This window comes from Anoplophora glabripennis, unplaced genomic scaffold, assembly GCF_000390285.2.
Source record: "Anoplophora glabripennis isolate ALB-LARVAE unplaced genomic scaffold, Agla_2.0 scaffold2, whole genome shotgun sequence".
Lineage (NCBI taxonomy): Eukaryota > Metazoa > Arthropoda > Insecta > Coleoptera > Cerambycidae > Anoplophora > Anoplophora glabripennis.
The window spans coordinates 1230296-1360438 of NW_019416325.1; the positions used below are offsets into that span (position 1 = coordinate 1230296).

At 32.3% G+C, this 130143-nt stretch overlaps 6 protein-coding genes and 1 long non-coding RNA gene across 16 annotated transcripts; 5 read left to right on the forward strand and 2 right to left on the reverse strand.

The window, feature by feature from the left end:
- Window positions 1-19512: 19512 nt before the first annotated feature.
- Window positions 19513-25574, reverse strand: LOC108916886 (protein windpipe). The gene is made up of 2 exons (XM_018723202.1): window positions 25249-25574; window positions 19513-22030 (listed from the first exon to the last, which is right to left on the reverse strand). The coding sequence occupies exon 2, from the start codon at window positions 22019-22021 to the stop codon at window positions 20354-20356; it is 1668 nt and encodes a 555-aa protein (XP_018578718.1). The 5' UTR covers window positions 22022-22030; window positions 25249-25574; the 3' UTR covers window positions 19513-20353.
- LOC108916884 (leucine-rich repeat-containing protein 15) lies at window positions 25192-40079 on the forward strand. Of its 4 annotated transcripts, none has more exons than XM_018723197.2 (3): window positions 31745-31888; window positions 32009-32141; window positions 36987-40079. In XM_018723197.2, exon 3 carries the CDS (start codon window positions 36991-36993, stop codon window positions 39088-39090), a length of 2100 nt encoding a protein of 699 aa, XP_018578713.1. In that variant the 5' UTR covers window positions 31745-31888; window positions 32009-32141; window positions 36987-36990; the 3' UTR covers window positions 39091-40079. The 4 variants fall into 4 exon arrangements, with proteins under 4 accessions (XP_018578714.1, XP_018578713.1, XP_018578716.1 ...); XM_018723200.2 differs by lacking the exon at window positions 32009-32141 and having other exon boundaries at window positions 31746-31888; window positions 36987-39096; window positions 39886-40074; XM_018723198.2 differs by lacking the exons at window positions 31745-31888; window positions 32009-32141 and adding an exon at window positions 25192-25211.
- A 1656-nt stretch (window positions 40080-41735) lies between these two features.
- On the forward strand, window positions 41736-42563 carry LOC111691390. Its single transcript, XR_002762935.1, has 2 exons — window positions 41736-41824; window positions 42366-42563. It is a non-coding gene; the product is annotated as an uncharacterized LOC111691390 (long non-coding RNA).
- Window positions 42564-42960: 397 nt separating this feature from the next.
- Window positions 42961-46191, forward strand: LOC108916341 (probable hydroxyacid-oxoacid transhydrogenase, mitochondrial). Its single transcript, XM_018722571.2, has 8 exons — window positions 42961-43176; window positions 44133-44214; window positions 44313-44521; window positions 44569-44765; window positions 44826-45162; window positions 45216-45374; window positions 45422-45695; window positions 45745-46191. The coding sequence occupies exons 1-8, from the start codon at window positions 43124-43126 to the stop codon at window positions 45826-45828; spliced, it is 1395 nt and encodes a 464-aa protein (XP_018578087.1). The 5' UTR covers window positions 42961-43123; the 3' UTR covers window positions 45829-46191.
- A 1420-nt stretch (window positions 46192-47611) lies between these two features.
- Window positions 47612-67824, reverse strand: LOC108916985 (arfGAP with SH3 domain, ANK repeat and PH domain-containing protein). 5 transcript variants are annotated; one of them, XM_018723374.2, is made up of 16 exons: window positions 67454-67824; window positions 63407-63479; window positions 59525-59928; window positions 57996-58081; window positions 57779-57938; window positions 57450-57723; window positions 57163-57390; window positions 56878-57100; window positions 56644-56824; window positions 56294-56593; window positions 56115-56234; window positions 55055-55109; window positions 52094-52297; window positions 51837-52036; window positions 51396-51449; window positions 47612-49473 (listed from the first exon to the last, which is right to left on the reverse strand). In XM_018723374.2, exons 1-16 carry the CDS (start codon window positions 67577-67579, stop codon window positions 49168-49170), a joined length of 2994 nt encoding a protein of 997 aa, XP_018578890.1. In that variant the 5' UTR covers window positions 67580-67824; the 3' UTR covers window positions 47612-49167. The 5 variants fall into 5 exon arrangements, with proteins under 5 accessions (XP_018578890.1, XP_018578889.1, XP_018578894.1 ...); XM_018723373.2 differs by having other exon boundaries at window positions 55055-55136; XM_018723378.2 differs by lacking the exon at window positions 67454-67824 and adding an exon at window positions 67171-67231 and having other exon boundaries at window positions 55055-55136.
- A 255-nt stretch (window positions 67825-68079) lies between these two features.
- Window positions 68080-69392, forward strand: LOC108916971 (biogenesis of lysosome-related organelles complex 1 subunit 5). Of its 3 annotated transcripts, XM_018723350.2 has the most exons (5): window positions 68110-68143; window positions 68310-68367; window positions 68429-68511; window positions 68574-68762; window positions 69206-69392. In XM_018723350.2, the coding sequence occupies exons 2-5, from the start codon at window positions 68349-68351 to the stop codon at window positions 69365-69367; spliced, it is 453 nt and encodes a 150-aa protein (XP_018578866.1). In that variant the 5' UTR covers window positions 68110-68143; window positions 68310-68348; the 3' UTR covers window positions 69368-69392. The 3 variants fall into 3 exon arrangements, with proteins under 3 accessions (XP_018578868.1, XP_018578866.1, XP_018578865.1); XM_018723352.1 differs by lacking the exon at window positions 68310-68367 and having other exon boundaries at window positions 68080-68143; XM_018723349.2 differs by lacking the exon at window positions 68110-68143 and having other exon boundaries at window positions 68205-68367.
- On the forward strand, window positions 69368-71399 carry LOC108916970 (transmembrane protein 199). The gene is made up of 2 exons (XM_018723348.1): window positions 69368-69928; window positions 70810-71399. Exons 1-2 carry the CDS (start codon window positions 69376-69378, stop codon window positions 71058-71060), a joined length of 804 nt encoding a protein of 267 aa, XP_018578864.1. The 5' UTR covers window positions 69368-69375; the 3' UTR covers window positions 71061-71399.
- Window positions 71400-130143: the final 58744 nt, after the last annotated feature.

The following is a 130143-nucleotide window of genomic DNA, read 5'->3' on the forward strand; positions in this document are numbered from 1 at the left end:
ATACTTCTTACACCCTGTATAGCCGCACCACACCGACGCGAATTGCTGAAAAAACGTTTAGGCTACCGACCCGGTGACTGACCATAAAAATTTTGCTGTGAGTTAACACCTAATAACCCTTCTTCAAAAACGTGGTGAATATAAACAAAAGCTTCATTAAATAAATTAGTACGTCGCGCTAGCCTTGAAAATTTATAGACAATTTCTCTGAGAATAAATCAATAAATTTTAGGGAAGTCCTATAGATCTCATGAATGAAAAAATGATGTAAACGTCATAAAAACTAAACGTGTTTACTCCTACAAAAAATTCAAATAGGAAATTTTTATTCGAACGTGGGTTTTTACCTGCCCGCGGAAGGTTTTCGATTCATTCTTGACCCAATTGGTTTAATCTAGGGATTTTAGTGTTACTGACATAAAAAACCTGATACAAACAAGGACAAATGAAAAAAGAAATAAAAAAAATTACTCTACAAAAAAAACGATTTTATCATTATTTATCAGGAAATAATTGTAATAAATAACGGGTGTTCCGAAAAAACGCAGTATTCACTTGAGTTGACTTTACGAACAGTCTCAGCTACACGCTCTCTGTACACCGTAATGAGTTTTCACATCTACCAGCACTTTGGAGATAATTAAACCTTTTTTCAAATTTTTCATTAAAACACTATTTTCTAAATAAATCGAACCGAAAGATCGTTACAATAAATCACATACAAACCACTTACATAAGAAGTAGGCTACGTGCATTGTTAACAAATCATTTAAAAATCTGGCAATGTACATATTTTCATTTTTATTGCGCTGGATATTATGAACTAAGTGAAAACGCATTCGTTACGCCATAACATGATGGGGAACCACAACACGATCTTACGAAAATCCCTGAGATTTCTGCCCTGCTTGCGCCAATAAAAAAAGAGACGTTAAAATAACGAAAATACTATCATCCAATTACGATAACTAAACAATTATTATCGTTAATTAAAGCATGACCTCCTTACATTCGTTTAGTCTTAATGAGAATTAAAATATCAACCGCACAGAAATGGTTATTAAAAAATTCCAATGAATTAATTCAAATTAACTAACTTGATATCTAAAAAATCCATAATTGCAGTGGTCAATTGACATCTAACAAACTATATTAGAAGTACAGAAATGCAAGAAGGTATATGAGTATCCAGACAAGAAAGGGGCCACAGGACCAGTGTTCTTTGGTTACGCCTAATGATTGATTAAACCCCGTTCATTTTATCAGGAATGCAGAAGAGTTAGGCTGTTCTTTCGACAACGCACTTTGATCTTCGCTATAATAAAAGTTAAGATACACGAAAATTTGTCAACTTGTTTGCGACCCTGGAAAAATATTCCAAGATATTAACCTTAGTTTAGTTTACATATAGGGAACTTTTGGAAAGACAAAATCGCGATACACGAAAGGTCGTAGATTTACCAGATTGAACACAAGGATACATTCAAAAGTGTGACAGGCAAGGAGAATAATATTTGCTAAATCCAAAGAAATACCTCACAAAAAAAAGATCAATTTGACATTTCCTGTATAACTGTACTATCGCATATCAAGAGTTCCTAAAATTTAACGTCTCAACACTTTTGACTGGATAAAAAGCAAACATAGAGATAAAAACGTAACATATCGCCCAGTGCAACAATTTTAATATAAATTAAATTCTATCTGAAACTTGTTTGCGAAGTTTATTGACATCTACGGGGGACAGAGGCAGACGATGTTATTATAAAAAAAAAATGCAATAAACAAACCTTCGTTGGTAATGATTTGGACGTTGACTTTTGATGGATATTTCATATTTTGATGAGAGGTCATTCGGAATGGTAAAAGAAACGAAATCTAGCTCTGGCTTAACAATATTAATGAAGATAAAAAGAAGGAATAGGTGCACATTAGCATGAGAAACGTGTACCATTAAGCTAAAGCTTTGAATAGTTGATGAAACGAAAACAGGAAAAATTCTTACATACATCTTAGAGAGGTTAATCAAAGTGATAAATATTGGCTCCAGTGGGGCAAGTTATTATGAAATATTGTTAACAACAAATAATTTGTGTCATTTCAACTGTCGTCGTTGTATTTTTTATAGCATTAGGGTTATCGTTCGCCTTATTTATAAAATTTATTTGTTACGAACGGCACAAAAAGAAATAAACAAATTTAGTCTTATAAATTCTGTACCTCCAGGGGTGGTATTATACCAAAGTTACTTAGAAAATGTGATTTAATGTGAATTTATGTTGTAGACCAGGGCGGATCTGTTTTGAGGTGGATGTGAGAGGGGGCTAGCAAATTTTTTCTGGATTACTTTCAGTACAACTCACATAATAAAAGTGTAGATCCCTAGATCTGGGCGAGGTCCGGAATATTTTCAAAATTTCAAAAATGTTTAAAAAAATACCTACTTTATCCGAGTTTTTACTATGCATTTTGGAAGAATATTGAAGAGGAAAAAAGTTTTAGAATTGAATTTACTGTAAGTTAAAAATGTTTAAATTAATTACCGATGTTGCATAATAGAAATAATTGATGAAAAAAAAGGCAAAATAATCAAGTTCTTTGGATAATTTTTAAAAAATATTTTAGTTGCTCCGAGGGCATTCTAATTTTGGTAAAAAAAAGTTTAGGGTATAATAAAACAACACACCAAATTTCATTAAAATCAGTTCGATAGTTTTCGCAAAATAATTTTTGAAAAGAATTTAAAAAAATTTTTCGAATTTTCAAAATGTTGCATAGTCTCAAATAAAGCATCTAGATACTTGAAAATTTTTTCACAAAGAAAAGACCGCTCAACCTTTCCAATGGTTTTTGAAAAATTGAAGTCGGTTGATAAGGACGGCCACAGAAAATTTTTAAAGTTAACACTCTTTTTTTTTATTTTTAAACAATTAGATTACATTTATCAATTTGCAATTTTTTTTCTAAAATTATAACTTATGGTTTTTTTTACCAAAATTAGAATGCCCTCGGAGCAATTAAAATATTTTTAAAAAATCATCTAAAGTATTTGATTATTTTGCCTTTTTTTTCATAAATTGTTGCTATTTTGCAACATCAGCACTAAATTTAAACATTTTTAACTTACTGTATATTGTGCAAAATTCAATTCTAAAACTTTTTTCCTCTTCAATATTCTTCCAAAATGCATAGGTTTCAAGATATAAGTAAAAAAATCAGATATAATAATAGGTATTTTTTTAAATTTTTGAACATTTTTGCAATTTTGAAAATGTTCCGGACCCTGCCCAGATCTAGGGATGTACACTTTTATTATGTGAGTAGTACTGAAGGTATTCCAGCAAAAATTAGCTTGCCCCCTCTTACATTCAAGAAAAGTAATGTCAGCTTTTTTTTAAAGTAAATTACTACTACGGTCAAACTTATTGTTTTAATTAATAATTTATTTCACGTACGTACATTTTAAGTGCCATTTTTTATTTCCGCATACATTAAAGTCAAATATCTAACACGAGTAATATTTATTAGGATATAAATAGATCCCATATAAAAAAACAGTATAGGGAATTACTGTATATTATACCAAATAACAATAATTAATTAAGGCTCAAGTAATGCGTCAGACCTGAAATTCACCTTCGTAATTTTTTTAAACCTACGTCAGTAATTCTGATTTGCATTTTTTAAGATACAATTATATCCAGCTCTCGCGAATTGCCAATTTTTATCAATTTAGGAATATCTATCAGGCCAACGCTAGGTTTATTTTATATTCCTAATTTTTTTAGTGGATTTCAAATTTTCGCTCAACTTTCCAATAGAAACCACGAAGCCGTCTCCAATAATCCTATGCAGTACCAATCCCCGCCAAAGTAGAGACAGTAGAAAAACAAAATAATGTCAAAAACAATCGATACCAACTTAGTAAGCAAAATACCGAATGATAAAGGATATCAGCGAGTTGCAACAAGTTCTGCCAAGCCTGGAACAAACACTTTATCTACCCGTTATTAAATTGATATCACACTGTTTGTGGATTTAAAACAATACTTGTTGTCTCAATACAGACCTTTTAAAACCGTTTTAAAATGTAAAAATACCAGGAGCGTACCACTTTGATACTACGCCACTGGAGAAAAAAAAAATTACTATTATAACTATACAGTCTTCTAAAATTACATCGCTACACTGATACAGATATGAAGGGTAATTTTTTTTTGATGATATTTTTGTTAAAATATCCTCTGTCCACAGATAACTGCATTTTTAAGTCAGTCACTAGAACTTCAAGACGAGATTATCGCCATGTGAAATAATCGCATTTCCTTGATCGTTCGTTGCCAATTTAGTTATCGTGACTGTGTTTGGTTCATTATAATTGAGCTACTTTAGCATGACGTAGATTGTAAAAAAAAATAACATCCGAAACCTCTTAACCGTAACAATATTACTTGGCTTTTATTATTATTTTTTAAATTTCATTATGCATATGTCATTGTTATATAAACTGTGCAGCGAGCATATATGAAAGTTTTGGAAAGTGGACAGCAAATATCGTGATTTAACAACGGCAATATCCAATGTATCATTTTACCTGCAATTATTTTAAAGCTCAGGGCACATAATTTTAAACGTCGCAGTACTTGAAATTTTGTACTGTTTACTTTCCCACAAAGCATTTAGCCACGCTACATAAATAATAAGTTATCTGAGGTTTAAGCTGTTATCTCGGTCGGAATAAAAAAATATTTTTTTCGACGTGACAACAATTTTTCTTACATGCTTTATCAACCTATTAATAAACGAAAAATTATATGTCTAAAAATAACCAGCGATAATTTAATCACTTCAATAATTAATAATCATTGTACAGCAATGTTACTGTAAATAATAAATAAAACTATTACTTATTGATTTTCAGGGACGAATTTTTATCAAGAGTTACAAAATTTCTTTGTACGTCCGTATCATAGAAAACGTTTCGAGGGGCACCTTTCCCCTTCAGGTCTCAAGTTTAAGTTTAAGTGTCATTTTAACGTTACATTTGCTGCATGATTCCGTCAAGGTGACTAAGAATATAACCCACGTTCTCGGAATAACAAAATTGTGCATAACATCCTGCACGACATTACTCACAGTACGAAAAACAGACATACAAACGCGATAAACGACTGCGATTTGGGAAGGCCAAAGGCCCAATGTCCCTCCTCCAGCGGTGCAGCGATAGAAGGTGCCCAGCTACCAACCGCAGCGCGATACAATAACTTTGATCGAGTTCAATAAGCAACCGGTAAATTAGTTTTATTTTAGGAAAGTCCTAATTTATACATAAAAAACGATACCTTAAGGTCATCCTTCTTCTTTCATGAACCTAACTAGCCGACCGTGGTGTTTGTTCGTTACTGTATGCAGTAACGAACAAACAGATTTCGTTTCTACCTAGACCCGTCAGGATATCAAAAACAGGATCGGACTCAGTAAGTGAACCAAAATCTGACATTACTACACTTTACGCATGTTATTACAAAACACTTCTTGTGATAGAGGGCTCAGTTAAACATAGCCTAGCACGCTACGGCTTGCCGCAAAAGTCATCCTTCTTCTTTCATGAACCTAACTAACCGACCGTGGTGTTTGTTCGTTACTGTATGCAGTAACGAACAAACAAATTTCGTTTCAATCTAGACCCGTCAGGATATCAAAAACAGGATCGGACTCAGTAAGTGAACCAAAATCTGACATTACTACACTTTACGCATGTTATTACAGAACACTTCTTGTGATAGAGGGCTCAGTTAAACATAGCCTAGCACGCTACGGCTTGCCGCAAAAGTCATCCTTCTTCTTTCATGAACCTAACTAACCGACCGTGGTGTTTGTTCGTTACTGTATGCAGTAACGAACAAACAGATTTCGTTTCTACCTAGACCCGTCAGGATATCAAAAACAGGATCGGACTCAGTAAGTGAACCAAAATCTGACATTACTACACTTTACGCATGTTATTACAGAACACTTCTTCTTTAAGTAATTGCTCTTATGTTACTAAACAAAAGAAAAGAGCGAGAGAGTGGTATGAGATTTTAGTTCAACTCCCTATTGATAGATGGCTCAATTAAACATAGCCTAGCACGCTACGGCTTGCCGCAAATCCGTTTCACTACTATATTTTTTGCCAGCTAAATTATTTTGTACAAAATAATACAAGCCATGTTTTTTGTTTTTTGCTATCGTTTTATGGCAACAAATGTAACATACGCATTAATACAGAAACTAGAGGTATCGGGTCGAACCAGAGAGGCCCGAGGCTGCAAAAATGCTCTGCGAACGACTTGAGCCGTTTCAAATATTTGAAATATTTCACGAATTAGAAATTATTTATCACTGTTAATATTAAATTAAAGCTATTGACCTGAGTTTTTACAGGCGACGCCGCTGGTTAATATTAGGGAGATAATTCATGCAGAAATTCATTATCGGTATCTTTAACACAATAATGACCTCTACCAAATAATTGCAAAACCTTGTGTGTTTTCTGAAATAGCCTTTAATAAGGAAATTAAAAAACCGTTTTATAGAACAACCATTATATTTATTATAATTACACGCATTTTAATATACCCAACGTACATATAATTACGAAAGCTATATTACGCTCTCTAATTGCAAAATCATCCTATACAGTTACGTAAAAAATATGATACATTTTTTTTTGTATCGCAGTGAAATAAACAGTCGGTTTCTAATAAATCTCATTCCTTATCAATTTCCACAACCCATAAAGCAAATCTTGAATCTCATATGTTATGTGTCACATATTAACATAGAACCTAAAAACGCGTTATCTCTTTAAACGATAACGATTTTCCAGAAGTTAAAGCCACAAACAATCTAAAAGTCAGACGAAATCGCACGTTAAATGTAGAAATTCCTCACGTTTTATCAAATGTCAGATTTTATCTATAAAAAGTCAACGAAATAATATTCATTATTTGTGCTGTCAGAAACAGCGTCTTTAGAATATATAATTTTGTGAAATATTACAGTAATTAAATAGTAAAAAATGTAAACTATTATATAGAAACATAGAACGCACGTGGTACCAAAACTGTGCGAAACCAGGTCGGTGCATAATAGAAAACATAATATTCTAATTCAACTCTGGATGTTGGAATGCGTTATGAAAGTACGAAATGATTTTTTGTGAACTTTAAGACCAGATAATAAAAGTAATAATGGTAAATTCCTTCACTGCACTGGAAAGGCCGTGGTGGGACCGTTTTCCTTGTAATAAATATTATGAGGCATATTTCAGTAACGAGGTTGATGCAAAAAACAATTTAAATATTTATCAAATCGAAATTAACGCTCGTTACTAACGCAACAAAAATGCGGCTTACTCGATACAACCTGATCGGCAATGAAAAATAATATGGGAAAGGTCTTATTAATTATTAGAGTAACGGGATCATCGGCACTTATGTAATATTGAGTTGCGATACCCTTACGCTGCAAGACGAGCTCTAATTTTTAACGGCATATGCAAAAAATATCGTGCGACTAGTAACACTAGACAACGGGAGACGATAAAGAAAATTATGTGGTCGACGACCCACTGCACCGGATTGCATAAAGTTTACCGCAAAATGAAATAAGCGAATGCTTGAAAAAACAATGTTAAATAAAAAACTGAAGCAGTCACAGCACAACCGTAATAAAAATTCCAAAGAAACATTAAACGATCGTCCGGTATCTGCTGCTAGACAACGAAAATATTAAACATTGGTTAGACATGATCGTGTTACCCGAATGACCAATAGATTTTGAATAGTTGTTTATCGATTAGTTTTGGTAGACTACAAACGCTGTAAACAGGTAGATACATTTCACTAGGTAAAGTGCATTAATAGATTTAAGAGAACGACGGAAAAATATTTTTTTTTAATAGGGAAACAAAAAAACTCCTGTAGTATAGTCTTTCCGAAGTCAGTTGAACATGTATAAAAACGCCTAGCAATGCATAAAATTTAATGAGTTTCATAGGCGTCCCTAAAAAAGTTTTCTGCTAGAGGTGAAAAATAATAATAATTTGTATATGATGTAGGTATAGAAAATTTCTATTTTTTCTTTGTTCATTTGGCCAACAACATATTTTAATAATTTATGTCCTCAATTTTCTTTACATAAATTATAAATTGTCTGTCGACTTACATCCCTCGTCATGTCATCGATATTTTTAATTATTTTTTTCGCTTCCTTTACGCAATGACCTTGTTTAATAACACGAAAAATTGTGGACACTGAAATTTTAGTTAATATGTGAATTCTATTTATAATTTCATTATCTAATTGTTCATTTTCTTCCTTTTTTAAATAATCGTAAATATTTAACACTTAACATGTAAATCTTTATTTTTAAATTCTAAATCTGTTTCATCAAAAACCGGTTTTACTAATTCAATATTGTCTGACGGTATCTCGTTTTGTTCCGTTTCAAAAGGTCTCCAAAATGCCATGTTGTAATATTAGTAAACCAAATATCCCTCTCATTTTTCCCTTTCGCAATTGTAATATGAATGATTAATAGAAGGATGCCTATAATAAATTAAAATTACCTGAATCACACCAAATTCCGCATTGCTACACTGCACTGCTAGGCAATTTGTCAACAACTGAAATTTATGGCCGGTCGCCCAGTGCGGCTGTGTTTGTGCGCCGTTTGCCCACGCGCACTTTCTTCATCTGGACGACCAGACCTGTATATGGGTATGGCTAAATAAATATGGGAACAAGTTTTTCAAATATTTCAATGCCAAGTTGCTGCGCAGGGACCGAATCTGATACATACTACCTAGCTCTTTCGTCTTAAATTGAGATCGGAAAGACTATACCTACTTAGTACCTATAGTGATTAGTTTTTGTCAAGGGTGGTAATAGGACAGCAAGAACACAGGATATTTCTGAACCAAAACTTTACATTTAACTTACTTGGACAATAAACTCATTTGCTACAACGGAATTTTACAATGGGGGGTAACTGAACTCATGTCGACGCGGGCAAGTATTACTTAAATCTATGAATGTACTTTACTTGAAAGTAGTAAGATATCACAGAGAATAAAAACTACCAATCGTCAAAATTGGGCTTGAGGTTCACATAGCCTACAATTAATACCTAGGGAGAAAAGACCGGGTAAAGTATGTTCATTTATTTATCTTTTAAAAGAGTGTTAAAAAATAAGACGGCTTGGAAATTTCGAAATATATTTTTCCACTAATGAAATGTTATGTAAACATAGAATCAAATATAATTAAGAACCGATGATTTCTTTGAGAACTATGACTCAATTCAATTTTTAGAAATTTAATGTACATTTAGTGCTAAAGAGATATTTGGTTTCTCTTCGTCAAACATTGCAGTCCGTCATTGGAAATTCCAAACTCTTTATCAAATATTACAACATACTGTTAAATTAGGTGTAACACATCGGCAAATAGTACGTATTCTCGGACATAGTTTGGAAAGCAGACGGACAATAAATAAATTCATTCACAAATCCCAAATTCCATAAATGCACCGGGCAGCCGTCCAAGTGTTGTTGGATTACGTCTAAGGTGCGCGAAAAAAAACCTTCGGGTAGTCTTACGTATCAACAAATATAAAAATTCTTGGCACGTATGACAATGGCCGAATAAATATAGTTATAGCTGCATTTTTAACAAGATATATATGCGTACATAATAGTCAACGTATTAATTTTCATTACTACGCAAATATTAAAAAAAAAACGTCTGTCCTGATTCTGGATTTCTGTAAATCTATTGTAAATTGCCATATTACTGGTCAATTACTTTGTTATTGATTCAATGTTGTTGCCATTAACTTCAAATAAAACAACGACGGACAATCTAAATTTATTTATAATTGACGCGTTAACTTTAACGACGAGACAATAGATAAAAATCAATGCAATAAAGGCGATGTTTATTAAATGCCTACAGAACAAACAGATGGACTCAAAATAATCACAAGGTTCTGCTCGCTCGATCTTACTGTGAGAAAAAGCGAACCAGAGTAGCTTAATCACACAAATCGTTGGACACTGTTCGAAATTCACCCATGTTCCGAAAAGAATTCGTTAACCTTTCGAAAAGCTCAAAAGGCGTGAAAATCTTAATCCGTATTTCAAATTTCTACGAAATTTAGTTAAGCCCAAAACACTCAAAATTAAAACTACAAAACGGCCTTAGGGGCAACACAAAAATTTTCAGCAACGCCCTCAACCCATAGAGGGATGGTTTTCTAAATTTTTCGAATCTAGCGCGGATTTTACTACTGAACGGAGCCAGCGTCGAGAGTGATCGAACGTCGACCCGAGGACCATGCTAATAACCAGTGTCGGATGGTAGTCAGCTCCAAATTAATTTTATGCATTGTATTGTTCAATAAATCTCACAAATTTTTCAAAAACCAAATTCCAGTTAAATTTCTCCTAAAAACTGAGTCAATCTCACCGCTCCCATCGCTTATATAGCACACCTACTACCCAGACATACACGTATAAAAAAGCATGTCAAAGTAGATTGATTCCCTCGTAAATTCTTATCTAAGAAGAGAATGAGCTGTCGGTGCCAGAGAAATTGTTTGTGCAACTTTCACATGTGGACGTAGCTAGATAATTGCACTATTGCAATGTGAGTTACAGCCTCTATAAAAATTAACGACATGACGACAAAGAACAAACATTCGAGATATAATCTTAAAGGAAAAGAATGACTGTGTTTAGTTGATACAACAGTTCTGTAATAATTGAAAAATTGCTTAAAATATATTTTTTTATTTTCAATTCCATTGGCTTCTTCCATCTGCGGAATAGCGTATTAGGTAATTGTTAATTAGCATGTACAAATTGAATGTTTCACCGACACCCATAATTTGAGTATTTACGGACATGTCTACGTTTGTAAATGACGTAAATGACCAGAAACTTCCACGTAACGAAATAGTTATTGTAAAAATAATATGTTTATTTTTCGGTTTGTCTTGTCGAGACACAAAAAAACATGCGAAGTTAAAGATCAATTCTTCATAATTATTTTATTATCTGACAAGGTAATGTACATCACCTTGCTAGTTACACAGACAACTTAATTTTAAAAGCGACTATTAAAGGAGCATAATAAAAATTGTCGTATACATTCTAAACAATCGAATACTTCTTGACGTTTAACAATGCAGTGGATTTGGCTTCTTACGAGCTTAGGATATCCGGAATATTCAAATGTATGCATCACGCGACGTTTTCTGAATATGTAATTCTTAATCCTAGAATTTATTTAACATAAAAGATGCACTATTAACGCTTGTAAAACTAATCGAATTTGATACCTCATTACGTTTTATGAGAATAACACCTATTGTACTTTAGACATGAAATATATCAATGTCACGAATTTATTTTTGTTTTATTTTACCTTTAGTTGTACTTCCTTGTACGAGTACTTCATACCGCGTGAAAATTTGAAAATGAGAAATTAATTATTGTTTTTTATATAAAAAGCATAACCACTGACCTCGCGAAATTCATCCTCCTGTACAATGAAACTGTTTATTAAAAAACGCTAATTTTCATTAAGGAAAATAAATCGTTCCAATAGAACTTATTACACGAGGCTAGTAAGTAAATTTATATGTTGTCCTTCACCTATTATTACAGTATAAATGTAGGTAGCACACGTACATACGTGTTTCTACACTAAATTACTCTTGCGGTACCATGCTATCATATTTATCTAATCAGTTTAAGAAGGCGAAAACAATAAATAATATTTCTTAAACTAAAAATAGGGATGAATATTGAACAAAACTAAATAGATAAGACACATATTATCTCCAAACGTATTGTTACCAAAAAATTATACTATACAACAATTGAGGTTTATTTCTGATTATGTCCGATAACATACACAGCATTTTTTTACACTCAACTATTTAATAGTTTAACGATAATGCTTAATAACATCCCAGATTAACAGGGAAGCCACCAATCCGAAAATAATAATCCTTGCGAGTTATTGTTTGAGGGGGACATCGGACGATGACCTTGGATTTGACCTTGACATTCAAGGTCATTTGAAGGTCAAACCTATTTTTTTAAATGGGAAACTCTATATTTGACCCAGGATTCAGAAAGAGCGCAAAATTTTACATTTAAATAGGTACTTTGAATGACCTTCATACGTTAGTACAAGGACAAATATATTTTAAATTACGCACCTGAATATCTCTTCAGGGAAGCCGCCAATCCGGAAATAACCCTTACGAAAATGGTTGTGTTCGAAGGGGGATATCGGATTGTGACCTTCAATTTGACCTTGACCTTCAAAGCCATTTGAAGGTCAAGTCTAATTTTTTAAATAGGAACCTCTATTTTTGACCTCGGATTCAGAAAGAGCTCAAAATTGTACGTTTAGATAGGTACTTAAGGCTCGTTGATAAGTACTTAAAGCTCTTGTTCTTCGTCAAGGTCAAATTGGATACTGTCCGATGTCCCCTTCCCCCTCCGAAACCAACAACTTTTGTAAGGGTTATTTTTGGATTGGTGGCTCCCCTGACGAGATATTCAGGTGCAGGTTTAAAATATTTTGTCCTTGAAATAACCCGCTTTGAAGGTCATTCTAAACAAGAGCCTTAAATACACGTAAAATTTGGGCTTTTTTCGAATCGGGGGTAAAAAATAGAGTATCCTATTTAATAAATTAGATTTGACCTTCTAATGACCTTGAGGGTCAAGGTCAAATTTAAGCTCACCATCCGGTGTACCCCTCCGAATCCAGCAACTCTGGTGCCTTCCTGACGAAACATTAATATGCGTAATTTAAAATGGGACACCTTGTTTATATAAAAATATTTTATTATTTTGAGTGATATTAAATGTACTTTCTAGTGTATGTTTATAACAATTATGATGTATTTCTTCCTATTCATGCAGTTAGTGACAGTCCACAATAAACGTCTATATGTAACTATTGCCTTTATTGTGTTGACAAGAGTACAGGCTAGTCACCTGATTATCAAAATTATTTTTAGACCCTGCTCGTCATATGCAAGAATAAAAGTAACAAGTTTTCTTATGCTAATTTCAATTTCATTTGGAAGGTCCTTGGCATAGATATTATTCGATTAGTTGACACCCGGACTAGTTTAAGGAGTTCAATTTTGTTTGTGGCTTCAGCCTAGCAACAAAAAAAATCTGGTACAAAAAGCGATTAGATATATCATCATATATGTATATTAGGGTGGCCCCATAAAAAACGATTATTTCTTTCTTCGTATCTCTTGTGAATATATGTTAGTTTATCCTGTTTTAGGAACCCCCTCAAAAAATCAGCTCAAGTTCGCTCAAGATTTTCGTTATTTTATCATTTTCTAGTTTGAAAAAAATCCCGATTCTGAAAATTTCAAATCGATATTTTAATTTCTAAAGATCACTCAAAGTGTACCTGTTTTCGAGCGACCTCTAAAAAATAAATATCAACGAAGTAATAATTTTTTTTTTTTTAATTTGATGAACAAAAGAATAGAAATATATCACGAGACACTTAAATTTTAAAAAATTAAAAAATTATAAATTATTCTCGGTGCGGTAGTAAATTTTGCCTCGAGAAATGTCGTGATTTATTTCTATTCTCCATCAAATTCAATAAAAAAAATTATTAGTTCGTTGATATTTATTTTTAGAGATCGCTTGAAAACATTTTAGGTACCCTACCTTTAAAGTTAAAATAATTATCAGTGACCTTTAGAAATTAAAACATCGATTTGAAATTTTCAGAATCGAGATTTTTTTCAACCTAGAAAATGATAAAATAACGAGAAAAAAAATTTTTTGAAAAAATTTAATTTGACGATTTTGGAAATTTTTAAAAATCTTGAGCGACCTCTAAAAAAATATTTTTTTGAGCTGATTTTTTGAGAGGGCTCTTAAAACATGATAAACATATTTTCACAAGAGACACGAACAAAAAATAATCGTTTTTTTTTGGGCCACCCTAATGTATATATGGTACTAGTTTTACATTGTAACCATCGTAAATTCAATTCATAGAATCAAATCAAACGAAACTTCACTCTACATTATTTAAACATTTGAAAAGTGACTTTATTTCAATGTTTAGAAGTCTATTTGAAATCTACATTATTAGAACACGTAGTAGAATCAAGATGGCATTGAAATCGAAAGAATTGTGTACTAAACTATACATCATTCCGCTAGGAAAAATTAATTTACTAATTCCTTTTAATATTCGAATAATACACTCAAATTTTATCTTCTCGATATTAGCATGAAGTAAATAAAATGTTACTAATGGCTAAGTGGAACGCGGTTCAGTCATGTCACCCTAATTATTTTTTTGCGCTTTATCGTAAAAAACAACAATATCGCAATTAACGATAAGTGTGAAGAGGCATTGATTATTTTCAATATATTGCTTTACTCACCGAAATCTATATAATGCGTAAAATGTAACAATTTTTTTACTCGAAATTAAGCGAAAGTCTTAATTTTATTAATACAAAAAGCTATTGTTACCATTGAACACAAAACTAATGCCCTGAAGTTTCCAGCTGATTCTTACGAAACAGTTAAAGCCGATGCATAACAGTCATAGCGGAACAAAAAAAATATTGATCCGGTTATTGAATTTTTGTGCCGATGCAATGCCGATATAATTGTATGGACATGGACTGTAACAAATTAATGATGGACTATAAATCTATTCTAAACACGTTCGAAGAGGTGCTAGAGGTAAAGACATTACTTAAAATAAGAACACGGCAGTTTAGGTAACAAGCACTTGGTTGTGCCTTTCTATTCATAGACCATTATAATTACTAAATTAAAGATAACCTGTAAAGGAATCATTTTTTTAATTACAACAGTTTGTCGATCAATCGGTTACCTACTTTCGAAAATTCAGATTGTTCATTCATCGATCGTGTTATTAGATACCGTAAAAATTAATAATAAACAAAGACTTGAGGGCATAACCGTTTTTAAACAATAACAGTAAACTAATAGTATTTAATAATAATTATGAAGTAGTTTCAAATCTCTAATTTTTCTAGGATTCCAGGTTGCTGGGCATCCCGATGAACACTTTTCGCCTGCACTGAATGACTTGACAGGAATTAACGAACGTTTAATCCGAGGTAGTACATCAATGTGCATTTACTGCATCGTATAACATGCACCATTAGTTACAAGTGGTGGGCACAACTGACCTACAATTTGTAATTTCTTGGATACTCTAGCTATACGCCGCTCAGGATGTAGGTTTAACAAATGGATAAGTTAGAAGGACATAAAAGTCTCTAGTCACACTATTAATGTAAAATAAGTGACGATTCCGATGACAAATTAAACACATAATAGTTTTAAAATTTGCGTCATTGTGTACACATTTGCGTAGGTAACGAAAACTGAATTATATGTAAATGCTTTCTACGTATACATAATTTGCTTAAAATTGTAAAACAGTCTGTATCCTTATGTATAGGTGTTAAAGTTAATTTATAAGAAATATTTGGAATTTTGAACAGCAAATAGTACTACTTGTACTATTTTGATTGAACTGTTTTTTACATTCAATTCCATAAAAATATCTACTCGTAAACCGTAGTAAACTTGTAGTTTTCATAAACATGTAAACTAAAACTAACCATTCTGGAGTTACAGTTAAAATGATTTAGATCAAATTGTTTTTACTGACAGAAAATCAGATAAAACAAATATTTTTATTATAAAAAATATACTATTACTATTACTTGCAATTAATATCCGTATAAATGTTAATTAGTATTAAACATTTCAATATCAACGTGTGTAATTGAAAATAATCAACAAAAGTCCGACCATAAATTTCAAACACAAAAACAAATTCTAACAGGTAATATTAAGGTATAATTATTGTAATGGACTATTATTTAAATATTTCGAATATAATAACTAATTATTAAAAAGCACGGTCATTGACGATGAAACAAAACTGAATTTATGGTTGATACGTTCAAAGAGTAACGAAACTCGCCGAAACTACCCGAACGCATCGAATCTGCTTGTGCGCACCAAGCGAGCTTGTAAAATAGCAAAACAGAACATAAAATATTTGACGGGCCCATTAAACAGCTTGTATAATTGTAGTAATAACCCTCACCTTAACCAATTTATGTTATTTATAGAATAAATTATTACATCTACACAAAACTTAGATATGTGACAAAACTTCAGTTCATTCGTGTATAGTAGAAGAATATGTTCGCCTTACAACTTTGCGACATTTCAAAAAGTAGTTTATACCTTGTAGATTGTAGACAAGGCTGGCAATAGTGGCAATACGAATTATTAACTGTTTTTCTACGTTTCTTTATATAAAGACAAAACGACTTACCTTTTGCATTCTTTCGTCAAAAAGCTCATGGAGTCGTACCGCAAACCACACTCGTAGGTTCACTACACTGCACACACTATTTTACAAAAGTTATTGGACTTTATTACGACATATTAAATACACTTTTAATAAAAATGCATCACACTACACGCCGTTACAACCATAAGCTACCGACAGCAAAAGAAGTTCACCGATATGATGAAAACTGTCAAACATAGACGCTTCGCTTTTGTCTGGACTAGCGTTTCCAGGAACGGCCATCTGGATTGTTTACGTACTAGTCTACATGTCTTCAATTTCTCCTGTTTATGTTTTGTGAAATAGTTTTACATTTTTAAATTGAATTTGTTCGGTTGTTTGGAAAAACAAAAATTACATTTTTATGGAAAAATATAAAGATATCTTTATATAACTTTGATATTAATAATACGGTAATAATGTTAAATATTAATTATTAGGAATAAAATTATATTAAAAATAATGTTTTTGGCAGATGTCTCGGTTTTACTCTGTAAAAATGTGAAAGGTAATAGAACATATTAGGATAAAAGAAATACAGAATGTCTAAATTCACTGTTTAAATTGCTTTTTTGAGCAAATTCTCAAATATTACAATTACAAATGCTATTAAATTTAATTTTGGTAAGGGTATAAGGTGAACAAAAAATTATTACTAGCATTGTTCCATGCATCAGTGACGTACCGAAGGAGAGATTTTGAAACAATTTTCTGCTCTTATGGAGTTTTTGAAGAAATAGGACGTACTTTTTTATCTAAGTGCTATTAAAACATTTCGTCATTTTGTCGATGTAAACCTTGGCTAGAGAAGCTATTTTAGAGATCGTAAAGATATGTCTCAATTCTAAGTAGGAGGCCATCACGGCCTACTAGACAACCGGAAACAGATAACTTGTATGTCACAAAGGGAAGTAAATGGGGTGTAGAGATTGTTTTCTTTAACGAACAGCATAGAAACTAGAATGTGCATTATATATGCGCTAACATTATGATTCATGTAAATTAATTTTATTGTAACAATTATGGCTGTCAGTGTGACCTCGTTATGCAGCAAAAATGTTTTACCTTGCAGATAGATTTCCAAGTACACGTAGACGTGTTTTAAAGAATTTGTGGCTTGGACTCATTTCAAATGATAAATAAATTTTATTGACAAGGGACATAAACATTCTACAAAATTACATTATGTAACAGATACCTACATGATATAAAATATTGCTCCGTTATCTAATCTCGTCCGTGAACGATGATCCGTGCCCATTTTAGCTTCTTCGTTTGAATACAATACATATTCCTGCCCCCACTAATATCGAACAATTTAACTACAATTTGAAAAATTGCGGTATTTATTAACCTGTCGCCATGTGACGAAATATATCGAATTATATAATTGCAAAGCTCACGATGACCTTCATGCGATGCACTAACAAATAGATAAATAATGTTATTGTTAATAATTATGTCTAAGTAGAAATGCTAACGGAAACCATTCGGGTATGGCGTCATTTTTCTTGAAGTTTCCTTTTTATCACGACCTAAATTCGTTTGCAAGTACATTAAATTTTTGTGGCTTTCCGAGATATTTATTTATTAAAAAATGATGTAAAATTCAATCTACAGAGCGATTATGACGTAAGATTTTCACAAAATAAAGGAAAAAATGTAAAAATCTGTTTAGATTTCATTCTGCACATGAATAAACAGCTTACAATTCAACTTAAGGTATTTTAATAATTTTATTGCTTAACAAAGAATTGTAACAATTTGCTCGGTAATTACTTTAATATTGCTTTAACTTAATCTCCTATTTCTCGAATTATGAGTGATTAGTCGGTGTGTTTACATAAATATTATAGCTACAGCATTTACTAGATGTTTAATCTTAAATGATAGATCAACGCGTCTACATCCAGCTCGAGTGTTTTCAATTAGAATTTCTAATATTTCTTATAAGACACGACCCAAGGCCACAGTTTGGTACAGAGAAATTTCCGATATGCACAATTATGTAAAAATATTCTTTTCGTTATATTAATTAGGTATTTACATACCCCATAGTTTTCTTTCCAAGTAATTGAAATAAATTTTTGCATATGCGAAGGAGCCTATTTGAAACCCGGTCAAATTTGTGTGCATGATTTAGTTTTGACGTGTCTCCATGTTTTAAATGAGCCACTCTGTACTATTTCGTCTGACCGGATAAATTGTGAAGTCTCGACGGATATAACGAGAAAAATTTGCAAGAGGACTGTTGTTACTAGATGGATTGAATCGGAAACACGTAGCCTATTTAATTACAAATAAACAAGGTGTGCCATAAGACATACAACGTTTTTAAAGGAAGTGCAGACCACATCTGTCTTGACAAAAAAAGCGGGATGACTAGTTATATCAATGAGCCGACCTAATTCTTCGAATAATCCCAGGTAGCTCCGACTTCAGTATTTTTTGCGGTTTAGATCAAATAAGGAAATGGCAAACTTCACTCACAGATATTTTATGAAAGACACTTTTTATGTTCTAAAGGATGATATTTGGGTGTGGTCTGATCATTAGTGTAGGCTCTGAATTTCGCCTGTTTTGTTTGTAAATTTTTTTTTACTCATATTTTTTTTCTGACGCTCAACGAATACTTCATTACCAAAGTGTATGTAAATAATTGCTTCTAGTAAACTGTAAAGTTTTATTAACACAAAATAACGTTTACGTATTACGTTTCTTGGATTTTACGATTGTTTTGAATATTTTATCGTGAGTAGGTGCGAATTTGTTGCCAAATTATCGATCAAACGTAAATGAAAGTCATTACACGTCAATTCTGTTTTGATAATAGTTTAACATAGACAACATATTAAAGAGTACTAAAGTAAGGTATTAAAAGATAATAGATCGCGATGGTATTTTAGTTAAAATAGCATCAGTTGTTTTTGTGTATGCTATGTGTCAAACTAATCAATTTTTGAAATATTTGGGTATTATAAAATTTTATTAGTTTCAAATTTACGACATTACGGTGGGTTAGATTAAAATAAGATAAGGTCATATCTTTAACTTTTTATTCATCTAAAAATTTACAAATAGAAAACAAAACTGATAAATAACTGATTATTTATAACATTTAATAAAAAAAAATTTCTACCCTGTTCACACAAATTGCTTAATTAAATTTTAACATACAAACATTTCGACCGTTGCAAATAGTATTCGTCTACCAGGGTGAAATATACATCCAACTGAAAAATGTAAAAAATAATTGAGTATTGCAAAATCGTAATCAGCAATGGTTCTGGAACACGAATCAATCAATGCGAGATGACCAATCTCCTTTACCAAGCCTGAACAAGTTTTCACAGCCGTTTTTGTGTAACTTTTTAACTTTTTACTGCTGAACCAATTTTATTTTAGTCTAATGGGCTAACGGCACTTTAAAATTTAACTGAACACAGCGAAAGCGATACAAAAATATAATACACTAATATAGCGAACCTCCAGAGATCTTGGGTAACAAAAATTGATCCCGTTATACCAAGTGACTCAACTAAAACCCAAGGCCATTTATCTTTAGTTGATTCACTTGCATTTCAAATAAACTTATGCCATTACAGAAATAAATTGTGTCTAGTTCATTTTGCAATATCAACAACATTAAATCAGTTTATTAAATATTTAATAACATTACTTTGGCAACAATTATAAATAAACACATAAAATAAGTATACATACATAATATAGTCTGTAACAGTCAAAAAATTACACTTTTCTTTTCATAAGAAACTGACTCTTATCTAGTCTAACTTATTATAGGAACGACCGCAATAAGTTAATTTTTATCACAAAGTATCGATAGATAATAAATACTGAGGTATTCACATCACTAGTCTCATTAAGGAACCAGCGTGGTGACTATTTCACCATCACTATTTCTTTGACGGTGAACTAGTAAAGGCGTTTTCGGAATTGAATCTGGAATTTCCGTTTCCTTTATGGTGACCCTTTCTCTTGGAGGCGTTAGCAATTCCGATGTGAACTTTTGACGCAACTCCACATCATTCGGCAACTCTCGTTGGTTGTTCTCTTGCTCCGGTTCCTCTTCTTCTTCCTGCACCGTTTCAGGGTGAGTCAGTGGAGTGAATGTCTTGAGAATTGGAGTATCGTCTTTCGGTTTGCCATTTTGTCCATTAATCAATGGGACATGTTCAGGCGCGTTTGACGAGTTCAGCAGTGGTTTTTCATTAATTGGTTTACTTAATGGAATCATTTCTTGTCCTATAGAGTTAGGCAATTCACGTCTATTCTTCGCTCGTCGCTTTTTGATGAAGCATATCATAAACACAACGGCTAAGAAGAGCCCGACTCCGATGATAGCGTATACGGCGGTAGAATTTTCAGGCGCTACTGAAGCTCTTTCCAATTCTCCTGTTTTGGTAGCGTGTGCTATAACCTCAACATCATCGTTCTTCGGAGATGCTTTAACAGTTGGAGCAGCTGTCTTGACAATTCTTGGTTCGATTACGGGAGTTGGTGTTGTTGTAGTTGGGGTTGTGGTGCTTCCAGTTGTAGTAGGTTCTTTGAAAATATTAATATCGTCGAACAGTATCTTGGCTTGGTCTATGGGACTCGGTAAAGGCGAAGCGTGTTCCTCATCGTTAGTACCGATTGGTCCAGGAGTGCTACAATCTTCAATACACCCTAGTGTGTCTTTATGGAAGTTAACATAAAAACCACTACCCTCGTCGCCACTTCCTTCATCTAGCGTTTCTCCCAATGTTTCTTCGGTAGCCTCGGCTGGTATCAGTTCTTCCTGTGGAAGTTGGTCGTCTATAAACGTATTGTTTTCTTGTAAATCTTCATCCTCCTTTTCTTGAACCAACGGAACGTGCATTCCATCTTCGTTTATGTCTTCCTCCAAAAGGTCGCCCGAACCTAGATCGGGTTCGTCGTACAGCATTATATCGTCTAATGAGCAATTAACAGCACTTATGTCTTTTCCGATGTACTTCTTTGGAGAATGGCACGTTACAGCTTCAGGTACTACAATGCCGCTTTTTACTAATCGATCGTAATTTAAAACATTGTTGCAATCACAGTCAACGGGATTTTTATACAAATGCAACGTCTTAAGTGACCTTAACGATCTCCAGTCTTTGGGAATTTGAACAAGAAGGTTGTGGGAAATGTCTAGGGTTTCTATATTTTGCGGAAGCGCTGTCATGTTTATATACTTTAGACTGTTCCCGTTCAACTTCAGCGTCTTCAAGTTGATCAGTGGAGGAATGGATAGAATTTGTACGTTATTATAAGACAGATCCAAGTATTTTAAGTTCTTCAGATATTTTAACTTGGGATCGACTTTATTCACTGATGCATTAGACATCGATAGACTCACTATGGTACGAAACTGTTTCTGGGAGAATTTGCTGAGAAATTCGAATGTGGTGGCTTCTACGTGGTTACCGGGGAGCTGACAGTTGGAACGCTCTTGGCAGTGGAACAAAGTGGCGCTGAACGCTGCCCCCAGGGCGGCATACAAGAGGAATATTTGGTTCCACATTTCGTCTACCTGCAACAAAAACAATAAATATGAAGGCAGCGGCATTCCTAAAAGCACTAATCAAGTGGCTATGGGTGGCCAAGAAGCGATTATCACCCAGCGTTTTTTCAATCGAATAAATTTACCCCCAAGCGAAATTCTTTGCCGTGGTTTCGTGATATTTCGTCGCAAATTTTGATTGCGTGTTAGCTTAAGTGTTTGTGACGAACAAATTTGTTTGTTTTCGCCAGAGGTTTTAAGTAAATAATTGGTTTCCTGCATTTTTTCCGTGCGAAGAGCAATTTTTTAATAAGGTATTGATTATCGCACGTTCTCTTCGTTGATTATGATTGTAGGTAACTGCTGATACGATTGGAAACAATTGTCAAGGGTCTAATGCTGGACATCCGCAACAATTCCACGCATCTTAATGAATGCACAAGGATGCGATTCGAACAGGGCATTGCGCAATTCGCCTTCGAGACTCGCGACAAAAATAATTTTAATCCACTTAATATTTCGTTATCTTTGCAATTACGCAGCCGACACTGATAGTAAAGCGCAGATAGATAGGGTCAAACATTGTGAATTTCGAAAATTTTAACTTAATACAAAAATTTGAAATGGGAACATCATCCTCGAAATTAGGGATGACGACAACTTGATATTTTGACGTTTGTAGGAAGAACGCACAAAATAAATAATATTTATTTTTTTTAATTGGCAAGTATGTTGCAAAAATATGGCTTCCATAATAATGAATCATTACATTTGAATTACTGGTAATTATTGTTAATAGAAGCCACAAATTATAGTTTGAAAAAATTGTAACTGTAAATCGGTCAAGCTCGAACTGAGATGTGTGAGTCAGCTGGCATTTTATTTATTTGTAGGTATACACCTACATATTTTTTAAATTGCTGTTCAACAATTACACCGCATTTACTTCAGTCCACAATTTAAGTGCATTTTCATTGTCAACCAGTGTATTTAATAGTAGGTATATGGTATATATTACATATAGTGAAAAACTATTAATTACTTTGAATCACATAAGGAGACTCCTTCAAGTTCCAGAAATCACACACTAGAACGAACTAACAATAAATCAATTTCGTTATCTACCTTTGCAATTGCCCAGGCGACAGTCTAGCACAAATAAGATAGGCACTGACCGCATTAAGAAATTCGTCGGCAGACAAGAGTTACCTGTTTTTATTGTTGGTCACAAGAAAGCCACATAATAAGATAGCCATCGTAAAATACAGGAAATGATCCCATTGTTTTAAATAATGCAAGGCACTTACTAAATATTTTAGGTCGAATTCGAGTACAATTACCTAGTTTGACATTTCGGATAAAAACCTTGATTATTTTAACCATTTCACTCGATTCGAATAGGGATACTTTCACTTTTATCAGCAAGAACTATCTCTGAAATCCAATAAATGGGTCTAGACTGAAGTTTAGACCGTCACGTAGCAACAGAAAGCGGAAATATTTCAGTAAAAACTATTGTTGGGTATTTTTTATATACAGGGCGTTTGTAAATAAGTGGGAAATATTTTAGGGGGTGGTTGTCGAAGTTATTTTATGAAAAAAAGCTCATATAAACGTGGGTCGAAATATGCTTCGTTTCCGAGATACAAAGCGTTTAATTTTTTAATTATTTCAGTTTTTTGAGACTTGAAATTTGACGGTTGTATTTTGTTTAGAAATATAGCAACTTGCAATAAAATGTTTTATTTTTTTCTTCAAAAACGGTGCATCCTACGAGAAAAATTGAAGAGACCAATTTCATTCAAAATTGATGGCGGAATTCTAAAATATCAAAACGGGAAAAAGTCAGTGGCGTACCATTTTTTTTATTAAATAAGGTGGCATTCTCGCACGAACGCCACTGGTGCAAGTGGAAATATTCGAATAACCTCAAAAAATGCACATTTATCCCTCCAAAGCGTTTTTCAAATTTCGAGTGACGAAAACTCTGAAATAATTAATTAATATAAATAAAAAATTATAATTTAAACACTCTGTATCTCGGAAACGCATATTTCAACCTACGTTTATATGAACTTTTTTTCACAAAATAACTTCGGCAACCACCCCCTAGAATATTTCGTACTTATTACAAACATCCTGTATGTATTAATTTTAAAATGTTTTATGTTGACAGACAACTAAGGATTCCTGGAAACAATTCATTACATATTGCTACGTGCAAGAATTGTTTCAACAATAAAAAAAAAATGTGAAAGGTGTACTGTTTAAACATTGCGACATTTCTCTACATCTTGCACAGAATGGGCAACTCTTTTGGTGGTGTAAGTTTATCGTTTATTTGTACAGGAAAAATTACTTAGATAAGAAACTGATAAATCCTTTGAACCTGATATGAAATGTATTTGATGTACAGAAAAAATGGATTATCTTCCAGTTCCGTGAATCTAATATTTCAAATATAGTACTCAAAATTGTTCCCAGGAATATAAAAAAGGGTCCACAAAAATCGGTTGAAGAAGTGTTGGATTTTTTGTATAAAGACGTATGATATCGTTTAAACAGGAAAATGACATCTAAGAATGTATAATCCAAACAGTTTTATGAAATAATTTAAATATGTCATTGTCTACATGGTAATAAATTACCATTGTTACCAAATCGGTGGAGTGGCACTTTCTAAACTGGCATTATTGGCCGCAGAACCTCGTATGATTCACTGTAAAAAAAAAAGGATCGGAGTAATATGTAGGTAGTCAGGTAACGGCATACCGCAAGATGACTTTTCTAAACCATGACCATGAAATTGTCTGTTACATATGTACCAGACGAAAAAACGTCCCATTTTAATTGGACAACTGAGAAAACTATTCTTATCCTGCCGAGGAAAGTGAACGTCGAATAAAATCTACAGTTAACTTTACAAAACAAAACCAATTGCATGTCGGCGTGTGACAATTTTTAAACAAATACGGACCAGTGATAAGATAAAATACAACAAACACAACTATTTCGTCCACATAGTGCGGTACAAAGGGTTAAAGTCAAAGATGATGTTCCAAATGACGCAAAATTCTTACAACAATAAATTGCTTTGGAGCAACGCACACAGATAATTCGCCGACAGTGTCATCCGAATAAATATTTATTCAAGAAAAACAGATATCAGTACGTATTTTAAGATAAAATAGTGCTCGTGTCGAAATTAAAGGTAAGTACGGCGATTTTTTTTTTTTTATTTCACTTACCAGTGTTTGAAAAACGTGGAAATGGTATTGTTATGCACCTCGGCCACTGCGTCTAATATCAACACGGTCCACAACACACCGTAAATGTGCACTGTGCACTCACAAGTATTGTCACTTTTGCACCGATTAGAGCACCTCGGAGCACCAAAACAAGAACATGTTACCTTTCCTAATCCTCGGACGCCGTCATTTAGTTTCGCACTATCGGGTTACTGTCAGGGAGCGCGTAGGGTTTGAAAAGTGACTGAGCCGAGTCGCGCGCGGTTGAACTTGGAGCGCTACCTAAGTACCGAGTGAAGATAAAGCTAAGCAGCTCTCTTCTCATATGAAAGTAGACGGCGAAATGCGCTAGTCAGTGATATATAGCGCGATGGGAGATCTAGGGTGGGAGGCTCATCCTAGGGCTCTATGTTTTTTATTAAAAAAATGTCTCGAAGGCCCGTTTGTAATTGCACATAATTCTGCTGCAGCTTACACTACCTCGTGTCCCTAAAATTGAATATAGTTTCTTATTCGCTTTTGTGGATGTTTTTGATTGTTGCGACACTAAATAAATTTTGTGGCAAACGCATCAGATTTTGATTATTTACATTTCTCTAATAATACTAAATATAGGTCACTCCTTTGATATATGTTTCTAAGATTTAATCATGTACTACATTTATTTTTTTAAGGGCCCTGTAAATCCTCAAAACTAAAAATCCTTACAAGAATCATATCACACAAGGGATAAACCTGTCATAACCTCACATTTTCGACGTGTCTGCGCATATTCACAAAATGTGTTTTTGAAAAATTTTGATAATAATCGTTGAACGAAAATCAAAAATCTTTCTGTCTAAATAATAATTTCCTCAAAATTGCAGCTGTTAATTTTCGTTAAATCGTAATAGCAATTAAATAATAAAATTAAGTTATTGTAGCATTCTACACCCCTTGGCCCTACTGCGATTTTTTAATTATTAAACATGTAAAATGTAATTTGCAATAATATTTTTTAATATATACTTTTTAAGTTATACAAACTTTTTTGAATTTATTTATTTGACTTAGCACCTTTAAAATAAAATAATTCAATAGATATAGTCTTTCCGAAGTCAGTTGAACATGTAAAAAAACGTCTGGCAATAAAATTTAATAGGAGGTGCCTATAATAAATTAAAATTACCTGAATCATACCAAATTCCACATTGCTACACTGCACTGCTGGGCAATTTGTCAACCACTTGTCAACAGCTGAAATTTATTGCCCAGTGGCCAATGCAGCTGTGTTTGTATTTCGTTTGCCCGCGCTCACATTCTTCAACTGGGCGTATAAATTTCTACCACCTCCACGTTTAGTTCGACCAGACCTGTATATGAGTATGGCTAAATAATTATGGGAAGTTTTTCAAATATTTCAATGCCGAGTTGCTGCGTCAGCGACCGAACCTGGTACATACTGTCAATCTCTTGGTTCTTCAATTGATATCGGAAGGACTATACCATTTTTAATTAAAATGTTACCGCCACAATAGATTCTTTCAGTGTGACGTCACATATTTAGGCAACCCACAACAAATTGTCATGGTTGAAATTGTACAGACCGAATCGGATACTTGTGTACTATTTACATAGATGCTATAAAAATGAACAACTTCAAACTCAATTCAAAGAACAACCACACGTGTTTAATAAAATACATAATATACTAATGTGCTTAAAACTAAAAAAACGATATAAATCATATTCCTAAATTTAAATAATGTAAAAATGTAACATTAGCCTAGTTATTCCTAATGCGCATGCTTGGAAAGAATAGCCTCATACGCAGGTGACATCTTGTTGATATGTCATCGCTGTCATATTTTCTCTTCTTTTGTTTAATCTTGGCATTTTCTAGTTTTTATTATTTTTCTTGGTCTTGTGCCATGTCAGTGTGTTTATAGAGTGTTTCTTTTCTCAAGTTCTTTATTATAGACGTACTCTTAACCATAACCAAACTTTTCTAGAATTATATCCTGTTGCGAGGCTACTTCGCTTACATAAAATTGTCTTTAATGCGCGTGCTCAACAACATTGATATAATTTTAAACTATTAATTACCATAAAAGACAATATTGTTCTGTAAATCTAAATATGTAAGTTTGTCACTTGGGGTTTGAAGCTTCTTAAATATTTCTAATATTGCCAGTATCACGATATTTAAGGTCATGACAAAGAAGACATTTTTTTTGGCACATGTCCATTCGAAAATCGATCTAGTAAAATGGAGAAATTCTTCATGGTAATGTGCACTATGGGGTTGCCTATTATTTGGCATATGTGACGTCACTACTAAAAAGGTCTGTTAGCTTTAAATAATTAAGACAATGTCATAAATTATTAGTTTGTGACAAATAGTATATAGAAACAGTGGTTTATTGAATTTTACCTACGTCATTTGTGTGTTGTTTTCGATTGCAATTTTATAATAGGAACACTTACCGTAAACAGAATCCAAAGTCCTCTTCGGAGATGGTTATTTCTAGATTTTCGCATCTAGAAACCGTTAAGATTAGTACAAACCAGTACTTATTTTTGCAATAAAAGTAGAAAAAAATAATTAAAAGCTCAAAATGTTTAAGTTACACTAGAAAGCATTCAAATTCCCGTAAAAGTTTAAATTATAGCACACAAAATTAATGTAAAAAAGGAATGTCGAGGAAAAACTATTAACGATTTAACAACTGCATCGCTGTAATAGGTACTTCAGTTCATAGAAGTAAATTAAAGTAAATTTATATTATGTTTTAGTTTATTGCACGAAAACAAAAATATTCTGTTACCTGTGTTTCGCTTTAATAAAATTACAACAAAAATAATAACATTCTTTTTAAACTTTTTTGTAGTAGCTTTTATACCCGGCCGCTGGACAAGCTAGTCTAACTTCAAACGACGGTGCGCGTTAGTGGCAACGCATGCGCACGTGGGAACTGTGGTAGGCATTGTTGACAAATCTTTTAGGAGGTTATTAAAAAGCAAATTTTATTAACAGACCATCTGTTGTGAAGTACTGATCTCTAGCGCGTTACTTTTTATTTAATGGGTGTCCGCCTGAAGGACTATCATCCCGCATAAACGAAAATGTGATCCTTTTAAATAAAATAACCTATAAAACAGCGCCTAACAGAAAACTCAAACAGTAATAAATAAATAATGATAAATTAAATAAGTAATGATATTTACAGCATATGACATACTTAAAATCTTGTGGCTAATCTTCGAGTATTAGTACCAAGATCTGAGTTTGCTCCCATACAACATTAGAGTTCAAAGCTTCCATAATCTCTTAAATGTTGAACCGATCTTACAAACATTTCCTTATTCAGTACTTGTACTCCATATGATATCGTCTTCTTGCAACAACATGTTTTTGTCCTGACAAAAAGTAGGTTCTAGCCATATCGGCGTAAACAATAGTTAAGGTCCGTTTAAAAAAAAACTAATTACTTCAGGAGAGCATGTACCTCTAAAAAACTGTACCCTGTATACGACAATCTACTTATTCTGTTCATGTGTGCATTTTAATCTTGAAAGTCTTTAAACTGATTTTCAAATTAATACTTATAGTCTTTCAGTTGAACATATATAAAAACGCGTAGTAAAAAAGTTTTTCCGTTTCAAAAGGTCTCCAAAATGCCATTTTGTAATAATATTAGTAAATAAAATATCCCTCTTATTTCTCCCTTTCGGAATTGTAATATGAATGATTAATAGAAAGTGCCTATAACAAATTAAAATCACACCAAATTCCGCATTGCTGCACTGCACTGCTAGGCCATTTGGCAACTGAATTTATGGCCAGGTGGCCTAGTGCGGCTGTGTTTGTGCCGCGTTTGTCCGCGCGCTCATTCTTCAACTGGACGACGATACATGTATATAGGTATGTTTAAATAAATATGGCAACAAGTTTTTCAAATATTTCAATGCCGAGTTGCTGTGTCAGCGACCGAACCTGGTACATACTGCCAAGCTCTTGGTTCTTCAATTGAGATCGGAAAGACTATACAAAAAACTGTCTCTACGGGGTTACTAGCTCTCATTAGTTCTGAGCCAGTATAACTACTTCGAAAAGACAATTTAACGTTTCGATTAATCGTGTTTACCTAAAACAAGTATTTTTCCAGTATATTACTTTTTATAAATTTCTGTTTGCCGTTGTAAAAATATATCTAAGTATACATAATTTTATATAATTAAATCAAATGAACTTTGTCATTATTCAAGAAGAGATAACTTATCCCTGTACAAACATCAAACATTGCATAAAATATATTATTCTCAAAGGACTTGTCGACTACAGTACCAACAAGATTGCAAAAGCTGTATAAGGAATATAATTTTCTGTACATGACCAGCATTCAATTACGGCCATTCCTTAGCGGTTGCGCAAATGGCGGATTCATGCGTACAACTTCCCATAAAAAGAAAAAAGGCGTAATAGTACATTTTTCAGAGATTTTAAAATGCCTTTGCCCCAAGCTGAATCTCGATAACGCACAGTTTTACCTTTATCGCTTTTTTATTTATATGTATATCGATTTTAGAAACATTGTTTTCACTGAAGACAATTTAAGGAATTAAACACATTAGAGTTTACACAGATCAACACAAGCTTTGAACACTTTGCAGTTCATTTTTTTCTAGGATAACGTGACTCTGCAAAATGGTGTAATACCTCTTCTGCGTCGTTTCGTGATTTTCGTGGTTCTTAAAATTGTTTACTGACTGTTTCCTAGAAGAGACTAAATTTTGTAACAAAAAAACCGGATCGAAATATATTTAATAATAAGGCGGCTACATGCAATTAAACAACTTGAAAACATGCAATTTTTACAGATTTCCGTGACACTTTACTTCTCAGCCTTCTTGATTTACAAATCTAAAAATATTCATACACGTATACCGATATATATTTTTTCCGCGAAATTCCTTTGTAAAAACTAATAATCATATACTAATTGTGTATAAAATAATTAAGTCTGTACTAATTAAGTAAGGCAAGGAATTCGCTCATGCGTAACCAACTCCTTGGCATGATTTAACTAGTATTGAAATTACTAGTAAAAATTTAAGATATATATGTAAAAAGATCTAGTACCAAATCAAATTACTTTGATTTAAACATGCCAAGCGCCATCTATTGGGAGGATCAACAACTGTAGGTGGTACCTCTGTGGACTTTTTACCTGTAGAATATACCACCCACAATACACCTCATGGTACCAATGTAATCGTTGTATTTAATTTTATCACTACTTAAAAAAAGCTCTTTAGGATATACGATATATCATTCGGTGGTTTTCTTATTGGTATAATTATCCCCATCAAAGTTTTTGTCAGTGTCAAACAACAACAATTGTTTATCTACGCCTCCTTGACTACGTAAGATAAATAACTATTACAAAATTAACAGACTAGTTAAAAATGGAGGATTACGTTTGAAATCAAAGATTGAATCAAATTTAAGTAATATGTATATAGATTACTGTATATTCTCACGCTACGTGTCGTGCATATATCTCTTGATAGATGGCGCGTAAATATAAATTCATACGGGATTAAACGGTGACGATAAGATAAAAGTTACTTTTTTATAAATGAAGATATATTGTTTGACTATCATCGATTGAGATAACCACGGTATTGTTCCTAATTCAGAAAACTGGAAGCTTGACTAGATCCGATCAATAGATTGTAATGTTTGATCTCAATATTGGTTGTAAATGTTATGGTACGCGTCACCTTTTTAAAAAAATATGACACCAAGAAAATTAATACAAAAATAAATATACAAAAAATCGCAATTCAAATACTTTCAATACTTTCTAAAATATAGAGTTAAAAAAAAGTTACTTTACTTAGTTTTTTATTTGTTTTGTGAGGTGGATATTCCTGTCACTTTTTTAGTGTATTCTCCATTGATGACTTAAGGGGAATCCTATATTTACAAATTTAATATGTAAAAAATATATAGAAGATACCTATAACGGGCGATAAAACAAATTTCCGGTGTACCTATTTGCAATATTATTTCAAATCTTTGAACTTTCCGTAATCTTTTTCAGGGAAAATAGGTGAGACCGTAAATTTTTTGTATTATCGCAGGAAAACCCGTTGTATCAGATTATCAACCTTGAATTTTACATTTAACTAAATGATTCTTGTAGATGTTTATCGCGTAATTATTAAAAACTAAGTTAATCCTTTTAATAAATACTTGGTTTGAAGCATATGTTCGAGAAATATTCCAAGTCGTGATAGTAGTCCAGACCTGTTGTAAATAAAACAAAACTATTAATAATATTAAGCCAGCTGCACACAAAGTGAGATTGTCGTGTCGGGATACCAACCAATGGGCAATGGGCGTTCCGTATCAACGTGACTTCACTTAAACTGTATAAAAAAGGTCAACTAATTAACTATATGTGGACTTGGCTTTACAAAGATACTGTTCCCTCTAGCGAGTAATGCGATAAGCAGTGCATGGCAAGAGAGGGGGGACTTACCTGAGTGAGCACAGGTATATTTTGTGACCATTATATTTTAATGAAGTGAATACAAGAAGTTACACTGTGAATTTTCCAGGGAATATTTTGTAAAGGAAGCTTTAACCTTGGTAAGTCGTTAAGTGCAGTTGAAAACAATTAATAGCTTGTTGATTAAATCAACAAATTTTGATGGATTTATTAGTCTGAGTAAGGTGCGCAACAAGTTGCAGTCAAGGTTGTAATTCCAGCTCGTAGTGGTACTGTTCCCAGAGACCATTAACAAAGTTACGTTCCAATTTGTTTACATTTATAATTTCTGACGTTTGTCCTGGTCCCAGCAACTCACCCTAACTTAGGAATTATCTGTATACAGCAACACTCGTAAGTACCAGATTTATCAGTATGAGAGTACTTCAGCCGAATTGCTTCCACTTAATAAGTTCCTTCCTAATTCGGTTCCTGCTTTTCACGAAATATTATTAATAGCTCGATTAATATTCGTAAAAGAAATTCATTTTAATAAGTATGTGCCCGTAATTAAACATGTCGAAGGTTTTTGCAGCCAGTGCCAAAATAAAACGATTGTTCATGGATAATGGAACCTTTCAAGCGAAAAATCATTCATTGTCTACGGTTAAGACAATAAAAAATCTAATAAGATCACAAGTATGCCTGACAGAGCCATGAAAATTATGATACAGTAAAATCACGTTCACTCGAGTTGATGAGACTTCAGACGACAAAGACCGGTGTCATTTCTATTCATATGTGACGCTCAGAGATGTTAATTGCTGATAATGATAATCTACATAAATATAAATCAATAACTAAATTAGCAAGTGCCGAGTAATGCAACAAAGCGCTTTGCTATTCACGAATATAAGCCCCAAAAATTATTGCTTCACACTATTTTCCATTATTCGCCTCTCGAAAGGGCAAAAACATGTTTATAAGTCATCCTCAAGTGGTGGATCGATCTATGCAAACAAGATCACTTAATAACATATTTCTCTAGAAAACGTACTTGTGAAACACGATTTTTAAACTAAACAAAGCACTTTTATCAGATTGTCACGTACTTTGATAAAATTCGAACAGATTTTTCTGGCGTCTCGGTAAACAGTAAAAATTCGAAAGACGGGATTTTTTAATCACATCATCCGGTGATATTGCGAAAGCGGCCCAATAAATTCAGTTTCAGATCTTGTATCGGTGTTTACAGAGCCATTTAATTAGCTACTGCTAAGTATTTCTTGTTAAACTGTCTTGAATCTGTTTCCTTTCCTCAAAATACAAAATTTGTTAAAACGTAAATTAATTTTTCTACGCCACTGATATCTCCTTCAAGATACATTAATTTACTAAGTGACAGCTCTGAGGGATTTATCTTTTTGTTGGTACTGATGATTTAAAAGACCATGAAATATTGTTTATCATATATAGCTAATCTTAACTTAACGGTACCTGCAAGACTTCTATTATCTTTCTAATGTGTTATTATTATTACAGTAACAGCAAACCTAAAGAGAGACCTATGAGCGTTTCTGTGTATTTTGTTAGCGCGAGAATGTTCAGAATTAAATACTGCGAAGTCAAAGTCCTAATTAAAACGAAATTGTTAAAAATAATGACTATTGTTTAGTTTATCGTAACTAATTTTGCCGTAAAAATTAAGTGCTAGCTTAGAGTAATATTTTAAAACATATATTTAATAATAAGAATACATTTTTAGTATTCTGCTGTGCTGTTATGTTAATAAAATAAAATTCTCCTAATTCCTCGCTATCTTGTCATACGTTTTAAATAATATAGACTGTCTGGCTAAACCCATTGTACATCCCAGCCATTGTAATACAAATTTTTGCAGCTTAAGTATCCAAAGCGTCTTAAATACATTTTAAACAATTACTGCTAGAAACTGTACTGCTCCGTAAAGCAGTATTTTCGTTCCAAGTAAAGCGCACGCAATTTACTCCGAATCCTTGTTTTATTTATACTGATGAATATATATACAGGATGTGTTTCCAATACTTGTTATTGGGAAACATCAAAATAAATAATTTCCCATAGTTATCTTTTGTCGCTTATTGGAATTCAAATACATGATGTGTAAATTTCGCCAACCTTGTATATGGACAAAATATCTGCATTCTGATTTAAACTTTCCCTTTTTTGTCATTGGTCAATGACCATCAAATATTTTCCTACATCCTCACCATTCTGAGTTCAATCACGAAGCAGTAAAATTCTCGTACTCTATTAGCGTCTAATCCATTACATAATTATACAAGGTATTCGAAAAATGTTCAGTAATTATCGAAACATGAAATATTCATAAAACTAAAAACGCCTGGTAGTTTCATTAAAACTTTGGTAACATCCCATGGGGTCAATAATTCTCTTTGTTCTCATTAAAGCAGTTGTTTCGTGTGCACAGTCCACTAATATGATCCACTTGAGAACAATGACTTTTAATAAATCTACATTTTTTAGCAAATTTATTAGATCTGCCCACAACGACCATTTTTTCGATTTGCGTACTTACCCTTAAATTATTGTAATTAAACTATCGATAAAGGACTGGCGAAAAATATTTTGACGGAGAAATAATTTCTAAAACCACGATTGCAAAAAGAGGGGTGGGAGGTGAAGTATTGAAAGTGGGATGTTCATTTTATTAACAAAGCCAATAAGAATAAAGGCTTGTGATAATTCTGAAAACGAATCCATATCTAACTACTCTTGAATTTATCACTACGTGGTTACCAGGACAGGTGGAGATAAGTAAAAAATAGTGTGTGTTTTATAACATTGAGGTGTCCGTAGAAAAGGTGAGGATATCAAATTAGGTAGATATTAAAACTATAATAGTATTGGATTCTATAGCTTTCAATTATTAATAAACACCTAGAAATTAATTTTGCGTCCAAAAAAAGTGTTACTCAGTTAGCCTTGGAAATAATTAAAATTGTCCGACATTTTGCAATAATAGTTATAATTAATGTGGCTACATGAATCGTAGAGCTGGCATCAAATACAGAAGTTTTGTGTATTAATAGTCGTCAGAAAGTACATAAATGCAAACTGTTCGAAAGGTATGAAGTTTAGAAAATGTATACAAAAAAAATTAACAAGTGTGCATTACGTTCATAGACATCAAAGTCCAAAGCAGGGTCGTAGTCAGGAGGGAATTTCAAGTGAGACGAACGATTTTGCTGTCAAGAGATTGGTAGAGATTATTTGTATTAAAATTTATTCCAAAGATTATGGATAGTTCACATCACAAATATAGTCACAAAAATGAAAGGATAAAAAATCCTAAATTTTTATATGACTCAAAAAAAGCTGTGACATGACGAAAATTGATCTTAGAGCACTCAAGAAAAGACATATTGAAGCTTGAAGTTCCTAGTTTCAAAATCTGAAAGTCTTTTGTTATCGTTTATCACCTTTAAGAAATCATAAGAAATCCAGCGGATTTTTTTTTAATTTTTGCTTCCCTTTCAAAAGGTCACGGGCTTCAATACTTTTTTTTGGCAATCCCATCTGTCAGCTCCTTAGTTTGATTTATCATATTTATTTTAAGCTGTTATCGTCGTTCAGAGCAAAAATGACCTTTTTCGGTTTTGATAATTAATTACTAAGGAACTAATGATTTTTATCCTTGAATTTGTGTTATTAGCGTATTAAAAATTTAATTAAATATAACAAAGTTTGTCCGTGTGGATTTTTTACAATTTGTTTGAGATTCAAAGAATGCAAAAAGTTAACCAGTTCCAAACGTCAAAAACAAATTATATATATCCTTCCAAAATTCTAAAATTCCTCGATTAATTAGAAGTTGTTGTCGATATCTTTTAGAATTGACCTTTTTCACAATTTTGCCTTAATTAACAAAATTTTGTGTGTTTATATAATGTATTGTGTTTTTTCCTACATTTTTCACCACGATAGACACTAGAAGCACTTTGTTCCTAGAGCAGTCCAACAGTCAGACGCATGCGCATTCCGTTATAATGCTTACATAAGAGTCAAAATTAATTGTTACGAATCAAATTCAATTGCGTCCGAATGTTGGAAGCCATATCGTCAAGTCCGTTTAATACACTGCTATTTAGTAAGGTTGGTGACAATAATAATATATATGTAATTTTGACAATTTGGTAACAACGACATGTCCACTTTTTATCTTACTGGTTCTTCTTAGCTTCAAAGATGCATCTATTCATCCACAAAATCAACCATATTGGATCCTGGTCCGCCATATTGCATCCGCCATGTTGAATTTTGCAATTCTGAATTCAAATTCGTGATTAGCGAACCTAAAAACCCCTACGTACCAAATTTTTCATGATTCTCTTTATTTCTTGCAAACCTCGATTTCTGGCCGATTTTTTTTTTTGAGGTTAGAAAAAAATGTGGCGGGCTGTTTGATTTCTAAAGGTGGATTTGGATTCAGCCAGCCTAATTACATATAGTTATGCTAAGAAATGTGAAAAATAATTTTTTTTGTTGTTTTCTTCTCATACTTCTTTTATTTTTTCTATTTTTGACCTATTTTTTGAGGTTAGGGAGATATGTGACGTGTTAACGCAATTCTGACAGTGGATTCGAATTCAGCGCGTCAAAATACTATGGGATATACTAGTTTGGTAAAAAACCATGCCTTTTTTTGTGTGGCTGTGATATCATTTAATACAAAAGGTGTGTAGTTAATGCAATTAAAACTGAACTCGGGGCTATTGAAAAAGGTCTATTATTATCAATATCAGTTCTTAAAAGTACTTAAAACACCCTGTATTTTGAAGCATTTTAATAAGAATTTTCCTCGTATATATCTCTGAAAATATATTTGGACAGAGATATTGTAACAAGTATTACTTTAAAAATCTAAAAGATCATAAAAGTTCTCAGTAATTAAAGCTTGTCGCGACTGCTAATGCTCTGAAATTTTTAATCACACTTTAAAACAGGCTACCACGAATAGTTTCAATAATGAGAAGCGTTGATAAAGTAGTGAAAGGTCATTTTGTTGTGCGTCATGATTTTTTTTCTCAGATTTAAGTAAAACGTTTTAATCTTCCAATGTTTCAAAAGACGTTAAATTATGTGTATAATAAACCAATAATTATATCATTGTTCCTAAAAAACAATATTTTTTAATTTGTTTTACAACATCTATACTGAAGTAGATAGAGATAGTCAAAAATATTTTTCTATTTTCAGATAAATGAGGCGCTTATACCTTTTACTAGCAGCTGTAGCGGTTGCGTCAGCCGTATTACTTCCATTAAAACCAAAATCTTGCATTGATTACTGCAAATGTAAGCCAAGCGATGTGCCGGGTAGACTGCAAATCATCGAATGCGACAGACCATTGATTTTAAACGACACAACATTCCGTCTTGTAAACAAACAATCGATTAGTGTAATTAGCTTTGAAAATGTCATTATTAGCCAAATCCAAGAATCTGTATTCAAAGGCTTCACCATGTTAGAGGATGTGCTTATCTTGAATTCCAAAATTGGATCCATAGACGACAAAGCTTTCAATCATATAAAAAGACTTAAATTTGCAGACTGCGGTTTTGAAGACAGCCCAAACTTGTTCTCTGAGAAACTAGAAGAAGTTCACTTTGGCAGTTGTCAGATAGAGGAAATACCTAAATTGAATGGCTTGCTGAGTCTAACATTTTTAAATTTGACTGGGAATTATATTAAGGATGTGGGTATCGAAACCTTCGCTGAACTCTTTGACTTAGAAGAACTATACTTATCTAACAATGAAATTTTCAAGCTACCCGCTAACTTGTTCATCAACAACCAAGATCTGAACAGTTTATATTTGGACCATAATCCACTGAAACAGTTCTATTTAAACACATCTGAGAACTTGGAAACTTTGTCTCTCAGCAATTGTAATTTAGAAAGCTTCGATGAGAGGTCTACTCAAAGACTTTCTACACTCAGTGAATTGAACCTAAGCAACAACAAAATTAAAAATCTTACTGGTAAGGCATTATCACATATGGAAGACTTGGTTGTTATAAACTTAGCAAACAACCAATTGGAACAACTAGATGATGACATCTTCTATCTAAATCCAGATCTAAACAAAATTACATTAGACGGTAACAAGTTCACATCCTTACCTAACTTTTTCTTAAAATCTGGAGAAGTGTTTATAACGTACACGTTTTCATGCAACAACTGTGGCCTGAAAACTTTGTCAAGCTCAGTGTTCGAAAATATGCCAGGAATAATGGATTTACAACTCTCCCACAACGATTTCATAAATGTAGACAATATGTTCCAGAAAACGCCAAGTCTGAAAATCCTAGACATTTCACATAATAACATCGGTTACATCTCACCACTTGCGTTTGCTAAGAGTTTGAATCTAGAAAGCCTAAACATTGCAGGGAACCCCCTGACTAGTCTAAATCCTGAGGTGTTCGCTAAGAACAATGTTATAAGAGAAATCGATGCAAGAAACACATCTCTAGAGATGCTGTGGTCTAACAAGAATAAGATCATACCTTCATTGAACAAATTGTATGTAAGTGACAACAAACTTACATCGTTAACTATAGATGATTTCAAAGTTATGCCGAACTTGATTTCTATTGACCTCAACAACAACCCATTAAATTTCTCAGATGATTTCTGTGAACTCGTCAACTGGATGGATATCAGACAAATTCGTCCAATCGAAAATACCCAAGACTTAGATGCTAGCTTAGATGGGCATTATATTGAAAATCCCAACACTTTCGACGGATTCAGCTTCATCTCTTGGAGAGATTTCTACGACAACAAATGCCCAGAAGTTTCCACTACCACCACCACAGAGTCTTGGGAAATAGCTGAGGATAATGATGTTCGCGACAACGACATCGACAACATCGACAATTCCAATCTGGAATACGACGAAAATGAAGACGATGACGACGATAGCGATTACGGTTACGACGACGAAGAGGAAGATGATGAAGCTGCGAGTAGATATGTTGAAGATGAGAACAATAACCTTGCCAGAGCTTCCTACATCCTTTCAGTAACTTCTGTATTCATTTTGACAGCTCTGGTGGTACTAACATTGGCAGTCACTGTAACCCTTACGATACTGAGACGTAACAACAACTTTAACATGCACAAGGCTAATCTTCCAAGGTTGAAGATTCCAATGTGGCATTCTACTCCAGGTCAGAAGAAGCACAGCGGCTCCGTGTACCGACCTTTATCCGAAGACCTTTCTGGGCCCAAAACTCCTAAACTAAGTCGCTATGAGTTTACTTCAACCCCTACAGTTCACTCTTCTAACCCTTAAAAATAGGTACACATATTTCGATTTAACTTAATATTTATATAAGTCTGTCATAACTGTGGTTAAATATGGTCTATTACAAACTATTTTTACTCCATATTTGGTATCAAATTTTTTCACCAGTACACAGTACACTTGTACGGTATTCGAAATATGTTTTCATTATGTTTTCTTATGGTAAGAAAACTAATGTTATTATGGCGGCAGCTTCATAGCATTTGATTTGACTAAAATTTATTTTTATGAAATGTTGGTGTAAAATTATTTTGTAATATGATGTTTAAGTAAGTATATTGTTTATATTATTAACGTTATTGCGCTTATAGTTTAGACTTAATATTAGTAGATTCTAATAAATTTATTATTTAACAGTTTGCCATAAACAGTTTTATTATTAATGTATACTATTGACGTATTATTATTTCAAAACATCTCAATTTTTTATCCGTATCTATCAATCTTAAAACCATTACAAATTTATACGACTGTTTAAAAAATCATTCAAATAACATGAGAATCTTTTGCAAAAAGACAAAATGTGATCGCTTTAGAGTTATTTCAAAAATACGATTAGAGATATACTTTTACCTCGATTTTTAGATTTTTAGCTGATAAAAACATATTAATACTTTGTATTAAATTATTTTGAGTGGATCCTTGTTTGATCATAAGATATGTTCTTGAAAGAAACTTCAAAATTCTCCGTGTGATAGAAATAAAGAGGAATTCTAGTTTTATATATACTGTTGTTGCTGTAATTGGACAAATAAAGAATGATGTATTCCAATCTTTTTTTAGGATACGTCAATACATTCAATATATGTAAAATAATGAAAAAAAAATCAAAAAGTCAACCTGTAGGATGTAGTAGGTATGTATTTTTTAGGACATTTTATTTAAAAATATATATCTAATAATGTACAAAAATTTTGGAAACCGTTTAGTTACATATTTGTATAGATAAATGTAATAAAACATATAGTCACTTGTAATATTTTACTTTTGGGACCTATTTCTAGTAAAAAAATAATAAATTTTCAGTAAAACTATCTGTATACTTAATTTTTTTGTCTTTAGAAGTATGTATGTCATCTAAATAAAGGTAAATTTTGCACAAATATTTGCGTCTTTCTATTTCAAATAAACAAGATAAGTTATGTAAATACGTAGTAACAAGGTATTGTTCTCATACAGACTGCCTGTAAGAGACAGAAAATATCAGTAAAATATGCAAAAGAAGAAAATATCTTAAATATAATAAGATTTCCAAGAGATTCAATTTTCTTTTGTTTACAGATTTAATACAAGGAAGAAAGGTATTGAATTATCAATTTATCAGAACAAAAATAAAACCACATAAGTGTTATCAAAATGTATAATTTGAAGTCAATGTACACTTACAATGACCCTTATAAAATAAAGGCAACAATAAAGCACTTCTGTTTAAACAATAAATTTTATGACAGTGTCATTATATTAAAATGTAATCAGCACAAAGAGCTCCACTATTTTGGTTTGTTAAAAAAATGAATCAAACAAATAAAATGATATTAATCTTACTAATGTGTGCAATATACATATATCCACTTGGGCGCATTTGAAGAGATTATTTCAGGCTGATGCCTAATGCTAATAAAAATTATTTGCCGAGTGATAAGTCTAATTTTAGCATAGATATGATCCCAGGTTCTAGCAATTAATTTCAATGCATAAATATGTTTACAAGTATCGAATTTTAAACAGATACATTTGGTTATTCACATTCTTTAAATAGTAATCCTAGAAATACGTCTTTGCGCAGGATGCGTTAGAAAGAAAAGAAATATAGTAAATTTATGTTTCAAATATAGTATGATAATTAATTTTTAAAGTATGTTACTATCTAGTTGTCCAGTTAGAAAATGACATGTCAAGGTACGATGGACGAAGGTGAGTCCGAAGTCACTTGTGGGCGGCTGGTGAAAATTGAAATAAAAAATTAAAATCGGAATGCCCACCCTGAGGTCTCGAAAACAGTTGCAAGTCACGTACATGCGCATGTGTTATTTTTCACCAAATTTGAATTTTAATTTGATACTAGCATACCCTTTTTCAAAATTCATTGAAACTTTAACAAAAATGAATATTTTGCGACAAATAAAAAAACGTTAATTCAATCTAATAGAAACATGCCACTTGAAAGTTCAATTGAATTAATGTACGTAAATAAGTAAAAAAATATATCACCAACAATAATATCTAAGAGCAACAAAGTTATCTCTACGATTGTTTTTAAGAGGGTCAGGTAGAAATTAGAACAGAAACTGTTTTTGTGTCGGAGCCGAGGCATCAAGGAAATGAATTAACGATAAAGGCCAAAGATCCCTTGCGTTTATAAGCACAATTGATACTAATCGGTTATTGTTTACGTCAGCGCGTTTACCATACGTACGTAAAGGTATGGTATGTTGTCTCTTTAGGTCTAAATCGGCCAACTTACGTCAGAAAGCGACAAGGCTCAGAGAGAAAATATGAGTAATTGTATTTGTTATAAGGAAAATTTTATTTGTTTATAAAATAATTAAGAGTGTACAAAAAAGCCCAAATACTGAGGTTTTAGAATATTCTTAGAGGTCAGTTTTAACTTTTTTTTTAATGATATATCCGTACGCCACTGGAACTACAACTAATTTATCATCGATGTCATCACTCAGGCAAATCGTGATCAAATTCAAATTGAAGGATCAGTATTAAGGCCGTATGTAGAGCTTTTTTTAATAAATGTACAAAAATTAAGTGATAAAAATTAGACACGCATAAATTATTCTACCAGTTAAGTACTTCTAAAACCTACACGAATGCTTTTTTATGGTTCTGATTAAGTTCCGGTTCCTGTTATTCACGTCAATTTCCATTCCATTCATGTAGAACATTAACAATAAATTATAAATGCCTGGTACAAATAATATAACCTAGGTTGTTTCATCTTTAATCCCCTTTCAAAAAAAGTATAGGTACCGAATATCATACTGTTTTAATAGGTATAACAAAAAATTTAAAAATATCCCATTTGATTTAAGTATAATATATATTTTGCACAATAATACATAAACTTATTTAAATAATCTAGGTTTAAATATTCAAAATTACGATAAAATCCAAGAGAAACGTAAATTTGATTATATTATACATACCGATTGTTTAGCAAAACAATATCTCTTTCATGTTTAATGGCATCACAAGAAAACACGCTGGTTGTCAACTAATAAAATGATTGTTATTGTTTATTGTTATTACAGTTAAATTGTCTAGAATGGTCTGGAGTGGTCAGTTATTTTTTCTAATCATCGTATCTGGCTTCTATACAATGCAATGTTGTTCAAGGATAAAAGAGGAGTTTTATGTTGCGATTAAAGGAAACCATCGTATTTAAAACTTCAGTTACTGACTAGATTTAGAAAATTGTTTCATACATTAAAAAATATTTCTTGAATCAACTTTGCTTTTATTTTTTCTTTTCCTGAGAAGCATCATTTAAAACAAAATTAAAGCTAAGGCGATCGCTGTTGTCGCCTAACCTAACACCAGGTACTTGTTTATTTGAGGAGCAACCGCCTAAGCCTTCTTTCTCACAGGCACAGGCGGATTTTTTCACCAACAAGTGTTTTGACATCAGCCCGACAATCAACCCCAATCGTGAAAAATCTAAGAAAGGATGCACCAACGGTATTCATTATAGTTTAAGAAATGTGGGATTAATTATTACGTTTGAGCTACCCTCTCCGCCTTCCTCAGAGAACTGCCACTGGATTATTCCAATCTGCAAAATATACAAATCTGTACTGCTTAAACTTGCATCACCACATATGCAAAGAAAAGGATATATAACACACATTTCATAACAGAACGAATAGATGTATCTTAAAGTCATAATCGTAATCCAATTAGGAAGATAACATTGAGTACAAACAAGTGTCAGCTAGGTTGTATAGCTAAATACTTAAAGGTTTAGTTGCCTTTCGCACATATCAACGAAGTTAGTTTGTGGTTAATTAAAATGGTGTTTAGAAAAAGAGTGTTGGATTTACTGCAAACCATCACATCCACTTCGTAAGTAATACAATAAGACTCATCGTTTTGGTCCCTGTATATCATTTAAACAATAGATAATTATATCGTCATCGTCAGTTCCGATTATAACTGTACGTAAAGGTTAATGTGATAACTAACATCAGACGCAAATTAAACGTTCTCGTAGTGTACAAACTGCTAAGTGATTCAAAAGACAAGTAAAAAAATAGTCTAAACTGGAAACTCGTTAGTCTTAAATTTTCGTATTCTCGATTTTACAAACGCCAAAATAAGGCCACGTATGTAAATAAATTATGAAATGTAGTAATACTAATCAAGGCCTCACCATAGGTTAGTTTATCAACATCAAATACAAAAATTCAATGAATTCGTACAGTGGTTCTTTACATATTACTAGACCTAGGTTAGAATAATTGTTACGTATGACAAGCAAACGTAAAAATTTCATAAGGCGTAGGTATATAACCTTGTCCAAAATAGCAATTTTATATTTTTAGTTAATAATTAAATATTTGAACACTTTTGTCAATAAATAAGTAATAATTTAATTGTCAACTACTGCACTTAAAATTATTGTAATGGATATGATGATCCATTTCTTTATTTGGTTTCAAAAGTTACTTTAAATTAAGTGCTGCCATCTGTTGACTATAGACTGAATGAACTCCTCAGGATTTCTTCAGAAAATTATACTTTTATCAACCCAGTTAATTTGGGTACTAGTACATAGATGGCAGTGGTAATCTGAAATTGTACAAGTTTGATGTACAGAAATATTGATCTTTGAAGTTTCAATCTTTAATAATCTTTTAATTTTAATAATAAAAAAAATGTATTAAGAAAATTGTTATGAAACTGAAACACAGTTATTTTAATTATCTCGTAAGGTTTTTCTGCCAGTTAATCAAAGGCACTTGTGTGTAACATTTTATAAATTTGAAAAATTTAAAACATAAAATCTATTCCCATTTTAGCTGTAAATGCCCAGCACATTCAAATGGAGCGGTGGTTCATTCAAGTTCAAAAGCTTTACCTTCTAAGGACTATGCATTTGAGGTACAAAATTTCTTAAATGCCTACGTATTAAAGTAAAAAATTACTTATTCTATTTTTTTAGAAAAATGAATATTTTGGTTTAATTTGTCGATTTCTAGATGGCTTCATCGACAATCCGGTACGGCAAAGGTGTTACTAAAGAAATTGGTATGGACATGGTGAATTTAAAAGCGAAGAAGGTGTGTGTTATGACAGATCCATATCTAGCCAAATTAGCACCTGTAAAAACTACAATAAATTCACTTACGAAGAACGGAGTTAAATTTGAAGTTTATGAAAATGTACAGGTGGAGCCGACTGAAGAAAGGTAAGCTTCACTCAATTTCATTCTAATAAATTAACACGGTTGCTTAGTTTATTAGATGCCACGAAATTTGCAAAGTCTGGAAATTTTGACGCTTTTATAGCGGTAGGAGGAGGATCAGTAATGGATACTTGCAAAGCTGCCAATTTATATCTTTGTGACAGAGACGCTGAATTTTTGGACTACGTCAATGCTCCGATCGGCAAAGCAAAACCTGTAACTGTGCCTCTAAAGCCACTTATTGCAAGTATGTGGAAACTATACGTTTTTACTAAAGTATAGACAATCGCCGCACTTTTTTTTGTAGTTCCCACCACGTGCGGAACTGGTAGTGAAACAACTGGCGTCAGTATTTTCGACTACAGACCTCTGCAAGCAAAAACTGGCATTGCAAGTAAAGCTTTGAGACCGCTACTTGGGATCATCGATCCCTTACATACTTTATCCTTACCTGAAAGAGTGACTGCTTACAGTGGCTTCGACGTATTTTGTCACGCTTTGGAGTCATTCACTGCCATCTCGTACGATGAACGGTCTCCGTGCCCAGAAAACCCTGGTTTACGCCCAGCATATCAGGGAAGAAACCCAGTTTCCGACGTTTGGGCACGTTACGCTTTGCGGGTTATTCAGAAGTATTTCGAAAGGTAAAAATAAGAGATCATGCCTGCCATTTAATTTTAGAAATTGCTCTTTGAAGGGCAGTGTATAACCCTGATGATATCGAGGCCCGCGCTGAAATGCATTTGGCATCGACGATGGCAGGTGTTGGATTTGGAAATGCTGGTGTACATTTATGTCACGGACTGTCATATCCTATATCTGGCAATGTTAGGGATTTCAAACCAGGCGGATATAGGTATAGTCTTGATTTTGTTTATTTTTTTTACTGCTTGGTTTTTTTAGCGACGATCATCCAATAATTCCACATGGTTTATCGGTAGTTATGAGTTCACCCGCAGTGTTTGAATTTACGGCTTCGGCTAGCCCGGAACGCCATTTAGAAGCCGCTGAATTATTAGGGGTTGACATTCGAAATGCAAAGAAAGGAGATGCTGGTACAATTTTATCCGATACTTTAAGAAAATATATGAGCATTATGAAAATAGAGAATGGATTGAGCGCGTTGGGTTTCATAAAAGACGATATCCCGCAATTGGTGAAAGGAACTCTTCCACAGGTAACTATTTTTCAGTTAGTTGAACTGATGACAGTATTTTTTATTTCAGAACCGAATAACGGAATTGGCACCAAGGGAACAGTCTGAGGAGGATTTATCAAACTTATTTGAAAAATCAATGACAGTTTATTGAGTACTTAATAAAACTGTATTCAATACTTCACAGTATCTACAATACATCTGACTATAATTATTACAGGAAATTACGTACATCAAAAGCCATGATATTTCTCAATAGCATGTTTGTGCACTGAACAATACTGCAATTAATTAAAATAACCTAAAAATCAGAATTTGATAATTGCTAAAATTGTTAATAATTTGTGCAAAAAATAAAAGAATTCTTGTTCTAATTTTGTGCATGTTTTAAAAACCACTGTTTTAGGATTTTCTGTACTTTTGATGCGACATATGTTGTCCGTAGTATTTTTGCCTCCTGATCACGAATCCGGTGTCAGAATTGAGCTAACACATCACAGGAATTTCTTAACCTCAAAAAACAGGTCAAAAATAGCAAAAATTCACGAAAAAGTGCTAGGAAATCCGCGGTGAAAAGGTAAATTTTGCAAATTTCAAGATTTCGGATACAAGATGGCCGACTAAATTTTTAAAAAATAACATTCGCGCCAAAGAGTGACAGTGGCAAAAATCGCCCGTTTTTTTCTACTACTACTCTAAAGAAAATAGATAAAAATATTTTTGGTCTCAAATTACTCGTAAAAAATTAAGATGAGCATAGCTTTTAGTTTTTTGAAAATTTTCGAAAACACCCCTATTTAGGAGTTGAAAAGACGCCCAAATTGAAGAATAAATACATATTACCAATAAATATAAAAACTATTAGCAGTGAATTTTTCTATTGAATGATTCTTGATACAAAAAAAGATTTATTCTCATGACTGAAATAAGCATGTTGAATTAGAAAATCCACCCTTAAGCGCCCTCGGGAGGTTGAATCGTCCCCAAAAATAGAGAATATTAGAATTGTAAAAATTCCAAAAAAAAAGTATATTAAGATAATTACATGCTAATAGTTTCTATATCAATTGGTAGTATTCAAATTCTTAATTTTTGGCATTTTTTCAACCACTAGGGGTGATTTTTAAAATTTTCAAAATACTAAAAGCAATGCTCATTTCAGTTTTTTACAAGTAATTTGCGAACAAAAACATGTTTTTATGCATTTTTCTTAATTCTCTGCGAATTGTGAAAAAATGGGCGAAAATCACAGGTTTTTTGCGGTCACTCTTTGGTATACGGGGTTTTCTGGGTTGCTGATCACGAATTCGAGATCAATTTTGCAAAATTCAAGATGGCGGCCGACGAAATTTTAAAAAAATAACACATTCGCGCCAAATTTGGAATACGAGAGTTTTCGAGGTCACTGATCATGAATCCGAGATCAGATTTACAAAATTCGTTTAAAAAAAATTTAATCAATTACCTATGTACTTTATTACCTGAGATTAGGCAGAAAACCCGTGAATAGATCCTTTACAGAAAGAAATACAAGATATAGCTTAAAGCTAAAGGTTAAATCCTGATTGGGTACTCAGGTTATAAAGTAAAGAAAAATATTACAAAATGAATTTTGCAATTCTGACCTCGAATACGTAATCAGCAACCCCGAAAACCCCTGGATACCAAATTTGGAGCGAATATGTTATTTTTTGAAAATTCGTGATAGCTGACCTTAATTGACCCGTTTTTTCAGATTAGAAAAAGAACCATTAATTCTGACCGCGGATTCACGTTCAGCGAGGTCTTAACCATATAAATGAACATTTGAATATAGAAAAAACAAATTCTATATTTCCTAGCACTTTTTCGTGAATTTGTGCTATTTTTGACCTGTTTTTTGAGGTTAGGAAATCCTGTGATGTGATAGCTCAATTATGTCACTGGATTCCTGATCAGGAGGCAAAAATACTACGGATAACATATGTCGCAAGGAAAGTACAGCCAATTTTTCTTTTTGTGTGGCTGTGTAATTTATCGAGGTATGCCCTTAATAAATTCAATTCCGATTTTGAAAAAACATAAAACGTTACCTGTGAACATTTTATGCCGATGTAATATAGAAAATATCCCACTTCTGACCATTAAATATCTTCGGTCGAACCAAGTTTATTAAATGCATATCTGACAAGTTATAAATAAAGAAAAAATAAGGAAATGAAGTGAAAAAATAGTTAACACTTAACAATATGAACCTTAATTATCTTAATATTTACACTGGCGATTTTATACCTATATAATAATAGTATATCTGTATAAAAGCAATAGACTTTTCTCTTTGGTTTAATAACATTCAACAGGCGTTCCTATAAATTAATGTCTACTAGAAAAATATTTATTTACACAAACATGCTGTTATTAATTATTGTGAACAGACGAGCGATGATTTAATTTAGTAGGGTACCTCAGGAACAAATCAATCTACTTTCAGGCTCTCGGTAGTTAAAAAAAAATAATATTTACACAAATATCAAAATAAATACAAGATATTAAAAATAAATATCTAATGTATGGCAGACCAATGTAGTTTAACTAAATATATGACAATTATTATGGCGTGCATCATAATCATAATATACACAAACTAAAAAGTTTACAAATTATATACAAATAAAATTATTAGTTGTAGGACAAATAATCCATTTTATTAACATGCTATCCTGGTAGTTCACATTTGGTAGTAAACATTTTCTCATAAAGGCTAAGGCATTTTTGAAGTTTAGAAATTTTTTTTAAGCTAACACATTCTTTATCATTTAGTGCACATTTAACAGCTTTTTAGTTGACATCTATAAATGTGTCTTCAAAATACTAACTGTCATCAACAGGCTCTCGAAGTTAAAGAAACTGTGCTTAGAAAAACATAGCCTTCTAGATTTCATTGGAATAGAATAAAAAAAAGGGAGCAAAAATCAAATAATTTTTTTTGGGGAATCGCAACAAACAAAAAATTGTTCCTGGTTATTTCGCCCCACTTCTGATTGTTTCAAATTTGTCTGAAATTAAATTAACCTTGTTCCATTATGTACATAAAAAATCCAAGTACTGTTCAAAACAAATGTAAAAGCCAAATTCTGTTAGTAGCTGAGTTGGTATACAGGTATAATAGGAAAATCAGCCGACATGGATTCCGCTACACTGCCGATAAGGAAGAGTATTATTGCAAGCCTTGATGATAGTTAGGAAAATTCAAAGATCGAGCTATAACACGAGGTTGACGAATTTCTTAACATTCACCTAATAATACCTTGTCGAGATTTCTTATAAATATTCAGAAAATATGTCCTCCCTAACACGAATACATTTATAAATTCAAGGTGTACATCAAAAAGTAAAATCACAAAAGTCGTACGAATAACATCCTTCAGTGTTACATTCTGCTCTTAGACCATTTACATCAAAAATATATGTTTAATACTTTTTTACATGAATACAAGTACCTCTTGAGTAGTTACTAATCCGGCAACATATGTACGAAACTAATAGGGAACATCCCGGTCCGTTCCGGCTCGTTTTCCACCATCCCTTCCATCCAGTTATCATCGTCGGTATGTTCGTTTATGACGATGATGATCTCGCCCTCTTGGAACGATAATTCGTCGTCGTTGTCTGCCGCGCAATCGTACAATGCCTTACATCTGCGCAGCGTTGTGTTACCGTTCGACGTATACGATAACCTACCGGACATCGAACGTGGCGAACAGAGAGAATTTGTTGATATTGGACTAGAAGATATTCTATGTGGCGGTGAATCAGAAGCCTAAAAAATAACGTTATCATTATCGTTCGAATCGAGAAGTTAAAAAACTCGGAATTAGTAAAATTTGCACAAAGGGATTTTTTTTGTAAATTATTGTTAAATTCATGCAGGGGCTGTATACGACATTTAGACCGTGAGTTAGCGCACATGGGTGCGGCGTCATCGATGACTGGCATTTTGAGGTCTGAAAAAGGTTAAGTCGAAAATTTGGAAAATTAATTTCCTTTTGTATAAAATAATTAGTTTTTCACTCTTCTTAAAGTGTCTGGCAGTTGATGCAAAAATAGACATTAATAAGTACCTAAAAATTTTCAAATGACAGACGGTTTAAATAGCCGAAAGGGTGGTTCATAGGGGAGAACTTGCAAGAAAAAAAAATTCATTCAATTTAAAAAAAATTAAATTAAATTAAATAGTTGTAAAAAAATTAATGAAAATTTCAGTATCATTTTTTTGTCTGGCAATTCGTTTTTTAATAGAAAATACATTTACGTGTTTCATGGAACTACGCTTGCGCAGCACAGTGATTTTACTGGATATAAGCCAGTTATGGAGTAAAAAATTTTGAAATAAGCACTTTTATTCATTTAAAATTCATGTTTTTAATAATATTTTCCTGCAATTTTATTTCTTAATTCGAATATGATTTAAAATTTGAATTTACAAAGGTTTTTCCTATTTTCCAGCTTTTCTTGGCTAGGCAAGTCACTTCCGTTGACAGCATCAGATTCAGTAGGAAATTTTACGTCGGAAATAGTATCTTGAGTATATTTCCCGAGTAATTACAGCTTATAATATAAAGGGGAAAAAGTCGAAAAAAAAATGAGAAATTGTATTTTTTTACAACTTTGTTTATTTATTTATATATTTTCGAACAGTCCACCTTGTCTGGCATTTTTAATTTGAGTTTGTAAGTGTATTTTTTATTAAAAAATGAATTGCCACACAAAAAAAAGACACTGAAGTTTTCATTAATTTTTTTGCAACTTTTTAATTTAATTTATTTTTTTTTTTTAATTTTTGAACAACCCAACTTGCCTGACGTTTTAACCTGAAGTATAAATATATATTTTCAATAGTAATGCAAAATGCCAAAAAAAAATAAATCGTTTAAATTAGAAAAAAAAACAAGTTTTCATTAATTTTTTTGTAACTTTTCAATTCATTTATACATTTTCGAACATCTCAACTTGTCTGGCATTTGTATATTGTGTTTATACGCATATTTCTAATTGAAATTCAAAATGCCACACAAAAATAAATCATTTACACTTTAATATATTTTTTACGAATTTTCTTTTGTCTGGCACAATTTTTCCATTTTCCAATTTGTCTGGCAAATTTTTTGCGACAAGGAATATGGGTATTAATTTTAGGTACTCGAGATACCAGACAAATAGTGATGACTGAAAAATTTTCACATAGAGAAACTCGACTCCGAACATTGGAAACCGTCTGGCAATTTATTTTTATAATTTTCATAACAAAAATTTTCATTGTTTCGATTGCCAGACAAAAAGTAAACGACAAATTTTTTTTTTCTTCTCGCAAGTTCTCCCCTATGAACCACCCTTTTGGCTATTTAAAACCGTCCACCCACGTGCGCTAGCCCACGGTCTAATTGGTTTGCTGCAAAAACCAAAAGATGATCGAGAGCTTATAAAGCATTTAAAAATTTAAATTATTCGATAAACGTAAAACTGCATTTAAATTGATTTTTGCAGACCAACCAGTGTTTTGACTTTCTAATTTTAAATTATGTAAAGAAATTAAACTCTTTTCTGTGTCATTTTAAGAACAATTAAAAATAGTGCGAAAAAAGTATCTGGCTATCGACAAGTCACATGTTAGCACAAAAAACGAAGCACAAAAAACAGACACGATTAATAAATTAAAAACATTTCGACACACGACATGTTTACCAGACTAGAAACATCGTTATCTTCAGTAAAACTATCCAAACGACACTTCCGCTTCTGCAAACCATACAAGCACAAAATACAGGGTGTTTCTACATAAAATGGACAAAATGTATACTACGCTTTTACGAAACAAAAGTTGTTCCCTTTTTAATCAAAACACCCGTTGTATTAACTATTTATGACATTAGTACACAATTCATCCCGGACGGTATAACGAAAAACTGACAATTATATTAAGCCTCAGGCAGTAATAAATACACCATTTAAGCCATGGGGATTTGAGTTAGGCGACCTGAGTAAATTTTTTCTATTTCTAAGACAATTTAAAATAGCTTGAAATAAAAAATATTTTTAAATTTCAAATCCCCCAGGCCAACCTAACAACCGTTTGGAATGGTACGTACGGAAGATTCACTAAAACGTAATCAAAGTTATACTTACTCTACGGGGTGGCGGAATAGGATTGTGAATTATCCCAGTGACATCAACGTCCGATGCCATCGACGAAATACTTTCCGTCGAACGACCGTTAGAGAGACGGCTAGACGAAGGGTTCGGAGCAGGTGGTGGAGGATTTTGAGGCCTTCTAACCGACGCAAACTTATCCGAGTTTTTGCAATCTGCCATGACTAGTTTGTTCCCTAGGACAAATCGAACGTTTATAGAACAAACAAATCCCGTTCAATTTTAAAACTCACCTATGGGTATCACAGATCTCCCTGAACTAGAATCGCTGCTAGGTGAACGCTTGTGTGTATGACTTAAGGTATGATATCCGGCGGCCATAGGGTCCGATGGTGTTCGGCTATGACTTGTAGGTAACGTACTGTACTGTAACTGCATCGGGCTTGTTGGCGGAGGAAGAGGTGCTATTCTCTTCTTGAGACTACCGTGAACATTCGCTGAAATAACATGACAATAAACTCGGCGTCAGATAACGGAAACACCACAAATTCCTAATATCGGAACAGGTTTTTAATAAATTCAAATCTTAAAGACGACATACATTTTAGTCCTCCAATTAAATTTGTCATAATTTTAAAAAATGAAATATGTGACACTATATTATGGTTAGCTATGTTTTTAACGCCTGGTACTTTGAGTCCTGATCAAAAATGTTGATTAAAGAATAATCATCTTAATCATAATCATCATAATACATAATCTTCTGTATCGTTAAGCTGGACTAGAAACGTTTGCAAAGGTAGGTGCATAAATAAAACGGGAGATTTCTAACCTTAAAAGGACTCTATAGCAAATAGGCAACCAGTAATACATTTTTATACATTTTATTACAGTTTGTCTAAATATGTACAATGTGGTGGGGGAAATAAGACAGAAATGTTCAAAAGTGAAATCGAGACTTCAAATCTTAACTTCCCGAAAATTTTGTGATATCCAGTAATTATGGACCAATTTTAAGCTTTTTTTTTTAATCTGGGGTAGCCCATGAAAATAATAACAACTGCACGGTCCATTTTGTAATAGTTAATTATGAATTGGTTATAAACTATTAATTTTGTAAATAAATTTTTTTTTCGCATTTTTTCGAAAAACAATTATTGAAAATGATACCAATAAACAATTTTCTTAAAAAACAAAATTTTTATGTAAAAAAATTCAGGAAATGACATATTTTTTATGTATAAAGTTTATTTTAATGAAAATCGAGTTTTTGGATGTAATATGCATAATATGTAGTATTATTCTTTAACATTAAATTACCCATTATATTTTAAAACAGGTAAGTAAATTAAAACACTCGATTCTCATTAAAGTAAACTTTATACATAAAAAATGTCATTTCCTGAATTTTTTACATAAAAATATTGTTTTTTAAGAAAATTGGTCCACAATTATCGGAGATATCGCAAAATTTTCGCGCAGTTAAGATTTGAAGTCTCGATTTCCACTTTAAAACATTTCCGTCTTATTTCCCCCACCACATCCCAGGTGTAAAAATGTATTCGAGGACGTTTTTTAAAGGGTTATAAATTACTATAAAATGCATTTTTTTTCGATATATTTAACCGTTATTATGAAGTTTAAGGGTTTGTTTGTAAATAAACAAGTTATAAATTTTAAAAAAAGGCTATCTCGGCTAAAAATGGTCCTAGAACAATTTTTTTTTAAATTCATGAAAAATTACCAGGATTACAATTATCAAAGCGGATTTAAAAAATATTAATTCTTCACAAAGTTATTAACCAATAACCTTATTAACAAATTACACTATTTGTTTCAAAACTCGTAAACAATTAAATATTTTTTTACAAAATTTTCAGTTTCTCAAGGGTAACAAAATACAATTTTTACTGCAGTTTAGAAACGATTTATGCCGTTTTCTTCTATTTATAGCAAATTCAAATTTCGCTGGTTTTTTGCAATTATTTAAACAAATTGTTAATGGATTTTAATTTAGCAGGTCTCAAATGAAGCGTTTTTTGAAAACCTATAAGTATAAACAAAAGCAAAAACTCCTGTTTTTACACTATAATCATTGTTTAAACAATGATCTTGTTGTTTTAAACCGATACTTTTTGGGAAATATTATTTCTTTTTGCCTAAACTAACTATTAAACCAAGTTTCAATATGAAACGAATTTTTTTACATTTTTTTTTTTTTCATTTGCTAGGCGAAAAGATATTTGTAATTTACCATGTCACTTACAAATTTCTTTACAACAAAAAATAATTTGAGTTTCAAACTAATTCCATTTTATAGAAAATCTGTGTTAGAATGGGGGAAAGTCTGTTATTTGTGCATTAATTCATACATAGACAAATTGTGTAATAAAATCTATAAAAATGTATTACTGGTTACAATGTTTTGACTTTGTTTCGAACAAAATTTCTTATAATTACCTACTAATTGTCAAAAAGTTGCAAAAAATTTCTTTAAACAAAATCCTGATCCCATTTTTTAAAAATTATATCGATCTTGAACTGTATACACGCGCTGATCACTAATAAATTGAATTAATTCGTCGTCGTCACCTTCAAAAACGTCCTCAAAATCGAGACCCATTTCAAAATACCACAAAAATATGCGTAATTAGAACATCTGTTTCTCCGTTGCCAAATTCAAATTTGAATTAACGAAATAACGAATACCACTCGTTAAATTCGACTGCTGATTAACAAGAAACAAAGTACAAAATCCATGAATCAAATTTTAACGGTCCAAAATTTTTATTTAATCAAGATTCAAAGTACCGGGCCTAGTTCTATTTCTGTAGCATTAGACATTTAACCAGAATTCACATTCAAAGCAGGCACAGACATGCAGCAGAAATAAACTGATGATGTTCAAGTTGTGAGCAGGGTATTGCACGAAACGCGACATAAATTCTTCGCTACTAACATTGGTCCTGAATATCCCACGCGACGAAAATATTTTTCTTCCCCCTCTCCCTGAATACATCACGCGGATCATGCTCGCAAAAAGCATCTGGGTTGCAAAGTGGAGTATTCGCTTCATATGCTTTTCGAAGGAAAAAAAGGGTGGGCTAGTGAGAAAAGATAATTTTTACCTGGCTTTCTAGTTTGAGGGGGAGGGGGAGGAGGCATTTGTCTGTTAATACTATTAAGACTACTCCCTAACTGTAAACTATCGCAAGTAGACGAACGTGAACGTAAAGCTATAGGAGAATCCCCACCTGTGTAACTAGGAGGGCGCGAACGATTTTTCTTCTCGGGCGTCGATGAACCGTTCTGCAATTTGAACAAAGTATTATAATTCTGCAAAAGGAAAACATTAATAATATTTTTATAGTCACAACACACCGTGGGCTGGGTTACGTGAAAATTCGGAGAATGCCAACACAAAATTTCCTTGTTTCTAATGTTTTTTTTTCGAACAAAAAATGATTTACATCAGAATCTAGGAAAACCGTTTTAGCTTTTAGTTTTGTTTTGCGTGTTCAAAACAGGGTTGTTTGTGTGCATTTTTAGCGAGCGTGTCAATTTTATAATTTGAAAAAAAGTATATGAAAAGTTGATTGTGTGAGATCCTCGACTTTTTAACATTTTAAAGTATAGATGTTGTTGCGATTCGAAATTGATAAGAATCTGCTTCAAAACTCTACAGGCCCGGTTGTGGAAACTAAAAAATTGGCATTTTTTTAAGTGTAGTCTCGAAATATAGCAATTCCCCGAAAACATAAGCATTCTCCATTTGGTTATTTGTCCTTGGTGACTCACAAGTAATGTAAGTAATGGGTGTTTAAATGCCCAACTCGATTTTGGTAAAAAAAGAATTCAGAAAAATTGCCTGGATCTTTTTTTACCGACTTCCACAACAATCGTATGCTTTTCGTAACACAAATATTCACTTCCAGTCTGCTGTTTTGTAGTTCTCTGAATTTTTTATTGAGATTTTTATAAGCGACTTAAAAATCCTAAAATTTCCGAGTTCCACAGAAATCAGATGCTTTTCGTATCCCAAACATTTGCTTCCTTCCGTCATTTTGTTTTTTTTAAAAATTTTTTGTTTTGAAATATTCAGAAGATGCTTCGAAACTGTTAATTTACATATTTCTTCAAAAATTTAATATTTTCAATTTTTTTAATTTTGGGTTTGAAAACTTAGGAATGACCTCTCAATTATTGAGTATACAAATTTTTTTAATTTTGCCAAATTTTCATGTAATCCAGCCCACTGTATAGTAAAATAGCAAATATTTCATATTGTTCAAGCTGAACTGTGCAAGTGCTTACCCGATCTTCTATAATAGTCTCGTCGTCTGAAAAATCCGTGGACCCATCGTCGTGGGACAAGTTCCAATCAATGTTTATATTATCAAAGAAATTCTTCAATCGGTTTGCAGCATTTTGCAACTAAAAGAAGAAACGGTCGGTAAATCAATTCTTTCCAAATTTCACCAGTAAAGTATTACCAGTTCCTGACAACTATTATTGCCCATTTCCTGCGCTATGTCCATTGGGGTTTTATTCTGCGAATTCCTTAAATTGGCATCTGCGCCGCTTCTAAGCAGCAGTTTCATGCATTCTACCTTATCGTACAGAGCGCACAGGTGAAGAGCTGTATTCGATCCACAGATCTCAGCGACTGAAGGTGGATTGGTCGGTTTATCTATAGCCGAATTCGACATGTTTTGGATTAGGAAATCTACGATATGCAATGTACGACCGGATTCGTTCAAAATAGCCCTGTGTAGTGCAGTTTCGCCGATTTTCTAAAAAAAAGTGTTAGAAACCATTTAAATTAAAGCGTCGTTTTACTTACTGACGAAGGCAATGTGACGCTGAAATCAACGTTTTCGGCAAACGTTTGAAGCAGTAACTGCAAATCGCCCCTATTAACGGCCTCTTCGAGTTCGTACATTTTTTCCCGTTCGGACTGACAAGTTTTAACGGCAAAACGTTTATCTACATATTTAGCCCTAATAAAATTTAGTCTTTCCTCCCTAAAATAAATAAAATGTAAGTATGTTCACTTTAATAAATTACTTGGCTTTACATTGAACTGGACGGTTCAAGTTTTTCATTAGGTGACAATTGAGCTTCCATAATATCATTAAAGATATGGTTCGTCATAAAGCGTGCGAGTACCAACTGACTAGTTCCGACGTTATCTAAGGTTAAGGATTGTATTCTGCTAATGTGGACCCCCAGGTCCCTGTGAATCCCGGAGCACTCGATGCAAACGATAATACCAAAATTCGTTGATAGCCACGTGGCATCTAAAGTCACCAACATACGAGTATATCAATTTCAATATCGAAATCACAAAAAGCGTATTTACCATTTTGAGAATTGCAGTCACAGCACCTATCGTTACCAGGGATTTTCTGGATATATTTTATAATAGCTTGCTGTAATTCCATAAAACTATGATTAACTTTATCACCACCCGTTTTACTACTATCGTCGAAAGCCTTCATCAGAGCCATCTCTTTACAATTTATTAATACTGACATCCATGCCCGCTGGTCTGCCTCATCCTCGGCTTGAAAATGATACGTCCTATTATCTGCAAAAAAAATTTATTAAATCATTTGAAAATAAAACAAATTGGAATTATCCACTAACATGATATTAAATCGAATCCTCTCTTGTCATCTGGTACCATTTTGATCTGACAAGTGAGCAGGTTGACTCTAGTTGGCGGTTTACTTTCATCGGCATGACAGATATCTAGATAACCTTCCGCTTGTACCCGACACTTCCTTTTCTGCCATACTCTTCTCATTTTCCCCTCCGATTTTTTCAGTAAATGTCCGGTCCTAGTGACACCATGATGTTTGTCACCCTGTAGTTGATGTAACGAATACCCTGCTGCTCCTTTATCTATTTGAGGACCCACCTAAAGATACATCTCGATTAGGTCGTATTTTAGGTACAAAACCTGTGAAACTTACCTCTTTTTCAATACTAGGCGTAGATTTGATTAGATTCCTTAAATCGCACAGTTTCCTTTTTTCTTCGTCTTGAGCTTGGCGAATTTTCTGTAATTTTATACTAAGATCAGCTACATAGTTACCGAAGTGTTCTATTGTCTTGAGTCCATCTTGAAAATAACTAAAACAAATTCATAGATTTCAAGGGTTGGAAAGGGTATGTACTTTTCCAACTTACTTCGTTTGAGCGTGATAATATTCTACTAAGCTTTGTAGCAAGTCTATTCCCTTTTTTGTTTTTATTTCATTATACTTTATTAGATACTAAAAAAAATACAATGTTAATATCTTGACAACAGTAATATACTGATTGTTTTAAATTAATAATTCAAAAGTAGTAGTATTAGTAATTTTGATTTTTTTATTTGAATATTATTAGTATACATTATACAGGGCGGTCCCGAGGTAATAGGCCAAAATTCATGGGTAGATTCCCCAAACAAATATATTGTGATTTAGCCGAAATTACCTTAGTCCAAAATTGATAGTTAAAGAGATAAAGTGTTAAATGTAAAATATTATGTTTTTTTTTCATTTATTCCTTAACAAATGCAAATATCATATCCTCACTGCAATTTTGGGGTTTGGAGTTCTTTGGGTAGAGGAATTGAAATCTGTTCACATTTTGGTTAAATCATAGAGGGCGCTAGCTGCAGATTTTCGTTTTTGGAGTTACATGAAGTCAGTTGTTTATGGAGAAACTATAAACACCTGACAAGAACTTTAGCAGCAGGTTTTAAATGCTGCAATATCATTTCGCGTTAAGGATTTATACTTTAAGTCTTTTAATAAGCGCATTGATAAATGTATTGAAGTTAGAGGTGGACATTTTGAGCAATTATTGCCACAAAGGCATATTTTTTACTAATGTTTACTATTTTACTGTTCGGTACAATTTTTAATTCTAAATAAACCCTTGTTTTTGACATTTTTGACATTGGAAGTTGCAAAGTCAAATATCTCAGAAACGGTGCGAGACAACTACTTTCATAAAGTGTGTCTTTCTTGTGTAAGAAAAGTTGGATAATAAGAATTTTATACCAAAGATGAGACCTTAAAGTACAAAAAAATTATGTCGTTTTCAACACATTCAATCTACGGCAGCTGGCGCCCTCTATGAAGTATAACCAAAATGTAAACAAATTTCAAATCCTCTACCCAAAGAACCACAAACCTCAAAATTTTGTGTAGATATTTGCATTTATTAAGAAATAAATGGAAATAAACTAAAATAATATTTTACATTTAACACCCTGTATCTCTTTAACTATCAAGATTTGGACTAAGGTAAGTTCGGCTAAATCGCAATATTTTTGCTTCGGGAATCTATCCATGAATTTTGGTCAATTACCTCGGGACCACTCTGTATATCAGGAAGTTCAATTATTGATTCACCAATATTCTTTTTAAGAGAAATATCAGCTCAATCATAAAAATTGTAATGCTTTAACTAGAGTTATTGATTGAATGATTCTCATACAATTGATTGATATCAAAGGAATAAGAGATCTATGGGTTAAAAAATTTAAAAGTGAATCGGCCAACTGGGACACGCCCACTTTGAAAATTCATTTTTTTTTTACTGCTAAGCATGACGGAACTTCGATTGTTTATTATGTAGGTACAATAAATGTGTTGAAAACGATAGACGTTGGTATAAATGACAGCACCACTTCTAGAATAAATCTACACTATTCATGAACTTACTTCACACATTTGAAGCTGAAATAATCGCCTTTCCTTTTCCATCTCGTCCGCTATTTCAGGAGCGGTAATTTCCGACCTTATCAGGCCGGCGTCTTTCGCCTGTTGTTTTTTTTCCTTTTCGATTTTGGCGTACTTGCTCTCGTAATCCTTCCAGGCTTTATCAAAGGGCCTCTTGAGATCCCCTTTAACTCCCCTCAGATCGCCTTTTAATAAACTGTCTAGGGGGAACATGACGATGTTGTTTAAATTTTGCATCAGGGTTTTCATCAGAGCGGACAACTCTTGCGTTACCACCGCGAATTTTATAAAAGCGTTACCTATTGTGTCCTCGTGTTCCTTTGTCATAGCATTCTGCCCAATTTTTTCTAATGCCTTCACTAGGTAGGACTCGTTATCCACATGACCTACAACAAATTTGTCTTTTATTTCACCTTATCCACATGGAATTAATATAAACAGTTCTGGGCACCCACGCCAAATAACTTTTTACCTGCTCTTTTGAAATTACCATTTTCTACTTAATTTTATAGTTCAGTGTGAACCCACGTCGTGAGTACGTAAAAAAATGTTTTCAATAGCGGTAATACGAAAATTTTACAAACTTTTACAACCATGGTACAATGACATGTTGGTAGCAATTAGTGGAAGGACTGGCTGGTTAAATGTAAAATAAAATTAGAAACAGCCTTGTTTTATGTCTGTTTATACTATATCAACAGTGTATTTTATTTAAAACCGTTGATGTAGAAACACAAAACAAATTCAGCTTTGCGGAGGAAACCGAGATTATCACGGATACAACGCAACGTACAAAATTTAATTTACAAATATCACACACACCTGATAGTGTTTAGATACATACACACACTTAAATATTACGAATTAATACGATATAATACAAAATTTGTAAATATTTAATTTTAATTTTTCTCAACGTGATGGCTAAAATATCTGTTGGATTATGCTCAGGACATCTACATGACCGACCAATAGCAATAAATAATTGAATTTACACGTGCCCTTTTTTTAAGACTGGTATTCTGTGTAATACACCATTTTCGATCAAGATCCTTGGCATCCCGTCGTGGTATTTATTTTTTTATCACGTAGTCGTTTTGTAAACACCTATAGATCAACAATTAACTTTTAATTATTTATAAGTTAAATATAAAATATGGTTATGAAAATGAAATACCGATTATGAGTATGAATATTAAAAAGTCTAGTTGGCATTAACTATGCTCAAGAATGATTCACACAAGGTGGCATTTACGCGAGTGTACTGGGTAGTTACATTTTTCGTCGGTTATAGTCAAACGTTGCGATAACATGTCACAAAATTTGAAGTTGCATTTGAAATAAAAATATCTCTACACTAGTATGTCCTTGACTACACAAATATTTCACTTGGTAGGAATTAGTTCCTGACCTTCAAAAGTTCCAAGCCTCATGTTCATTGGCAAGCGTCGGATAGTTCAAAACGCATAGGCAATAGACAGGACAAATGCTTTAGTTATCAAAATATTTTAAGTTGCTTTATACAAAAGAATGTACAATAAAGATAAATTTTCCATAATTTGTTATCAAAATGGTAAAAACATCAGTTATTCTCTACAAGACACTAATTAATTAAAATATGTTTACGTTTAACATTAATACAATTAGTAGCCTTCTGAAAAATATATTAAAACGAAGTTATTGTTTAGGATAATTAAATATACAAATCAGCGTATTAAATAAGTGGAAATATTCTGAGTAAAACTCGTTTCGGATTTTTTTTACGTTAAACGATTTTAAAATACATGGGTTGAAGAAAATAAACTTTACGTTTAAAAATAGGTGAAGAAACCCATTAAAAATAGAACACTAATAATAATGACTATAAGTCCTTGGAGCCGAATAGGTAAACCAGACTAGTATTTCTGTTCCCATTAAAAAAATGTAAACTTTTTTTATAATGTATAATAAGTAGAATAAGTTAGTTATAAATAGGTATACAATATATTTTAATAAAATGTAGTAAATACAAAAATAGTTCATATTATTGCATAGTTTAATAAATACGAAAGTTATGAACCGAATCCATTTTATTCTACACCCTGTACATGCAATTTTGAAGAAACGCAATTCATTTAAAACTAACAATTACACGCTTTTTTCTTGGCATTTCCTTATCTGTTTAAAAAATATAAAAGACGGAGTCTCTGAGTAATAAACGAAATGTAATTTATTTTCAACATTTCGTACAAAACAGGCAGATAACTGAATCATTTACTAGCGTGTTTACTCCTTTATCTCCGGCAAGTTATTTTTAACAATGGTTTAAAACAGGAAAATGTTTCGTTGAGAACCAACATGACAATCACTAGTTCATTATCATACATAGATAAGATTCGCGTAGTGGTCAGACCTTCCCGAAATGCATATATGTGTTCCTAATGACAATTTTGACTCCCCTTCTCATACCGGTTAATTTAAAAACTACAGAGGACTCTTATAAAAAACTAAATTATTTTACGTATCCACATTACTTAAAAATTTCAATGACAGATGTTCACCTATGTCGTAACACGAACGCATATGTTATCTGGACATTTATTATGTAATATAAATATTTATCGTAAATTTAATATAACAAGTGATCGCCCATGCTGAACAATCCAATATTTATAATGGATCTTATGAACACTAAAATAGGTAACTCTGGATAGAGCGGATGAAAGCGTTTTGCAAGAGGAAACATTTTTAAAAACATACAGGTATATGAACTGTGTAAATTTAATCATACGGGACAATTATTATCATTTGTGACATTAGATTATTGGTCGTTAAATCGAATGATTCCTGATTAAAACAATATTTGCCAAGTCTATTTGTGCATATATGATAGATGTGCAATAAAACCCTCGGCCTTCGTATACGATATATATGCAAATTTATTATCATTAAGTAGACATGTGGTAATAGCCTTCAAAATATCAACACCGCATATATATGGAATTAAAAAACTAGTACGTTTAACACCATTATATGAATTAATAATTGTAAATACACAGTAAATGCTCTCATTGCGATACTGTCCTAACAAAAACTAGATCAAATAAATATAATTTATATAAGGAACTTTTCGAATTTTCTTGATTAAAATAAAAAATATGCTTTTGTAAAATGATTGGGGTTGAAGTAAAAACACCCTACACGAATAAAATCGATAATCTATTGTAAGCAAATGACTTGCAATTAGTTTGTATACTGGATGCCGGAAAGTGGAAAGTGGAATATTAAATTTTGTATTTGTTCAGAAATATCATAGCTTCCCCCGACATTCCCGGCTAGACGAACATTAAAATCGATATTTTAAATAAACTAGAAGCTTTAAAGGTTGTACAGAACTTGCCTCAGCAAGGCGCTGGAGGAAATTCTTATCGGAAGTTTTCAGTTTCAACCAGATATTACAACTCGTGGAATTTACATTTTGTTATTTTTCCTAAACAGTAAACAACGTTTCCATAATGTAACCAACCATACAAAAAGTAAAAGCTGCACGATACAAACGAAATTTAATTAATTCAATGTGCCATTAAATTTTAAGTATCACCATTTCAAAGAGAATTTAATTTAACGGTTATCTGGGTCAAAACAAAGTTTTCGAATAAACACCCGGTATAATTTTAGAGCACAAAACTCATACATTTGTATCATAATCAATGACTCATGCACGATTTGCTACCTATTTAGTATAATTGTTGGCACGATGCAAACCGAGGTAAATAACACAAGACAAGTTAATCGCGTATAACTTGCCCGACTGCGCAAAATCGTTGCCACTAGTAAACCAAACGAACGTTTTGTTAATTAAATGCGAATAAAAAAAATACTTACAGTTCCCTGACGTGTGTATGGCCTTTATAGCCTTTTTCATTTTGGTCAACCCATCTCTATCATAATCCAAAGTCTGCAACAAAAAGGGTGGTATTTAGACGATAGTTTTCAAGAACACCGACATTTAACACCTTAAACAGACATGTGCACATAATAACTCTTTTCATTTTAAGTCAGGTGATATTAGCAATTTTAAGCTAATAAAAAATGTTCCACTTATAATCATATTTAAAGTGTGAGAGTTACATGACGATTACTACACATAACCGCGGATAATAACAGGTAGTACATAACTATTTTTCTCGAAAGGTACTGAAAATTGCAGCATTCATTCAATGGTGACTCATTGTCAGACATGTTCGGCTCTCGCGAGAGTGATTTAAAAAATATAACCTGTCTACTTTCTTTGGAATATTTTATTAGCTTATTATATAAACGCTTGAATTCAGGTTGCGAGATTTGATGCCCCTTGGGCGTTTTAGTAATGATAGCTCATTTAAAATATGTACTTTTACTAATTTTAAATCCTTGTTTTTTTATTCTACACGAAACGCATTAAAATGTTATCAAAATAACTCTGTTCCTAACAGTATTTATTATTCTTTCTTAAAAAAAAATAAAGAACATTGTTTTTTTTTTTGGAGGGAGGGGGACATCTATTTACGAAACAAGTAAATCTAATTTAGGATACTCTTCGAGTTACTGAGTATTATGTATCCAATCTAATTAGAAACTTCCAAGGTACCATATCCGGTTCAGTTTCCTAAATCAGATTTAAGAGACTGCCTGGTACATTAAATAAACCAATACATTTTTCGTTCATTATATAAAAGATCACATAAAAGCTAAGGAGAATTAGTTGCAAACAAAAATCAAATCCTTATGAAAGCCAATGAAATAAATGCTCATTAAATTTAGTACTTACTTTTTATCGGGCCATTTAAGATTAAGAGAAACAGATATGGATTTAAATGGTGGTTGACATTTATGACACACTAAGATTTTGCACAATAGCTTTCTATTAACAACAGATTTAGTTTGTATTTCGAGAATTTATGTTATAAACGTTACATACACGTCGAAATTTAACAATGCAATCAATATATGATACATTTAAATATACTTCTAAAATTAACATTTCACAGGTGCATTAATTCAAAACAAACTTACTGAATCCTAAAAAAAATCTACCCGGCACTACTCAGCGTTTCGTTTGCGTCGGGAAGCAAAATATACAACTTTACCTGAACAAATTATACTTATTTTTATGCTTTTTACCACAATACCGCTAATATTCATCCGACTGTGTAGGAGTCATTCAACAGACAAATTAATTAACCGCTTCCTGTGAAATTTCCTGGACCGATTGTGACCTGACTATGTTCAACAGGTATCTCTAATAGCATACAGGGTGTTCATGTACTAAACAATTTCAAAAATCAAGTCAGCGTCCAGTGTTAATTAAACTTTCATTAAAATTTTAGTTAAATAAACTTCCGTTTGATCTAATTGTAAACTCTTTATCAATAATTATACCATTTTAAATTATTAATGTCTTCTTTACTTATTGGTTATCATGTCAGTCCCTTATTTAAAATTTAAAAAAAAAACATTGACAAGCACTGTAATATTAATTAATTAATAATAATATTAATATTATGTAATAATTTCAGAAATCGAAAAATATTTTTTTATAACATAAGAATGTGGGTACAATTCTGGTTTATTATTATTACTAAAATATATTCTACCTGTCGATTTGAGAATCTGAAATGGGTAGAAGAATCAACTGTGATCGTTATAATGGCATCGGGAATAACAATCTATACCTGAATGGTTTCATTCCTCACATTTTATGACGTACACGGTTGAAAAGCAGTGCTGTACATACATGTATACAGATATAGAAAACATGTTTTGTTAATGTGAAAAATAAAAATCTAATCATAGTGTATATCTGTAATTTTTAAACAAAATAATATTACGTTTAATACAAGTTCAAATTTAAAAAATATTTAAAGCTTTTAGTGACGTTTCAGTTAGGCGATACTGTAAATATATTGATGCAACATTATTGAATGTTCTATAAATGCGTATCCTTTGCTGCAAAGACATTTTGAGGCACTTCTAAAACCGTATGAAGTTAAAAGCCTATAAAATTGACTTTGGAACCCTAGAATTTCCGTATTATTAGATTTCCTTTTATACATAATTTTAATTGTCGATATTCCCTGATACTGAATTACCGTTTCCAATTATTAAATTTTTTCCTGTATATTTTTCTTACTGACATAATGAAGACCATAGAAAGAAAACTTTTTATTTTCAATCACAATTAAAAACAGATAAAAACCGGGTCATGCGAAATGGCAGCATTACATTTTTCCGAATTATTGCAAAAGTTTATGCAATACTGAAGCAATAATAATGCGTAGGTTCGCTAATTGTTTTTATTTAGTTTCGTAGGTATATTCCCACGTTGAATGTAGAAACAATCACGTCTTTTCAATGTCTTCTTGACTAACCTGCAGCAGATGAGAATGCGCAGAGGAAGATTATTTTTAAATTAAAATCTTCTGTTAGCCAGATATATTTAAAAACGGAAGTACTATTGCTTTTGCTATTTTTATAAACTGAACACTACTTACGTATCTTATTAGAATTTTCTTATATAGTCTACAAAAATATTCAATATTTTTTTCTTGGTAAAATATAACTTTAACCATACATGGAATATTAAACAAACAATTATATGAACATTAGTGTTTATCTTTAAAAAACATTTACTCAATTCAATAATATTCTAAGAATATTTCAACCAATATGCAAGCCTGCATTGCTTCATAGATTTATAACATTTAAATATATAAAAGAAAAGATATTAGATTTAAAAAGTAGAGTAACTAACAGTTAAAATTATCGTTTAAATTAGATAAATGATCAGTTATTATTTTTAACACGGCAGAAATCGAGTTAATCACATTTCTAATATTGGTAATTACACAGTACTAGTTTCCAGTTCCAATAAGTCAAGAGAGAATGAATCTGCAGGTATTTTTTAAAATGGACAAACACTAATCTGACCTAGGTACGATCTTTCCTGGTAGATATAAAAATGATTATTTATATTTTGGACAATCAAATCAATTTGATATGGTTTCATAATTATGTAATCCAAAATGAATTGCATAAATATAATTTAAGGTACAACTGTACTAATTAAAAGCAACTACCTACATTAACGATCAGCCTCAAAATGACACCAGTAATTTGTTTAGAAGATGCAAATAAGTACATTTACACCACTTATCTTAATATCAGAGCTATCATGCTTAATTATAAGTGATAAATATTACAATTGTTATATCCCACTAAGTATTATTCTCCTTCAACTTATCAATCGAAAGACAACAAATAAAATACGACAATATATACCTACACAGAAAATGAGAATATATACCTACATTTAAATTGTGCTTGAAGTATACCAAAATAAACAATCTGTATATTTTCAATGTAATCCAGATTAATAAACATCCAACATTAATACCTAAGTATATTAAACAAAAATATAACATGTAGACATGTTCCAAGCCACATAAGTGAATTAAATTAAGTACACAGCAATAACATAACTTTCCTTTTTCTTATTTGGACTATGTTGAATTTATATAAAAAGTCTGGTGAGTTTAATGATTTTTAGATCTAGGTCGGAAGAGGCTTAGGTTAGTACAACAGGCTTTGCAGTAAAGTTATATTCATACCATTTCCTTGTGGAAGTAACGTACAAATTTCCATATCCTGTGATAAAGACTAGCACGGATACTAAGCATTAAAATCTAAAAATATATGTTTACAAATATGTAAACAGTAATTTTTGAGAGTCAGCCAAAAGTAACTATTGCTTTGATAATGAAGGGAATATTAAAAAACAAAAAAATATATAATACTGAAGATTCATTTTTAAAGTACTGGTTAAACTACAGAAATAAAAAAAATCAGTAGTAGTAAAAGGGAAAGTATATTGATTGATGATTTTAATTTTACCTCTTCCAAATTGGTAATGGTGTTCCTACATTGTTGCATTCGGGATACGAATGTAGAAGTAATAGGAGAATTGTAGTCATCTCTAGTTTCCTCTACAAATTCATTAACTCCGATTAAAGTGGGCATGATGTATTGTAATCAGAAAATACGTCAAAATAGCATCAGTTTACACGAAACAGCTCGTATGAGCTCCCAGTAACAGATAAACAAGATTCACCATCACTGCACTATAGTCAAACCATTTCAAAACACGTATTATTATTGCATACCCATTAAAATTAACATTTTATTGATATAATGCATTGTTTCTGCAAAGTCCGAGATTGTTGATCACTTTTATTACATTCTCACATAATACCAACAGTTTTGTGCGAAACCCACAAGGAAAATAAATAGTAGTGCCTTTACATTTATCACCAAATCGCTCTCATGTTTCAATTTATCACAATGGCAGACTCTGCGCAGTAGAAATTTCATAACTAGGCAACCAGATATACATGCACTCAAAATCATGGTTATCTATATTAATCAATAAAGTTTAAATTTTGGTAAATAAATTTTTTATTTCTTATTAATACTATATCAATAAATAATACTTATATTTATGTCAATATATTATTACGGTTAAAATTGACAAGCACTTAGTGTACGGTAGTAACAAGTCCTGTAAATTCGAAAGTATTTTGTGATGTAAGTAGGCTACAATAAAAACAGTTTATAATTTCTATTCTTCATAGTTATAAAAAATAAATTGTGTATCACTAATTACATAGATCTTTTTGAAGGCCCTAATTATAGTTTGTTTTCAAACGGGTCTTTTATTTTGTTTGTTTATAGTTGCTACATTTGTTTGTAGTTGCTACATCGACAGAAGTCAGAAGTCATGTGAATTAAGATGTCTGACATCTTTAAGGGTGCGGTTAAAAATTTTTATTTTTGAAAAGGCATCCTTTATAATTATTGTTCTCTTTACAGATACAGGAAAAGTGTGGGACAGACTATTCGATCACAAAGGGTTTTTAGTTGGGGAAATAAATTTCATGGTTCGTGAATTCGAGGTACACATCTTTGAGGTTATATTTTTGTTGTGTAGTATTTACATCAATGTATTATATTTTAGCAAAAGCGAGGAGATAGAGAAGTCGATAATTTGTTTCGTGTTATAGAAAATATTACTGAGATAAAAGACACTGAAATTGAACGCTGTAAACAAGTTGGAGATCAGGCATTAAATAAAGCTAACATAGATTTAGCACAAGCATTGGACATTTGTAGTTGTTTCGGTGGACTAGAAGAAACATACAAACAGGTAAATAGAAAATTTATTTATGTAATCAGTAATTGTTATTTACAAAGTATAATAAATATACCTACATACCTCATTTGCTTCTAAAACGATATTGAAACATTGCATCATATTTAAACACTTGTGTTCCACTAGAATTCATATTATAAAGCAAGTTTTTACTATGTTTACAATAGTACAACCTACACAGTATTACGTTAAATTTTATTGTACACAGATAAAAATAATAGGTAGCTATTTTTATATCATATGTTATATGTATTTACCGTATTGATTGTTTAATGTAGTAAATTAGAAATGAACCTATAAATTTATAAAATACTTCACTAAATGAGCACATTCTACATAGACAACCATCACAATGAAGATATCACTTTATTTATAATTAAATTTATTTGTACTGATGCATGTATAATATGATACAAGTTATTTCTAAAAACTTTCAGGACGCCACGATTGAAGATACAAGGCACAAACGTAAAATTGTTTGGGATGCTTTTATGGATGGTGTCACAGCAAAATATTCAGAAATAAATAGCTCCTTTGAGGTGAAAGAAGAAGAACTTCGGAAATTGTATGACGATTTTGAGAAAAAACTTCTAGTGTAATAAACAAAATGGCCACCAACACTGCTCAAATTTTAAACCCCTCAATTTTCATTCAACCTTCCCAGAAATTTAAAAACTACATTAGCAATTTAAAAGTTAGTGGAGATATACCGCACGGCATTAGCAATTTCATTTTTAAGAAGAAAATTAAAGCCGCAGTGGAAAATGTAACTGATATTCATTATCTAATTACAGAGGAAGATAGAAATTTCATAAAATCAATTAACGTAGAATCTAAAGAGGATATTTTCACAAAGTTGCCTTTGAAAAGTTCTTCAGTTAGCACTAGCGATAAATTATTAAGTTTATTCGATTTGCATTGGCTCTACAGGTACATACAAAAAGAAAATATGAATAAAGATGATAAAATATACCTACATGAACTAATCGAGGGATCGCATATAATTCTACCAAAAAATCAAGAGATCCCCAGGAATGAAGAATTGGAAAAGAGGTGTCAACGACTGAAGGCACAACAGGAAAACAAAAGTTATCATCGAATGACCAAAAACGTGGACAGTACTAAAAGGAAACTGCCAGAAGATAGTTTTGGTTATCATGGTATGTTTAATAATTATAGTGATTTTAAAGAGACATAAGGAACTTGTAGTTATTAATTATTATTAATTTTTTAATCATACTTATTATTCTTTGTAGATGTAGTGTTAACATATTCAATATACGATTGTCGCCTTTTATATTTTGAAAATGGACGATCCTGGTGCTGCCGTCTGACAACGGACGTTCCTTTCGTAAAGTTCGACTTTTTGTCGGTATACTTACTCAGAACGTTTTGATGTACAGCCACTATATATATTAATATAGTGACTTGAAAAGTTCATCTCGTCCAAAAAATGGAATTAAGTTGTGAACATTTCCGTACAGTATTTATGCAACAGTGCATCGATGAACTTAATTCGACTTTTTGAGAACTGAAAAAGTTGAATTGATGCGTCATCAGCCATACAACATTGATTTGGCAGTCAATGACTTTTTTTATTCCCACACAGAAATAAATTATAAGGTCAATGTTTTTTGACGCTTGAAGAAGTGTTCAAAATGCATGGTTTGGAGGCACCTCAATCAGAATGAAAAAAGTGCTTCGAAAATCGGTTCAGGCTCATGAAAACGTGTATTGATCTTCGTGGAGAATATTTTGAAAAATAATAAAGCCATATACGATTAATTAATTTCTTTTTTTTGTTCTCTATTCTTGAAATATAAAAGGCAACCCTCCTATAAACATTGCTACTAAAGGAACACATAATAAAACTAAACTGAAGTTTATTTAAGAAATAGATCGTTTAATGTTGTGGTTTCTATAACAAATATCAATTTTAGTATAAAATTTTGGAAAAAAAAAATCATTTATGAATGTTTTTATGTAGTTAATGTTTACCTATTTATAATATTGAGATTATTTATTTATTTATTTATTTTAGTGAAACAGATGAACAGGCACCTCGTGGCGATATTCCAGTTCATTGTATCGGTAGCTGCAGGATTTGCGTTTGGTTTCATAGGCGTAGAATTAATTATTGGAAGTCTAGATTTTGGATTTAGACTTCTACTTGGCATCATATGTGCTTTAACTATAGCTCTAGCAGAATTGTACTTCTTAGCTAAGAAACTAAATGAAGATATACAAATGGAATATATTATCGAAAACCAATTCAAGAGTAAAGTAGACTAGAATAAACACTCTTTTTGAATAAATTATCACTATATCCTTTGAGCGCTCGTGTTTAAAGGTTTAGTTATGTATGCAATTTTAGAAGTCGTAGGGGGTAGTGCAGGAATTAAAACACTAAGGACCACTTTACTGTTAGTATGTTTTATAAATTTTATGATTTTCAAAAAAAATTATTGATATTGTTATTAGCACGTGTTTGGTACCATGAAAAAAGTTTGTAAATGCAGATTATTAATATTTTTGTTCATTATTTTTAGGAATTGTTTTGGTAAATATTCTTCGTTGTAACACCAATTTATATATCTTTTGTATGTAATAAAATCAAATAGATTGAATAGATTAATATATTTTTAATTAATTAAATCTATTCTTCATTACGATAATGGAGTTTCAAATTTTATAGCCGTATTGGATTTTTAAAAACTTGTAATTTTTAAATTAAGTGTTTTACAATTTCAGTTAAAAGTTAAATTACAAATGAACAAAAATTTCATTAGATTTTATGTGATATTTGAAGACAAACATTCTTAATTAGTGTAGTAATTTTTTTTTGATTTTTCATTCATAATTTTTACTTATTTATTGTACATATACATAGGTCGCTCAGTGAGTCTTGTCGTTCGGCACAATATCAAAAGCTAAACTGTTTATTTTTATATCTAGGTATAGTACATTCATATTAATATTTACGTGTGAAAACTTGTTAGGCATTGACGTATAAACAGGGCATAACGGTGCGAGTATGGCGTCTTTTCCAAATTCTCAAATTCGCGTGAAAATTTATTATAATTTTGGTCCTGAGCTGAATCGTCAACAGTACCACGAAGAACTGAAACGTATATTGGGTGACATTGCGCCACATTTTTGAATTAGAGGACGATCCGTGTCTGGACCCGAAACAATAGCCGCTGATTAAAAATTAATTTCTGAAGACTACCGAATCACATATAAAGAGAATTAACATTCTACATTGACCAGTAAATAAAAAAATTTACATCTGAAAGTACGCAAAGTTTGTAATGCAAAATGCCAACTGCTGTTCCATCATGGTAATGCACCTGCTCATCGCAAATTTTTTAAAAGGAAGCAAGTTTTCTTCAGCTGATGAGATTTTAGCTGCCTGGGACGAATGTTGTGCTTCCATCTCAGAAGAGAAATGGAATTACTGGTTTGAGCGTATGCATAAGTTGTAACAAGTGACGGTAGATACTTCGAAAAACCGTAACATTTTATAGTGGAACAACAAGACTTACCGAGCGACCTACGTATGACTATGTTGCAGGACACAAATATAATAAAATGTAGACCTACCAACGTAGAACTGACAATGAATTATGTTTATTAATTTTCTGTTCATTATGCTCTTAGACATAAAAAAAACTAAAAAAAAGGTAGTTCAATAAAATGTTCATATATGGAGGGCGCAGAAGTCAATCAGTGTAAGTCACTTTTCGTGACGTATTGAAGGTTTCTTCTTTAAGTTCAAATGTATGTATGAAATGTTATATCTCAATAAAAATTATTATTAGTAGTATCTTTACGGGAATTTTTATTTTATTACAAGTTTTACAAATACTTAGCCAATTTTCTCATTTTCTATATTCAGTGACTTACACTGATTGGCTTCTGAACCCTCCATATATCTATCCAGTTTTATATAATCATTTTAAAAGCACGTTATATCATTTAGTTTGAATTGTAAATTCGATGTAAAATTTAATTTAAAACTAAAATGTATGGAAGTTTAATAAATAAAAACCTCATTAAATTATTGTAAGTACTTTATGTGTGTTGTACTTGTGTAATATAATCAGGAGGCACTGACAGATGATTAATCTACGAGAAGATGAAATATTTTTAAATCTGCAAAATTGACCTTAAGCTATTTTAATAGTGTAAATAAGTTAAATTTGAAATAGGGGCTGAATTAATTGTTTCATAGTAATTGAAAATTACTGAAATTTAAATGTAATTACAGTTAATACAATTTTTGTACAGAAAATGCAACGCCTTTATGTGTTAAAAATGAATAATGTATTACAATTTTCCTCCCATCCGGTGCAAAGCAACCAATTGATGTGAAACCGTTTTAAAGGTTTAGGACACAAATTTAATGTTAGTGTTAATAATAGAAAAAATCTTTAGAAAGTTAACTTGCATTTAAACAGCCAAGTCCACATCTTATGTATCATACTAGATTCAAGGCATGAAATGGTAATGACAGTTGCATAAACATTAATTAAGCAGTTAGTTAACTCCTAAATCTATAGTACATATTCTCACCAGTAGGGTAAATAATGACTATTTCATATTTAAAAAAATATGTATGTATGTAGATACATACATCTGAAATATAACAAAGCTGTGAAAATTATATGCAATATTAATGGTAGGTACTAATTATAATAGTAAAATTTTTACAACAGCTGTTGATGTCAATAATACAGAGAATAAACCTAATATTTTAAATCACGCGCCAAATTACCAATTACTTTAGTACCGTTTCCCCAAGGCCCAAGGTTGAAATTGTTTTGTCATTCATAGACAGAAATAGAGGGAAGACCACAGGCAAGGTTGTTTGCTGAATACTGGTTTTCATATAAAATGCATTGTTCTCATATATTAAAATCCAATTTTTTTTATTTTTTAAAACGTATGTATAGTCGGTATAGAGGACATAGTTCATATATTTTTCTAATATAAGTTTTACAGATTTTATTATTAAAATCCGCAGCTAAGTACTGTTATATTTTTTTTTGCTTTCGTATATTACTTATGGTCTCTAATTGTTGTGTGGTATATCATAATATTGGTTTTATAAGAAATTAATCAACTGAAACCTGCTCTGATTTCACGTTCTCATTTACATTACCATGTTTTCTCAATGCGGGACACTAGACAGTAGTTTCAAATGTAGGTAGGCTCAAGATCGTACACTATGAATGAAACCTTTCCATTTTACGATACAACAGTTTTAAACTTATAATGGATAAAAATATAATTCGTCATATTTTATATATAAAATACCTACAAGCAACGAACTACTACGAAATAGGTATAAACGAATTTAATATTATTTTAACAGCAGTAGGTATCTAACTTAGCCATTTCAATTCAAGTACGTACACCTAAAGATATATCGCAATTGTTCCTAAATTACACTTTCATTCGATATTCAGGAAAAGCAAAAAAATATTGCATTCTTTGCTTTAGGCGATTATTAAGAAAATTCAAAGAAAGGAAAAATACCTTTTTATTTTTAGGTTGGTAGTACCAGTTGTTTGTTGTCAAGTAGGTAAAATAGGTATACGTTACAAAACATTAATTGATTGTTATTGTTATAAAACTAAAAGAAACAAATTAGGACATTTCTACTAAGAGTTAAAATGTCTATTTTCGAACTAGAAACCAGTATATTAGAATAGAATATAAATAATGTGCATACAGGAAATTTTTATAAAAAGAAGTGTTTTTGTGAAATTTTTTAAATTCAAATTATACTGATGCCATAAAATAATATTATGATATTAAATATTGTCTTATCATCAGTTAGGTATATCAATGCAGTTAGATAGTTTTAATAAATTACATCGTAAACAATGTAAAATATACCAAATCAAGTAGTACTGTGATCGTCTGACCTAAACAAGTGAATAACGACCGTTATTGTCAAAAGTGAAAATTAGAAAAGGCTAAGTGAGCGCGTCAGTGTCTAAAGAATGTTTTAAAATAAAATATTTTTAAATAATTGATTAACTAGTGATTGCACGAGTAATAACAATTTGATGTGTGTTTACCGGATTCCAGTGCTTGCAGTGAGGAGGAAATGTGCAATTAGGTGAATCGTAAGAGGTGTTCCAGAAGTACGGGATTTTATAACGTAAGTTTTCTTTAAAACTGTCTAATTAAGTAGTCGGTGAATGTATGAAGAACAGCTGATAAGCCTGATATTAGTACACGTTATTTTATTATTTGTAATTCGGTATTAGGCGCAAGATAGTTTTGCCGTTGTGCAATTGACGTGTAGGTAGACGTACAAATTAATGGAAATTTGATTAATAAAAACTGTCTACTTTCAACTACATTTATAAAAAATTATGCTAAGTATTGACAGGTTTTATTTTTTCTGTGTTTGTAACGATTGTTCCATAAATCACCAGAGCTGGCTGTGTTTGTCGAATGAGTCACTGTGCTTTTAAATTCCTGTCATTTAAAACGGCAGGTCTCAACCTTACCGCATAGTTGAATGTAAATACCTACGTTTAACATTTAGATTGTGACGTGTTAAATTACAAATTAGATAATATTGATTATGTGGTCATGGTTCGTTATGTTACTAATTCACCGTAGGTAGAGCTATTTGAGAAAAGTAGAAGTAGGTACAACACTGCATTCCTATGCGTTAACATTTAATCCAATGGCTGAGCAGGGAATTCTTTCTCTGCCGTCGATTCATATCTTGACACGTTTGAATCATAGCCAATTAAAAAAATTGAGTTGGGCTACTTTTTTCCCTGATGAATGTAAATTCAGTAATTTTTTATGTGAGACAGTAATCAACACCATAATTTTATTGAATGTTATTTGTTTAATAGATTTTTCAAACCGTAGGTACCTACTTTATTTTTTTTTATTTATATCACCTTTAAATAAATACAGCTACTGTACTTTGATGGCCTCTACGGGAATGATGTAAACAAAAAAAATACATACTACATTAAAGGAAAATAGCATTATTCATTATTAGATATGCCTATGTGTACATATATAGTCACTGATATACTTACCCCTATTTGTTAGGGTTGTATTACACCGCTCGCTTGATTTAATTTGAAACTGCTGTGTTAATTAAGAAAATCAATCATTAGGCAATTATTTGATGATGAATTAAACGACCTGATAATATTATTCAATTACGATGATGTGTACTTTGATGTAATAAACGCTCTGATGCTCGAATTTCATGTTTACATTCAAAATTATTTAGCCTACATATACGATTAGCAAACAATATCATCTAAATGCAATTATGAAACAACAGTATGACTCACATAACCCATAGATACGATATTCGAATATCTATGGGTAGACGTTAGTAAATTATTTTCTGAAAATATAATGCGTTCGGATAGGAAATATAGTCTGCCAACTTGCAACAAATTCGTATTTGGCTTCTCTGTAGGATGTGAAATTCTCGGACTATTGAACGAATATGCATTCTAAAAGGAGTTTTGTAGACAGTGGCGTGTCCCAAGTATTACTGGAAAGGAATTTTATCCTAACCTTATATTTTTGTAAGGTAATTACGTGAAAAAAATGTGGTTACAAAAATAGTACCTATATTAAGTTTTTGGATGTGTGAAAGAAACAAACAAGAAATAAAATTTAAATTTCTTTTTCTAGTTATACAAATAGCTACGTGTCTGTATTCGGTGGCACTTATATTTTCAATCCCGGTAATAGATCGAACCTAGGATCGAACCAGATAAGGAAACTTCCTGTCTACACCGATTTTTATTTTTAAGTCTACTGTGATATGAAATCAATAACTGTTTCGTAAAGCCGATTCATAAGTAACGTTCCATTAGTTTTATTCATTTTATTTTTGGCAATGTGACATATTTTTTTATAGTAAAAGTGTTGACAAATTTAAGGATTTCCTCATTTTGTTGAAAAAACAATGTGTGTCCGTTATTGAAAAAGCTTAGGCTTGATGAAATTTATGTGTCTACCCAATATATTGAGTCAGTTTTTTTGGAAATATCTCACGTTCTATGCATCGGACGTCCATGAAGTCAATGTTGTTGAGATTTTAATTATTTGCAAGATTGGTAAATTTACAGTTTCTAAAAAATATTTTTGACATTGCATTTGTTTCTACCAGCACCCATGGGGGATGACATGCAACTTCTAATATTTTTTAGAAACTGTCAATTTACCAGACTTGCAGATAATTAAATTTTCTACAACTTTTACATTGACTTCATGGACGTCCAATGCATAGAAAGCGAGATAATCGCGAAAAAACATTTTCTTTGGAACTTTGACCTTGAATATCTCGAAAAGGGCGAAATGCAAGAGACAAATTGTGTAGATAATAATTGAATTATCTACAGCTTTCACATCTTATGGATGTCCGATGCATAGAAAGCGCGATATTTGCAAAAAACTTTTACCTTCAATATCTTGGGTATCATTTAAATTGTCAGTGATAAGAATATTTTCGATACTCTGACATTAAATATCTCTAAAACTCACTTATGTAATCAATAGTACTGTTTGTTATTGTGCCTATCCAACGTCTAGAAACATTGTTTTGTATACAATATAGCTCAGAATAAACTTGATCTAATTTCAGTTCAAATTAAAATCAATTATAACATAAGTTTTAATAGTTCGGCTCCTGAAAAGTTACTTGTTTCGCACAATACACGTTTCGAACAAATATTACAATATAGTTAATTATCCAGGTCTAGTAAGGGTACTTCAGTGTAGAAGTTAAGTGCATGTTATAAGCAGTATCTTAGACGTTGGCCCTGTCCCCCTAATATGAATACAATATAAAATAACAGAAAGTCTGTTTGAAAGAGTAAAAGAGCCATTGTGTGAATATAGATGGATATAGACAGATTATTAACAAAGGACATTCATTGGCTGCATTTTAATGAGTCATATAATATATCACTAACTGAACTTCCTGTATCCACATTGCATTGCCATTGTAAATAACTAAATCGTGTAGTGAAAATTTCGGACCGTGTTTATTTGTCGTAAGTGGGTTTATAAATTTTGATACATTCCTGTTTATAAGAGCACTAAAATAACAAGCAATAGGCATGTTCTACTACATTTAAAGAGGGATGTATATATCTGCTCTTTGGCCTCGCATATTTATTGTCATGATAAACGGCGAATACAGGGCGATCATACATCACAATTGTAAAAGTAAAGGAAAAGAAAAAGGAAAACTGGGGTAATAAGTATGTCGTTCTTTCGTGAAGTAATTAGACTAGGTTTTTAAGCGGTTTCTGAAGTTTTTTCTATTGGGTAAATTCATTTCATTGGCGAAATACATTCTTTTATAGTTTCTTCGAATATTGTTTGGTTTAATCATTTGGGAAATTTCGGTATTTAAAGGAAGTTTATATTTCAGATAAGATAAAAGTATCATCTCAGATGACCTCGGACGTCAATAATCAATGTAGTTCAGTTTTCTCCTTACCTGCATCATGAAAGTTACAATTTTTGGTATTAAAGAACACATGAATTTGTCTTTAAGTATAAAACAATCTTAATCATGAATCTATGACTCGTGAAGTATCGAACTCAATTCGTGGTTTCTTTCTTTATGTACTTTTAGGTTGTTTCAAACAGTAATTCGCTTTGTAGAGGGCTGTCGTCTTTTTAGAGACTTTATTAGAAAACCAATTTGCGCGAAGTATATCTTTTAACGATGCCACGGATTTTCGAATGTAAAACGTATTAGTGTATTTGTGTGAGGCTGAAATTATAGATAGGACTGAACCCATTAAGCAGCTTCAGACGTTTTATTAAATTGTCTGCTGTTGTCGCTGGTAGAGTCCCCGAATGTAAATAATTCACTTTTAGACTGTCTGGGAATAAAATCGATAAAATTTGTTGAACCGGATGCCCCAAGATCGTAAAAAAAAAGGAAACGCAATTTATTAATTGAGTTCCTCTACCATTATATCGAGGAATACGTAAAAGTGACTCATATAAACCTCATCGTGCATGGGAACCTTTAATGACCAGAAATAGAGGTATAAGAATCTGTAGAAGCCACCAGCAAACGCATTAATTGACATTTGCCAACCTTGTAACGTTTCTATTCTCATTTGTCATAAATTGATATGTTATCTAGTGATAGCAATAAATTGTGTTAAAAATATTTATGCGTTACACTTAACGACAAACACATACAACAATAAATTAACCTATTAAAATATAAGATACCATTATATCCCCTGTGCGACATTACCAAAGCGGAGAAAGGTCAAAATTCCCACACGTGATGCATGGGTAGATCTCGATATGTCAATGAAACTAAATAAACGTTCGGTTTGCCATTTACCAAGAGAGCTATTCGAGGCACATAGATTCACGATTGTACAGAATCATTTCCATAATCAAAAATGACACTAGAAATTTACTGTGATTTTTAAACACCTTGCGTTGAACAATCCATGAACTGACGCCACTGAATATCTGCAGCTGCCCCTCCCTCCTAGATATTCGAAAAAAATAAAAAAACATTTTCTTAAGCTAAGAAAATTTTAGATTGTAAATTTTTAATAAAATATTTTATTTACTTAAACTTTAATTTTGAAAATTAATACACTTTATTTTTGTTAAAAACAATTTTGTAATAAATTAGTATAAATGTTTGTTGATAAAAGAATGTAAAAATATTAAATTTTATGTTAAAAAGTAATACATTTCCATATTTTAAAAATTAGCTCTAGAATTTTAAATTGAAAAAAAAAAAATGATAAATATACACAGAAAGCTTATTTTTGACAACCATGAAGATTTTATTAATAAAGTGGTCGACACATTTTTAAAAAATCCGAGGTTATGTTTTACCTAATTTTCGTTGAATTTCCTTATATTTTTACTTATTTATATATTTTTTGTTTTTTTTGTATTAAAAAGGTTTTATTAAAAATATTTCTAAAAAATATTATTTCACTGTACATATCTCTACCTATAATTTAGTCAGTTGAACATGTAAAAAAAACGCATGGCAATAAAACTTAATGACTTTCATAGGCGCCCCTAAAAAAGTTTTCTGCTATAGGTAAAAAATTATAATAATTTGTATATAATGTGTAGAAAATTNAATCCGAGATTATGTTTTACCTAATTTTCGTTGAATTTCCTTATATTTTTACTTATTTATATATTTTTTATGTTTTTTTTTTGTATTAAAAAGGTTTTATTAAAAATATTTCTCAAAATTAATTCACTGTACCTATTTCTACCTATAATTTATATTTCTCCCATCTTCTTTCTTATCTTGGGTCCAGGGACACCTCGATTTGGCCCGCGACGTTGGTCTCGATCGCTCGGCCGTGGTTGGCGATCTGAAATCAAAAATTCAAAAGGGAGGCGAAAATTTTATTTCCTCCGTTTTTCGTCGGCGGTTGTAGGGAAGCTGCGGCGCAGGCTGCGGTTATCGTCCGCTGTCATAGGGGGTAGCTACGCCGGCTTGGTGTCGTCTTTACGGCTCGAGTAGGAAATTCAAAACGTGGGTGAAAATTTTCAGAAGGTCGGCGATTTTTTTAATTCGCCGTGTGAGGCCATTTGACGGGTGTGGTGGACGTCTGGGTATCTTCGTACAATGCGTTGAACGTCTTGCATGTTGCGGAAGACCGTTCGTCGCGGTTGGGGAGTTTCAGGCATGTTTTCGAATCATCCGCGAATTTTCATGGGTTCTGTTTTTTTTTGGGACACCCGGTACGTAGCTGGTTGCTTTCGTTTCTGCAACTGAAATTATTTTAACTGAAGAAAAAACTTGACCTATACGGAGTTCACATTATTGTTTAACATTGTTTTTCAATTGTTTATGCGTACTGACTGATTATAAATGTCTGACCACAGATTCTGTTTTCGAAGGATGTCAATATAATATTATTTTTAAATAGTAAATATAACGTCACATATTTTCAAATGTGCCGATATTAAAACGATCATTTAGCATGTTGAACTGTTAAACATTATGTTTTATTGTATTCTAAAAGCGCCACCGCTAGTCGCTTGCGATAATGTGGTAGTAAAAAATTATCTGCCACATTACCTTCGCATTTGAAGCCCTTAAACTGGTATTATTGGGCAGCAGATACCTACAGCATATTTCTGGGAAAAGCGTTAACCAAATTCACAGACGTGATAAATGAAGGAACAATTTTTGATTTTATGACGGATCCCTTATCTCGGAACAGTAAAATGTGATTTACGTGTTTGGTTATTCTTTCACTGGGGCATTCGAACTTCTATCAAATGCAAAATATGGTCGCCAGATGGTGCCTTTTCTTATTCGTTTCATCAAAAGGTTATGGAACGTAAATCCTCCAGATGTAAATAATATCTTACCTGCCTTTACTGCTGAATAATAACTGAAAAAAACAGTGCTGTCTTTGTTTTATTAATAACAAACTAATTGTGAGTTGATTAAAACTTAAAAACTGGTACTAGTGGCAGCAATATAACAGTATATTTTATTACTTTTGGTATATGTTAACATATGGTACGTGATAATTATAATTACGATCACGATATTAATTTGGTTGTTATAGATTTTAATCCAGGTTTAATCGAATCCATTTGTTTGATTAGGACCTTTTGTTTTCCTAGGTAGGTACACGGTAATAATTAGATTTATTTAGGATATTCATATTTGCCTTAATAAACGGTACGGCGAATGACATTGTCGGTTTGTGTACTTTATTACTAAGGTTGTACGTGACAGGCCTTCAGTAGCACAATGTATAAAATTTCGAATCGAACTTTATATTATCTTCTCCAACTTAAACTTCAAACAGTTCATGACAGGGGCTAAAGAATTCAGAGGCATCTGCTCAATGTTTTCGAGAACCCGAGAGGGCCCGGTACTTTTGAAGGGATGAAAGTTAAATTAACGTTCTAATAAAAAAAGTAATTTCGAAGAAAAAACTACATTTGATCAGCTCAAACGGCGACCTTGGAATAATGAAAACTGAACTTAAATCAGGTGCTGAATGTTGTTAATGTTATAATTTTCTTACCACGCGATCTGGAAATTTTCCTCGTAATTTTAAGCATGCCTTAGAAGTTACTGATGTGTGATGTATAATAGAAAGGGAACTCGTTTAAGTACCTTCAACAGAAGAGCGGAATTTGCTTAGATCTTACATAGGGTGGATGTAGTAGTTATGTTGTCAACTAGCGATTCTTAAATGTTAAATCATTTCTAATTCAAAAATATTTTTATTAGCTAATGATATTTGAATATTAGTAATATTATACGGGGTAATCCCAAATAAAGTGCAAACAATTCAAGTAATGATTTTACTCATAAATAACCCTGTGACAGTTTCCCGAAAAAATCTCTATTGAAAAATATTTACTAACCTTTCTAACTAGTTGGATGAGTTATGATATTTCAGGAGATGGTAACAAATATTGAGATAAATTTTAAGGGGAAATTTATTTGCGCCACCTTGTAATACGGCGCACGAGGCAAGGTAAAGGAAAAGCTGGTAATAACGTTGTTGTCCCGGCATATCTGATGTAAAATTGAAAGCACCCTTTACCGAACCCATCCATCTGTGGAGCACATGTAATAAAGTAGTGCTTTTACCTGGTAACAGAATGCACATGCATGCACCAATGCATCGATATAATAATATGGGGCCTATATCAGACACCGATGCCGGATTCTCGTAGATGCACAAATTGGCACTTGATCAGAACTAATTTCCTATGAATTACAAGTTATTAAATATCATGTGACAGATGCCGGCACGTATGTATTGAATTTTAGGTATCATCTTATTTATTTACATCCGTTCACGTCACGTTTTTGTAGATAAAATTCTTATGAAGGTATATAAAACACGTCACACAATCAGGAGGGGGGGGGGAGGCTTCTGGACAGTTTTATTGAATTCAAATCGACTAAGTGCTTTTCGGAATGTTTTTCCAAGCAAATTTTTCACAAGTCGTACAATTTCTCTGTTACTAGTATAAACGAATAATTAGAATTTAACTTTGCGAAGTTTATTCGCTAAAATTAATTACTAACTAGTTCGACAAATACGTTTGAGTAATTGATAAGTGATTAAATAAACTGCGCCATGTCTACACAATACGAACTAGGCGAACATCCAATTGTCTCGCTCGTTTTGAAATTGGTGGAGCGATTAAATATATCTTAATTCAATATAATATAGTTATAACTATATTTTTCCAGTATCTGGTCGCCGCCAATATTTGGCATGTCCTTGTTGTTCTCGAGGAAGGCTCTATGGGGGCGTACCCACTATCAGAACACCTAGCCGCGCCCTGATATTGATTTCAGGTCATTTTAAAGTTGTTTCAAGGTGATTTCAAGGTCAAATTCAGAAAAAGTCGAGCAATCAAGTCCAACCACCTATTATACAGGATTCTGGGGTCGCTGGGTTAGAATCCGAGGTTAGGTTGTCTGTATCAGGTCATTTAAAGCTGGTCTCAAGGTCATTTCAAGGGCAAATTAAAAAACCGAGCAATTAAGTGTAACCACCTGTTATATAGATTGGTTTTTGAGATAGCTAAGTTCGAATCCGAGATCTGTTTGTCTGCATCAGGTCATTTGAGGGTTATTACAAGGTCATTTAAAGGTCAAACCAAGAAAATACCGAGAAATCGGATACCGCATTTGAAGTATCTGAGTTTGAATCCAAGGTGACGATTTCGTCCTCCACTACTTGATTTGTGTCGATTAGCTTAATGTGTAACCGAAGGTAAGAAGGATTGGCCAAGTTTCAGGTCAAGAGATCACTGTTGTGGAACCCGTGCAAAATTCTACAACCTTTGTAGATGTCATTTTTGTGTCACATAAGTAGTTTTCGATATAAAAATCTGCTCATTTGCTCCTTCAAAGCCTAAACCTTGCGTAGCTCTGTTTAAACTTGAATGATTTTAAAAACAATTTTAGTATCAACAATTACCAGAAGTCATTTTTCTCAAATCAACCTTGGAATAACCTTGACCCTTATTAATACATATAAATGGACCTCAGATTTCTACTCAGCGACTATAAGAACGGTAATTGATTCCAGGGTTTATTCCATAAATTAACTTTCAAATGGTCCTCAAATGAGCTGACGCAGACAAACTGACCTCAGATTTGAACTCGGCAACTCCAACTACGTGTATAACAGGCGGTTAGACTTAATTGCTTGGCCTTTCTCAACTTGACCTTGAAATGATCTTGAGACGACCTTCAAATAACCTGATACAGACAAACTGACGTCGGATTCGATGTAGTCGGACTTGATTGCTCGGCTGTTTCTCAATTTGACCTTGAAATGATCTTGAAACAAACTTAAAATGGCCTGATACAGAGAAACTAACCTCCGATTCGGATAATAAAATAAAAATCTTTTTTTTTTTGGCCAAAAATGAAGGAGGCCCAAAACCGACCTAATTAACCCTCCACCTTTAAACATGCATGTATGTCATTATTTGTTAAGATAAATTTTATTTTAAGAGAAAATTGTAGCTTCTTGACGAAAACATGACAGTAGAGTGACAATTAACATTTAATCGATAACCAACGACTGATACTGTTGTTTCAGTTTGTTTACAAACATTACATTAGTAAAATAATACCAAATTTGGGATTTTAAAACAATGTTCCTCTGCTGTTTATACAAAAGCGAATAATAACCTTTTTTAATCACTCACTTTTGCATTAATATTTATATTTACACCGTTTTCACGTGTTTTTTTTCTGATTATTATCATATTTTATTTTCTAAGTTACTGACAACACTGAAATCAATATCCCTTTAGGAAATTTATTTTGAAGAGTAACAGGATATTTCCTGTTTTGGAGCTCGAATAAGGCACATTTGCTGTTAAATTTATTGTTATTGGTATTGGAAGAACATGTAAAGGTAAAAAGGGGAATTATAAATTACCATTCGAAAGCTCAGTACAGTTACAAGTGATGTTGTGGTTATTAAATTTCATAATAATTACAAATCGATATTGTTTCTAATGGCGTATGTCCGTAATATACATACGTCTCTTGAAATCGTTTGAGATGTTATTAAATAAAACAAATGCTGGCCTCTTTGCATAGAATTTAACAATGAGATTAGGAGAAAGTGATAAACGGAGTGATAAAACCTACAATTCGTCCGAGCTCGATACTGGGTCGTGACGTCAGGTACGGTCAACACATTAAGTGTGTTTTGTAAGATAGTTGTTTGCGATACGGGCTCCTAAAATCTTTCGTCATAATTCCACTTCAACAACAGTCCGAATCCTGCTTCGCTTATATAACTAATTTTCGAAATGCTCCCTGTGTAGTTCGTAAATTTTAAAATGTGCCCCACGTTGGGCGCCACCCGCCAATTACAGTAACAAGTCTGCGGAAAAATCATTACTTACCTTTTCCTCATTATATTTTCAATTTCCCAGTACCGTCGCAGCGGAAAATGGCGGTGCATCTTAATTTGTCGCAACGTTGAAAATTTTTCATAAGGTTGTAGCACAATATATTGTATCCGAGATGGCTGTGTCAGTGTTTTATTTACGGTTGCTATTATTAATACTTAAATATTTGCCATGGGATGTAAGAGTCGTAAATAATAAGATTTTGTGGAGAGGTCTACTGAATTTTATAACATATTTTATGGAGTTTGTTGAATTATTTCGTGACAGAGTTTATGTTTAATATTTAAAATGTGATACTCTGTTCATAGTACCTACAGGGTTCCGCGAAAATCTTGAGGCTCAAAACATAACTTTGCGTCACACCTTACTTTTTTAATTGGAATACGTATTCTGCAGAATATGTCATAATCTATCCGCAGTTTGGTCTATCTAGTCTAAAGGCACAGCATCGGTTTTATATCGGATCGAATACAATGCCTTTAAGGTATCTGATCGTTGGTCTGCCATGCTCTAAAATGAAGGCGCTTTGTGTTCAAATCCAATGTCGGCCATTGTAATTAAATAATAGTATATAAAAGATAAACTCTCTGCCCTAGTGTACTCGCTACAAGTTGCATTGTTTCATTGTTAAAGTATGCTCTGGTTTAGAAAATAGAAAATTTGTTCACGGGAAACACCGATGTTTTTACGTAAAAGCAAAATATTTGTTGAAACATTTGAAATTAAAAGAAGTAGTACTATATTAAAACATTTTCGTCCACTGTTCAAATATAGGTGTATAAATTTATCAGTGAGATATATTCCACACAACAAAAGAACGTTAAAACGTCTAATATAATTGCGATAATTTATGACAGTTTAACACTTATCTAAGGTATATGTATTCGCAAAATAACAGCCACGATCTACTAATTTTGCACTAAGTAAAAAACAATCTGCACTTCTAAATATAAATCTAAATAAAAATAACTGTATTAGGTAGTTTTTTCATCAGTCAGGCAAACCAAATGTATAAACTAAATTCCAAGAAGTAGCACAACATTGTTTACGTGAACCACAGCAGGTTATTAAAGTTATATAATTATTGTTACGGTTATTTTTAAAAGGAGCGGACTAAATCTTTTACGAGAGGAAAAACAATAACCATCTAATCATCCTAACAAACAATAACACTAGTTCATACGTGGTGGTTAAAAAAAAAAAACAATTTTTTCACTTTAACAAATGACAATTTATTAGCAAAGAAAACTGATCTTACACTACTACTTGTCATTAAATCAACCATTTGCAGCGATAAGAAATGAAATATGGAATGTTCCAACAATGTTTTCATATTAGCTGTCGTAATGTTTGCATATTTGATGAAGATAGCAGTCAATTAAATGCAAGTTAAAATAATATGTCTGTAATCTAGTAGACAATGTGCTTGTATCTTTCGATATTCTATCAGACTATAAAAATAAAATATAATCACATATTTATTACAGTCGTAATATGATATCGTTTCAAAGGCACAGAGCGGATTTATAACACAAACAATTGTCTGAAAGGTAATAATTATAAAAACTTAAAAGGCAAAATACAGGATTAAAAAATAGAACAGAGATATACCAAGGTATGTTCCGGTGAATTTTACAAATTAAATTTTTAATTATCTTGTCGATAAGACACCACCTTGTATGGTTTCAGTATAGTCGCTTGTAAAGAACCTTTGGTGCGAAGATATACAGTTAGTCAAATGTAAATTGCCAGGCTCTTATGTGTAGTGGTTAGCGGGTGGTGTTGACCCGTATTGGTCGCGTGGTGACCCGCAAAATCAATCGTAAAATTTGGTTAATGCTCTCTTTAGTTCCAGATTAGTTATTAATTTAGTTATCAGAAAATCAAAGTCGGCCTACGAGTATTACAGATGTTGACATATCTTTCACAGACTTAAAAAGATTAATTGTTATACTTCTTTGTAACATCAGGAGTATCGCGAAATGCGTGCATTCATTTGTGTGTGGTTTGACAATCTAAGTTGGCAGAATATTAACGAGAATGTCATAAGAGAAAAATTATGTCATACGATGGCCCACATCCATCGCGATCGTGCGTCACAAGCGAATTTTCTCTCTAATTGGAGGTTACACTCTTCCAGACCTTGTCTTTACCCGCGAAAAAGAAGGCCCCGTTCGCATAATAACGTTCCACACCCAACTCTCCCTATAATATAATAAACCAGAGTTTCTCAATTACAAAACTATGCAATTAAAGTTTCATTCGATAGATTTTTCTTCTGGCACCTACATTCTGCTTGGGAAATTCAATTTGCCACGGTTATTGGACATTTTTGTCCGTGATTTATAAGAGGCAATCGACTACTCTGTTAATTAATTGAGGCTTTTTGCAAACGCGGCTTCGCCGTGAAACAGGTGATTTCGAAGGTGAGGCGAAAAAATAAAAATGTATTTTCCACACTTTCTATAGGGTGAAGCCAACTATTACTTTTTACCACAATGGTTGCAAATCCCTGTTTTTACTAATTACCAGTTGATTATTTCTTTCAAGAGATCCAATTAATTCAATTTTTTGAAGGTAGTTTAGTAATGTAAGGCATATTGTGGTTGTACTGTTTATTTTGCGTATTGTTTTTTAAAAGAAATCATAATTATTTGGTACGCAGTTTTTGGTGTACGTCAATAGACTCTTTTAGTGTGACGTCACATATTTAGGCAACCGGCAACAAATGTCATAGTTGAAATTGTACAGATCGATTCTGTCCCTTGTTTTTTTCAAATTAACTTATTTTTACAAGGATTTAAAAGTATTTAAGAAGAGCCAACACGTGTTTCGTAAAATAGATACACTAATGTGCTTAAAAGTTACAAAAATTATATAAAAGAATATTCCTAAATTTAAATAAAGTAAAAATTTAACATTAGCCGTGTTATTCCTAATGCGCATGCTCGGTCGGGAAGAATAGCCTCATACGCAGGTGAGATCTTGATGATATGTCATCGCTGTCACCATTAGCGTATTTTCTCTTCTTTTGTTTAATCTTGGCATTTTCTAGTTCTACTAAGTATTTTTATTGTTCTTCTTGGTGCTGTGTTGTCAGTCTGTTTTTTTCTTCAAGTGGTTTATCATAGACGTACTCTTAATCAGAACCAAACATTTCTTGAATGATATCCTGTTGCGAGGCTATTTCACTTACATTAAATTATCTTTAATGCGCATGCTCAGTAACATTGATATAATTTTAATTTATTAATTACTATAAAAGTCAATATTGTTCTATAAATTTAAAAATTTAAATTCTATAATTCTTTTAGTTTAGTAATATTTAAGTAGTTTCAAACTCCAAACTTCTTAAATATTTCTGATATTGCCAAAATATCGCGATATTTAAGGTCATGACAAAGAAGCCATTTTTTGGCACTTATATATAAAGTACATAAGGTCGAAAATCGATCTAGTAATGTGTATTATGGGGTTGCCTATTATTTGGCGTATGTGACGTCACTACTAAAAAGGTCTATTGGAGAGCCATGAGAAGGTTGGTTGTAACAAGCGTTTTTCTCCACACTTCTGAATTCATTTATTATACCCGTCTGGAAGCCGGGAAATATTGGAAATTGGCATTCGCATAATAACGACTTGCATAAATTTTCCCTGTTATATAATAAGAGTCCCTCATTAAAAACTTTTCAATTAAAGTTTCTTCTATAGATTTTCTCCTTCGGGGTATTTCCCTTGGGATATACTTACCTTTGAGGTTAAGACAAAGGCGGAATTAGATTTTAATATAAAATTTAAGTACCCAGCTACTTGCATTATAGGGACAAAACTAGAATTAGGAATTTGCATAACTTAAAATCTTTAAAAATCCATCAATTATTTTTGTAGGAATAAATCCCGGAAGCGATGATTCATCTTTTGTTTTTTTTCACATGTTCGCTTCTCAGAATGGCCAGGTTGAAGATTAATTTTTAACAAAAACTATGAAATTATGGACGGTCTGCAGTGATGTGAAAAATTTAATTATGGTTCTCCCATAGGCGTATCCAAAGGGGTTAAACAAAAAAATATGTCAGCGTACGGTTTTTTTAAAATTATTTTTCTTTTGCTTGCTGAAATTGGTTATTAAAGAGTGAATAGTAGATATACTTAAATAATGAATAGATTCTTGGCGGGCTGTAGAAAGCAGTTCATTTAAATGAATGATTTATAATATTTTGTCGATCCCGTTTCGTTTAGAAGTTTTGGCATTTCACCGCTATTACAGTATCATTCATATCTAAATTCCAGTTTCTCCTGCCTCTAACTTGTAATTTAATTGTGTCTATAAACTTAGTCATATGTTTACCTAATTGTTTACACATAGACTATATCTTAGACATTTCCAAACGGGTTTTCTGACCGCACCGCATCCGTATTTCCTCTAGGGTCAGCGACATAAAAATATTGCATTCATTAAATAATTGACAATAATTATCACTAGTGTTTCTATAAGACAAAATGGCAGGATTGGATTTTGAGATAGCAACTCGACAGTTTTAATTTAATAGGTGTAGAATTTATGACAGTTTTGAAGATCGTAAAAGCATATTTAATCTTTATCACGGCTATTTTTAAAGTTGGTTTAATTTCAATTTATTCATTCACTGTTTGCTTAGAATTTATCTACGAAATATACTTATAGCTCCTTTTTCTGCCTACACAGAGAACAAAACCTGCATGAAAATACAAGTTTTCGATTGGACCGTTATTATAGAATGGTCGTCATACCATTAGCTTTTTTCACGTGACTGTTTAAGGGCATTTTTATAAATTTTACCCATACACACTCGTATGTAGCCATTTGAATTGTACGTGCCGGTATACCGGTCATTAGATATACAGTTGACCTCGGTGAAAGCAAATAAAAGTGTATCGATCGACACGTCCTTATTTTTAGATTTGGAAAATGTAATTTTTTAAATAATTCGGTTCAGTTTTACGGAAAATAACACATCGTCCCGCTCACGGTGAGGGTTTAAAGACAATTAATTTTAAAACTCGTTCTACCCCCTGTTGAATTATTAGTATTTACAGCTACCATCCATTAACGTTGAAACGAATGTGTGGGCCACTTCTCCAAATTAACTTTTTGGTAACATTAGGGCTGTTACTGCATTTTTAAACATGCCCGGTGTTTTTGAATCCCGTAATAAATGTAATAAATGTGCCAGGTGTCAGCGAAATAATATGGATTTGTTAATGACCCTATATTTGCCATATTAAAGTCGGCGTTTTGGTAGAGCTCGTCAATCAATTTTTCAACCACTTTTTCTATGATCCTAATTGATGGCTACCTTAATTAGGAAAAATTCAGGCATAATGTCATTAATTTTAAGGAAAGATAGGGAAAAATGAGTTAAATATGAATACTCCATTAAAAAATTTGTAAAATGTACAATTACGCTGAAAAAAAATATTTTCAAATCATTATTTAAACTCCTTTTTGGACCGCTTTTGACCGCTGACCCACAAAGATTCATCAAGAGTGAATCTTGACCTAGCGTAATATAGGGTCATTAACCTAGCTTTTAATGCGTTTTTATTCCGTAGTGAACGACAACAAGTAAACAGGTTTCACTATATTTTATAATTGAATATGAGTTTTTAATATTATGTTCAATTGATTATTCGTTCGTAATTCGTAATACGTATACAGTGTGTCCAAGATAAGGATGGGATAGCATTAGGATCTAGGAACGGTAAGAGGTACGGGGTGACTCAAATTAGAAAAAAGTTGTGTTTTTTAATACCTAACAATATGCCGTTTACAAAGTTTTAGAGGTTTTTAGATGTCGCTCGAAAAGATAGGTACACTACTTTGAAAGTTAAAATAATTATGAGTGACCTTTAGAAATTAAAATATCGATTTGAAATTTTCAGAATCGAGATTTTGTTCAACCTAGAAAATGATAAAATAATGACAAAAAAATTTAGAAAAAAATTCAATTGGCGATTTTGGAAATTTTTAACAATCTTGAGCGAAATCTAAAAAATTTTTTTTCTTTTTTCTGTCTTTATTAGGCCTTCCGAACATATGGTTAAAATTAATGACATTATGACTGAATCACCCTGTATACAAACTCTACAGCTGNATCACGAGACACTTAAAAAATTTCTCGAGGCAAAATTTACTACCGCACTGAGTATCAAATATTTATAATTTAATTTTTTCAAATTTAAGTGTCTCGTGATTTATTTCTATTCTTTTGTTCATCTAATTCAATAAAAAAAAAATACTAGTTCGTTGATATTTATTTTTAGAGGTCGCTCGAAAAGATAGGTACACTATTTTGAAAGTTAAAATAATTATAAGTGACCTTTAGAAATTAAAATATCGATTTGAAATTTTCAGAATCGAGATTTTGTTCAACCTAGAAAATGATAAAATAATGACAAAAAAATTTAAAAAAAAAAATCAATTGTTGGCGATTTTGGAAATTTTTAACAATCTTGAGCGAAATCTAAAAAATTTTTTTCTTTTTTCTGTCTTTATTAGGCCTTCCGAACATATGGTTAAAATTAATGACATTATGACTGAATCACCCTGTATACAAACTCGACAGCTGCGTAGCTACGTATTACATTGTATCAGTAATATAATGATAACCAACAAGGCTTTGTCTGTGTGTTGTATGTATACATTATGTGAATAAAAAAAAAAGTTATATAAATAAGAGATTAATATATACATATGAAGGATGCGCATAGTGTCAGTTCCTTTATAACTAGTCAACCTTGACTAATAATTTTCTAGGATAAAACATTTTACTGGCTTCCGTAATAAAATGAGATTGCAACAATGTCTTTTGTGCGATGCTTCTATAGCGTTTTGCCGACATTCACCGTAGATTAAATGTAAATATATCGGTTACTAATTTACCCTGTATTTGTTTATTAAAAAGAAATCATTCCAGTTTTTTAAAGCCGTTAGAATTCCTCGTTGTAACTTTCATCGCGCCAAGATCCATATAGAGCGGTTGTCGTATAGTAACATTTGTTAGCAAGTAATTAGAAACATTATGTACAGTATCACAGACCATTTAAGTCCCCTCCCACTCGTCAAAACATCTGTCGCATGTCATTGTAGCTGCATTCGACAGATCCCCCTGGCTCGCTCGTATTTGACTTATCCCAGAAGCGTAGGACTCGGGCAAGTATTTTGATCTTTGCAGAATCTATTAATAACCTACAAAATTGCCCAGTGTAGGCCACTAATTGCACACTTTTTTACTGCCGCGGATATAATAATAAATAATAATCCGTTACGCAACGAAAAGTACGTATACATGAATTTGAATGTTTATAAATGCAACTGGATTGTGCTAAAAACCTCTTGGCCCTATATATTTGTGTGCGGGGAAGGTGCGACACATTAATATCAATCTTTTTCCGCGTGTACGTAGCGAAGCCGATAAAATCGCCCCGTGTGCGGAAGTAGACCCGCAAAAATGTCAAATAAATGATAATCATCTTTCGATAATAACACGCGATCGGCGTCTCCATGTACGGAAACTTGGACGTTTTGAATTAGAAACTCAACATCAATCGCGAAGGTCAAGTGAAAATTCCGGCAGACATCCATTTTGTGCCGCAATTAAAACCTTACTAATCTATACGGATCGGGCGGAAGTGTCTCGTTAAAAAATCGGAAATAACAGAGCAACGTTTGAAGCATTAGTCATCTGTTATAGACGACTCGAGAGCCGTAACGATGTTGACATGAATAAATCAAGAAGTGTTAGGTCGCCCTGATTAATATTTCAGGACAGGAGACATGGTACGTCCATCCAAGCTGTTGTGACTGCGGCTCAGGGAAACTACAATTCCAGAATAAATATATTTTATAGTCCCAGAATTCTTATTAGTATGTAAATTATTGTATATCTCAATTTAGCAACCGCTTTGGCAAAGCATGATTCACAATTCGTAATCCGTCGTTCGCGATGACAAAGCTTCTGTTTGCCCGGAGAAAACTCTCCTTCACGTAAATACTTTTTTTTTAAATTAATTTTCTTACTCGAATATACAAAAGAAAGATTAGGTTAAATGGCTTCGTCGCAGATCCGAGAAACAGAAGGTCTTCATTTAAACAGTAGCGTAGGCGCGTGGACACGACTTCGGCAGACGTTTAATAAAAAATATCTTCGCTGTTATCATAAAAATTTTAACAATCCTGCGTGCGAAATCCCGACAATTTCAAGGAGATTTTCGAGGTAGGTGGTTTAATAATAACGTCATAAAATGACGAGATATACTAGACGCTACACTTTAACTCTAGAAATTAGCATCTCACGGAAGGAGTTGAAAATATTAAACGGGGCGCCTTATTTTTTATGGTAGTAATCGATAGAGCGCAAAATGCTTTACGTATGTCCTTGTAGGTTATTTAGAGGTTAAACTCATTTTTCTCTTAAAACCTCGCTAATATATTTTAAACAAAGTCTGTAGTGTCTTGAATGACAAAAATAGTTACCTTGGATTTGACCTTCACCATAAGCTTCAAGGTCAAACCAAGATGAATTTAATATCAAAGAAATACACTATTTTTTATGCTAACAACGGATATCGGAATCTGAAATCCCAGAATTTTTCCACAATGCCTTGCAGGTCATTTGAAGGTCAAACTCATTCTTCCACAAAAAATAATGGAAATTAATAGACATTGTCAACTAAAACTATTAATATGATCTTGACAACAATTTTGAAATTTAAGACATTGTTAGGTTAATAATTGAAATATGATCATTCTAGAGACTGATCTATCAGCTTTAGGTCAGTCTCAAGGTCACCATCTAATATGTCATTCAAAATCCTACAAATTTTGCTTGAATCGTTTTTGTCGAGTTATTCGAAGGCTACTGAGTTCGACCTCCAAATGACCTGCAAGGTCATACAGGAAAAATTTTCTTGTCTTATTTTCTGTCGTCGAATTTGGCGTTCTGGCGATTGATGACATAAAAAATAGTAGTTCCATGCAATATTTTCAAGTTAACCTTGGTTTGACGTTGAAACTTAAGGCTAAGGTCAAATCCAAGGTCACCAGAATATTGGTTTCTTGTTTAACAACTTTTATCTGGACCTTTTTGGATGAGACTTAATCGTGAAAAGTTATCGGCGCATTGGGTCACCCGGTATAACATTTGTTGTTCTAAGAACCAACTACTTAGTTTCTAATTTATAAACGACAAATAAAATTGGTGCTTTAATTACTTTTTAAGGATTTTCTATAACTAGATGTTAAACCTGTGAAATAAAATTTTTGTCTTTATATTGCTTGTTTTCTGTTTCTCTAGCTAAAATTCGGATTTTATTTGTAACATCCACATAATAACAATTTTTTGCCTGATTGATCTTTACTTCGCCTCACATCCCTTTTTAACTTTTAATAAGGGTATAAATTTATGTATTTAATAAAGGAAAAGATTAATATATTTTTTATAATTGAAAAAAAAGGTAATAGTAAGATACAAATGTTTTAATAAAAATAATAATAAATAAAAGAGTAATGACGAACGTTCTCTTTAATTTAGGAAAATTCCGAAAATTTAAATGAATTTCAACGACTGTATTTACTTAATGTTAAGCAAAAACTCGTTTTTCATAATACGACTGTTTTATAATAAATCTCTGAAAATTGTGAGAATGCTGAAACAAACGCAGATTCAACAACGACGAATATAAGAAGGTACATACGAGGTCTGTTCAAAAAATAACCGAACTTTATTTTTTTAAAGTTTTTGAAGTCTGTGACGAAAACGGCGACCTTTCAGCACTTTCAAAAGTTTCACGCAAAATTTTACGTTGCATCGTTGTACCAGAAAATCGTCACTGACACTTAATCACGTTGCACTCAATTAACAATATCACGAAAGCTAAATGAGATAGCGACAGTTCAAGAACATGTTAGGACATGTTATAACACTAAATATCTCCATTGCATTGGCATGTAATTCAAAATGTTCGGTTATTTTCTGAACAGACCCCGTACATACAACAAAATTAATCCATAATAACCGTACAATTAATCTGTTTTTTTCCATAAATTTTATCAGTGTAGGTTTTAATTTTTTATCCTTTTTTAAGTTTTAACTTAATTTGAATATCCTGTATCCCATTTCTAATTCACTTTGTACTCATAAACTTCAACATATCAGATGCATTACTGAGGGATTTTGACTGAAAGTTACTAATTAATTTTGCGCTATACTCCTGAAACTCCATCATCTTGAATTTATTATGTGTAACTAACGTAAACTCAGCTTCAACGAAGTGTGTTCAATTTTATGGGGTTGTACAGTGTTACAGCGAAAACTTAAAAGGTACTTTTAGCGGCAGTATGTTATTTCTATAATGTATTTCTATTGAAAAAAAAAACAAGTATTTTATTGTTAGCTCTCGCTTTTTAATCTATTTTTAAAGGGAGAGCTAATTCAAACAAATGTAACAAAAAATATTTTTTTAAATTTGTTCTAATTAATTTAATATCTTGTTAATGTGATTCTTGTGTACTGTTTACATGGATGCTATAAAAATGAACAACTTCAAATGAATTTATTTTGACAACGATTTAGAAATATTTAAGAACAACCAACACGTGTTTGGTGAAATAGATACACGAATGTGCTTAAAATTTACAAAAAGCAATATAAAAGAATACTCCTAAATTGAAATAAAGTGAAAATTGAACATTAGCTCGGAAAGAATAGTACATAAGGTCTGAAATCGATCTAGTAAAAAAAATTGAGAAATCCTTCATGACAAAGTGCACTGTGGGGTTGCCTATTATTTGGCGTATGTGACGTCACTACTAAAAAGGTCTCGAATATTACTGCTAAAATTAGTATTTGATACGGCAATAGTTGTGTGAATGGAACCTTTAACCCAATGACGTAATGAACATTTTTATAAAACAAATTAGCCAGACAACACAAATTAAACCGTTTTATCTGCACTGTGGCGCCATTTTAAAACAAAATACGGTTGTGACATTACTCTAATGAGAATTTGATGGATAATATGCCTACATATAAATTCACAGGATGTTGTTATCGACACTTCTTACATTTAACAATTTTTGAAATAGTAGTAGTGAAAATCAAAATACAGGTCTTGTAGCATTTCGACATACTGTGCTACTATTTCAGATACGGTAGAAGGAAAATTTTTATATTGTAGAAACAATGAAAACAACTCGCTTAAATGTCGGTGTAAAAATGATTTTATAGCTCTGTGTCACAATAACTAAACAAAACAATAATACTAATTAGGTGAACTAAATGGTACATTAAATTGTAATAACTTTGTTTTAAATTCGCTGTTACCTAATCCCGTAGTATTCAGTAATTTTTTTAATGATAACTTTAAACGAAGGAAAAATGAAATTCAGTTTCAGATCATTAATTTACAACGACTACATATTAAATGAAGCGGAAGAATAATATTTTGGTGAAAAAAATGTTTCTAATTCTAGATACCTTGAAATAAATTGTATTTCTTCATTAAATTTTACGGTTGTCCTCATCATTATTGCTAGATACAATTTCGACACAACAGGGTGCTCGGTATCTTTTTTCCGATAATATAAAAACTCCCCGTCTGTGCTTCATCTATAAATATACAAGTAGATAAATATATTCTCTATTAAGCGCGATTAAGAAAATTTTAAAATGCATATTTACGCTGAAAAAAATTTTTTCAATCATCATTGAGCGGAGCGCTCCTGACCGCTGACCTACATCGAGAGTGAATCTTGACCTATGACCGGTCGGTCACTAACCTAACTTTAATACCTATTAAAGTCTTCACTGTTTTATTATTGAATGAGTTTTTAGTATTACTATTTTCGAGTAGGTAATTATTCAGTTTATAGTACGTATATTATTATTGTGTGACTTATTACTTGAGAGTTGTTTGGTACCTACTTATTTAAAATGACAAATACGGCTAAAAAACACTCACTCTTGATAAAGTTGCACTTTGATTTGAAAGCAATAGACTCTTTTAGTGTGACGTCATATAATTAGGCAACCCGCAAAAATATTCTTATAAGACCAATATGTGTTTCATAAAACAGATACACTAATGTGCTTAAAACTTACAAAAAACGATATAAAAGAAATCAAGAAAAATTTTAACATTAACCGTGTTATTCCTAATGCGCATGCTCGGGAAGTATAGCCTCGTACGCAGGTGAGATCTTGTTGATATGTCTTCACGTATTTTATCTTCGTTTGTTTAATCTTGGCATTTTCTAGTTCTACTAAGTATTTTTTTGTTTTTCCTAGTGCTGTGGTGTGTCAGTGTGTTTATCGAGCGTTTTTTCTTCAAGTGGTTTATTATAGACGTACTCTTAACCATAACCAAACTTTTCTTGAATGATATCCTGTTGCGAGGCTATTTCACTTACATAAAATTATCTTTAATGCGCATGCTCAGTAACATTTAATTTATTATTTCCTATAAAAGTCAATATTGTTCTATAAATTTAAATATATAAATTCTATAATTCTATTAGTTTGTCACTTGGGGTTTTAAACTTTTTAAATATTTCTAATACTGCTAGAATATCGTAATATACAAGGTCATGACAAAGAAGCCACTTTTTTAGCGCTTTTGTCCAAAGTACATAAAGTCGAAAATCCTTCATGACAATGTGCACTATGGAGTTGCCTATTATTTGGCGTATGTGACGTCACTAAAAAGATCTATTGCAAAACTGAACGAGACGACGACTAGGAAATCAGCTGTTTCGCTACAACGTCCGTGCGCGAAAATTTTTTTTTCGGTTTTCTGTCTTTATTAGACCTTGCGAATACGTGGCATTAATGACATTATGACTGAAACATCCTGTATTATTCGTTTACAGGTGCATTACAGTGAAAGTGGCATTCTTAAGATTAACTTATTCTTTTTATACATTATTTGTTTTTGCAAAGATAAAACGGTTGCTACAAGGACTGGAGGTTGTCAAAGTGTGGGGGCGCACATTTTATAAATGTCTGTAACGTTCGTAAAATGTGTACCCACACTTTACATATCCTTCCAAATTATAGTTCTCTGATGCCCAACCCAAATAGTCTATTACATTCCTGCCACCGCTTATATAATGAACGTGATGACAATTTATTTTATAACACTTGCATGATAAAGTGAATTTAAAGTTATTAATCTATACTGTCATAAATTCGTAGTTTGGACTGATAAAGTTTACTTTCCCATCGTTAGCCAATAAAGGCACGTACTCTCAATTCATGATATCACTTATAAAAAAAAACACCTGTTTTATCTCACTTTACCAAAATATTTGTTCTTGGCTTTATGCAAGGAAAATTTAAATATGTGCTCGACAATTTTCAATTTTGACATTTTTAACAATGAAATTGCACCTACATTTCATTTATACAGGAGGTCATATTTATTTTGTACTTTAAAAAACAAGCCATAAGTGTGTTTTCTCAAATAGAACCGATTCAATTTTCGGAACATATCAATATTTTGGTTATCCACAACTTTGGAGCATTCATAGGTATACATGATAAAATAATATACATATATGTATGACTTTCTGCATGATAAAGATATTGAGAAATAATTATTTTGATATTGCATAAATTAAAGGTAAATCGCAAGAAAGTTATGAAAATAAAAAATACTTTACATTGTTTATTTTATTATTATATTTTGTCATTGGGGGTGGTATTTAAGGGTTCAAACAATGCGATAAATTATAAATTGTACTATAAACAGGTAAAAGAATTTAATTTATCCTGTTTGTACTATCAATTCATTTCAAACAGTTATAAACTATTTTTTTTAATATTTTGTAATTAGGGGTAGTTTTTTAAGTGTTGAAACATTGTAATAAATTATTTATACCATGAACTATTGAAAATATCTCTATCTGTAATAAATGCGCTATAAAAATATTTTGAGGTCAAATAAACTATAATTTTGTATTTTTATCAGTAAGGGCGATTTTTAAGGGTTGAAACTTTATAAAAATAACGTAAATTATAACCCACAATATAAAACAATATTTATTCTATATATTAAGATATGATTTTAGTTCATATAACACCTATTTTTATATTTATTTAGGGGTATATATATTATAAGGGGTTGTTTTCATCCCCTAAAAATAAGAAGCGCATATCAAGCATATATAACAGGGTGAAATAAGCATAATTTCTAGGTTTTACCCTATTTTTCTCTTCGTTCCCTGGATTAATAACTTGCAAAAGCAATCAGTTTTGATAAAATTATCCTCCATTGTCTCTGTCACTTAATTCAATGGAGTTAATTTCATACAGTTGGTTTGGAAAAGGTAACAACGGGCAACACTGATAAACACGTGCATAAACCGAGTTCGGGAACTGTCCAGTAGCGGCGTAGACATGATTTTAAGTGCAGTTTAAAAACAAATTATTATTCGACTATTTGATTTGAAAAAAAATGACCTCAGTTTATGTAACTTATAAAGTGTGATGTAAATGACAAAAAAGGGACGATATGATGTATGTGCGACCCAGCCAAGTAGGTTGGCTAGCCCCTAACGAGTGGTATGACGTCACAACATTGCTTCCGTGCGTTTTCCCGCTTTCTGTTCTCATTAATTATTTTGAAGGATGAATTGTTGAAAAAAAATTCGTTTGTTTTGCACAATAACCAACTACGATGTAAGTATACTTTCTGAATATGAATTTTAAAAATTATACTTTTATAAAATTGTAAGTCGCCGTAAAAAGGTTGACAGGCCAATTTCAACCATAATAATATTTGATACATACATATTTCAATGACATAATACCATAAATAATATTTTTATTTCGTGGCAGGTAATATCGTTACAAACAGTCAATAAGGAAGATTGTNGCTTCCGTGCGTTTTCCCGCTTTCTGTTCTCATTAATTATTTTGAAGGATGAATTGTTGAAAAAAAATTCGTTTGTTTTGCACAATAACCAACTACGATGTAAGTATACTTTCTGAATATGAATTTTAAAAATTATACTTTTATAAAATTGTAAGTCGCCGTAAAAAGGTTGACAGGCCAATTTCAACCATAATAATATTTGATACATACACATTTCAATGACATAATACCATAAATAATATTTTTATTTCGTGGCAGGTAATATCGTTACAAACAGTCAATAAGGAAGATTGTATACACTTTAAACGGAACGGTGTTTGTATAAGGAGGCGCGCTAGCGGGGTAAGAATTTTTTTAATCATAGGTAGTGGTAAATTTACTCACCCCATTCACCGATTATCCTAAATTCATCGATTCTTATCAACGTGCGCAACATACTTTCGTTAATAGTTCAACGCCGAGGCATTCCTTCGGGTAGATGCCACCTAGGATCGATATAAACGAGGTGCTAAACGCCATGATGTTGTTACTTACGGGATTTAAAAAATTGTCGACGGACGTATTATAAGAAATAAGTAGTCGGTGTTTATTTTGGAACGCGAAGATAGTAACAGTTATGAAGGAACACCCTGTACGTACCGAGGAGTTAAGGCACATTCCATTCTGTTCTGACCCTTGGACCTTTGAATTTTAATATCGTGACATGCGGACGTTTTAATGGAATCTTATTGTTTATTATAATTACAATAATACTTTCACCAGACAAAGGAGATTCTCTTTTTTTATTTACATTCCGTCGTTCTGTAAATATTTAAATTCCGAATATCCACCGAAAAGGGCGAACCCTTGGAAGCGAGTAAACAGAAAACGCAGTTATGAATATTTTTTATATTCTTATGTATACAAGAGGAAATTGCTTTATTTTTATAAGTACCCCTTTGTTTAACTTATCAAGACATTTACGTCGACAAAGACGTTGAATTGTAAACATAATCGGTGATCACTTTTCAGACAGCCTATTACCATTTTCTATTGTCATTTGCACTTCGAACCTTTTTATGTAACTATGTTTCCGTTAAGGCAATACATAATCTCCGCAAAGTACAGACAGCAGTAGCAAATTGTATACAGGGTATAAGAAGTTTGACTGCCATAAGCATGAGATAGAGTAATCATAAATGAATAAACAAGTTGTATATTACAGGGGCGTAAGATTAACAGTTTTCAAAATACAGCGAGTATTAATATTGGGGAGTTTGATCACAACATGACAACAGCACTTAAACTAGAGCTACACAGCTGGTGCATACCACGTGTACACGCGGCAGACTTGTCCTACGGAAAAAATGTAAAAAACTATTATTGTTAAAACATTTAGTAAATTTCAAGACAATTGTTTTCTAGTTTTTAAATAAATAAAATAAAATGTATCGATTTTGTAGTACGAAGATAGTGTTGTGCTTAAATTTTAGCTCGAATTTTAGTAATTATGAATCTCTTAAAACAGGAACTTAACTTTTAATCAAATTATGAATTTGAAAAATATGTAATTAAAGTACCCAAAGATTCACGTCATCCAAATAATCATACATATTAAAAATAATTTAGGTACTTGCCAAAAAGCAAAATTCAGTACAAAACAAACTACAACATACGCTCAAAATGTCCACCACCATTTTCGATGCACCTTCGAATCCAAATTTCGCGCACTCGCTGGAAAACACCTCAAGAAAAGGAAATAGTGGTACGCAAAAAACACCCAAACACGGTCCAATTCCAGATATCAACTGAATTGCGTATTCCTGGACAGCTTAGTACCTCGTGTTATGGAATATTAAATTTATTAAGTATAACCCTAAATTTTTTAGAATTAAGCATAAAGAAGTTCAAAAAAGTGATAAACATTGTATTTTATGGTATTCTATGCACGCAGTTATGTCAATATTCCTTAATTAATCGACTTTTGTACATTTTGATAATTTTTTTCTCAGAAATGATTGAGTTTAGGACCCATGTCATATGAGGTTTTTTTGTTTATTTTAATATAGGTATTCTATCGTCTGTTAAAATTAAGGCAGTCAAACTTCTAACACCCTGTAGATTTTACCTCAGTTGCTACAAAATATTTAAAACTTTGTCGATTTGCCATATCTGCAAACGCGAATCAAAGCTTCGTGCTGTCTATATTCAGAAATAAAATTCACACTTCACATAGTACACCTTTCGATAATTTGCATATAAGCACTGTGATTACTAATACCAGCATCGAGGTGTCTGGTTCCAGAGATGGTTTCAGTATAATTTATTCCATATCTTTTAAATGTTTTTAGTCTCTATTAAGGTATTAACTCAAACAAATCCTATCAAATGAAGTCATTCATACAACATTCTTCGATACCAGTTTGTTTTTAATAATGATTTTCAATCAATCGATAATATCAATAATAGTTGAGGGCATACCTAGATTTTTGTTATCGAAGAATGTTTAACTTCACTTGATAGGATTTGTTTGAATTAATAAAAAGTAAAAACCTCAAACAGAAAGGCAAAAAGCTCAAGCAGTAGTCAATTATGATAAATTAAATGCACAAAAATAAATAGTCTGTTGATGACTTCCAACGAAAAACATTCAAATTCACTGTCTCTAAATGCGGAACAATAACTGATGCCCTCGCTTCGTCACCGTTGGCCCACACTATCTCCCTTCACATGTACTTGTAGGTTGCCTACAATTCATCTATTTGTAACAATTAAAGTTACACCGTGTAGTAACACGATTACTTAAACGTTAATATTTATAACGTTATAATAAATGCACTTTTGCGAGTCCGGTCCTGCAAAATATATTGAATTTTCAGGCACGCAAATTGAGAATATATTAAGAATGTTAAGATTAGTATCTCCATTATAAACCCTGCTATTTGATATAAAAATAATATATGGCGTTTTAAGGGTGTGTTCATAAATTTTAGGGGCATGTAACATTTCAAGATGAAGATGAATGGTCTGAGTAGTATCACCGGGCTGTTCGTTTTCCTCGCGCCGACAGCGCTGTCCGGTCGTATCTGGTCCTGCTAACAGACTTCTGTTGTTGCCACAATGGAACTCTCTATCTGTAACACGAAATTGTGAAATATTAAAAACAAAAAGCGTAGTGTTTTTGTGGAAGATAAGATTTCCATTAAAAATAAAGTTTTCCGAATAGCAATAGTACAAATTAAATTAAAATGGGAATAAAGTAGTTGATATGTTATAAAAAATGACTTGGTATAGTCTTTCCGATATCAATTGAAGAACCAAGAGGTTGACAGTATGTACCAGGTTCGGTCGCTGACGCAACAACTCGGCGTTGCAATATTTGAAAAACTTGTTCCCATATTTATTTAGCCTTGCCTAGATACAGGTCTGGTCGAATTTAACGTGAAGGTGGTAGAAATGTATACGCCTAGTTGAAGAATTCCCAGCTGCATTGGGCCACTGGACAATAAATTTCAGCTGTTGACAAGTGGTTGACAAATTGCCCAGCAGTGCAGTGCAGCAATGCGGAATTTGGTGTGATTCAGGTAATTTTAATTTATTATAGGCACCTTCTATTAATCATTGATATTACAATTGCGAAAGGGAGAAATAATATTATTACAACATGGCATTTTTTAGACCTATTGAAACGGAACAAAACGAAATTTACCATCGATATAATAAAATTGTTTGAGGATATAAATAATTAAAATATAATTATAGACAAATTTTTATGATTTTTTACCTTTAACAGAAAACTTTTTTAGGGACGCCTATGAAAGTCATTAAATTTTATTGCCAGGCGTTTTTTACATGTTAAACTGACTTCGGAAAGACTATACCTACTTACATTTTTGCTTATCATATTCCTCAAAATAATATTTAAGAAGAGCGCATGTAGTTTATTAACAAACGTAAAATTCGGAATTTAAAAATGCAATTTTAAGATTTTGAACACACTAATAATACACTGTGCACAAAATCAATTATTTTCCAACGTTTGATATATACAGGCTGTTTCCTGCCATCCTGACAGTCGAAGACCACGCTATCGATCGTTGCCAAATTTTTGGGGTAGAATTGACATGTCTTACTATTCGTTTACAAAGTTTCATAAATATTTATAAATATTTACTTATTTTAAAAATTGTTCCAAATATACATATGATTTTGTATTATTTTTCGCCCATTGTTAATACAAAATGCAACTAATTTGATTCGCAGTTGTTGTAATTTTATAGGAAATCGTCAAATAAACAAAAAATAAATAATGACTTTTTTTGATTTGGGCTTACTTTCAGTGTTACAGGGAAAAATATGTCGAAAACGGGTCATTTTTCGTTCTTTTTGCATGTTTGTTGTTCCCCTGAATTTGGCAATGGTTATTTGGAATAGGCAAACTCGGATTCTTATTCTACATAATATTTGGGATTTTTCTGTACAACAAAATAGATGACTTCAAGCTCAAACGACAAAGCCTACTTTTGCTGCTATATCGCCTGGACCAATAAGATGCCAATAAATTGTATTAGGGCAAGTTATTCACACAAATTTTAAAATGATTGGCGTCAAATTTGAGACAAACATAAATTTTAATTCAAAAAGTTCAATTTTTGTCAAGTTTTTTTGACATCTGGTAGAAACTTGCCCAGTCGAAACTGTGAAACGGCATTTAGTCGTAATACATAGGCCCGAATAATTATATTAGAGAAATGCGATAATAAAATTAGCTTCTGCATATAAAATTTCTTTGGTCACGTTTCTGAATAACACCGCATTCTTCCCCAGGGTCGTGAGACATCCGGTAGGCACTTGAGACTGTGACAGGTGCATTCTTCATACCACCATAAAGAATTCCTATCACCATCATGTATCTTTTTACTTCGTTTTACATTGTAAAAATAAATAACGTATTTCTTTAAAACGCTCAGGCAAATCTATAAATATTTTTATATAATACAATACAACTTTGTAAAATTCTTCAGTATTCCTTTGTACATTTTTCCTGAGAGTGTCTCGTGTTTATTTTCACGTTTTACTCTAAAGCCTAAATATTTTGAATTAGTAGTTTAGGTATCTGCCTGGGTCTATCTTTGACTGATATATTAAGCTGTCGATACGACATCCATGTTTACAAACCACCCAAACAAAATGTACACGAAAGCTCGACTCGAGTCCCTCTTAAACTTAAAACCCGATATAAGTATGTACTTAAAATGAAAGTTTTTATCTCTTACATCTCTGATATGAACCGTAGGACATTGTATTGCTTTCTCGGCAATCTACAAATGTATAAGTTTAATTTAATTTTTAAAATTCGGAAAATAAAATTTTAAATTAACGAATAATTTTAATTTGTACAAATTCACACGCTATCACTGAAATTATTCACATAACGCCGCTGGAGAATTTATTTATAGAATTTTATTGCATGTTAAACATTTTTCTGTTTCCAATTGTTTGTTATTCTACCTCAAATATTAACTCAATATTTCAATCAAGCGTTATAAATACCGACTTGTGAATAATTTTCAATTTATATTAAACAATATCTCTAACAATAAACTAGTTCGAATTTAAAGCGTTCTTGTGTCTTTACAATAAACTTATTTATTTAAATGATGTTTCCGGCTGCAAAAGAAATTACACGTTAGTGCGAGACACTTCCCCAGTGGCGTAACAACAAAGGTTTTTGTTGCCCATATATACCTACCTGTTTCCAAAATGCCATGTTGTAATAATATTATTTCTCCCTTTCGCAATTGTAATATCAATGATTAATAGAAAGTGCCTATAATAAATTAAAATTACCTGGATCACACCAAATTCCGCATTGCTGCACTGCACTGCTATGCAATTTGTTAACCACTTGTCAACAGTTGTGATTTATTGCCCAGTGGCCCAAGTGATATCCCCAGCAAAGTCATGAACAATAAAAATGCAAAAAATGACATTTTTTTGTTTTTTTTTTATAATATTTCGAAAAATAATGACGGAATCATCTTACTTTCAATAGGACTTTTGTAGAGAATAAGAAACCTATAAAATGGTTTTTTGTGCGACCCGATCGGTTCATTTTTTACAGAGAAAATCCGGAAAAACCTCTAAATTAGACCTTTTTTCAAAAATGCATAACCGTCAAATTTGGAGCTGGAAAAACAAATGACAGATAATAATATGTAGTTTAATCGTGCGCTCCTTCCCCCACTACCGCGTGGATCTTTTTTCAAATTGCTGCTAACGCTTATATTTTTCGGATAATTTGCAAACCCCCCCCCATTTTTAATCTTTATTTGTTTATAACTTTTGCAGCTGTTTATGTGCGAATACGATTTTTATGCACATTTTTCTAGATATGTTAACTAGCCTGTTTAGTATTTTAAGAAGGGCTCCTAATTAAGCGGGGGCGGGGGGTAAAGGGGGGGGGGTTGCTAAAAATGGCCACTGACACTTTTTCATATAAAAAAACTATAAAAATAAATATTGTTTTTTTCACACATTTTTCTAAAACAAAATGTATATTAAAATATTTGTTCAGCTGTTAAACTTAAATCTTAGTGTCTCTAATCTAATACCAGTGGGTATGAATATTGAAATATACGTAGCAGTCGTTGTGTACTCAAATCGTGCATCCATCATCTTTTCCGCGAACATGTGCCTCAAGATCGATATCATATTATCTTCCTACTTGTAACGTCACCAGAAAGAAACGCTATTATAATTTTGATACAAATAAGGAATAAGCAGTTCAGTAACCTCTAGGATAATTTGATATACTTACACCACAACTAGACTTCGCGTGACTAGTGCATTTGCTTAATTGACTTAATTTTTTATGAAGGTTCAGGAATTTTTGTTGGAGGATATTGTATGACAAAATTGTATTATACCGGCCTCGCTTGGAAATGGAAAAACGAAATATCCGTGTGGTGAAATCAAGTGACATCAGTTTCGTTTCGTCTGAAGATGAGTCAGTTTATTAGAGTGGATATTTTAAGTCAATTTTCATGGTCATTAGGGAAAACGAAACTGAAATTCATTAAATCGGCATGTACATTTTGTGTTCCTGGGATGTTTTTCTGCCCGCCTTAAATACTGCTCAACTTTTACCTCCGAGATATTGTCTTGTTCATTCGACGTCCTTATTACCATCTCATTACCATATTTTAATAAAGCCCCCTTACACGTATACATATCTTGCTGAAAAGTTTTACTTTACGTTGAAACAGGTTGAACTTTTTCATCAACTTTTTGCTTAACTTTATCACCGAAGCGTGCTTTTATGAAGCAATTAAGAGGAAAATTTTATTTATAAACTTTGTATTCACCTAGGTAGCCTAGGCCTTTGGTATCTTCGTGCTACGAGTTGGTTTATCGATGTTAACTGAATTATTTATCTATTACATTACTTCCATAATCTATTTTCGGTCGTTCCGGAGTTTCAATTTAACGACTTGCTTCTAAATAATTTTCTAGGGGTTACGTAACACAGAAACTTTTCAAAACTTCGTTGTTCCAAGGTGGCTAAGCTACAAATTCGTTTTTATCTGCGGGCAACGTTAAGGTAGTTCACTGGGTAAGAGAGAGACAGATAGTGCTGTGCGACAAAAAGAGAGTGAGACCGTTGAACATGTGTGTGTGTGTGTGCGTGTCTGTGTGTGTGTGCGTGTCTGTGTGTGTGTGCGTGTCTGTGTGTGTGTGCGTGTCTGTGTGTGTGTGCGTGTCTGTGTGTGTGTGCGTGTCTGTGTGTGTGTGCGTGTCTGTGTGTGTGTGCGTGTCTGTGTGTGTGTGCGTGTCTGTGTGTGTGTGCGTGTCTGTGTGTGTGTGCGTGTCTGTGTGTGTGTGCGTGTCTGTGTGTGTGTGCGTGTCTGTGTGTGTGTGCGTGTCTGTGTGTGTGTGCGTGTCTGTGTGTGTGTGCGTGTCTGTGTGTGTGTGCGTGTCTGTGTGTGTGTGCGTGTCTGTGTGTGTGTGCGTGTCTGTGTGTGTGTGCGTGTCTGTGTGTGTGTGCGTGTCTGTGTGTGTGTGCGTGTCTGTGTGTGTGTGCGTGTCTGTGTGTGTGTGCGTGTCTGTGTGTGTGTGCGTGTCTGTGTGTGTGTGCGTGTCTGTGTGTGTGTGCGTGTCTGTGTGTGTGTGCGTGTCTGTGTGTGTGTGCGTGTCTGTGTGTGTGTGCGNTTAAATACAGGGTGTAAGAAGTTTGACTGCCGTTACTTCAGAATAATCATTAGGGTGGCCCAAAAAAAAAAAGAATATTTTTTTTTGTCTCTTGTGAAAATATGTTAGTTTATCATGTTTTAAGAGCTACCTCAAAAAATCAACTCAAAAAAAAATTTTTTAGAGGTCGCTCTAAATTTTTTTAAATTTCTAAAATCGTCAAAATTTAAATTAAAAAAAAATTTTTTTTTCGTTATTTTATCATTTTCTAAGTTGAAAAAATTCTCGATTCCGAAAATTTCAAATCGATATTTTAATTTCTAAACGTCACTCATAATTATTTTAATTTTAAAAGTAGCGTACCCAAAATGTTTTCGAGCGACCTCTAAAAATAAATATCAACGAACTAATAATTTTTTTTTATTGAATTTGATGAGCAAAAGAGTAGAAATAAATCACAAGAGCCATTGTCACATTGCTCTATATGAATTTTATCGAATTTTAAATTTATTACAACGCTAATTATTTTTTAGAATTAAGCATAAAGAAGATCAAAAAAGTGACAGACACTGTATTTTATGGTATTCTATGCACGCAGTGAAAGGTTATTTTGTTTATTTTAATCTATTCTATCGTCTGTTAAAATTAAGGTAGTCAAACTTCTAACATCCTGTATATAAATTTTGTAACTCTCATAGTTCGTCACTTGGGGTTTGAAACTTCTTAAATATTTCTAATATTGCCACTTATGTCCAAAGTAAGGTCGAAAATCGATCTAGTAAACAAAATTTAGAAATTCTTCATGACAATGCGCAGTATGGGGTTGCCTATTATTTGGCGCACGTGACGTCACTACTAAAAAGGTCTATTGCAACCGACACCGACAGACGGGATATGGGGTCAATGTTAAGATTTGTTTAAAGTTGTTCGGTTTACATGGCGATTGGTACATCCTACGACTTCCATTTTTGACAAGTGGTACTGCCAAGTGAAAGTTTCTGCTGGATTCTCTGTAAACGTAACGTACGTTAGAGGAAATTTGCCAGCTGTCACACACCAGGTCAGCGCAGTCACAGATTCGTCCTTACTGGAATCAAATATCGACAACAACGGGGCGATTATAAAATATGCGACCACATTTATACGGCGAAAAGTGGAGCTCCTTCCAAACATCTAAAGATATTTTTTTCAAATTCGGTACAAACCTGAACCTGTTTTAACTGTTGAGTGTTGATAGTTTGTACACTCCTACGAAAGATAAAATACTAGAAAAACACTTCCATTATCGCAACTGTTTCGTTCCGTAAACAAAATCTGTCCGGAATTCCCATTTTCACGCGTTATCATATCTCGTAAGCTTTTCCGGTGTAACAACTATCGTTTTAGTTGCAGAAAAACATACGGCACCGAAAACTAGCCGCTGGCGTTAAAAATAACCGCTAGATCTAATAATTCATTTGAAATGAATGTTATTGATTTTAAATAGCGTAATTTTCGCGCACCATGGAAACTAATACGGCGATTCTGTATTGTTTTATGTAACTGTTTTCACGGTTCTCGTTGCAAACATTTTATATCATAACGGATGGACATTGCTTCATGCAGCAACATAACTATTATAAAAAATAATAAGGCGTACCCTTGCATGAAAGAATCTCTGTCTTTTAGATATTTTACCATTTTAGTCTATTGATTATATCCAAAAAAAAAAACAGGGTTAAAAGGAACTATGACGTTCAAGCAATTTTTTTGCATGGTAATTTTAGTTGAAAAAACCGCGAAGTGCTATTAAATTAGAGGGTGGAATTTGGAGATAGGGGTGAAAATGCACGCCTTAAAGTTTTTTAATTGTAGCTTGAAAACGAAGCAAAATTTCGCTATAGTTCATAGGAAAAGTTTTTTAGTTTTTTAGAGAATTGCATTTCCCATTGAACTGGCTGATTTAAAAAATTGAAAAGAAAAATTTTATGCAAAAAATCGTTAATAAACAATTTGAGAAAAAAGCAAAAAATAAGATTTTTTGATATTTTTCACTGTTTTGACTAATTTATTTTTTAGTAGAGGCAAAAGAAAAATTATATGCAAAAAATCGTTAATAAACAATTTTAAAAAAGCAAATAATGCGATTTTTTGATTTTTTAACTTTTTTTACTCAAGTTGTGAAAATCTTTATTTATTATTAAGTAAAGAACCAATTTGTTGTGAAAATAATAAGAATTTTAATCATTATTATGTTAAAAACAGCGAAAATCTAAAAAATATTTAAGGTTGACCGGTTAATATTAGTCCAAACACTTTTGAAAACGAATCATTTAGAAGGGAATCTTACCTAGTTTTTTTGTACAGTAATTTTCTTTGCTTACTTCTACTAAAAAAAAATTAGATTAAAAAAGTAAAAAAATCAAAAAATGTTATTTTTGCTTTTATTAAAATTGTTTATTAATGATTTTTTGCATAAAATTTTTCTTTTAAATTTTTTAAATAATCCATTTCGATGGGAAATTCAATTCTCTACAAAATTTTTCCTATCTATACCGAAATTTTGCTTCGTTTTCGTGCTATATTTAAAAAACTGCAAAAGTACATTTTCACCCCTATCTTCAATTTCAACCCACTGTTTGAGCGGCCATATATCAGTCAATTTTCATCTCCAAAAATACTTTACAACCTCGTTTTGAAGGAAATTTTATCTACTTTTTTTTATTAAACAATGCCAATACCTATTTTGACTAAAAAAAAACTAGAGGCAAAAAATTAAAAAAAAATCAAAAACGAATTTTCTGCTTTTTTCTGAAATTGTTTATTAAAGATTTTTTGCATAAAATTTTCCTTTTAAATTTTTTAAATAAGCCATTTAGATGGGAAATTCAATTTTCCCTATGAACTATAGCGAAATTTTGCTTCGTTTTCGAGCTACAATTAAAATTCTGAAATTCATGTATTTATATATTTTGAACGTCATAGTTCCTTTTAAAATTCTATAATCAATAACCAATTTCTAAAATAGAAAGTTGTGCAGTTGGTAAGGGGTTGGTGTTTTGGTACTAATGAAACAGCAGTAAATTCACTTAACTTTCGAACGACCCGTACTCGTATATTTGGATAACGAGGATACAAGCGGTGATGCATTTTGAGTGACGGCAACAAAATAGCTCTGGATTTTGCATGCACTTAAGGCGTTCCCACCGACTGTGGTAATTACATTTAATAAGTTGATCTTATAACACAACACTTAAATTTGTTTTATTTGTTAATTTGCATAATTATGTACATTATTTTTGCTGTTGTCGCCATTAAATGTAGGTCTTATTAAACAACTGCTTAAGCTATGAGGAGCTTATTACCCGAGGAACCTTGGCAGAGTAGAAAAATCTAAATCAGGTAATTATTTACATTTAATAACGTGAACGCCAGTATGCAGGGTGATTCACTCAGGACGGAATCTTCGAAACTATGAGAAATACAAAATTAAAACGGTTGTCATCGTTTTGAATTTTATTTTGGATCCTGGATATATCCGTTTTGTATATTCAAGAACATTGATCGTAGTGCAAGTTTTTATGGTGAGCATCCTTAAGTGGCTCACCCTGTATAACGCACCGTTGTGTACTGCAAAACGTTTTCTAGACAACTATTCGTTTTTTGCCATTCGATTAACGCACGTTATTGCTGCAGTTTTGAAAAAACAATGCAATAATTTGATATAATACCGCTATATCTATTAATAAAAGGTCGCAACGCCCGTTATCTTCGGGTGACTATGCCGTAACTTTTTTCTTTTCGCATTCTTTTATCTAACCGCAACTTCCCAATATAAAGGAGATCGTTTGGAGGATAGTTTTTATTAAAATCCAATCCTAAATCAATTATTTTCCCTTGCTTTAGTCGTACTACCATTATCGGGTTACTCAACAGCAAAATCTACAGGGAATACATATTCAGGCATTTCTGAGAAAAAATGTTAAATATGTACCGGGTGGAGCATTTATCTTGAGACAAAATAATATCTCGATCAAATTAAAAATTTTTTCAGCAAATCATAAAAATCTTCAGAAATCTGAAGAAATTCTTCATTTCACCGATAACAACCACCCCAAACCGCATTAAGAAAACTTTTTTTCGTTTTTCAATCGAAATCTGTGGTAAAAAATGAGTGTTTCCATTGAAAAAAAATCAACTTCCGGTCTAGACCGGAAGTCGTAATATGGACCTTTCAATGGCCACCTCGGTGCTCTACAATTTTTGTCTGAAACTTTTTTCGAAATAATCGAGTCGAACCGAGATATTATTTTGTCTCAGGATAAATGCCCCACCCGGTATATCCAAGGTATAAAATTGTATTTAATAATCACAATACAGTGTGGTGTTTGAAATATAAACCGGTCCATTTTTGTTATTTTATCAACACTTTAGAATTCAAAACGTCGGCAATAATTTTTAACGCATGTTCTGAATGACAAAATATAAAAAGCATGTTAAATTTGTCTGTTGTCAGGATTGTGAAACAATTTTTTTGAAGTTAAAATTAAAGTCGCTGTTTATACTTTTCACAAAATATCTTTATGGTCGGTCTAAATGTCCGCTTGACACACCTCATGTAGGTGTCTATCTACTGCAGTGCATTAGATAAAATACCACAGAAAAGGGCAGTAGATAATAATTATTGTGCTGTACATATCCGAGAAAATAGACGTTTAAGTATCTGCAGACGTCGCTTGCAAGTGTTCTTTGATAGTGCGTCTTTCAGGCGACTTGGCCGGATCGATAGATAAGGAAAAAATGTAAAAGGCAGTATCTCCCAGACGAATTATTCTTGTAAGACAGGGTTGTTTCGTATATGTTGGCAGTTTTTGTCTCGGAGATTACAGCGTGATAGCACGGGAAAGCTTTCGTGGGTCTCATCTCGTCCAAATTTATGGCGGTCCTATAAATTAAATTTTTCCTTTCATGTCCGGAAATATATAAATTGTCCCACATGAAACGTACACAGGTGTATATACAAATGAATGTTAAAAAATCGATACAGCTTATTACGAACAATTTTAATTAATTATCTCTTTTACGTTGACTTTAAAATTATCCAATTATCAACTGAGCAGTTAAACGATGTACCTTAAATAAACGTCTCTATTTTGTCGCAAGCCCGACGGCGCAGAAGAATGTACAATCTTTTCTCAACCCAACGGCCATGTCAACATTCTGCTGCGTACTTCCTTAATGATGTAACAAATACAGAGTGAATCATTTACTTCTATCGTAAATGTTGGAAATTCATATAATCGGGTGATAGTTTTCTGTTACTTGCACTTTTTCATTCATCCATCAAAAAAATACTACATGCATTGTAAACAAAAACATTAAAAAATAACCGATCATTTCTTGTTTTTGATCGATAGAAGCTACGGATTGACACAATTAAGTTTGCGTCTGAGCCAGACGCTATCCCAAATCGCCTCGCCTAATTTTGTTTTTTTTTTTTGAAGTGTTGTAACACCGATAACAGGCATTTTTGGGAATAGGCTTACATAGAAGCCCCCCTCCCCACCCCTTCCTTACCTTTTTCCAAGAAATTGCTCCTTAAAGTTTTTCGCAATAAGGAAACGCCCTGTATACCTTTCATTCATAAAACACTGGTTTAGCACTTGCGTTAGACATTCTACATGGATGCGGTGTCTCAAATTTTCTAACGGAAACAGTTGTTTATAAAACCCTATCAGTTTTTTATTCTGGTAGGTATATCCTAAACGACCTATATTTAGAAATATTTGTGCTTACCGTAGTTGGAAAGCATTCTTGCAATTCGTAGCTGTTGGTCTGTTCTATTTCATACCTCACCAAGAACGGAAACAGGTATAGGTAATGTAACAAGTTAAAATTAGTAAAATTTCATTCCCAATAAATGCTTCGATATTTCAAAGAGGTTACGTTCTACATAAAGAAGCTTTAGTTTATAATAAAAGTTACTAGGACATTAACGTAAAACGTTTGATCATTAAATAGCTGTCATATTAGTGTAACTATGGTTAAAAATTCTTCGACTATTTAAATGAGCTCTTATAGGTACCGTTTGTTATTAAAATATACTTTTAAATACAAACAGAACAGACCTAGATTCGTTTTTAATAACCCCCATAACCTAGATTCGCCGCATGATAAGCTTACCGGACATTTTTTAAATCGGGTGAAAATTGAAATATAAAGCGGGACAGATACGGAAAGTTTTGTGAAAGGCTTAATTTCCCGATTTCATAAATATTTAACGATGTTTCCAAAGCGATATTCAAAAATTGTGTGTAAAGCTTCTAATAATTGCTGGTACGTAATTAAATATAACAATTTTTTCTTCTTAATGCAATTACTGAAACATTTTATCGTATTTACAGCAAACAACAAAGGTCTAGATAATTATCGGGGATATCATGGAATTGTTGCAATATTAGTCAGTGGTATTATAGCTATGTACTAAACACTTAACTTTTACAGTGTCTAACAACCGTTTATGTACTTAAACATATAAAATGCGCTAAGATTGTTCACTTTGCTAGGCAGATGAGTCAGCTCTGAAAACCACAACTTTCTGATGCTATTTGAGGTCACGAAATTAATTGTTACTTAGTTATTATTACACTTTTTATTGGAACCGAATGATCAAGTAACATTACTGGGCGTTCGGGTAAAAAATGGTTATAAACATAGCAGTGGCGGCTCGTGATATTGTAAATAGGTGAAGCCCGTGGCTTTTTTACTAGGGGGGCAAGAAAGAACAAAAAAGCGGCGCAGGCAAAAGTTTTTAAATTTTCAAGGTCAAACGACTAAATTAAAAAATTATTTTATTAATATTAAAAATTGTATTTACAATAAAATTAAACGTCGTATTCTGAAGGAAGTTCCTTAGGGCTGAAGGCCCGAGAGAAGGGTCAAGTCCGCGTCAGTGGATTTGCCGACCTTTCCAGTAAGTATCTATTAAATTACGTTAAATTTAGTCTTACTTTGTTTTGTTGTAAGGAAGTTGTTTTTTATTTACTTTAAATTAATACCTGTCTTGTCCATATCCTTAAAGCCTTTGTATTATTCCTCACACTGACATGAGACACTACCCGCGTACTATGCGACGCGTACATTAACCGCGAACTGAAACTATAAGCAGATTTCAAACAATTATTTTATACTGTTATTTTGAATTTTTATAAATTTAATAGGTAATTGGAAATTAGTTTACCTAACTGTTTATTTTCTATTCTATTCTATTCTATAGTATTTAGAAAGGTGGGTAAATATTAGGGCAAGTCCACATGAACGTAGAATTATGCATATACAGCGCATTCTCAATGCAGAATATACATGTATGAAGTAAATACTGGTTATGTTGTATTTAAATAAATATGAAGAGATAAAAAATATATTTCGAGATGCCGCTGGCGCCGGGCGAATGCCACGTGTGGAAATCCGAACAAAAGCCTGGAATCGTCGTGCCACGTCTGAAAGTAATGGCGATGTCGGGCTGGCATAAAATAAACAATATGTCTTACACACACACCATAATAATCAAATTACAAATACAAAGCTATTACCGTTATCAAAGCAACATCGCATTAAAGGAGCCACTGAAAGTTCTTAAGACATTACCGTGCCCTAAGGGCGCAAATAAATCGGGCGCAGGTAAACATTATCGCATTAGCCTTTTTCGGATTTAGATTAAATTAAATGAACGTCAGCGTCACGGCAAGTTGAACGCACGTAACTGTTTTTGATTCGTGAATGTTACTTGTAGGGTAAGGTCGGCTTATTTCCTGTAGTTCACCAAATGTGTACAATAAAGCATACCATTCATTGTTCTCCGTATCTCACGCGAAAATAGTTCGCATCGCACTCTTTCAGGAATACAAAATAAAAAAAAGGGGGCTGACCCGGGGGATCCCGCTAGGCCATCCACATGTATTTTGAAGCGCTGAATCCGAATCCGTCGTTAGTTTTACTCCAGCACCTACAGCGTTTGAATAAATCGTTAAAAATGGCTGAAATCTAAGAATTCATTTCTTGAATTCCCATCTGAGCAGTGTTCCTGCAGGGTGAACGCTTTCATCTAGATCTCAAAGAAATATACAGGGTGTCCCAAAAAGACCCGAACCCCTCGATAACTCTACAGGATGAAAACCTATCAAAAAAGTTTAAGAAAAAAGTGGTAGGATTTCAAAAATCCAATTTAGCGGTGAGCTTGTCTTTGAACTTGACTCCAATTTTTAAGGTCAAATCGAGGGCAACTCAAAAATTTCTAATAGAAACCCCTATTTTTTATTTTATAAATCGATAGAGCGTAAAATTTTACATCCGAATATAGAATTAAAAATGTTTTCTTGGATATCCTTAAAGGTCATTTCAAGGTCGACTTTGTTCAATAACTCGATGTGATCGAACTGTAGAGAAAAATGTTGCAAGTAATAGCCCTTTGCTCGGCGTTAACCTTTTTTTTCTTATTTTCTCAACTTTTCATTATTGTTTATTATTTTTTTCTTATTTTTTTTTTAACATTTTGTTATTTCTCTTTATCATCATCACTTTTCTGATCTATAAACGAACTTTTATTACGTAGACATTAAATTTGGTGCTTTATTGATGTTGACATTAAAAATAGAGGTTTCAAAATTTTTAGTTTGATTTTGATTTGACCAAGAACATAAGGTCAAGGACAAATAAAAGGTCACCAATAAATTTGTCATTAAAAGTACTACTGATATTCCTTGCGACATTTTTCTCTACAGATAAAAATACTTAAGTTTACCTTGATTTGACCTAAAAAATTTGAGTCAAAGTCAGACAAGGTCACCGCTAAATTTTTTGAAATCCTGTAACTTTTTTTTTATAAGATTTATTCCTGGAGTTATCGGGACACCCGATATAGGAAAAGAGCTAGTTTAGCGATATTTTCCACTCAGCATTTCTGGTTACGTGATTTTAAAAGAAAGCAGCGTAAGGAGGAAACGTAATTTTATTAATCGTACCAGGCCGAGAAAATATTAATTAATTATTTTCCGTTTCTATCGGAAGTTTTACGGGAAAATCTAGTTAGTCGTCGAAAATGAAAATAAATGAATACCTGGATGATTCACTGATGGAAAATCCATTGTCGCATATATTTTTTTTATTTATAAGAGGTAATAATAGGTGCTACGTCCTTTGAACGTGTTCGAATATGAATAAGGCATTGGAATTTTTATAATAAAATGCTCGTATTCAATTCTATCGCGATTCGTTTGGTGGAAAGGAAAATATTTGTCAATAAGGAATAGGGATGTAAACCAAACATGTATATCGGCTTATATGTTGACAAAAAATCGGTACGTCATTGTGCTTGCAGACAAAAAGTGAATGTACCAGGATCAAATCCCCGCCTTTTATATGCGAGTATACGGGCTGAAATCCGCAATTATTGTTGTCTGGAGAGGAGAAAATATCAAATTAGGGGAATTGTAAAGTATCTGCTGCCGCTTGGCGTATAGTGCTTTTTCCTGCTTTTTCATTTCCCGAGCCCACAACAATAGGGGTGAAGGAAGCACACTTTTATTGCCGTTTTCGAAACGGAATACTCTAAATATAAAAAATATCAAGGCCCTAAGAATAAATTAAAAAACAGGGGACGGGACTTTGAAGTCTACTTAACGTTATTTATGACTTCATCACACAATATTTCCTTAGGAATTTGAGATATGCTCATTCGTATCAATCCCACAAAAGAAAAATTTTTAATGTTCTTTTTTTCTAATTTGTAAAATATTTGAACCGGCAAAAGTCGTTCGGAAAACATATGTGACGTCACACCACTCGACGAAAATTTCGTTTATATAGCTTGTTTATTTAGTAGCTGAATTATTGACTACGACAAAAAAACAAATAATGATAATGTAAATTTGGATCAGTGAATTATTTGATGGATTACACAGCCACACAAAAAATAAGTTGTTTTGAAAATTTGGTCGGCCATCTTGGATCCGCCATCTTGAATTTTGCAAAATTGACCTAGGATCCGTGATCAGCGACCCCGAAAACTCCCGGAAATTTGGCGCGAATCTTATTTTTTGAAAATTCGTGATATCTGACCTTAATTGACCCGTTTTTTAGATTAGAAATAGAACCATCAATTCCGACCGCGGATTCACGTTCGAACCATATAAATGAACATTTGAATATAGAAAAATAATTTTTTTCTACATTTCCTAGCACTTTTTCGTGAATTTTTGCTATTTTTGACCAGTTTTTTAAGGTTAGGAAATTCCTGTGATGTGATCAGGAGGCAAAAATACTGCGGATAACATATGTCGCATGAAAAGTACAGACGACCTTTTTTTGTGTGAGGCTTTGTTATTATTAACGTTATAAAAAAGCGTAGGCGATTTCTTTTTATTAAATTATCGTAAAAATAAGCTCTATTTATTGCAAAAAGAGTGAAGCGGCTTTTGCACATCCTACTTTGTTAGTTGTAAAGGGCAACTTAATTTCAACTTTTTGAAATTTTTCTTTTTCGATACATTTCTTTGGACCAATTAGCACCTATTAGTAGACATAATAACTTCTAAAATTAACATTCAGTAATTAAACAATTAGTTGCAAAAGAACGAACGAAATTAATCGACAAATACCAGGAGTAACAATTTCACATTCTATCAAATCTACCTTTGGCACACATGTTGGTCATTGGATTGACCATTTTTTCCATAAACATCAACATCCATCGCTTTTTGTAATAATAAAGGGTATTTCTCGAAAATGTTTCACAAAAGTATAGCAGAATGAGTTGATGATCAATCCACTGGATTCAATGTGATTGAATATGTTATTAATTTAGTGCGGTTTCTCCGTTTTATCGAAAAAGGATATTAAGTGGTATTTGTTAGACTTCCTGACCTATTCAACATCCGCCTTTGATAACATTATCGATTCTGTGCACCTGACTATCGAAACTTCGTAAAAAATCGATAACGAATCATTCCACACAATACAAAGTGATCCATTGACACCGACCAAGCCGTCGTTAACGTGTGGATGGTCCTTTAGAAGCCCACTTATAATTCAATCGTGAATCACTGTCTGTTATTTTAGGGCCAATATACCGCAATGACTTCCGTTCGATAGCTTCACATAATAAGAGAAACTAAGCTAAATAAATAATGCTGGCGAAGTACGGCGTCCCAGATCGTCTTATTTTATTGTCCCTTGTCAGAGCCAACTGAAAAAAGTACGCGTATAATTCATAATTCATGAAAACCGTGTTCGCTTTTCTTTCCATTTCGTTCCGAGTAGTACAATGGAACTGTAAAATTATTCTTTGCCTTCTTATGACTGAACTCGTAAGCAACATTATGAAAATGTAAATGATTAGTTTGATGAATTATTCATTAATTTCGCGTAACGGTGAGACAAGAAACAACGATGAGTAACTTATTAAATATTTAATTTTCGTATGCATTTCACTTTTATAGCTTGGTATTCAGCCTGAGGTATACTGGAAAATCCTAACTGCTTTTAACTCATATTTGTGGTACCAGAAAAGTCTAAATTATAGGCCCGTAAATAACTGTATTTGAGGAATTCGATTCAGTTTCGAATACAAGCGGTTTCCAGGCACATATTCGAATTATAGGGAACTGGAAGAGTTCTTCGAAGTTATGCGCGGAATCCCATTCTCTGTTGTATGAAAGAATTAGAACAGCAATTCCAGTTAAATACATGGGTTGTATTCGGTGAGAGTCATATCGATACCGATCCGAATTTGCGAAATGGCCGACAAATTAGTCGAAATCCATCGCCTTAACACCGGTACCATTCACGCTGCTTCACAGTAATGTCCTTGAACTAGATATTCCATTTCAGTTTTCATTGTTAAGAGACATGACAAATCGTGTTCTGTAGAAACTCGCAAATCAACAATACATAAATGCAGATACCGGGTTTGTTCCCAAAATAATCAAATGTTTGCATTACATAAATTTTGTCATTGTTCCAACACCACTGTTTGTAGCTTTGTTTATACTTAAAACAAGTTCAAAAACGCTGGTTATTTCGCACTAAACTACAAAATCTTCTGTGTACACGAATTTAGAGCATTAATCTAGTAAATTAATAAATTGTACCAATGTTAGATTTATTTATGACTACTATGATATTTATGATTTAGCATAGTTAGTTGGTGTTAATAAAACCATAATTTCTCCCTCAAAATAATTAATGGAAATGAAGCGAGGGAAAACGATTTTTTTTTTCAAAATATCGACAGTAAGTTGCACACAATCGATACGTTATCAAATGCGGCGAATAGGCGCGAATATGTTAAGAAGAAAGAAATATGTAAATGTATTAATTAAAATAATATTTTAAGCCGACGCGTTAAGCCGTCGGATCGAGCCAGTCGAGTGGTGTGACGTCACAAACGCTCTGGAAATCGTTTCAAATATTTTATGAATTAGAAATTTAGGGGAAACATAAAAACAAGTTATTAAGTTAAATATAACTGAATAGCCCGTTGCAATTTGGTAGCGCCGCTGTGGAACTTTTAATTCCCTTTTGTGAGTTTAAATAAAATAACATCAAGGTGCTTTGCCAACTTTCACGATGATACAGTATTGTTTAAAATTTAACGGTGAAGTTCCCATGTACATGAAATTAAAATAGAATATTACGATTGTTTCGCCAGTGAAAATCGTCCAATTTTCCTTTTACATTAAGTGAAATAAAATGTTGCATTTACTGTTTCATCATAACATTATACGGGTACATCCAAATAATAAATTTTACTGCGGAAACTTCGACCAGAACCTTGGGTTACAGACAATAAATTATTATGTTCTTGGCATGAATTTTGTGTACATTAAAGCGGTAGTTTTTTTTTTAGTAAACGCCAGAATTCGTTGAAGTTATTTACAAACACAAATTTATTCATTATTTAAAAATAAATGCGCGTTGCTTACGTAAAAATACCGTTGGATTTTGATCATCCTGTAGCAGCAATGTCGCTCTATATTTGTATCGATTATATTAAAAATTTTATGTACCTACAAAGCAATTCTTTTTGCCTTAATGCCACCATCGAAAACACCTCTTTGGCGTTATCCTTTAATATAATCTTGTTTGGGTTTATGAGCAGGTAGGGAGATACGTAAATTTCCCTTTCCTGCGAAATTTGGAATTTTTACGTCAAATATGAAATCCACTGGAATTTCTCCCGGAACCTTTCGAGGAGAAATATTAATCTCCACATTTTAGGCTCGAACGGATGTATGAACAGTTTTCCTGTTGTATTATTTAATGGTAGACCTGGCAATTCTTTGCGGATAGCGTTCCCTTTTAAAACATCAGGGGAATTTTGTATAATTGCGGTTAGAGCACGTTGAGCGATCATTTGAAGATCGCGTTTTGCGTTCTGTATTTCATTATACCCTCTGCGTACGTACAGCACCGGCCAAAATTAAAAAAAAAATCTTGGAAAGAAAGTTCATTTTTGCCCGTTCGTTCTTCGATGGTGTCTGTCGAGGTCACCTGACTAGATACTTTTTGATTTACTGAGAAAGTAAACCTGACATTTATTTAGCAAAATGACTAGAACTCTTTATATGTTTCGGGTCAAAGATTCCTATCTAAGGCCAAGGAAGTGTAATGTAAGCCCGTAATTGGCGGCGACCAACCCGAAGAACCATAGTGCTTTAAGTAATGTATGTTCCTACAATTTTATAATTATGGTGGGTCACCCATGTATACGTGAACATACTAAAGAACTAGTGTCGGTAATTTATTCTCTATTTAGCACGATATGTTTTTTATGATTGCAAAATTGTGATTTAATAAGCGGGAAGGTGATCGCTGGTCATCTCTTGAAAGTGTATAACAGTTTTTAATCAGCAATGCAAATATTTGTTTCTCTTATTCTGAGGTGGATATGAGAGGGGTCAAGCAAATTTTTTCTGGATTACCTTCAGTACGACTCACATAATAACAGTGTAGATCCCTAGATCTGGGCGAGGTCCGGAACATTTTCAAAATTGCAAAAATTTTTTAAAATACCTATTTTATCTGAGTTTTTTGCTTATATCTTGGAACCTATGCATTTTGGAAGAATATTGAAGAGGAAAAAAGTTTTAGAATTGAATTTTGCACAATATACTGAAAGTTAAAAATGTTGAAATTTATTATCGATGTTGCAAAATAGCAATAATTGATGGAAAAAAGGCAAAATAATCAAGTTTTTTGGATAAATATTTTAATTGCTCCGAGGACATAATAATTTTGGTAAAAAAACTTTAGAGTATAATAAAACAACACACCAAATTTCATTAAAATTGGTTCTATCGTTTTCGCAAAATAATTTTTTGAAAAAATTTTCGAATTTTCAAAATGTTGCACAGCCTCAAATGAAGCATCTAGATACTTGAAAATTTTTTCACATAGAAAAGACCGCTCAACCTTTCAAATGGTTTTTGAAAAATTGAAATCGGTTGATTAGGACGGCCACAGGAAATTTTTAAAGTTAACACTCTTTTTTTTTATTGTACATTTATCAATTTGCAATTAATTTTTTCAAAAATTATAATTTTAAAGTACTCGCAGACGCTTCTTTTTAAAAAAATTAAATTCCGTTTATTGGTTCTCGAGATATAAGCGATCAAAGTTTATCGGCATTTACCGTTAATTTATAAACAATTTAGCGATAATCTTTGATCCAGTGGCTTCGTTTTTTCGAGTTCTAAGCGGGAAAAAATTTTCATATCCATAAGTTATCGGCAACATAGATAAGTCAGCGGAAAAGCTGTCGCTCGCACGGGCGAAATGTAACTCTAAACACGAAAAGTGGGGGAGGGGGCTTTCGCTCCGAGACTGAATTCGGAGGTTCAAAATGCGAAGATACGAAACAAATTGCATTATCTCGACTTCTAATGGACCAATTTCGATCTTTTTTTTTTTTAATCCGATGTCTCGCGAGCCAAGGAATTCGAATATCGTAATGCCAACTGTCTAATTTGCACATATTTTGTTATAAACAAAGTTTATTATTTATGCATTAAATATACTGTTTATTTTACCCTATGCTATAGTATTTTTTCAATGATAAATTTGTTTACGTATATATTTCAACACACTCAATATGAATGTATTTAGTTATAATTATTACAATTATTTAAATAATTTTTGTTTAAACAAATCAAAAAAAAAATTATTTGGAAATTAATTTTTTTGTTAAATACAGAAAAAATTAAGAAAAAATAGTACTTTAAAATTATAATTTTTGAAAAAACCTAAATTGCAAATTGATAAATGTAATCTAATTGTTTAAATACATATAAAAAAAAGAGTGTTAACTTACTGTGGTCGTCCTAATCAACCGATTTCAAATTTTCAAATACCATTTGAAAGGTTGAGCGGTCTTTTCTACGTGAAAAAATTTTCAAGTATCTAGATGCTCTATTTGAGGCTGTGCAACATTTTCAAAATTCGAATTTTTTTATTTTTTTCCAAAAATTATTGCAAAAACTCGGACCGATTTTAACGAAATCTGGTGTGTTGTTTTATTATACTCTTAAGTTTTTTTTTATCAAAAGTATTATACTATCGGAACGATTAAAATATTTTTAAAAAATTATCCAAAAAACTTGATTATTTTTCCTTTTTTCATCAATTATTGCTATTTTGCAACATCGGTACTAAATTTAAACATTTTTAACTTACAGTATATTGTGCAAAATTCAATTCTAAAACTTTTTTTCAATTTTCTTCGAAAATGCATAGGTTCAGAGATATAAGTAAAAAACTCAGATAAAATAGGTATTTTTTTAAATTTTTTAAACATTTTTGCAATTTTAAAAATGTTCCGCACCTCGCCCAGATCTAGGGATCTACACTTTTATTATGTGAGTTGTACTGAAGGTATTCCAGCAAACATTAGCTTGCATTGTTGAAATTTCAGATTCAGTCTCTAGCCTGTCACGGTACACTCTAACAATTACCAACCGTCTATAGCCGAATATTGTCAGAATTCCAAGAATATATTTCACCGAATATGATAACTGTTCTCTGTACCCCAGTATCTCTCTATCAGAACCACTGCGCTATATTTCCTAGAATACGTTCAGGGAGAATATAAAATGTGGCTATCGATCGGCCGGAATTTCTGTGAAAGTCGGTGTGAAATTTTCGTACAGGTACCTAATAATTCTATCATATTACCGAACTGCGCTATACGTTATAGCAGGAAATTTGAAATTTAATCAAAAGTTAATGCGCGCATAGCACAGAAATGATTTATGCTAAAATTACTCTAAGGACAAAGCCATATAATGCTAACAAGATATTTTCTCGACGCGCGGGCAGAGCCGGCCTCTAAAGCTATTTTAACCGTGAATAATTAGTCTTTATTTAGCACGTCAACCGGTATGCACTTTGAATTTGCGTATATTACACCTTTTCGCAAATAACTACCGCAACTAGGGACATTGATAATTATTCACTACATCACGGATTGATCAAAGTGGGCGCATCTGTTTTACAACACCACAAAATAAGCCTTCCCTACCTTAACACCGACCACTTCCAATGTCTTATTAATTACAGCACAAGAAAAATTTTCAAAATTTTTGCTTCCCTTTCAATACATAATTTTTGCTTCTTTAACCAAGTTTCGTGCATTGACAATTTTTATCAAAAAACGATAAGAGTGTCTTATAGAGGATACTTTGAAGTTTTCAAAACCCTGCCTAGATTTTTGGGACGATCATTAGTTCCCTAGTAATTAATAGACCTTTTTAGTAGTGACGTCACATACACCAAATAATAGGCAACATAGTGCACATTATCATGACCAATTTCTCAATTTTTTTACTAGATTGATTTCCGTCCTTATGTATTTTGGACATAAGTGCCAAAACAATGGCTTCTTTGTCATGACCTTAAATATCGCGATATTCTGGCAATATTAGAAATATTTAAGAAGTTTCCCCTACCTCTATATAACCCAGAAACCAGAATGTACATTTCTGAAGAATTTTGTGCGTTCAATTCAAATCCCAGGTCCAAATTTCTCAATTGGCTCTGGTTTTCGAGATATCCTAACCTAGAAGTGCCAAAAGCGCGATTTTAATGATATATTTGAGGTTATGTTGCATGAATAGGTAAATTATTTTGCTGAAACTCCTAAAGTATTATACTTACCCGTTAAAACGCACTTGAATTTATCCTGATATCTTTGAGAAATCGCACGTTGAAATTTGACTTATTCCTCGAGTTCTGAATATATTGACAACACAACACCACAAACCTAAATTCATCGGCACCCGAAAGTAGAGATCTCACATGTTTTTGGGGTCGCTGATCATGAATCTGGACTCCAAAATACTCTATCACGTCAAATATTGCTATAAACTTAAAAAGGTCGTTGACCTTTCGAAAGTGTAGCAAAAATTTTGAAAAATTTTTTCCGCCGAATTTATGATTTCTTAAAACTGTTCAATGATAAAAAATGTTGACTTTCAAATCCTTAACCAAAAAACATTCCTATTGCTCTACGTCCAATTTTCGTCAAATTACGAATCACCTAAATATTTAGGATTTTTTTTATCCCTTAATTTTTGCGACTAGTTTAGATTTATACAAGTTGGCGTGGCATTTCTTTTCAGATTATCGCTGGAATGATTTTCTGATGTAATTTAAACTCGTGAAAATTAATCCGGCAAGCCTTGGAAATAAACAAAATCACTGGCACGGGAAAATGTAAATGTATAAGTTACAAAGAAGTGACTCCTATTTCATTGAACAGTATTACCTCATTATTTCAATAGCTTCATTGATTTGTAATTACGGTTTAATGATTACCGGGGAAAATGCGATTCCAAGTCACGTTTTCAAATAAAAATTCAAATTATTTGTACGTACACAATATATAATTCCTCGTTTTATAGGAAAAAAAAACGTACGGTTTATCGATTTCATCTGCTGCACTGTGAACAAATTATTTAAATTGATAATAAGTAATTCTATTATTATATACCTTTGAATTGGTATCTTTAATATGTTAGCTGGTGTTTTGAATTTCAATAATATCAGCTAATCATTTGAAACGTCTATCTAAAGTGTAGGGAAGTTTATCGATTGAAAATGTTGCTTATACAGTAAGGAAGTAGTATCGGGCAATGTTCATTAATTATTACTACACTTGATATTTAACCGCTGAATGCTCTCGACAAAACGAATTTTTACTTGTTTTGAATAAATATTTGCTAGAATTTGGTTCTATTATATTTTTATATCTACATGTTGTTCTGGAAAAATGTATTATCCCTGAAAACTCACGGTTTTTGGGAAAAACGAATTTGACTGTCTCAGTCAAGCCGCTTCTACTTAATATACAAGGTGTTATTTAAATCAAATTACCTTAACGCAATTTTGTTTCCTTAAAAGGTTGCGTTAGTTTAATTAAAATGGAATAAAAAATAGTTTTAAAGGCCGATAACTTAAAGAATTATACTAAGGTAACTAGATCTAAAAAAATTGTTTCTGGACCCCCTGTATATAAAAGAAGCAAAGCTGGTTGACCTTGAAACAGTCGACAGAATATATAACATTCTGTAAAGAACCTAACCTCAAAAAAGGTACGACATAATAATATGTCACCTCTAGTGAAAATACTCGTATGATTTAAAAAAAAAACATCTTTGAAGGTCTGTATGTCAAAAACAAAAGATGATAGACCCATGGTTCATAGGAACACCCTGTATAAACTGTCCTAGATACAAAAAATCAATATGTAGTCCTCATTAATTGTTTAATATTCAAATTAAATATCTTGTGGCATGTGACATATCTTGATTGTAAATATTGTTGGGTGTATGAATTTTGAAAATTGTACGCTCGTCGTTTACGACCGTACATCTAAATAGTACAATGAAATTTACGGTTATGGTTGACAAGGCACTGTTTGCCCGTAAATTAAAAACAAGTTGATAAAAATTTGTGATGTATCGATGTTTGTTATCGGAATATCGTTGGAAAATTTAAATCGGTCGGATGCAAGCATAAAACGATTTTTGCTTTTCGATAGGTCGCTATTTATTTCGTTTACATAAAAAAATGTGTGGTAAAATCTGGATGATTAATTAAATTAGCATGCCACCATGCAAGAAGCGATTGCAAAAGTAGTTGGTGAAAACTTAAAATTATCTAGTAGATTTATATACGGATCTGTCGAAATATCCCACTTCTTGGATGTAAGAGGGGGCAAGCTAATTTTTGCTGAATAATTGGCAATTGGATTAATTGATGAATAAAAGGCAAAATATTCAAGTTTTTTTGGATAATTTTTTTAAAATATTTTAATTGGTTCGAGGGCATTCTAATTTTGGTAAAAAAAACTTTAGAATATAATAAAACAATACACCAAATTTCATTAAAATCGGTTCTATAGTTTTCGCAAATTAATTTTTTGAAAAAAATTTTGAGAAAAAATTTTCGAATTTTCAAAATGTTGCACACAACCTCAAATAAAGCATCTAGATACTTGAAACCTTTTTCACACAGAAAAGACCGCCAAAATTGTCTAATTTGCACATATTTTGTTATAAACAAAGTTTATTATTTATGCATTAAATATACTGTATATTTTACCCTATGCTATTGCATTTTTTCAATGAAAAAATTTGTTTACGTATGTATTTCAACACTGAATATGAATATATTTAGTTATAATTATTACAATTATTTAAATAATTTTTGTTTAAACAAATTAATTTTTTTTATTTAATAATTAATTTTTTTTGTTAAATACAGATAAAATAAAAAAAATAGTACTTTGAAATTATAATTTTTGAAAAAACTAAACTGCAAATAGATAAATGTAATCTAATTGTTGAAGTATCTAATGCTTTATTTGAGGCTGAGCAACAAATTCGAACATTTTTTATGAAAATTTGTTAAAATAGGTATTTTTAAAAATGTTTTAAACATTTTTGCAATTTTGAAAATGTTCCGGACCTCGCCCAGATCTAGGGATCTACACTTTTATTATGTGAGTTGTACTGAAGGTAGTCCAGAAAAAATTTGCTTGCTCCCTCTCGCATCCACCTCAAAACATATCCGCCCTGGTCTATTATCCGCATGTGTACAGTGTTTTATTCAATTCGAATGACTAAAGACGCTGTCGCATTTTTTCGTCGAGATGATATTGTTTAAAAACAAATTACCATGTAATGGTTTCGAAAACGTTTCTCACAAGAAATACATTGTCTCGTATATTGCATGTGGAAGTAAACAGGAAGTAATAGCGTTATACAGGGTGTCGATGATATTCTTTGAATTAAGTGAACACAGATCTTCAGATGTGAAGAAAAAAACGACTACGAACTTTTTATATATATTTTAATTGAATTTAAAATAAATGATCACAATTAAACCATAGTTGCTGTTATTTACGGCATTTTCAACAATACAACAATCGTTGTGTAAACAAACAACCTGTTTTGAAATATCGAGCCGTCTCCTGTAGGTAAATACGTGCATCACCTTTCGGTTCATCTAGAAATTTGTTTGTATAATTCAAGACCGGCCAGTAAATTGACATGCCTAAATATTTAAACAATCATTATTTCAAAACCAATTCAGCTGCACTGATAAGGATTATCTTAATTTATGTGAAGGTCCATTGACCTTCCTCGCTTCCTTTATACATTGTTTTGAAATGCTCGGTTTACACTATGTCTATGTGTTAGTTTGTATCAGTACAATTCTAAATAATCACCGATACATACTTGCAAGGAAATTAATTACATACAAATAAACTCATATCACCTTGTAAGCGATAAAGCGGATGGGCTACACGTAACATAAAATGGGAATACATCTGCAAATTATAGTGTAATTTATTACGAAAGTTGTCTCCTTAGGGATACAAACATGCCAACGCGTGCTCAAGTTCCTGCATGTGTTACGTTTAATGTAAAAATAAGTTTCCCTCTGAACACGGGCACTTAGCTCAACTTCCAACGAAAACAAAAAAGTATCCTGGAATAATTGATATTTTTCCCCGGTGAAAATTATTTATTAAAAAGAATTATTTGTTTTAGTTATTTTTTTGCGTGTACTTTGTTGCCATATTTTCAAATAAATAAACCGCCGTCAAAAGTTTCTCTCGAGTACATCGTCGTGAGTGGGTATTTTTAAAATATAATAATTCTTCACGTTGGTGTGATTTTTACTCAGTTTTAACATCGAAGAACTGTTAATACGTTACTAGTATGCAGTACACCAGGAAAGAAGAACACAACAGGATGTAACGAGTTTTGAATAATTAATTCAATACAAAATTTTAAATACCGGGAACACATTATTCGGCACATAGGTATTCAATAGATTTCTATTTATTTGTTATTACTACCTCGCTTAAGAATTTAACAGAGGAAATGGTAAAAAAGTTGTAAGTTAAATGAACAAACATTTTTTAATCAAATGAATAGTAGAGTTAATTTTTTAAACTGTGTTTTAATTCTTGTTTACGTTGCTAGAGGGCGAAATTTATGGGTTCAAATAAAATTTCACGAGCATTTCACTATATACCCATGGGCGTAACTAGGATTTTTGCTAGGGGACTACAAGATCTATAAAATAAACTTCAAAACCTAAATACTTTTTGGTTTGACTGGATGGAAAATGCGTCGTAATAACGAAATTTTTGAAACTTGCAGCATGCAGCAACAATTAAGGGGGGGGGGCGCCTCTGGCTACAACCACGTGTATACCTCTAATTAACAATAACCAATGTAGCCCTGGAGAGTCCGACGATGTTCCTGATTACAAAACTGTTCGAGAACAGGAG

Excerpts from the sequence above, each read along its gene's own strand:
- LOC108916886 (XM_018723202.1), bottom strand. The coding sequence starts at position 22,021 with ATGTGGAACCAAATATTCCTCTTGTATGCCGCCCTGGGGGCAGCGTTC.
- LOC108916884 (XM_018723198.2), top strand. The coding sequence starts at position 36,991 with ATGAGGCGCTTATACCTTTTACTAGCAGCTGTAGCGGTTGCGTCAGCC.
- LOC108916341 (XM_018722571.2), top strand. The coding sequence starts at position 43,124 with ATGGTGTTTAGAAAAAGAGTGTTGGATTTACTGCAAACCATCACATCC. Across the intron at positions 43,177-44,132 it reads CAAACCATCACATCCACTTC|CTGTAAATGCCCAGCACATT; the intron begins GTAAGTAATACA and ends TTCCCATTTTAG. Across the intron at positions 44,522-44,568 it reads GTGGAGCCGACTGAAGAAAG|TTTATTAGATGCCACGAAAT; the intron begins GTAAGCTTCACT and ends ACGGTTGCTTAG.
- LOC108916985 (XM_018723373.2), bottom strand. The coding sequence starts at position 67,579 with ATGCCCACTTTAATCGGAGTTAATGAATTTGTAGAGGAAACTAGAGAT. Across the intron at positions 63,480-67,453 it reads CCATTACCAATTTGGAAGAG|ACTTTGGATTATGATAGAGA; the intron begins GTAAAATTAAAA and ends TTTTTGTTGCAG. Across the intron at positions 56,825-56,877 it reads CTTGAACCGTCCAGTTCAAT|GGAGGAAAGACTAAATTTTA; the intron begins GTAAAGCCAAGT and ends TATTTATTTTAG.
- LOC108916971 (XM_018723350.2), top strand. Across the intron at positions 68,512-68,573 it reads TCATGGTTCGTGAATTCGAG|CAAAAGCGAGGAGATAGAGA; the intron begins GTACACATCTTT and ends ATTATATTTTAG. Across the intron at positions 68,763-69,205 it reads TAGAAGAAACATACAAACAG|GACGCCACGATTGAAGATAC; the intron begins GTAAATAGAAAA and ends AAAAACTTTCAG.
- LOC108916970 (XM_018723348.1), top strand. The coding sequence starts at position 69,376 with ATGGCCACCAACACTGCTCAAATTTTAAACCCCTCAATTTTCATTCAA. Across the intron at positions 69,929-70,809 it reads AGATAGTTTTGGTTATCATG|TGAAACAGATGAACAGGCAC; the intron begins GTATGTTTAATA and ends TATTTATTTTAG.